Raw genomic sequence first — 126,172 nt, forward strand, 5'->3', positions numbered from 1 at the left:
ATCAATTTTAATTATTGTTCGTGTACGATCTATGTTATATCTCATAAACTATTCAATATGCCTTATTTACATTCTTAATAGTTTATTTTTTTTGTTTTAATATAATTTTTTAGTGATATATTTCGACTATCTTTCTATATCGTATGGTATTTCACTAATCTACATATGAGACATGAGAGGTAGGTTGATGCTTATTGAATTAAGTTTTTAATGAATATGCTATAATTAATTGTTAATGAATTGTCAAACCACAAGTAGAGTAAGGCATGATCATTAATCTTAAAATGAAATCGATACACTTGCATGATAATCAAGGCATGATCATTGATCTTTAGGCTATCACATGAATCTTAAAATGACAACTAGAGAACGTCACTCGATGTTCGTATCGGGAGTTGTCCATTTTACAAGTGCAAAAAAAATATTTACATAGATATCAAAAGCAACAATGGGACCTTTATCCCAATATGATTTCGTTTCGTTTCATTAAACCGTACTTATCCCCCTAAACATACGAACTTGATTAATATCTAAGAATAAATTCTTAATATATTAATTTTAAAAAAATCTTCCAAATCGAACTGTGATCACTCTTAACCATACGCACTTAATTAGCATCTAAGGATGAAATATCAATATACTGTTTTTTTTTCAGATGAATTTTGTTCTGGGATAAAGCTTGACAAGGCAACAAATGGACCTGTTGGTTGCTTCCCTTGCCCACCCAAATGCTGGGGGGCAAGTACTCGGGCATCAGCTTTGAAGTTTGAGCCCAGGGCTGGTCGAGGAAGAGAGTCATCACCAGGCACAGGCTTCCTCTGTACCACCACCGCAGTCTTCTTTTGTTGTCTTCCTCACACCACCAAAGAAATCTACAATTGCATAATATGATGTTAAAGAATAATGGTCTCAGCCTAGTAGTAAACAGCACTAGTCAAATGTTGGACAATGAATATATATATATATATATATAGTCTTTACTCGATGCTGTTCTACAGTAGTGGCCTCCATCCAGTGATGAAACCTGCAAAAAAGCTATACGGATAGTGTCTTGTGCCATTGAAGACATGCTGAGCTTTCAGGTCTGGTTGAATGTTCATCTCAGCGACACCATGTTGCTCGATCTATATCCTACCACATTATTATTATTATTATTATTGCTCTGCTCACATGTCCATTGGTTTTGTCACATTGTCATTTCCTTCTCTCTCTCAGTGACAAAATTTCATCTTGTGATCTCGTAACAATGTTAAGATCTTTTGTTTACATCCCTGTCTTAATCTTTGCTGTAAAGGAAAAAAAAGGATCTACCCAGAAAAATCCCATATTATGATGCTATGAGCTCATCCTAGGTTTGGGAAACTATTTATAATGTATTTGTCCTTTTAGATTCATTACATTGTTTGGATGATTTGATTACGATAGATGTGAGAGGAGAGGAGGAGACGAGCATAATAAATGATACACAGTTCATAGATACACACATCGGCTCATGCAAGACGAACTATTTCGGATTCATCTAAAGTGCTTAAAAGCTTAAAAATTTCATCCGGTGAGACATTTCTAGACGAACAATCGATATAAACATATAATGCATTTTTGTGATAATTTAAGGGAGTAGGTTTCTGCACAGCAATTTATTTATGCTCAGCTTACTGCTCTGTCTCAGACCAAACAATCTCATGAAAACAGCTGCCCATGCCATGGAGGGATTTGTCTCCTCTCCCATTTCAAATGTGCACTCCAGATTGTTCTCTGGGTCTTTGTCTCACCCGGATCTCTCTCTCTCTTTCTCTCTCTTGAGACAAAATCTTTATCCATATATTACTGATGTATGCCCACTGAGCTGATTGAAGGGCTACTGTTAAGAAACAGTGTTTTTTGCCGACACTGAATGAGCGGCCACCACTCTGCTCCGCCACTCCTTACCAATGGCCGAGCTGCCATTTACTGTACCCACCACAAAGTGGACTACGAGAGGAAGAGGGAGAAGAAGCACGAGTACTAAGAAAAGCTATGTGTCTGTGCATTGTTCTTGACATGACTATATTGATATGTCAAACTGTGCTGAGAGACAGGTGGAAACCTTCTCCCCCCCATGTCTTTAAAGCTACTCTGCTATCATCTCTGTTTCAAACATGGGCTGAATGCGATGAAGAAGATGGCATCGGATCCAAAAAAAAAAAAAAGAACACACACACAAATTTACAGCCACCAAAAACACTGGCAATAAAGTGATACACAACATCATCCTTCATGGCCTGATCTGGTGGCAGAAATCATGAATCCATTGGCAAGGGAAAGGACAATGTTCGACAGGACACAAGCCATATCGAATACATTATTGCAGGTGGACCAGCAATCTACCAAACAGATCTGCACAATCCTACAATTAAGATTCCAATCCTGCTGACTGCCATCATGGTCCTCAGCAATACACAACAAACAAAGACCTCTTCAACCATGGCTGTCTGTAGCAGAAGACCAGTCCTTGATGCAGTTCATAGCCCCATTCTTCCCTTGATTCATTACCAACAAAATTGACATGAAAAATTAACACCTTTTATGGAGGCATTTGATTACCACTTTGCATGCATGGTGATATGAACTTGATGTTGCACGGATTGATCTCTTCGGTGTGGTGGGTTCAGGTTCTGCTCCAAACTTCTCAGAGTAAATCTACAGTCTTCTGACATTTGGATTGTTCAAAGACATGATTGTATTATTAACTTTAGATTAATTAGTCGGCTTTAATTAAGTAATCCAATCATCTTTTAATGAGGCTTAAGACCAATGGACCATAACTTGGGCCTCTCTATAAAGAGGCTCGATGATCTATCTCTATAAAGGCTCAATGGAAGTTGGCCATACAATCTTCAATTTCTGAATTAGTTTAACCGTATTATTTTACCAAATTGGTGCCATAAATAGTTCGGATTAATTAGGATGTTTGCTTATGGGTTATCTACTTACCCCAAAATCATGCACCCATGCTCGATTCAATCATTTTGCGAATCACATTTTAATCCAAGGAATAAAATTAACTAAAAAAATTAGAATAATAGACAGCTTAAGTTAATCTTCCTACCCAACTAATATTCAACATCATCAATTAGTATCCATTCTCTAAATTAAGCCCTTCTCGTGTTTACTTTATATAATCAATACTCCAAATCATTCCATGTCTTCCTAATTATCCAAAAGCAATATATATACATATACTTCTCGTGATTTAATGCCTTCACGCACGCCTCACCGAACAGTTACATTGTCGACTCGTGATTTCTTAGTCATGTGAGGTTGCACTGATGAAATTACACCATGTATTTGTTTGATTTAATGCACTTATTAAGGTAGTATTAGACAATGTTTTTTTTTGTTGTAAAATTATAAGTTTCAACTAAAAATGAATGTTAGATGTTGATAAGGGCTTGAAGTAAATGACTCGGGAGCGAATTTATTTAATCATTGGTACGGTTCGTAAACTCGTGAGAAATTATCCGTTTTAGACGATGGATATATGAACTCTTGGTTCTTGTACTTCGAGACTAAATGATCTTATCAAATATCATGCTAAGTAAATCAATCTGGTGCACGTATTTAGTCGTCGGATTGGACAGGGATATCAGTTAATTTGAATGAAAAGGATTGTCAATATTATTGATAGCAAAATTGTGTGTCCGTATTCTCTTCACCTTTGGCTATCCTCTCTCTCCCTCTGCGTTCCTCAGATCTTATTGCTTCATCAAATAGGAAGGGAGGACGTTACGAATCCATCCTCATTAAAGACGCATACTACAAATCAAACTCGTAGCATATAAGAGAGAGAGAGAGAGAGAGAGAGAGAGAGAGAGAGAGAAGAGGCTGATCCCGCCCCAATCCGACCCAACCCGCCTCGTGGGCGTTTTTGAACCAACGAGGCCTTTGGCGAAACCAACAAGGAAAACAGGCAACGACGTGCCCAAATCAATGGCCGCTGCTTCTCCTCCTCTCCCCTTCTCTTAAATCCCTCAATCCACACCCCTCTGCCATTTCTTCTCCACCACCAAACAGCCCCCCTCCCCCACTTCAATTTCCTCCTCTCCATCTTTCATTCTTTCTTTGTTTCGGCTTCGGCGTGATCTAGGGTTTCGATCGAGAAGAGGAGGGAAGGGAATGGGGGAGCCCAAGAACCGATGGACGTGGGACCTGCCGGGGTTCGAGCCGAGGAAGCTGGACGAGGGGGGCGAGGACCGGGGGTACCGCCCCGCGGTACGGCGGCTCTCCGTCTCCCAGTCGTCTCTGGCGCCCCGGGCGGACCAACCCAAGAGGCTCATCGCCGTTCGGCTTCAGAAGTTGAAGAACCAGCTCAAGGTTCGAGCTCCTTGCGTCTCTCTCCTCCCCCCCCCCACCCCACTCTTCCTTTGACTTTTCCGGTCGCTTTATGTGCTCTTCCTTTTTGTTTTCTGTGGTCGGCTGGCGAGTGTTGCTTTTGTTTACCGATAAACGATGACAATTCTTTGGCTTCTGGGTAGACGTACAAAATCGGTAGAGGACGACTGCACCGCTGACTTTGTGCGTTTACTCAGAAGCCAAAGTCAACCGTGCAGTTTTGAACTTATGGTGCTTTATTTGTGTATTTTGGGAAGTATTTTGGAAAATTATAGTCGTAGTTACAAGCGTAGAAAATATGGGAACACATGGTCGTTGTAGCTCTGCATCTTTCTGCCTCAACAATTCAGGTGGTAGTGTGCCAAAAAATTAGGCTATTTGATACTTACACTCTCCCCCACTACTTCTGCATGAAATATAGGTTGGTATTGATTTATCTGCTCTTGGTTTATCTTATAATTCTCAACAGACTTCCTCTTGGCACCTTGATCTTGGTTTATGTGTGTTTTTTATTTTTTTAGCTCGGGGTTAATTGATTCTAGGAAGATTTGCGTGTGTTCATTTACTAGCCTAAAGTGAAAACACTACCACGTACCAAATTGGCAACGAACTGAACATTATAACCAATCATTATAAAAGAAGTAACAAAAGTATATATTGAATAAGAGAAGTTCTCTAAAGGTATTACCTAAGTTACTAAATATAGCACATTATCAAACCAAGGTTTTAGGTTTTGATCTGGTGCTGACACCGGATGGTGGTCAGAGGTAGGGTTCTGGTGTAGGTTGACACACAAACACTTGGTGCGAGTTAGTACTTCCCAGACTACTGAAAGAGGGAGAGAAGAGGAGAGGACAGGTCAGTAGATGAAGAAGAAGAGGAGCTGGAGGAGGAGGAAGAGGATACATATTGGTAGTAGGAAGATGAGCAAATGGTGACCCGAATGGTTAGGGAGGGAAGAGGACAGCAATTTGATGGGTAAAAGAGGCGGCAGCGACAATGTGGTGGGGAAGTGGAGGAGACAGTGGCATAGAGGGTGAGAGGGAGAGAGAGCTCGTGAGAGGCAGAGAGAATGCTTGAGAAAGGGAAGGGTTGAGGACGAGGGAGGCAAAAGAAGAAAAGGAAAAGAAAAATACAGATGCCATATAACAACAAAGTCATAGGTCTCAACTATTCGGGATCGGCTACATGATAAATAAAAAAGATTACCGTTACTAGGCCGTAACCTTATGCCCAGTATCAAAATGCATGGGGATATTAACAATCTGGTATGCTCATATGGTGAGTTTATGGTTGGTACAACCCATACGAGACTGAATTAGGTGAATTATCCTGTTCGAGTCATACTTGGTTATTGGACCAGTAAATACCCGCTCGCAACTCACTACATGCCAATATGTGGGAAATTTCCAACTTGAGGAATATGTTTAGTTTCAGTTTTATGTCTAAATATCTATTTTTAGCAGGTAGATCATGTAGTAACTGCATATAACAAGGACTTACATTGTATGAACTCTATAATGATTACATTGGGATATGTGGATTATCTCTGTTTGTTTGTCTTCAACATTGGAAGTGTTGCGGGGTATGGCTTTGAAAGTTGAGATGCAGTTTGGTGTGTTGGATGTGTTTGTTGATGAATATTATGGAAGATGGAATCTCATGTTGATGGCTAGAGCACCTCTTCATACATAGTACTCCATTTTGGTGTTACTTAAGTCTGAAGGTTAAATTCTTTTCTCTGAATTTCTCTGGAATCTCTTATACGTTAAGCAACTAAATTAATCTGTCAGTTATAGCATTGTGGCTTACTGAATGCCTAACACATTTCTGAATGTGTATATCGTCAGTCTAGGTTGAAAAGGTTGGATTATTAGTCTAGGTTGAATGTGAGTGTACATATGCTTTAATGCATGCCTAACACTTTCAATTATACTTTGAATAATAAATTTGTTTTGAACACCTGCAGTGAATATATTTTCTTTATAATATGTGTTCCATAGCTCCTAATGCCGTATTTTGTACATCACTTGTTCTTATCAACTTGGCTTGATAGCATGCTCGAGAGGATTACTTGGAACTGAGGCAGGAAGCCGCTGATCTTAGGGAGTATTCTAATGCCAAACTTGATCGAGTTACTCGCTATCTGGGCGTACTTGCAGACAGGGCTAGGAAATTAGGTGAGCCATCTAAGGTTGCTGTTCTAATGCTTGTTTAGTGCTAAATATATATGTAGATTTTGTTTTTGCCTGTATTTTTCTTTTGTGATGCTTGACATGTTCATATCACACTAGGAATGGCTGTAATATCTTGTATAACATTCATTTTTACTCAGCACTAGGGCTTGATGTTTTGTTTTATCTTCCATATGTGGGCTGGAGTGAGAATGAACATAGTTTGATGACACATTCTATTTCTGTTGTTCCCTTATGACATTACTCCTTGCTACAAATCTTCACCTTTCCAAGGAGACATTGTAATTATTACCTGCATATTTGGTTGTCCAGTACTATATTAATCTTTTCCATCATATACGACAGCTAATTTGAGCATATCTACGATTGAGAACGCCAATAACCAATGATTAAAATATCGGTTCAGTATACAGATAGGTTGGAAGCCAGAAAGGCGTGGCACAAATTACTAAGTAGCAGTATAAATTGGTACAAGTCAGTATCCGCTGGACTGCTACAAGCATTAAAAGGAGGAGGGGGAGGAGGCTTTGGACCACGAGAAGGTGGAAGGGTGATATGGTACCATACGATCAATGAGACAGAGGACATGACGACAGGTAGGAGTGCTGTGCACCGAGCGGTAGTGATTACAGCGGCTTTGTGACATTGTGTATGAGCTGCAAAAGAAGAGAAAGAAAACAAAATATGGCTCAAAAGGTACAGCGGTATCGGTACCATCCAGTATAGCTCAGTATTGGTTAGGTTAATGTCCGGTAAGCTAGGTGTGGAATGCTTATGGGGTGGTGACCTCAGTTTCACACTGGGCCATGCAAAATTGCCCTGTCCATTTACTGGTCAGTTATCAAATTGGTGAAAAATGGATTATGCAACCAGTGATTGGAAACTTTAATCCTTGCCAATAACAACCATGAAATTGGAAACAAACAATTAGCCTATAATCAGAACTTTACCTGGTTTCATAATAAAAAGAACCTTCTCATACATCTGAAAGTGAGAACAGTTTATAGAAGACCCGAAGAAGGATGCGATGGAGAATTTCAACTGGGTTTCCCTCTTATCTTCCTCCATCATTCATCAAAGCATATGACTTCCTTGTAAGATTTGACCAGTATTAGTTGCTTTGCTTAGATATAAATGGTTGTTTTTTTATATATTTGTCTAGTCGGACTAGAAGTTCATAAGTGGTTGTTTTCGACCTGTTTATCCTTTTGAATGCTTTGTTTGAATCCTCAGTTAGTGTTTTTACGTCTGCTATGAAAATCTTCATCGGTACAAGGTTCATTATTGCAGATGAGAGCTTTCTGATGCATTACCTTTCAGAAAATTTAGGGAAAGCGGAAACCAAACTATCATTCAAGCACGTCATAGGAATGACATATGAAGATAAATTTTGAAGTTTTTTTTTGTGGAAACTATTATTTCTTCTCAGGATGATTTAACTTTGATATACATCACTTTTACAACAATTATATTATGGTGCTGCTTCCTGTTCCACTTATACCTATCTTCTTGATATCAAAGAAACTCATGGATCAAGCTATATATTGACCCAGTGTTTAAATTCTGTTCTTTTTCAGATCAAGCTGCTTTTGAAAATGAGGCTAGAATTACACCTTTAATCAATGAGAAGAAAAAACTGTTCAATGATTTGTTGACAGCTAAAGGTACTAAATCATCTTGAACTTTATTTTCTTAGTATGGATGTGAATATTTTATCCTTGTTTTGAGAGATGAAGTTCCTACCTTGCTGTCTTACTCTTTTCTGTCATTATTTTCTGTTGAAGATATAGTATGTCACTTTCAGGAAATGTTAAGGTATACTGTCGTGTAAGGCCACCTTTTGAAGATGAAGGCCCTTCCATAATTGAGCTTCCAGATGACTTTACTATCAGAGTAAACACTGGCGATGAATCACTTGCCAATCCTAAAAGGGACTATGAATTTGATAGGGTGTATGGACCTCATGTTGGACAAGGTAAAAGGATGATTACATTCCATACATGATCTCGTTAAAAGTTCATCTTAATATTAAAAATTTTATAACCAGCTGTGATCCTTATGGTTTGTGGATTCATTAGGTTGTTTTACATACCACATAATACAGATAACCTTAAATCAAGCACAGTTTTTTGAATAACCTTTTGGTTGTCCATTTAGAATGCTAGATGTTATGATAATGCTGTTTTCACCTAACTTGTTGTAACTTGGCTTTGTTATTCTTTCAGGGGAATTTTTTTGTGATGTTCAACCATTTGTGCAGTCAGCCTTGGATGGATATAATGTTTCTATATTTGCATATGGGCAAAGTCGTTCTGGAAAAACACATACAATGGTCTCTCCCTCTCATTGGACCCTTATTCTTTATTTCTCAATCCTAAAAAATTTCCACCTAACATGCTTTGAATTTGTCATAAAATTTGGTGTTATATTGTGGGTGTCCTTTAGAATTCTTTGTATCTCTGATTTATGTTAATCATTTGATTACATTTTATTTGTTTCAATATTCTTTGCATTATAAATAAAATGGGGAATTATTTGAGGAAGTTCTTAACAAATTCTTGCATATGTGATATCTGCTAGGGATTATTTACTATTTGAATGTAGACGTTGTTCATTTCTTTTGAACTACATTTTGTGGAGTACCAATTTATGACTATATATTGTATTTCTTTTTATTCATTGAGTTGTCAGTAAAATTTTGACCAGATTCACCAGCCTTATGAAGTATGTAGATATTGTAATGTCGCAACACTCGTCCAAAAGAACTAAAGCAATTAATATGTATACAGATTATGTCATCAAAGAATCATATCAGTTATCATTATATAAGCAAAGGAATTCAGCATAAACCATAGGGATATCAAAGAGACCTTTTGTTAATTGGGGGCTTTTGTTGTTGGTGTAATCGTCATTTCGTTTGTCCTGCACCCAACCATTGCAGGGACAGATGATTGTGATTAATTAGAATAATAATTCTTAAGCTAGATGCAATGTATCTATTCTGTGAAATTGTATAAGGCTGAAATTTTGTTATGCCTTGAGCAGAGGGTTTAAAGCTGACTTGCTTCAATTGATGGCCATCATCCTTTCAGTCAGATGTTCAAGTTCTAGAAATATACAATTGTTTTATAAGGATATAAATGGCTTATATTTTCCGGATAAACTTTTGTATTTATCTCGTATATGAATGCATGCTGGGTAAACTGAAAATTTGCATCGTATATTGCCTTGAGGACTGGGTTTTTGGCGAAGTGCTTGTTACAAAAAACTACTAATGTGTGTTAGTCATGGAAATGTGCTTAGCATGGATATGCTGACTAGTTTGTGCTATATTAGTATATTTGGTGTATGATATACATTAGTGTATCAGCTATTGCAGTGAAGCTATGGCATTCACATTGGCTTGACACATGGAAATAGTGAAGAAAAAGCCCTTACACATGTTCCAACCACTATATGTATATGAGGAGACACTGGTGAATTCATTGTCTTGTGCAGCATAAACAACATAAATCTGAAAGTTCTTGGGAGATATGCCACATTCTACGGAATGAAACTTTATAACTATGCAGAATTGCTTGAAGCTATTCAGTTGAAACAAAGACAATTGCTTGAAACTAGGGTTTAGTCTCTGTGATACATCCTACTAGTTGGTGCATTGTTACTGAGCTAATAGGTCTCATGTTTGAATATATGTGGGAGTGTCTTGTATGCTGTTTAATATAATGGAAGGAAATTATTTTTTTATGAAAGCTAGGGTTTAAATTTGATGCTTTGGACCACTCAATACTTCAATCATAAATCGTAATCTAAACATTCAGTTTGATTGCTTAAAATTGGAGGCTTGGTCCATATTGTTGCTATTTCCAATCAGATGGAAAACTAATCCAGCTTACTAGGTCCAATCAGGTATTAACTTAAAATAGGACCAAACTGTAGCACCAGGGATTGCTGTGCTGATCGGCATAAAGTCCAATCAAGTTGAAAGAAAGGAAACGACACATGGCTTGCTGAATTGTGTCAAAAATGCATTGACTCTGCCAATCTTTTGGTTTGTGCTTTGCTGGCACCAATCTGCAAGACATTGAAGTGTTCTATGTTGGAAAGGTGTCGCCATGCCCTTGTGCCATGAAATGGTAATTTTTACATTGCTTATCTGTTGCTTTATTGAAGTTGTCATGGTACTAGGTAATAGGTATAAGCATTTTGTGACCCAATTCTTGCTTAGGCTGCTACATATCTCTTGTACCAGACAATATCCCATGATTTCTTTTTAAATTAGAAAAAAAGTAAGTTTTAGAGTTGCAAAATATCACTAAGGCCAGGAGGTTAACAATAGAGAACTCAGTGGCAACAGATCTATTATTGGTAATTAGGTCAAATTTTGAGATTGAATGATCAGTTAGTCTCGTTTATGGGGCCAAAAAAATTATCTCACTTTGGAAAAAAATGTGACTGCCTCATCTTCCAACTGCCAACAGATTCTAGTGTTAATTAACTCGTGCATCCTCTTCAATGCTACTCCTTTTCGTGTTTGCAATCATGGCAAGCTTGAGGGCCGTAGAAGTTAACTTGAGGAATTGGGGCATGTGTAGCTGTATTTCCAGCACATTTTGCTAGTCTTATTTCTTAAGGCATCTTGTAGGGGATTAATATTCCAATAACAACAACAAAGCCGTAAGTCCCAACTATTTAGGGACGGCTACATGGATCCTTTGCTGCCATTGAGATATGTAAAAGATTATATGTTTAGTTTAGTTTAGAGTACTTAAAAATTGATCTTTAGTTATAGTTTCTATTAAAGTCTTTTTATGTCTTCCTCTATATTTCATAGTACCACTACCATTAATTATTTTACCTCTTCTAACTATCGCATCCGGAGGTCTCCTGACCATATGCTTATGTCATTTTAAATAATTTTCTCTCATTTATCCTTTACCGAAGTGATATATAGTTGTTTACGAATAAAAGTACTTTTCCTATCTTACATAGTAATTCGACACATCCATCTCAACATTCTCATTTTGATTGCACAAACTTTTTGTATATGTTGTTTTTTAACTGTCCAACACTCAGATCCATAAAACATTATTGGTCTCACAATTGTCTTATATAAATTTTCTTTTAATCTCAACGATATTCGATGATCACACAAGGCTCTTGACGCCTGTCGTCATTTTAACTATCCCGCTTTTACTTTGAATCAAGGTTTGCAATTTCGAATAATATCGCTCGGTATGGGCGGTACGTATCGGTCCGTCAGCTGGACCAGTACACGAACCACTCGTTACCCGACAGAACAGAATATATATATATTTATATAAACGAGGCGATGTTGCCCCGCCTGGGAGAAGAGAGAGGCGACGTTGTCGACTTATATATATATAAATATATATATATATATACCGAGCGGTATATCGAACGGTATATCGCTCGGTATATAGTATCGTACTGTACAGAGGGAACGTCGAAACTCTGGTACGGTACGATATTTCAATCATTGCACTCAATAATATCTTCATTGATCTCTTTATTTTTTGAATAATTGATCCAATATACCTAAAACTTTTCCATAAAGGGATTTCTTGTCCATCCAATTTAATTATATTCTTCTATTTATTTATAGAATCACTAAAATTGTATTTTATATGTTCAATCTTAGTTCCACTTAATTTAAAACCCTTAGTTTCGAAAGCTTGCATCCATAGCTCAAGCTTATAATTAATTTCACTTAGGTTCCTCATCAACTAAGACAATATCGTCAGCAAATAACATACACCATGGAGGTCTATCATATAAGTGACTAGTAAGTTCATTCATTATCAATGTGAAAAAGTAGATTTTGCATTTTTGGTGTTCTTCATCTTCGGTGCTAATAAATACATTATATGGAGTTTCTCACTGGAATTATGTTTCTAGTGGCTCTTTTTGGTTCTGAATTGTTTCTTCTAGATCATCCATTAGTAGTTACATGGCAACATGGATGTCTAGAATTCCCATACATAGGCTTTGTGTGTAATATTATGTCTTACATCACTTTTAAGCATTGTTCTTAAATTTTGATGTGGTTGCTACGTTTTCAGGAAGGATCAAGTCATGAGCGTGGTCTGTATTTTCGCAGTTTTGAGGAGCTCTTTGATCTGTCTAATTCAGATACTACTACAACATCTCAGTATACTTTCTATGTTACTGCCTTTGAGCTTTATAATGAGCAGGTTTTCCAGTCTTTCCAATTTTTTTTCATTTTTTATATGCTTTGACACAATTAATATTGTCATTTCTTTAGTTTACCATATTAATCAATGTTTCTCTTATAGTGCTTACTTTTCTTTGTTATAGTTCTCCCACTCATCTATTTCGTTAATGAGGATATAATTGTTGTGTTTCCCCACATTTTGTATCTTGATAGGTTCAAGATTTGCTGGCAAAATCTTTAAGCAGCTTACCAAGAAATCAATTGGATTACCGAGATTCATCCTTGGAACTTACACAGGAGAAAGTAGATAATCCTTTAGACTTTTCTAGAGTACTTAAAGTTGCACTTCAGAATCGAGGGACCGATTCTTCAAAGGCCATTATGTCCCATCTGTATGTATGAGTAGTCTGAGATTACTGCTTTCTGGATCTTCCTGTTAGTTTAGTTGAACCTGTTCATGACTACTGTCTGGAAGATACACCCATTTGCAAAAGAAACTATTCATTTTTGCTTAATTTGTCTCTGATTTAACATAATAGAGTTTCATGAAATTTGTAAGCCATGCTTTAGGTCTGTGTGCAGTCCCAGGCCAGAATAATAACTGACCTAATTTTTGCTTATTCGAGATTTTTTTATTTTCATTTTCATATTAATGTTTGGATGGAATTGATTGGTGGAACCCGTGTCTACCACCAGGTGGGGCCATAAGTTCTGTGCAAAACTGTGACATACCATTTTAATCATATGGTAGATGTTGAATACTAACATTGTCATGGTTAAATTTCTTGTATTAAACAATGAATAATGTGATGCGATGATATTAACGAAGTTAGAAGTTGTCATGGTTAATCTCGTGATAGATAATGAATAATGTGAAAACGAGAATGTACCGATCAAAGTTAATAAATATTGAGGATACCATGAACAAGCACATGATGATTATCTTCCATCATTGAACTTGTCAAAATGATTCTTAGCTAATGGAAACTGAAACGTGTTACATTTTGAGAGATAAAAAAAACTTGTTTATACTTGAATGTCTCATCCAGCATGGCAAAATTAATTATTCTATAGGTTTTTTAAAAAGAGAATAAAAATACTAAGTATATAGGATAGAACACATTTATTACTAGTCAAACTACTTTATATATATACACACACTTTTGCAAAAATATGCTCATTATCTTCCATAACATGACTTGTTAGGATGTTTTATAATTTCAAAACAAAGTTATAATGTAAGAGGAAAGATTTACACTTGATAGTCAAAATTAATTATCATAAGGGTCTTTTTAAAATGGAAGTTAACACCAAAAGCAAACAAAAGAAGTTGTTCATAAGCATAGCATTTTGGACTGTCCAAGAAGTTATTTCAAAGCTGAGACCTTATTATGAGCAAATTACCATTTCTTGAGTTGTGATGGAGGTGGTTGTGCCAACATGAAATTTGTAGCAACTTCATTGACATTTAGAGTGCTAATGAAAAAAAATAAGAAGCAAGGGCAGGCACAGGCCCCTGCTAGCCATCATTTGGGTCCATGCATTTATGGCATTGGATGATATTCAATTCCATTAATATGTCAATCTTTATTAGCCACTATATCATAGAATAAGAAACTATGACATCCAATATTTTACTGATTTGGTGAGAATGCAAAAATATTAGTTGCGATTTGGATTTCAGTTTGAGACAGGATATCAAATGAATAAACTGGTAAGCTAAGTTAAATTAATTCTTTGTTATGTTTATACAATATCATTTAGAATTCTCTTGCTATGGTAAAGTTTCTAGCAGATTTTATATTTTTGGATTTTCATGATCTTTCTAGGCCTTAAAAACTGTTGCTAATTCATTAGTTTTGGCATCTTTTGATGGTCTATAAAGGCGTTCTTCGATAGACAATTGTAGGAACCCCCAGCATATTTGGGTTCTCTTGTTCTGAGAAATGTCTGGTATCTTTTTTCCCAGGATTATTACCATTCATATTCACTATTCAAATTGGGTCACTAGAGAAAACTTGTATAGCAAACTCTCTCTTGTTGATCTACCTGGAAGTGAAATATTGATGGTTAAAGATGCTAGCGGGGATCATCTAACAAACTTTTTGCACGTTTCAAAGTCACTTTCTGCGTAAGTATTGAAATGCACTTTTGATTTCAAGGATGCAAGACTTACTAGCTTCTGCATTTTTAAATGTTATTTTCCCTTTTCCTTTACTAATTAGGTTGGGTGATGTTTTAACATCACTGACGACAAAGAAAGAGACTGTACCATATGAAAATTCAAGGATGACCCAAATTCTTGCTGACTCCATGGGTAAGATGTTTCTTATGTGATTAAAGTTTTTTGCCTGTTTCATGTCCATTCTGACTTGATTTGGTCGAGTTAATTTTTGAAGTTTACTTTAATGACTGAGGAACCTGCACAGTTGGTTCACATCCTTGTAATTAACTCTTTTATCTCAAAAGTGGAGGCTGACTGAAACTGTTTTCCTTGTATGAAAATAATGAAGACTTCAGCTACTAATATTGCCTATGGAGTGATAATATAGGACAATACTTGTTTTAGTTAATTGGTTTATCGTCCACCAAATCTGACTTACTAAACCTTCTATTGTATGTATATATGTGTGTGTGTGTGTGCATGCATGCGTGTATATATATATATATATATATATATATATATACATACATATATATATATATATATATATATATATATACATACATATATATATATATATATATATATATATATATATATATATATATATATAAACATAGTCTGCTGTCAAAATGTAGTGCAAGAGCATGGAAAGTCTCCTGGAGTAGAGAAAAAGTTTCTATTTCCCTTTGCAAATTCTTTTATGCTATTCTAGTTGCTTCATTTATTTTGTCTGTGGCAGGTGGGAGCTCAAAGACCTTGTTGATTGCCCATGTCTGTTCAAATTCTTCAAATATGTCTGAAACATTGGCCACACTTAACTTTTCTTCTAGGGCAAGAAATGCCGAACTCAGCCTTGGTAATCGAGATACAATTAAGAAATGGAAAGATGTGGTAAGCACCTTTTTCAAATGCTTGAAAAATATGTTTACTTCTTTCGTTCACCTGCTTTGTTGTTGGGTTGAACTTCTGTGAAAGTTTTTATATCATCTGTTAGGCAAATGATTCACGGAAGGAACTGTATGAGAAAGAAAAAGAAGTTCTTGGCTTGAAGAATGAAGTTATGGGGCTAAAGGTTGCTCTTAAAGATGCCAATGATCAATGCATTCTGCTTTTTAATGAAGTCCAAAAAGCTTGGAAGGTTTCTTTTACACTTCAGGCAGATTTAAAGGTCCTATTCTGGCCTTTTGTCCTTAATTATTATGTCCCTATTCTGATTCTGTTTTTTTTATTTTATTATAAATTTGAGTTCCTACAATCGATGTAATTCCAAAGAGAGTCAAATGGATTATGTTGTGTTATATATTATTGTTCTTATAAAATGGAACTATAAATGGTGTGTTATATCAAGCATGACTAGGTTGTTGATCCCTAGAGCTGAAGATCATTCAGATTCTAAATTTTATGGAACAATCAGAGTTTGGGCTAATATTTTTTTATCTAAATCACATCATTGCAGCCAACTTTTATCCCTTGAAGTATGAATATTTGGTTATGGGCAATGAGACAAATTGTAAATCACAAGTAAAGAGTCTGACTCGTCCAGATAACTGCTCTCTGATTTTCTATAAGATGTTATGCCCCACAGAAGCTTCCTGTTTCATCTTGGACAGAAGCATTTTCCAAGTGCATGGTCTCTGTTATCAGGCTGTGTCCAGATACCTTTGAATTATTAGCATCATACTGGTGACTGAAGTAATAAACTTGACATTTTTCTCCAAAACAAATTTCTGCAAAATTTTGCTTTCCAGTTTTGTATTGAATTATAGGATATAGTTATTTTCGGACTTGTTCATAGACAAGATGCCTATAATAATTATAATTATGTGCATTGTATTATCTGTGAGTGCTTGCAGTGTTTTCTATAAAAAAATGGATATTACAATAAATTGGAGATTACACAAGAATATTTATGCATATGGTTGGTAAATGCTAGAACTGTCAACATAGATCAAAACTTTGCTTGCCATATCTGAACTTTCTGTTCATTATTATTTTTGTTGCAGGCAGAAAACATAATGCTGGTAGAGAAACAAAAAGTTGAAAAAGATCAAAACACTCAACTTCGAAATCAAATTGCTCACTTATTGCAACTGGAACAAGAACAGAAAATGCAGATCCATGAACGTGATGTTGCTATTAGTACTTTACAGGTTAAATCTTGAACAATCATCGAGCTTTTCTACCTCATTTGTTCTCTTTTTTCCTATAAATCTTTGATTTTTGATTTTGTTACTCGATACTAGGTTGTGTACAGATTATGCATCAAATGCTCTATAAAAATAATTCCTCCATCTTTTCTTACTTGCAGTCTTATTGAGAACTATTCTTTGATTTTTCTTTTTTTTGTGTTTAATTGGCTAAATATCTTCATTTCCTTTGCTTAGATTTTGCTCGTTTGTATTCTTATTATCTTCTTTAGCTATACTTAATAGTTTATTAGCCTTGTTTATAGCTATTAATCTCTGAAAGCCTCCTCATTAGAAGCAAGCAAATCTGAGCTAAGTGATCTCTTCTTGGAAACAGACAATTTAAACCAAATCAACTATTCTAATTTTTGAATCCTTCTACCGCTTATATATATCCTGTTTGTATTGCCTTGATTTTCTTTTTCTTTGTGCTGTCAATTTTCTTTTGTTTTTTCTGTTTTTTTAGTTATCATACCTTCATCATAATAAATGTATGTTAATCTATCCTTTTCTTTAGGCTAGTGCATGTAATTGGATGTTGAGGCTTTCTAGATTTTAAGAAGTACTAAAGTAGACATCATTAAGCACAAGATTTTCTCCTACGGAATTTTGAAGCAAATGGCTATACTTGATACTGCTGTATCTTTGTTTGTTGGAGGACAATGTGACACAAAATGTATTTTTTCCTTTTATAACTTTTACATATCATAAAAATATCATCTGTCTATAAGCTTCATTGTATTACTAGCTTTCATTGGACTTATTTGATTTATCATACTTCTTGCCAATTTATTGCAACAAGTATCTGGCTGAAATCTAATATATTACAGTATGACTAGAAAATAAATATACTGGTTATTAAATTGAAGTTCTGAATCTTTGTTGATTTCTCACTTCTTGATGTCAATACTCAAACAGTATGAAATGATCTTTGGTCAGTGCCTTTTGTGAATTCAGACTTCTCGCAAATCTATAAGAGATAAGTTAAATAATAAGCTGTGTTATTTGTGCATATTGGATACTGAGTAAGTCTTCATTGCTTTATTTGTGGTAGTACTTATCTGCCTCTACTCTTTTAGTTCATGTTCCATATCCTTTCCTCTTACAGGTGCTTAGGTTTTAAACTGCCAAAGGTTTGTATTTATTTTTGAGTTTAACTGCAAAATCATGCTATTAAGAATCTTTTGGATGACATAAATATGCATGTTTTCTGAAATGATCATGGTTTACTCTGCCGCTCTATGGCATTTTGAACATCTTGCTTGTTGTTCTGAAGACTAGATAATGGGGATTGATGATGTAAATATCCATGGTATCTGAAATGACCATGGTTTTGCTTATTAAGTTTAAATACAGTCTATATAATTCTGACATGTTCCTCCTCATCATATAGGCCAGAATAAAGGGGATTGAGTCTCAACTTAATGAGACCCTTCATTCAAGTGATACCAGATCAACTAGCAGATCTGAGACTGGGTCCACAGGGGTTGTTTCAACCCCAAAGACAGCAGAGGATGGTGCTGACTCTTCACAGGTCATAAAGAAACTTGAAGAAGAGCTGTCAAAGAGGGACGCACTTATTGAGGTTTGCTTAATTGTTTTTATAATAGTCTTTCTTACATGACATTGTTTTCTGAATATGAGCTTGAAGGTCTATTTAGGTACTGTAGAAGGAATGCTGCTGTACAGTTTTGGCTTTTGTTGCCGATGAATATATTTCTTTACATCTAAGCCTTTTGTTTTGCTTTTCTTCTAGACAGTTCCATTGATAGGAAAACTATGGTGATATACTATATGGTTCATGGGTTTAATTTACAACCATGAAGGTAGATCTTCCTACATGCCAACTAGATTCGTGGGTCTTATGATAATCCCTCTTTACCTAAGTTTGTCTTTGCTGGAGGTTAAACCAGCCTAAGTGGATTGGCGTAGATTAATGACCTAAAGCACAGACATCTTGTAGTTTGTCTTTTCTTTCTTTTTCCTTCTGTTTTTTTTTTTTGCCAGCGCCGGTTGGCGTATCAGAGACCACCTAGAGGAAGAGAACTGCCATAGAGGGCAAAATGGAGGACTAACTGGTTTGGTATAGGTTGTCCTTTTGAAGTTTATGTTGTGCTCCTCTATATCATCTTCCCTGCTTTGTAAAAGCTTGGAAATTCCAAGGAGTAATGTAATTGATGTAGCTTGGAAATTCCAAGGAGTAATGTAATTGATGTAGGTACTGTTAAATGTTTGTTTGTGATCTCATCAGCCAGTAGGATATGTTAACTAAAATCATAGGCATGAGAGGATGCTGTGTTTTGGTGTCTGTTATATGTGAGAATTGAATGTCAAATATTTAGTTGATGAACTAGCATTAGAGTTAATGGTTCGATGAGGTGTAGTGACTCTTTGGAGTTTGGTTTATGACATTCTTTGAGATTTTAGATTAAACAATAGCTTCTGCTTTGCTGAATTTTGTTTTCTTCTCCACATTGGTTTGAAGGTCTTCTGTTATAAGTTGTCTACATTGTTATGATGCATGATTTAGACTCTCGATAGCAAAAAAAAAAAAAGAACAAAGAGAAAAAAGGATGTAACAGAAGTTATTTGTCAAAACAGGTTTTTTTGGACTCTTTGCTTACTACAAATCATACCAACAGTTGGTTGTGTTTTGTTGTTGTTAATTTTGAAATGGTTGCAGTTCCATTTTTGTCCTTGAATCTATTCTTGCATATTGGGGAGAACACATCTTGTTGGATGAGGATTTGGGTATTTACTATCAAGATATCTGGAAACTACATTATAATCATTGTTATTATATACTGGAAAAAAAAATATGTCTATTTTGTGTTAGAAACGAATTTTTAGTTACAACAATCATATTGTGACCGTTGACATTTTTTTCTCCTAATATTCTAACTACTACATGTGCTTCATTTGGATCATCCTCTTTGCCCTAAGATAAGGGATCAAAAAAAATAATTCTATTGTTTATTCACCTTTTTTGACCTAGTTCTGCATAAGCCAAAATTGAGGCTCTTACTTGGAGAGAGATGTAATTGCTATTTCTTGCAATAAGCACAAGTATACTTCATCTTCAGTTTATTTTAGTCAGTTCCATAATCCATTTTTTTAAGCTTTCAATTGGGATCTGAAGGGAGAAAGTCTGTTCACATTATTTATCTGTGCCTTAATCAAAATTTTGTGTGCTTTCTTGTTCTGTCCTTCATCTGCTCGATAAGTTTATTTGTACTTGTAGCTCGTGTAGTTACTTCTCTTTGTTGTTTATGCCTTCTTCAGACCGGCACAGTTAGTTCATACGTGCATGCTTTCTAGGTACCCTACAGAGTTTCTTGTATTACACCTATTGACTCTTGAATTTTGATACATTTGGTAGGATCTGTGCTTGTTGCTGTGTACATACACATTATGGTCTAGCATCATTTTTTGCTTGCCATGCTTTATGATTTTCAGTTAAATCTATGGGTCTCTGAAGCATGTGCATAAAGATGAAAATTCACTATGACATGATAAAAAATAATGATACGTTTAAACTTGAATCAATGGGACACAATACAACATGGTGATGATGGTAAAATAATTTAATGGATAATGTTGCCTGCAATAAACCTTGACATTTATTTAGAGGGATGGTGCATATAGGTATAAGATGATAATTATAACACCGAGTATAAGTTAGAGAGGGAGCCTTAGATTGGTAATAATGTCTTTCCTTGTAGACCTTGCTGAACAAGGTTCGAGTCATGGAAATAGCCTTTCTACTTGTATTGTTGAGGCTATGTAGACTAACCCTCCTGAGACCCTGCTTTGGTGGGAAATAATTCACTAATCTGTTCCCTTATTGATGAGTATGAAAAAGCTACTGTTTCACCAAAGTTATACAATTTCTCCAAACTTAGCTCTTAACGTAAATACTCATCTGTGAAACTTATAATTTTCAAGGAGACAATCCTATATGTCATTGGTATTATTGTGCAATATATGCAGTTCTTTCAATTGTATGATTTCTTTGGTTACAGCTAATGCGTCAAGAGTTTACTCTATGTGGATTAATTTAATGAAAGATGCTCACACATGCATACAAATTTGTGCATGACGTGTACATTTTTTTTCATGATAAATGTGTCTCTTAAATTCCACTTCACTGATTCCTTAACCTTGAGTTAATTTATGATTTCATTTTATTATTTGTTCAGTTTTTTTGCTTTATGTACAATATGGTTCTTTACATTGATGCTGGGTTGCCAGATAATTCTAGTTTGATTTGTATGAATTGCAGAAATTGCATCAAGAGAATGAGAAGCTATTTGACAAACTCACCGAAAAGTCATCATTTGGTGGATCACCTCAGGTTTGTTGTGAATTTTTTACAGAGAATTACTTGTAAAACTTTTCTTGTCGATTCCAACTATTATGGCAGTTTTTATTGTTCAAATGGATTTCATAATAGTATAACTTATTCTTGTTCATTTTCTTGATGAACCAAAATATAAATCTTCAGACTCACTTTTGAATGTCTTTTCATTGAAGTGATGCTTTTGAGATCATCCAATTACAAGTAGTAAGACCACCATTTTGAATATTTGTATTTATTGGTCCAACCACAAGCCATTATACAGACTACAGATATCCACTTATCACATTTACCATGTCAGATGTACCATCCAATAATGTTACCAATGCTGAGCTGTAACGGGTGGGAAGCCTACTTCCGATGTAGGTACCCTCCCCATCATTTTCCTCTCTTTCTCAGTTGTTTCCTCTTTTCCTTCTTTTTTATCCAGCAACTTCCTTTTTTCTTTTGATTTCTTCTCCAAATTGCTACTTGTTTGCAACAAGTTTCCCAAAATATCTTGAGTTTGGGGCCTTTCTTTCTTTCTGTGGGTCAGATTACATGAGAGGAAGCTTGTTTTTTTTTTTCCAAATCCAGATAAATCTGAAATTTTCCACCACGTCTATATTTATTTTCTTCCTAAGAAGGCTTTTTTGCTTAGGTTACGGCTAAAATTTCTAATTTTAAGCATGCACAATTCAGTTGAGGCTGGATCTACTTGTGTACCGTGTAGTTCTATTTAAACTAAAACTAGATCTGCATTGTTCTAGGCTATATTTTTGTTACACTCGACCTAGATTAGCAATTCAGCATAAATTTGTGTTAGATCTGTATAGATTTTATTAGATGTCCACACAAATTGACATAGATCTGCATAATTAGGTCATATTTTCATGGTTCAATTCTGAATTTGTTACTTGCGTTCAAAACTTGATACTTAGTGCCTATTAGAAAATGACAGCAAAGCAATAAAATGCCAAGCTGGAGTGGCAGCATGCCAAATTGTTTGGAGCAACATCATCATTCACCGTGTATCCACTACTAATATGTCGGTTGTGGTGAATGAATAATAAGGCTGTAGTAGGAATTTGATCAGCGGATTTTCTGACATGATCAAATGTACTAGGGATGTTCAAGTCATTAGAGGAAGATTTCATGGCAAACAGAAATCCTTAAAGCAAAAGCAACAAGCATTGAAGGGAGGAACTTAATATTTGTGGCCATATGAAGTCCTATTTGATTAGCAAGGGTGGGGGGGCTAATATTAATGATGATTCTGAGTTTGTTGCCAGATTTTGTACATATATGATGTCCTATCATATGAATGAGGAAGCCATGAGACAAGGCATGCATTTTATCCACCTTATTATGACATGGACTTGGCAGTGGTAACAATGGTGACAATGGTGTTAGACCTATTGCAGTCTTTGTCTCAGCATAGATTTTAAATGTGACCTAAGATGTCGACAATTGGCCCTTGTTAGTCGAATCTGAAGCTTGACTCGTAGCAACAATATAGCCAATACAGTGATGACAATTTTGTTGCTTAATGGTCATTATGGTGCCATCACACAAAACAAGTTCCACATTTGCAAATGTGGTAGCCCTATGTTCCTACTAGACTAAGTGGTTAGTATGTTTGAAAGTGCTTGTTTGAGGGAATGAGGTTACATTCAATCGTAGAACTCATTCTTGAGTTGGTTAGTCGATTGTCGGTTAACATCCCTTGTTTGTTGTTGTGGAACAGAAAGTAGTGATTTTTTTTTTTGTGTTTTTCTTAGGTGTTGAGGGCACAAATAAATATCTATCCATTAAATTTAATGACCAAGATACTATGACCACACTAGCTTGATTCAATAGTAACACAATCGCCTATCAGTTTGACAACTGGCGATACCATCGCTTATTAGACTGACACTGGTCAGTACCATCGCCCAGTCTAACTGACACTGGGCGGTACTATCGCCCAGACACTGCTTGGGAGATCGAGCCTCAAGCGATTCTAGCGGTGCCATCGCCTGACTTGGCTCTAGGTCATTGGGTGGGCCAACCAATAGGTCCAATTCAGCCCTAATTCAGACCCAATTGGCCCCTAATTGAGTTAATAGGGTTACACCCAAAACTAACTCAAATTAAGATCTAACTACGACAATTAAGACTCGACCAATTACAAGACGAGAAATCCAAGTTGTCCGGTACGTAATTTGTTAATCCGAACTCCCGACGAACTTTCGGCACATCGTCCGAACCTTCAGCATATTGCCCGATCTATCGGCATGTTGACTCCCACAACATTCGATCTTGGCGCAACGTTCGATTCTTCCAACCCGATGCTTGATCTTTGACTCCGGCCCAACGTCCGATTCTTCTGTTTTAATTGTTTTGTCTTTTCATGATTGTGGTTAGTCATGCATCACTTTTCTCAAAACATGAATTAGATTGTAAACTCATCAATTGATTTCATCATCAAAATCCGAGATTCAACAGACACTACCCCAAAGGCTCATCTAGTCATGTGTCACTCGGGTAGCTCCAGGGTGTTGTGTTGGCTGATACTCTGCACTCTGCAGAGCTAGAAAACCCTCTAAAATGGTTGCCTGAATGACTTGATTTTGGATAGTTTTGCCTCTACTTGACGATTGCACATAATTTGTGTTTACAGGACTAAAACGACCACAAAAGTCAACCAAAACAAGACTGCTAAGCCTATTGCAAGCCCTTACATGTTATACAAAATATGAATAAAATTGAAAGATACGAACATACATAAACATTACATTGAACACCCTATGTACAGATTTGCTCATGACATGACGACACTAAATTACTCGCATGTTCGTCTTTCTAACATTTTCTTTGTTATACAGGTCGTTTGTGGACTGCATAAGGTTTAGGCCGATCCTTTGTGAACGAGTATTGCTTGGGTGCCGCACGCCTTAGGCAATCCTAATTAAGGATGGAACAACTTGTCTTTGAAACTGACCAACCTTTTCCTGTTTTATAGGTTCTTCCGGACCTGTGCAAGGTTGCATTTAGGTTGACTCATTACAGATGTCCATGCAAGGGTGTCTCATAACTTATGCAATTATAACTAAGTCCGTGATAAATCAACACTATGTGTTGGCTAGATATGGTGCCGGTATTGCACCGAGCTGCCCAAGGATTGGTATCAACACTGGTCCAAGATTCAAAACCATGAGTAAAACATTCTAAGTGCTAAAGCTGAACTGAGTTAGTGATTTTCAGTTTATTGATCTAGGTTGGACTCAGGTTTGATATGGTCAAAACTTTCAGGTTTGGCTAATGGGTTTTGAGTTATCGGATTGGTTAAAATCAAGTCATGGGTTTGTGTTTAGGACTAAAGGTTGCAGTCAGCGAACGTGAGTTAAGTTTTAGCCTTGTTGTCTTATAACCGGTTTAACTTGAAAGTTTTTATACTGCCAGATGGAGTACTTGCCTTCTTAATGTTTATTCAGGCACTATACATACAATTAGTTATTTTGTCAAACATCTATGTTATCTGGCATTATATTTTGATACCTTGGAAGTGACTATTTTGATTTGTCTTTTAAATACTTGACATTGTCAACTAGTTTCATGTTTGTTTAATTACGATGTGAGATTAATCACTATTCTAGTGCAATTGCATTGTCTACCTGTCCTTAGGTGTCGAGCCCTGCTGTTGGGAGAACGGTAGACATCCAGGGAAGAGATCTGAACAGGTACATTTGGCACTTGAATGTCAAGCATGCATGGTATTCTAGTTTTGCCATATTTATGTATTCTTTACATTTGTGCAGGGGCGAGAACAGCAGAGGACGTTCCACCAATGCCCTTCCGTTACCTGCATCCCAGGATAAGAATGAAAATGCGGGAGCTCTTGTGAAATCAAGTAATGAGAAGATAAAGACAACACCTGCTGGAGAGTATCTTACCGCTGCACTTGCAGATTTTGATCCAGATCAGTTTGAGAGCTTTGCTGCAATATCTGATGGTGCTAATAAGCTTCTGATGCTGGTATGAAATCTTGATAATTCCAAATAAAGCTGTGACAATAGTCAAGATTTACCGTTTTAAGGTGATATCAATTTACATTTTCTCAACCTGCATGGTGCTTTGCTTAAGTGTAATATGATTATTCTGTTGACTTGTGTGAAATTGTATATGATAAATCACATCTTGCACATCAAGTACTGTTTTAAATTGATGGTCAGACGAAATACATGATCCTCTTTGTATTTTCGAATATTTTCTACTAGGACTCTGAGATATTTGTTGTTTTATTCAAGATTTTTAATTTTGTACTATATCGATGTACCGAGCTTTGCTCAGTACGGTATGGTACGGGGTACCGAGCGGTATACCAAGACATACTGAGCGGTACAAATAAAATAAAATAAAATCTTTCGAAAATACCTAAAAATAAAAGAAAATTAAGATAAAAATTTTAAATTAGAAATAAATAAACATTAGTATATGCAATAACATCCCGAAGCCCTCCAAGGTGGAGACACGGCCAAGGCCAAGGTTGTTGCTCTCGATAAAAGAGCCTCAAAACCCTTAGCCTTACTTCTCCTCGTCACCTCGGTTGTGGCCAAGGAGATCCTCGACCCCTACCCCAATTACTTCGCCTTCACCAAGTACCTCACTGACCTGAAGCTCATCAACGTGATCAACAGCTGCCAGACCATCACCGTCCTCGTCATCGACAACACTGCCATCTCCCCCATCTCATCCCTCCCCGTTGACAAGATCAAAACCATCATCTCCCCCATCTCATCCCTCCCCATCGACAAGATCAAGACTGCCATCTTCACCCACATCCTCCTTGACTACTACGACCCCTACATCTTCAACCAAAACCTCAACATGTCTGTCCTCCTCCCTACCCTCGTCGGCGGCTCCATGAACTTCAACGAGCTCCCTAGCGAGCAGATGGTGTTCGGGTGGGCCACGTTCGGTGCTCCCCTCAAATCCAACCTGATCAACGTCATTGAGGCTAGGGCGAACAACTTGTCGGTGCTCTAGATTTGTAGAAGCTCCAGATTTGTCGGTGCTCCAGATTCGTACAACTTGTCAGGGCCCAAAGCTTGATACCGCCCGGTAGCAGGTGGATTGCGTGCCGGTCTACCGGCAGACCGGTACGTATCACCCGTACCGGGCGGTATGGTACGGTTTTGCAAACTCTGGTTTTATTTAACCAATATGACATCTTCTATGCTTATGGAATATCATAGTAGGTGTGCTTTTTATAGAGGATAAAAGTGAAAAGTTTAATACAACTTTGGCAATCCCTATTAGATCTAACTATATATGCTTATTAGTTATTATTATCCTGGCTCTTGCTATTGCAGTGAGTTAATTTTCTATAATGATTTAGACCAGTCGATGATGCTGCAATTGGCACCTTCCAGAGCCATGTTTGTGAGGGTATGACTTCATACTGGAGGAGTTAGTGTCTTGTTGTTGGAAGATCTTAAGTAACCGCAGCAGGTTCATGAGCCTTCATACTTTTTAACATGGTAGCAAGTAGTTATAGTCATGGAATATATGTTGGAAGTAGAGTTTTGCAAAAAACTTTTCAGATGTTTATTTTCATTCTTTGTTGTTTGTAGCAAGGTTTTAGACTCTTGATCGTATCAGTTGGTGCGGATTGGTAATCAACTCAACTGGGTATCAATATCGAAAAATATAGCATGATACATGTATAATACCTTTGAATTTTATTTTAATTTTTTATTCAATGATACAAGGTGCTATAAATTGGCATACCATTCAAAATACAGTTACCATAATGGTCTGGTAAGTTATAGAAATCAATATTGGACAGAGAGTTAAATCCAAGTCCCTATTATGTGTGGTGTCTAGTGTTCAGTTTGTCATGCTCTTTAAACATATAAATTAACTGGTTTTGCACAGGCATTTATTTCATGGGAACTGCATGCTGATAGAATTCTATATTGCAGGTTTTGGCAGCAGTTATCAAGGCAGGTGCTGCACGGGAACATGAAATACTTGCTGAAATCAGAGATGCTGTTTTCTCATTCATCCGCAAAATGGAACCAAAGAGGGTTTTGGATACCATGCTAGTTTCGCGCGTCAGAATTTTATATATAAGATCTTTGCTTGCTAGATCACCAGAGCTGCAAACTATCAAGGTTTCCTATCACCCTGTTCCACCTTAATTGCCAGAAGTTTCTGACTGAATAAGTCATCTTTCTTGTTAATTCAAATGCTTTGACCATGTGTCACTTCTTTTAGCAGGTTTCACCAGTGGAACGATTCCTAGAGAAGGCCAATAGTGGCCAAAGTAGAAGCTCCAGCCGTGGTAGTAGTCCTGGTAGATCTCTAGTTCATTATGATTCAAGTGCAAGGACTGTCTTAGCCGATGAACAAATCCATGGCTTTAAGGTTAATATAAAACAAGAAAAGAAGTCTAAGTTCTCATCCATTGTCTTAAAGCTTCGAGGGATTGATCAGGTATGGATAATAACATGGTGAGGAAACTGTGCTGTTTTTAGTATTTTGCTGATAGCTTATATTGCTTGATCTGCCAAGTATTCTTATGTGTACTTGTAGGAGACATGGAGGCAGCATGTTACTGGAGGAAAGCTCCGAGAAATAACTGAGGAAGCCAAATTTTTTGCAATTGGAAATAAAACTCTTGCTGCACTGTTTGTTCATACACCAGCGGGTGAGCTTCAGCGCCAAATCCGGTCATGGCTTGCAGAGAATTATGATTTCCTGTCTGTTGCTGGTGTTGATGCCATTGGTGGAACAACAGCTGGCCAATTAGAACTTCTTTCAACTGCTATTATGGATGGATGGATGGCTGGTCTTGGTACTGCACGGCCGCCTAGCACTGATGCTTTAGGCCAACTTTTATCTGAGTACACCAAGCGGGTTTATTCATCACAGTTGCAACACCTGAAGGTGCTTATTCTAACTGTAATTATTTCTACATATATTTGAAGTTGGTGTGGCCAATCCTGTTTATGTGTAGTTCGATGTGTCTCAATACTGGAGGTTTTTGTTATAACATCCGTTGAGATATTTTAACATTGCTTGGTGTTGGTTTTATGCTGGTGTATTCTCTCATTCTTTTTTGCCATTGTATGTTTAAGGAACTTCTAGTGGTTGCTGCTTACTGTTGCTTTAACTTTAAAAGGTTAGTCCGAAACTATATGGGACAGACTGGTGGTGAAGAACATAGTTTTGCGTAGGAATTATAGACCTTATGTAAGCCACCTAAGGATTTAGGTTAACATTGCTTGGAATGTTCAACATGATCGATTGATGAAACTTTGATCTGAGACGATCACCTAAATGTCAAAAAACTGTCTAAGAGAATGCATTATTATATTAACTTAGATGAAGGTGCCAGATTACTGTAATTTAAATGGAAATACAGGTAGCTGTGTTAAACTGTTTCCATTCATTGTCAGCTTTGCTATAATATCTGTTCCGAGGCAAGGTGAACCTCCTTGCCAATAATTTTATTTATCTTAGATCTGTCGAATAGTTGATTTCCTTAGAGGTGGTCTACCTGAATAACCGATTGCAGGTTGTCTTTTTTCAATGGTGTGCTTAGTAATCATCCTTATTCTTTCTTTCGTTCTTTTTTCTTTTGTTTTTCCTAGGTTCCCATCCTTTGTTAATATGAGAATTAGTAGTAGGTGTTCTATAACTTGTTAAGCATGTTAATCAGTCAACATTCATTTTCTTGTATATAACTTTAATCTTTGGCTATCTTGTCTTCTAATGATTATAATTGCAAGGCAAACATGCATAAAATATTGTGTCTTGACAAGTCTATTGAAACTCTTGAAGTAGGGAAGTGGAGAGTTTTCAATGATACATAATCATTGAAGAAAGAGATATCGTGAGACTTATTTGCTTGGATGATTTACAGCAATGACAATTCATACAGAACCATAATCTTTAAGTTGGTAATTACTAAAAGGCAGTATATAGCAGAAAAAAGAAAAAAAAGAAACAGATGGGTCATCATCTGGAAACTTTCACGAGTCTTTCTTCAACATTCATGTTCAGATGTTCTTGATTTTTTGAAGATAATACTAACACGTTTGACCGGTTACCATAAGTGATAATATTTTAATTTGATTCCCAATCCAAGTTAAGATGCTTTAATATTTTGGACTTAGATGCTATAAAAGAATTTGATAAAGCATAGAGTACCTCAGCAGAATCATTGTTATTGATTGGGAAGTTTGTATTAAGAGAATTTGGTGTATTGTTCATCTTTTCATGTCTTCATTATATGAGGAGCCAATCTATTTATTCTCCTTTCTAATTGGTACTTCTTTCTTGTGCTTATTTCTTTGACATTAGTCTTTGGTGTATTATCTACTTGTGCTGAATTTATGCTGTTTTATGCATGAATATTACATGTGTGAATTGCAGGTATACATATTTTTTTATGCATGCCTTTATACTTGAATTTGTCCGTGGTCACCACCCATTATCCTTTGATAGCATATTCAAATATTACCAGACAGGTTTAGAATATTGGCATTCTTAGTAAATTTACTGCCAACAAGTAAGGATTTGCATATTTACGTTCAATTGCCTAATTAAAAGTTTTCTTACTATGTTTGTTCATAGGACATAGCAGGTACTTTGGCAACAGAGGAAGCTGAGGACCTAGCCCATGTCAGTAAGTTGCGCTCGGCTTTGGAATCTGTTGATCACAAGAGAAAGAAGGTATTGGATGCACAAACCACCTCGTGTAGGAAGTACTTGCAAAATCTTGGTTTAATTATGAGCTTATCCATTATTACAATGATGTGTTAGTTGATATTGGCTGATGTTGTACTGTAACGATACCTGTATATTGTTCATTCAATCAAAGAGATCTACTTCCATATTATTACTTAACCTGATAATGGCATCAAGGAACAACCATACTCCATGCAAGTATTTGCTACTGGAATTATGATCTCCTAGATCATATAGAAACAACCTTATCATGGCACCAAGCCCTACCCTTTCAATAGTTCAGCTAGTCTTAAGGAAAATTTCATGTACTAGGTTGTGGTTCTTATTTAATTCTTTTAGATATTGGAGCGCTCAATTTTTTGCCAACATAATAGTTTTTTTCATAAGATTCTCTTGGCCTTATTTCCATACTACTCTCCATAAGAATAATGATATCAATTTATCAATGCCATATTGTATCACATGGTGTTATATATGTTCATATTTGCTAACCTGGTGCATATAAATCATATCTACCAAGAAATTTCGGTTGCTCGAAATGTGTTGAACATGTGAAAGATGCTGACTGACATAGAGGTGTGCTGATCAACACCTCAAAATTATATCATGCCATAACACCATCAACTGCTTGAATTTGTACAATTTGAAGGATCTTGGTTACTGTATTTCAGCAAAATCTGTTTTGCTTCTGATGTTACTGGCCTTGTTTTTATTTACTCTATTAGCATGCCATTTTTGATGACATCGTAGTGAGACGTATTTCTGTCATGTCTCTTATAAAATCAAATTTTGGAAACCAGGTTTGGCCATTCGAAATAGGAGATCATTTTGATTTACCAAATAGGATTTTGGTGAAAGATTCTGAAAAAAATCTAAATAAACTTAAAAGAAGACCTGAATTTCTTTTATTTTTTTGTTTGTTTCATCAAAGCCCTGGACTAGTCTGTCTTAAATTTTTGGCTGTTTCAGATTTCTTTGGTCAATTCTGATTTGGGACTTCCGAACCATGTGTACTAAGAGATCAACCATCCTATGTTAGGCACACTGCTCCTTTTTATTTTATGTGGCAATGTTGGTTCTTTCTTTTAAAGGCCCCAGTGCACTTTTTGGGTCTCTCGCAAGAGCGTCTCCATAGATCTCCATTGCCAAACTGGCCAGTCATCCACTTCACCTTGGGTACTTGTCCGTCTTGTCCTCCTTCCTCTTCCTCCTTTTTCTTCCTCTTCTTTTTCTGTCTTTCCTCCCCCAGCAGCAGAATGGTATCACTTTTTATGCCATATTAAAACTATAGAACAGAGAATCTACTGTTCTAATTTCTTTCCTTCTGTTTTGTGCTTCTTTCTCCTAATCAATATTAATGTGGTTAGTCTGTGTCAGAGATGGAGGTGTAAGAGATATCTAACTCAGATGACATAGGGTAGTTCAGCTTGAATTTATTTGTGTTCTTTCTTTTGTGGATATTCCAACACATTATGCATCAGAAGGAATTTCATCCTAGTCCATTCTAGTTCCTCTAGGTGGACATGTATTCTTGAAGCTGCCTGGTGTAGTTAGATAATTGGCTATTTAGGACAGAATTAATTACAGAGATGTTTTGTTTACCTGTATCCATTTTGCAAAAAATCAAGTTATCATTGAAAGGATGGGATTTTGGTGGTTTTTGCATCTCAGAACTTAGTTAATGTGGACGTAGATTGCCCATGAAAAGAAAGTCAAAACTCATAGATACATATTCCCATAACTAATATGCTACTGTTACATGACAACACACATCAAGTAATTTCTCGTTTTAGGTGGCAGACACATTAGTTTAATTTTCAAACCAAGGCATTCTCCAGGTACATGTCATCAATTTCGATAATCAAAATTTCCTTATTTTGAGTATGCTATATATATGGCGTCAAACTTCTTTTATGATAACTAAACATGTGATCTCATTTTTTAATGAATACCACATGGAAATAAAAAAGATTTTGCTCAACGTCGAACTCTTAGTTCTGCTGCTTCTCTTTAACAGATATTGCAGCAAATGCGAAGTGATACCGCATTACTGACAAAAGAGGAAGGAGGTTCACCCATCCGGAATCCTTCTACAGCTGCTGAAGATGCAAGACTGGCATCTTTAATATCTTTGGATGCCATCTTAAAACAAGTCAAGGTGTCTTTGCTATTATCTTTCTCTCATGTTTATTTTAGTTACTTCCTTTATGAACAGTCTAGGTTTGTGATGCAGAAATATATCATGGTTATTTGTCTTGCAGGAAATTTTGAGACAAACCTCCGTAAGTTCTGTTACCAAATCAAGGAAGAAATCAATGCTAGCATCTCTGGATGAACTCTTAGAGCAGATGCCGTCACTCCTTGATATTGATCATCCATGTGCCAAGAAGCAAATTACAGAGGCTCGTAAGGTTGTAGAGGTAAGTTCAGCACAAACTTTCAGATATATTTACGCATGTTTCATTTTCACGATCTTATTTTGTGTTTATATTTCCTGTTAATGTGCATCAAATACACAAGTTAGTCCTTGATCTTCGTAGAGCACACATAATTCCTTAAGACTGTCTTATTGGTTGTGCATTGTGTCAGCGTGAAGGAGGAAATAGCCTATTTTGCTGATTAAGTTTGATTTTTTTGTTATTATCTTTATATGTGATTAAGAAGTCTCTGAAAATTAGGTGCACAGGAGGTTCACTTAGTCAGTAAATTGTCTACACTTTTTGTGCTGATAATATCAGATTTCTGCAAAGTTGGTTTTGGCATGATTGTGAAATAAATGTGTACCATAATGTGAATTGCCAATAGCTCAAATGACAAAGATGAAAAATTCAGTGACTGATGTTGCTAATGATAGCATGATTCTTGCAGTTGATACCAGAAGGAGACAGCTACGATGATGAATCGCGAGCGCTACAGCCATATGCAGATTCAACCTCCCCCACAGAGATTGTTTCACAATGGAATGTATTGCAGTTCAATACAGGTTCTACAGCCTCTTTCATCGTAAAATGTGGTGCAAACTCTAGCTCGGAGTTGGTCATCAAAGCAGATGCTCGTGTAGAGGAGCCCAAGGGAGGTGAGATCATCAGAGTTGTTCCAAGGCCCTCAGTTCTATCTGAGATGAGCTTTGAGGATATCAAGAAAGTGTTTGATCAATTGCCCGAAGCTATTAGCTTGCTAGCGCTTGCGCGGACAGCTGATGGCACGAGAGCCAGATATTCTAGATTGTACAGGACTTTGGCCAGTAAAGTCCCGTCCCTGAAAGATTTAGTTGCTGAGCTGGATAAGGGAGGAATATTGAAAGATGTGAGAACATGAATACAGCAGTATCCGTTTATTCGAACTGGTGGTGCCTTTACATAAAACTTTTTATCCAGTCAAAAGTACCCCTTTGGTGGAGGCACCTGATATTGCTAATGTTTACCTTTGTGGACTACAAGACTATAATCGGAAAGAGAGAAAACACCGGCTGATGAAGTAGCTTCGCAGAGACACTACATTAGCAATTCCTGATTAACCAAAAGGACATTGTGGTGTCGCACATGAGATCATGTTGTACATCTTCATTTTTCCTATTCATTGTTGCCCGGAAGACATGAAAGGAGCATGGAGAATGTGAAAACATCTGTATTCATCGGTATGTAATGTACATGTATTTAGCATTTTTCTTTTCGTGTTCTTGTGTTGTGTTACGTAGGAATGCTTTTTCTGCCCTTTACCATCCTCCATGCTTTTTGTTTCTCACTTGGACACGAATACTAAAATCAAGTGTTTGCCTTTGTTCTATGGCTTGGAGCCCATATATATGATGTTGGTGTTGAATGTTTCTATGTATTGTGTTTACATTACATTGTCACATAACAAAACTGTTGGAAGACTTATTATTATTCCTTGAGATCAGCTCGTCCGATGAGAACCTTTGCATGTTAACTCTTCTGGGCGACCATCTTTCCCACCAGCATATGGAAAACAAGTCGAAGTTAGATTAATCGTGACATACATCTAAATCGCTCATAATAGATTCATCTTAGAAGGATCTTTTGAGAAAAATTATCATTTTAATACTTCGATCCAACCTTCACAATCGTTGGAGCATCTGATCGACCTTTGATCCTCCACGTTACCATCAGTGATCCAATGAATGGGATAGACGTAGATTTTGTGAAGGCCATAACTTCGTTTTCCTAAAGTAGGAGTACTCTTTTCCATCAACTCACCCATTCTTTCGTCCTTGGTTGGCTAAAGCATCTCCTTGCATCGATCAAAGCACCTCAAGTGCTCGATGTAAGTCGTCACGATTAATGCATGCTAATCGGATGAAGCAGCCAGAGTGCCCGACTTGGCTATTGCACTCGAAAGAAATGCATCTCCTCGAGTTCGATCCGATCAATCATTGTATTCGATGTAGTTGATGCGATCGTCACAACAAATGCATCTTTCTGTGTACATACGATCCATCCGTCCAGGATGTATGTATGCATCAAGGTGGTCGATTTATCATAATTGGACAAAATATCTCCATATATATATATATATATATAATGCGTTCTTCTAAAACATAAATAATAAAACACTTGATGCATCATAATTTGACAAGCAAGATATCTCCTACCTGCAATGCGTCCACTTAGGACATGCATCAAAATGCTCAATGGAACCTAATCGAACAAAACATTTCTAGATATGACATGTCCGCATATAATATAAGTGTCAAAGCATCCGATATGCCTTAACAAGATAAGACACATTTACACGAATGCTATGCATTTGCTCGAGGCATAAGCATCAAAATGTACTCCGGCTAGACAAACATCTCGATACATCGTAGCTAAACAAAATATCCAAAGTGCCCAATGCACCCTAACGAGACTAACCATATCGATGCTTTCGCGTGGGCTGAAGGAATATGTCTCATTAAGCAGCATCATAATAATGGACAAATTACTGCACCATATGATTGATGATAATAACACTGTCTCAAAAGCTCTAAAGTTGAAATGCAATGATTCCTCCAAACCCCAAGGATATCAATTCAAGATTGTTAATCCCAGAAAAGACAAGATGTATGCAGCAAATGTTACAACTCCCAATGGTAAGTATATGTCAGCCATGCCTCTGGCACAATCTTCCAGGCCACAGAAATACTCCAGGCAATAACTCCAACCATGGAGAGAGAGAGAGAGAGAGAGAGAGAGAGGATGTTCTTTCACTTCAAAGCCTTTACTTGCCTTCAGAGAGGATGCTTTCAGATGGCCAAAGGACAGCTTTTCCTGCCTCTTGTGAGGAAATGAGGTTTTGGTTTTGTCTTGCTCTTTGCACCCTCATCGATACCGTTGCTGTTGTTTTAGAGGGCTCTCACACAGTTTCAGGGCCCGTTCAAACCATAAAGTACACCACAACCTGCTTCGAGCTCTGCTAAAGACACATGAGAGATATGTACTGTGGACACAGACTGCTGCAGACCAGAGAAAGAGAGGTACTGATGGAGATCATGGAGAGAGAGAGTGAGAGCGAACAAGTGATAGCCCGCGTGGGTAACTGCCTGCTGTACTTCACCGCCTCCTCTCTGAAGAAGAAACCCCAGCCATTCATCTTGCTCTCCTCATGAGCAGTGCTTCCCATTCGCCTCGAGATCCAAAAGGAGATCGCTACATGAATAACCCCACACGGTGTTGGAGATCGATTCCAACCATGCAAGCGTGAGAGCAACCGATGATCTGAGCTGTGTCTATCCATGAACATGAGATTTAAACTGGGGGTAAATGAAGAGAACTAACAAAGTGAAATTGATAGAAACAAGATCAAGAACTAGAGTTCAATTTCCTTTGTAACACTGTGATGCAACCATGGCAATCCGAACAAGCCAAAAATTCTGAAAGAAGCACAACACTCCTTCAATTCCCAGCGCGATGATAGAAAAACGTAGATCACCAGACAATACTAGAGAAAAGAGAGAGAGAGAGAGAGAGAGAGAGACTAAGCAAAGAGCGAGGATTAAGGTCGAATTAGAAAGGTGGTGGAGGCGGAGGGTGAGCGGAGGGCGGCCAAATGACGTCTGACATGAGGTGGTCACCGTAGATGGACATGCCGCAGGACTCTGCTGCTGTCCCGTCGTGGAACCGCTGTTGCTGTTGCTGATGCTGGTGATGGACGTGCGGCTCGTGCTCCTCTGCCTCACCACCCTGGCCGGCCCCGGAGATCGAGACGGATATCGACACGTTGTCCTCGACTGGCAACCGATGGAAGGTCGGGTTCGAGAACGCCGCCGACACGACCACCACAGTCCCCGCCGCAATCAGCGGTCCCGCCACCGTCCCGCCCACGACCTGCCCCTGCGGCCCGGCAAGGGAGATGGATATCTCGCCACCGATCCTGGGGGAGACCGCCGCCATGGCCGGCGGGAGGAACGTGGCGGAGATGGACAGGATCTCGAACCGCCCGCGGAAACCGATGGTCGCGGCCTGGGGTGGCGGCGGCGCCCCGCCGAAGTGCGGCTGGCGGAGGGCGACGTTCGCAACGGGGCCGGTGCCGGCGAGGACGCATATCCCAAGGTTGCGGCGCCGTGCGAAGTGGGCGAGCGACTGAGCCACGTCGTGCCCCGCGGGGATCTCGAGCACGTGCGGCCGCATGGCCGCCGGCGCCTCTGCTTCGCGCGTGATCACCACGGGCGTCTTCGGCTTGTTCTTGGACCCCAGCGGGCGTCCCCTCCGCCGCTTCGCCACCTCGATCGTGGCGCCATCTCCACCTCCTCCGTCGCCGCCGCTGTTGACCACCACCAGACCTCTCTCCGCGGTCTGTTCGACGACGTCGGCTTTGGCCTTCTTGACCTCTGCGCTGCTCCTGGAGCTGTCCACTTCGTCCGACAGGCATTCTCTCTTATGCAGCAGCAGCAGCTGTTGGTGTTGTCGAAGGCAATGGTTCTGAAAGCGTGGGATGACATCCTTCCTCTCGTCGTCCTGCTTGCCCTTCATGTTGTACTCCAAGAAGCTATCCAAGATCACACAGATCGAGTTAAACACCAGTAACAAGGCCGGAGATAGGAAGAGGCAGAGGTGGATGGGATGTTGGCTTCCGACCGCGGTGGTAGGGGAGATACGGAAGCAAGCAAGGGGACATGTATGGGAGGATGAATGGGGTTGTGTTCACCTGTTTCCATCTTTATCCTGGCTGGCCAAGTGGTGTGAAGTTGATGGCTGCACCCACTGGATACGGCAGCCAGAATCCAACGCCAAATCTTGTGTAATTCAATCGTATAAGCTAATCTTTTCGTCTTATTGCCACTCCATCCGCCCACCTCCTTTGAAAGTCCAAAGAAAATTGCGGCTTCTCTCTCTCTCTCTCTCTCTCTTCCAGCTTTGACAGGCCACCATAGAGGGAGGAACAGGAAGTCCACGAAGGGACGCACGACTGTCGCAACACCTCGAGACGAATGAGTACGAGTACCGGAAGGAGATTCATGCTTCATGCTCGATCCTGATTCAAGTCAGAAACGATGGAAATGGAAGTCTGACCCGACCTCGTGCATGGCCACCGGATGGTGAGGCGGAGTTCGACATCGACGTGAACGTCACGACGAAGACAGCGAAGGGATGAGAACATGAGGCGATGGTACGACCAAAGATGTCGGCCATGGGTCAAAATGGGAGAAACATAATGATAAGAAGCGACTCATTTGTGTGTGTGGGTGTGTGCGGACGAGGTTTTGGTGGTTTATTGTTCTTCGCCTAAGTAGTTCACACTACTTTGCATGTCCACGTTGCCTTTCTTTATTGTTGGGGTTTCCTTATCTCGTATTGTCGTGAGTTTATTTGAGTTAAGCCGATCCAATGAAGTGTCTTTTAAAAATTCAATGGAAAATATTTATGTGTGAGATGAAAAAAATATACAGAGAGAATAGTTTTAAACTATTAGGAATAAGATAGATCATTAAACATTAAGGACATACAAATGAAATCAAAGTCAAACATTAATGATATCCAATCTGACGTATATTAAATTAATTATGATCTATTTGGTGTCGAAACGGAGATGAGTCATACTCATTTGAATCCAAGATACAAGATTATCCATCTCAAATTATTAATTATTTTTTTAATATTTTTAAATTAATTTATTGAGTCAGAGCTATTTATTCCGGATCAAAGTTGATAGTCGTATGCTCATTAGACTTTTGTTATATCGATTGAAATATTTCCATTTTCAATATGACTAAATCGACATATTACATAAGATGTTACATCATAATTAAGCAAAATCAGTATAAGGGTAAAATCCTCAAAACCTAATGAGACTATCACTTAGATCTTATATCCATCCACTGAATTCTTATTTTTAAAAATAAAAAATAATAATAATTTGATATAATTTTAGATGAAAAAGTTAAAATCACGAGAAAAATAAAGTTGATGTGTATCAAATTGGATGGTTAAGACCCTTTGTGCCACAAATTAGGGTTTTAATTAATGTGATCTTGTTTGCTCCCTAATTAGAAAGCTATTAAGTATCCTCTAATCTATTAGCTTAATATCTTATTCAGATTAAGGCCACAAAGTCATGATAATTGTCTCCTCTAATTGTACATTATTTGGGATATCCATACAAATTATACAGTACACATGTGGAGATAGATAAAAGGAGTCTCTGATTAAGAAGTTCTAAATACATTTTATGATCTAAAAGATCGATACATCTTGAAATTGATTAGCGGTTTTATAATTGATCATTGCATAGTTAATTCCAATATAAGGGGAGGTCAAAGAAAATTAATGGTGAGATATTTTGGAAATGATAATGAATAAAATATTTCACTTTATCCATGTTTGAGATATTTTTGGGTACTTATATTTTTTAATTTATACTTAATTCAAACCCGATTAATCCAATTCAAAAGAATTACATAATTATAGGTATTGAAAAAGAAGAAGAAAAAAAAAAGAGTGTCTAAATGTCTACAAATGATAGTAGATAGAGCACATAGCAATCTCACCACATCCACTTCTAATCCAACTATTATTTAAGTATTTGATGACACAATATATTTTTTTCGTGACATATCAAAATCTTTACCCTCTAAGTTAACAAATATATATATATATATTACTCGATTTATATTAGTTCATAAACAATAAATTGAGATGTCGTCATAATTAAAAGTCACCCTCAATTAATAATTTGAGTTACTTGATCGATGACTTCAAATTGTTTTGATCTTTTCGAGGATAACATATTTTTCTAAAGGATAAATAGTAAATATGAGATGTGATCTAATAAGCTTTCTATCAAAACTTTATGGGATGATGTTGTGGACTCTTTAACTTGAGGCAAATGAAAAAGAATTATCGGATGAAGATTTTAATCTTTGATTTAAGGTAAATGAGTTGGGTATATTATTATCAAACTAGTATTTTACTAAAGGATATTGTTGATTTTTTTGTAAAAATATTTTATTTTCTATTAATAATGATGTACATATAAATAATTGTATATTTTATGACCATTTGGAAGCCTATTTACTCTCAGTAGTTCCAAGTTATCTTATGTATTATTATCATTTATGGATGAGTCCAATAAATTAAATTAACTAAATTGCACCTATCATGAATTTTCAATTGCAAATTTGCTTGGAAGATGGCTTACCCAAATTATTTATAGAGAGATAAAAAAAAAAAAAAGGAAGAGAAACATCACCCTACTCAAGTTGTTATTTCCTTCTTAAAATGGTCAAAAATCATATATATCATATCCTAATTTTTTTTAAACAAATCTCCCAATTTTATTTTGAATTTCCAAATTAATTTTTCATACAATTTAATATAATATTCCAATATTTCCAGTGAAGGAAATACTTTTTCAAACAAACATCAAAAATTGTTTTTCTTTGTAATAATTAAAAGATGAGCATTGAGAATGGAAAAAGTGGTCAAAATTGTAATAATAAGGACCACTTGGGGATAACCATAGAATTGGGGAGAGAGAGAGAGAGAGTCTGTGTGCATGCATCCCAAGAAAGGGTGGAAGACCAAAGACCATTCCCTTATTGGTCAACCCTTTACTATGTATGCTTCTTGCCATGACTACCCTCATCTTTTTGTTATTTTCTTTCACTCTCACTCCCCTCTCTTTTTATAAAATTCATTTGTATTTATAAGAATATCAAATTTATATTCTTATAATCTAGTACATCTCTGGGCATAAAAGAATATACATGAACATGAAATTAATTTTAAGGTCATTTAATCATAGTCCTCACATGTCCCTCTACCAAGTCACAATGCTATAATTTTAAGGTCATCATAAATGTAGCTTTAGATGCAAAAGATGCAAAGGCCATCATATAATATAAGATCAACTAATTAATCAAATAAAGATAGGCTTTCATAAATTTACATGGTTAGTTGTTTTACAATGGTTAATAATAATACCACTGTCAAGATGGGTGTCATTGTAATTTCACCACAAGTTTAATTTTAATTTTATTCTTTAGTATGGATGGATATGAAAAAGCCAAAAACTATTTCTCCTAAATCATATATTGTACAACAACAACATGCATATTTCTAATTATAACTTAGTTATTCTTTAACAATCATCATGATCCCTCTTTGCACCCTCCCATGAACCCCTTTTGTGTATTCCTCTTTCCAAGTTGTTTATTGCTCTCCCTGCCATTTTGCCTCCCATCCACCAAAGAGACTCATGCCCTCTCCTCCACCAAATGCCCTACATAACACCTCCTTTCCTGTGTGTCTATGCAACAGTTGCCCCCTCCTCTTCCTTTGAAGACTGATATCACTGAACTCATTTCCTCCCTGAAAAGGAGCCACCTTTGGAGGACAAGAGGGGAGGAAGAGGAACAAGGGCTCCATTCCCACTACAAAAATCCCATCTTTTCTCTTTTTGAATCTGTGTCTCTATTCTGACTCCATGAAAAAGAGCCACCTTTGAAGAAGAAGAGAGGGAGAAGAGGATCTAGGGCTCTATATCCATTATAAATATCTCATCTTGTCTCTGTTTGAATCTGTCTCTATCCTGAACTCCTTCGAAAAGAATCACATTCGAAGGAGAAGCAAGGGAGGAAGAGGAACAAGGGCTCTGTTTCCACCGGAAAGATCCCACCTTTGAATCCGTGTCTATATTCTGAATTTCACAGAAAAAAAAAAACTACCTTTGAAGGAGAAGAGGGGAGGAAGAGGAACAATATCTCTATTTCCAGTAGAAATAGCCTGTTTCTCTATTCTGTACTCATTTTTTACTTATAAAAGAGCCATCTTTGACGAGACGAGGGGAGGAAGCGGAGCAAAGGCTCTTTTTCAAAGTTATCATCTATCCTTTCTTTCAGTTTAAGTCTCTGTTGCAACCGATGGATCCAAGTTATGACTCCGCTTCGTCTATCCTCGTCTGCGCTGAGGACAACAGTAGCATCATGGGCTTTGGTGGTGATGAGGAGGGTGGGCATGGGTTTGACCGGGTTCCTGAAGCAAAAAGTTTGGATTTTTATGGGGATCTCCTCGTGGATTTTCCTCTTCTGTCGGATGAGTGCATAGGTTCGTTAGTTGAGAAAGAAACCGAGCATATGCCGAGGGACGACTATGCCGAGAGGCTGCGCTCTGGGGCATTATATTTGTCCATTAGGAGAGACGCCATTGATTGGATTTGGAAGGTGACTGCTGTTTTTTCTCCTTTTCCCCCTTAATTTTCTTTAATTCTTTCCATTTTTCCTCAGGATTTTTTGTCGACTTTACTGGTTTTGCTGAATGGTGTTCTTGTTTTGGTTCTAACTTTCATGGTTTTGTGTTGATATGGTTAGGGTTCATGAGCCTATCAATCAGCTGAGTCTTTCTTTCGATGATCCATTTCACCTTTTCTATTTCCCTTTTTTTCCATTTTGCTAATGGATAAAAAAGTTCTGTAATTTCCTTTCATGCCATTATTCTTTTCCTCTGTAATGTGAGTCATTTTGTTAACCTTTTCTGCTTCATTTAATACTTCAAACTTAAAAGTATATGTTCCAATAAAATAGAATTTTTGCAGTCATTCATTAATGTAGATGGTTTTATTTTTACATTGCTGGTACAATATATATATATATATATATATATATATATATATATATATATATATATATATATATATATATATATTTTGTTGCCATTAGCAATCCCTGGAATGTGGTTTGGTTAATCTGATCCTTGTTTATCTGTACCTGATTTTATGTTTTTGTTCTCTTTTGCAAAAAAAAATATTCAATTGTTCCAATTGGAGATCTGTTTTTGATTTCCCATCTACTTGTCACTTGGTTATGTTGATGGATATTATGCTGCTTTATATTGCAAACATTTAGCAGATCTTGCCGCAGAATATGGTCCACAGCTCCTTTGTGACTAATGACTCTTATGTTACAATGATCAGGTTCATGCCCATTACAATTTTGGACCAGTGAGTGCATGCTTAGCTGTAAATTACTTGGATCAGTTCCTCTCTGCCTATGAGCTTCCTGTAAGAATTCTCACATTGTCTGGAATCTGATCTTTAAATATACATCCTGTGCATTCTGGTTTATAGTTCTAACTGCAAACTCAATCTTCTTTTGTTGGATAATCATGATCTTATTTCTTGTTTCCATGTTCTAATTATGTTTGTAGCAAGGCAAAGCTTGGATGACACAACTGTTATCGGTGGCCTGCTTATCTTTGGCTGCCAAGATGGAGGAAACTGAAGTTCCTCTATCTCTGGATTTACAAGTGAGCAAGAATTCATAATAGAATTTGATGGTCTGTTATTTGGATATGTATTTGTCACAACAATTCCATCAATTGCTTTCGATAGGTCGGTGATGCAAAATATGTATTCGAAGCCAGGACTATCCAGAGAATGGAGCTGCTGGTTCTTGCCACCCTCAAATGGAGAATGCAAGCAGTGACTCCATTCTCTTTCATAGATTTCTTCCTTCATAAGTTCAATGGTGGTAATGCCCCAAGCAACTTACTGGTGTCTCGTTCCGTGGAAGTCATTTTAATCACAACGCGAGGTAGACCATCTTGCTGTTCAAATAAGTTAAAAATTCATTTTCTGGCTTCGTTATTGCTCCGAATTGAGTGGCTTGAATCGTGTGATTAAGAGTGAGACAATGTAATGCAGGGACTGGTCCTTTAGCATTCAGACCTTCTGAAATTGCTGCAGCTATTGCTCTGTCTGTTTTGAAGGAAACACAAACTATCGAACTCGAGAAGGCTTTATCATGCTGTAGCCATGTCGTGAAGGTGCATATGACTCCAGATCACTCTCATTTGTAATAACAAAACATGTATTCCTTTGGCATACATTTTCTTTTCATGCTTAAAGTTCTTGCTTGGTTGTTGGTTTCAACAGGACGGAGTCTTGAGGTGTTATGAGATGATCCAAGATTTAATGGCAGCGAGAAAAGAGCCACTTGAAATTGCAAGTCCATCAGTTTCCTCTCTACCTCAAAGCCCAGTTGGGGTGTTGGATGCTGCTTGCCTGAGCTACAAGATTGATGGTACAGTTTCTGGGTCTCATGCAACATGTGATTATGATTCTCCGGCTAGTAAGAGGAGGAAAATAAACAGATCATCAATTTCATAAAAGCAGTTTGGCACATTGAAACAAGTAGTTTGGTTTAGTTAGTAGAAATCTTTTGTGATCAAAATTCTGGTGAAAAAAAAAAAGAATGACTGATTCAGAAAAGGAGGATCAATTAAAACTGGGCATCAGTTGCTCATATCTTGCAAATGAATTGGCATGAAGTAGGGAGGAAATCCAAGGAGATGAGGACTGAATCACTGAGAAGTGTGTTGTGATCATGACCGAGGCAACTGGATGCGACATTATGTTTCTCATTCTTGTTCTTATTTTTATTGGTCAAAAAATGACCATAAAACCAAAAGAAAAAGGAAGAATACAACATTGAAAAAAAGAAAGAGAAGTAGCTCGTTTGAAAAAGGTATCAATTATTGACATTGTTTGCATGATCACTTCTGCTTGTACATTTTGTGTCTGCCATCCTATTGTTTGACTGCTTTGTCAGCCCAGACTCGGGACTTTGCTTCCTTTTCCATGATACAAAGGAGGAGCCAAGTTGGTAGAGGCTTGGGAAGAGAACATATAAAACATTCATGAGCTGGTGATTCTACTATTTCTTATTGAACTTTTGTGGTTCTCTTTGAAGTTTCAATTTCTAGTCTTAAACTAGTAAGATTTAGTGTGCAAGATTAGATTAGATCAGATGAATCCTAAGATCTAAACCACTACAGTCAATGTCAAATTGCATCTAGAATCTAAGCTAGCATGGGCTGTTGACCACAGAATCATTTCACAGATTGGGCATCACATGCACACTTAATTAAGATGGTTATAGTACTTAAGAATACTCTTATTGAATGCATTGCCTTAGTGTGGTGTACTAACTATCAAGAGAAGTGGCTTCTACAGTTTGTTTCACATGCAAGGAACTATGATGCCTTAAAGGTCACTGAGGGACTAATTAAGTTTTAGATTGGGATCACCTCAACATTCCTATTTACTGTTGTTGTTGTTCATATTCAAGGCAATTATTTTGGGATTTTAGGTATGTTCAATCCTTCATTTGTTTCTCATAATAATTAATGTTCTATTCTTCCAAAACAATATTTGATTGATATTTTAGGTATGTTCAATCCTTCTTCATCATAAACAATATTTGATTGATATTTTATTCTATTCTTCCAATATAAATTGTTAGACTTTCTTGTAATGTGGACTTAATTTGTTCTCATCATTAGTGGTTGGTGTTCAATAATTAAATTAAACTTTATAAGATGATGGTTTGAAATTCTACCTATTAGGTTTAAAATATTAATATCAAATTTATAATAATAAAATTATGTAGCTATTGTTAACTGACTCAATTAGGATATTATTATATTAAAATAATAATAATAATATCATCATTGCCCAAGAGTGCAAATCACATGGTAAACACACACTCTCATTTTGATAGAAATTGATCCTATTCCTCCTTAACCAGAGAAATGTGTCAGTAGGAGGAGAAGGAGGATTCATGGTTGGTAGAAACACTTCCTCTCCCAAGGAGTGACTTTAAGCACCCTATGTTGTTAGCTCAATACCCTCTTCACTCCTTAGCAAATCAATGGACTACAAATAAATTTGCCAACAAACATTGCTAAAAATATTTATAGATTCTTGAAGGATAAACAACTTAACCATGGAAGGGATTGGAAAGATTGAAAGACCCTCTGAAAGCTGAAAATTCTTTCTAAAATTAAGAATTTTAATTTTGTCAATTAAACACATCTTTTTTAATTATAATTTTGTCACATCCTATTGGGATCTACTCCGATGGGGAAAATATGTTTCTTCTTCTATTCTTTCTCTTATAGCCACCATATGAGAGAATAGAAATGAAATCAAGTTAAGCAACCAATCTCTCAAGAACAATGATGACTTACAATCCCCAGCTGCGTGAGGACATTCATTCCTAGTCAAATTGCCTCCTCTGTAGTGTTTTGTGATGGATGGATATTTCTCTCATTCCATGCTTAAAGAAGGTAGTTAGTGGATGCAGCGCCGTGAACCAGTACGGAAACACCATCTTTGAGAGCTCCAACATTCACCGAACAACAAAGTACACTTCAATTCGCCCAAGTGGTAAAGAAGGTCTGCTGAAAGCCGATGAATTCAATTTGTCCGATGTTATCGTCGAGTCAGATCCTCCAGAGGCCATTCTAATCTGTAGTAAGATCAGATCTGTTTCATGGAGTTTGCGAAATATATGTGTTGCTATCATCTTTCATCTGGCCAATAGGGTCAACGTTTTGAGTTTTAGCATGTAAACAGGAACTCGAACATTGCTGCTCACAACCGTGCAAGTTTTTCTTTTTTTCTCTCTACAAATTTCAGAGGAGAGTGCTATATATAAATATATATGTTGTTTACACGGATGCTTAGCCTCTACTTCCAACATAAAGATAGCAATTTAAGACATCAATTATTTATTTTTTCCATTAACATCATCCATCGTTCTGTCACTAATTAGATTAGATTCATCACTAAAATAAATTTTTTACTAATTGGATTAAGTTCATTCTAATTTGATATCCCCGATCAATCCTTTCATCTCACTCAATTACTCAGAAGAAAATGAAGCTAGAGAACCAAATGTCCTTGGCATCATAAATTTTAAAAAGACAGGAAAATTTTTTTTCATCCATCTCTATATAATTTATGACTCGATGATGATGATGATGTTCTTATCGAGCTTTAAACATAATCCACTCAATATATCGTGCCCCACTCGTTCATAGTCTATTCTACTCTATCTTTTACCATGATAAATCTGAATTAATGATCTAAAACACTTAAATTCTGAGTTAATGATAGTTTGATCCACTTTAGTCCTATAGACTAATTTAATATAGAACTAAAATTGAAGTATCATAATCTCGCTCACATATCACTTGTCCATCAATAAATATACTAACTACTGAGATGTCCCAATAAAGATGTGTTCTTTGCCAAAACTTAGAAATAGCCCAAAATCATTGTAATATGATGCACGTGAGGTTCAATCAATATCATGATGCTATGATGCATATCTAATTTCATTTAAGAAAAAATACTCTCTTTTTTTTTTTTTTTAAATTTGGACCTATGATCCATTCGTAATGTATATCTAGAATGGACTCATTTAACTTGAAAGGCTTAAAAATTGATGAGATGTTAAATGTAAACTAATTATAATGAACTTCTTCTCTAAGATTAAACTCGGCTGTTATATACATAAACTCCATGTTGATAGTGGAAAATGATGCATGTCTACCTTTAAGAAGGGGTGCTGTGCTGTCTCTCTATCCAACATTTGTCAACCACAAACAGGATTCAATATTTATCCTACACATAAATATTTGCTTAACACTGTTGTAAGCATATCTGATAACAGATGAGTACTGCTGTTGTTGTTACTTCACTTTCGAGATTTGTCCATCTGATAACATCAAGTCAGAAGAGAGAAGATTTATCCGAGACAAAACTATGATGAAGGTGAATCTAACGTTAATCTTAGATGACCTGCAGGGGAGGAGGAGATCATACCTTCTTTACAGGAAATATGCATGTTTCTGTACAGCTTACACTACACTGATGCAGTAGTAAGTCTTACGATATTTAGCCATATACACAAGTAGGCTTTCAAACCCTACCCTTGGTGTTATCGCCAAATCAAGTAATAGAAGAGAAGTCAATCTTATCAGCAGAATGAGACACAGGCTACTTAGAATGCAGTGCAGAGGTTAGCCTTCATGTTAGAGGAGCACTCTGGTTCAATTGGAGGAGCAGGGTTACAGAACCTACTCCGCTTTGACTCCGATATAGTGACGCGTGAGATTGCCACCGCAAGAGCATCCACAAAGCCGGAATCATCCTGCAACTCTGAATCAGTACCAAAATTTTCCAATGTTAAAGAGACATTTGCCGAATCAAATACGATCCTCGAATGATTAGGTGATCCGATCGAAGGGTGGTCAGTGTTGTATATAATCCATGGATGTCCTGAAACAAAACCATCCACTGATGAGATCATACATGATCAAGCAAGAAACGCAAGCAAGGAACACAATTTCTTAACATACTCAGGACTTCATCGGCCGTCATCCTTGCACAAGTGTCACGAGTTAGCATCCGACTGATTAGATCCCGTGCAAGCTCTGAGACTGAATCCCATGCAGCACTGTGGAAATTAAGTTCCACATTTTTTATTGCCTCAAAAACTGCTTCCAGTGAATCCCCTTGAAAGGGGAGAGACCCAATCAACAAAGCATGTAGGAGGACACCAGCACTCCAGATGTCTGCCTTCTCCGAGTAATGTCCTGACAGAACTTCAGGGGCAACATATGCCGGGCTCCCAGCGACACCAGATAGTCTCTGACCTGGCACCCATTGATCCAAGTAGAGGAAAAGGTATAGGAAAAAAAAATTCTCAAGCAATCAGCAGTTTGAGATTTTTTAATTGAATTAAACGAAACAAAAAAATAATAATAAATGAAATCAAGCTAAGCAAATATAGTCCATATGGTATATGGTTGTTACGACAATATGAATAATGATAAACAATCTAAAGCATAAGATGAAGATATACATGAAATAGACAACAGTGGAATGATCCATTCGTCATCCTACGTGATCATTGTGCTCATAGCACTTTTAACCATGCCACTTACTAAAATGGTAGAACTTTTAACCATGAAAACTCAGGTGTATGATGCATGTGCATTTCTCGTACATGCCACTTAACTAAAATGGTAGAACTTTTAACCATGAAAGTTCAGGCATATGATGCATGTTATTTCCAGCCATTCCATTATGTGATGCCAGGGAGTTTGCCATATTTTCTTAGAATTAAAAGTCAATCTCAGCCACTTAAGATTCATTGCACTTCCTGGTTACAGCATTGTTAAACTATCGGTAATCCAATACTAAACTTCTGGTAGACGTTGAACAAACTGGTGTAACCCAGTCAAACGCCTAAGAACCATCTACACATCTCTTTTAGTTTTTTTTTTTCTTCTTTTTTATGACAGGTCGCTCTACAGTGCATAAGATTATTCATCAACGGTATTATTGGTCATATGACTAAAATAAGGTAACGTTAGGTGAGAGATAAAGAAAATATTAGATGATTTCTAAAGAGAGGATCTTTACATTATGCTAACCAACAAGAGTTCCCAGACACTTTTTAACTTTTAATTTTTTATAACATTTGCCATATGATCATTATCAAATGACAGTCATTTGGTGCTTTTGCACTCTTCAAAGAAAGGAGAAAAAGCAGAATAATAAATGTCTTTAATTTCAATTCACCAAAAGGGGGAAAATATGTCTGTTTGGTACACTGCTATTTAAGAGACATTGGTTGTATACAGAAAGCCACCATGTACCTACTCGATACATGCTACTCGTTCTAATACTCAAAAATTTTCAGGTGGAGTAAGGACTGACAGCCTGATGAATGCAATATATGCCAAAGTGATATGCAGAAAATTAAGGTCTCAAACACTTTAGGTGTGTTGATAAAGACCAATCAACTCTATGATTATGAAGAAAGATGCTTATGTCGGAAGTGACTCAAAATATAGTCAAACTTGGGCTCAATCAACCAGACCAGTTCCTCATTAAACCAGTCCAAGTAACATGAGAAACCCTCGTGCGCCTCTCGCTTCCGCTGCTCTCCTCACCGTTTGGCACCCATCACACGCCTACAATGCACCACCCTCATGTCACCGCCAACAGCGCCCTCACCACCGTCACCCACAGCTCTCGCCGCCTGACTGTGGGCCCTCATTGCACTCGCTGCAATTGCCCGCCACAGTCCAAATCGCCCGCGTGCTGCTTGCCATAATCACCGCAGTCACCTGTGTGTTGCTCACAGCAACCACCCGCCGCCCGTGTGTTGCTTGCCCTCCACCTTCCCTCACTCCTATAAATGGAGCTTTAGGGAATGACAGAAAGGTGGAGAAAGAAGAGATGTAAGAGATCTCCCACTCTAGCCCAAATCCGACCAAGACGTCGAAACTTCTTCTCCGATGAGTCCTCCACTGGCCAGCCAATGTGCTCGCAACCGCAAAGAGGAGGAACAAGTTGACAGTTGACTCCGGTCAACTCTGGTCAAATCTTGGTCAACAGTGGTATTTATGTAATTTCTGTTACTTCCTGTTTGTGTTGTATTTGGACAAGTTTGTTTCAGTTTTGTCTGAGGGAGATCGTCATTGTGTTGTGACTCCCCTATCACTGTACGATTCAAGTTCTTTCTTGGGATTTTTTTCTTCTTCCCGTGGACATAGGAGAGATGTTTGTGTGGTAATCTGAATTACGTTAAATTGCTTGTGTTTGTCAAGTGTTTTGTCATCCGATTTTTTCGCCAACTCAATCTATATCTCGTGACTACGTAACCTACCAATTCTTCCCAACAGCTCATCAGTCTATCACAGAAAGCTTGTGGGCTCTATTTAGCCCACAGTAAACGGTGGGCTGCCTACTAAACCCTTCGGGTCTCCGTGCTGTTTTAGAATGATGTTGGTTTGTATAACAGGACATCAGGTCTCAATACTATAGTCACATCCACTAGAAGAATCTCACCATATTCTAACTTCCTCTACAAAGATCTCTGTGGTTTGAATCCGTTCCACAATATTAGCAAGTCCCGCAATCCACTGAGTATCTCTTTTCCTAAATCCCTCTCCTCTTTCACCAAGCCCATAATTCCATTAGGTCTCAGAAGATTTCGAATAATAGTTTTTTCCTATATCATTTAATTCTAGCAAGGTGGGGACTCAGATGCTTGAAGTGTGTTACCTATTGTAGGTGCAAAAGTGTCATGGAAGTTGAGAGCAACAGAACAGGATGACTACAACACACAAGCAACAAGACCAGCTTAAGTCATATGTGTTCTCTTCGACTATGCTGACACTCACTCTGTCCTAGAAAGCTGACATAAGTTGGTGGAATAGGTAATCTGCATAGAGAGAAAAAAGGGTTCTTAAGCATCAGAACTGATACATTAAAACTGAATTTTTGTACCTTTTGTATGTATGAAAATAATAATAATTCACTTTGTACTCATTTTCAACAGTTAAAACAGTAGAGTAAGAAAATTCAAGAATTCTGCAATGCCCAGAGTAGAAAGCAAGAATCCAGAGGGTGCTTAGTTGACAGAAAAACTTGATGAATCAACAACAATACATATTAATGTGTCAGCATAACAAGCAGGAATATGCAGGGTAAAAAGATGAAAAAAGATCTTAGTATAAATGAGAAAGGAAGGGAGAAGAGATCATCATGAAGTAAATGATGTTAGCTAATCCTTCATTTTCTATTTGGATAATTTAATAATTTTAAAAGAATCATACTAAAAGCATCTTATTTATGAGAGTAGACAAACACAAACATATCAGGGAACATAGTGAAGAGCAACCTAAAAAGGTGGTCCTTTTGTGTCTAAAAACAATGAGAGAATCTAAAACAGAAAGTAGAAACTATGGATAACAAACTAAAGGCTCATAGTCCGATTTTGGTGTTCAATTTGTCATCCACACTGCAAGCCATTATTTTACACTCTTTTGATAAAATTTTGACATTATTTTACAACTTAGTTGTCAATATGACATTATCCTTTAAAGTTCATACCGACAACACAAAATCAGACAAGGGAGAGAGCTAAAAGATTTGTTTATGGATCCGAGTATCTATTTTGGACGCCAATAATAATATTAGGCATGATAGTATTACAATATGATCATAGGTAGAAAATATCTACATTTGACACATTGAGATGCAACAAATTCTCTTTGGATCTATTCATGATCAAAATGCACACCTCAAATATCATGTGAATCTAGAAACGCATATCAAGAAGATAGATGATAAACAATTTTCACATGATGCATTGTAACTAGATATGTAGAAAAACTCACAAAAGAGAAAGCAGTCATCAGCACAGAAACAAGTATGAAAGAAGACGATAATAAGATACAACTGTAAGGGGAAGAAAACATCAGTTTTTACCATCAGTAACCCGCACAGCCAATCCAAAGTCAGCAAGCTTTATCTTCCCTGACCCCGTGAGCAGGATGTTCTCGGGCTTTATATCCCGGTGGACGACTCCCATCTCATGGCAATACTTGATAACCAAAACCAATTCTTTCAGCATCATCGCCACTCTCTGCTCCGAGAACTTCCCTTCCTTAATCATCTGATCCAAAACCCGCCCACCGGAGCACAGCTCCATCACCAAATGGAAACAGTCGGAGTCCTCAAACACCGATTTCAGCATCACGATACCCGGGTGGCCCGACAGGTGCTGCATGATCTCCACTTCACGATGTACAGTCTCCCCTCCGTTCTTGGGTAACGTCTTGCAGGCGAACTCCTCGCCGCTGGCCTTGCTCCGGCACAGCCTCACCGACCCGAACTTCCCCTGTCCGATCTCCCGTCCGAGAACGTACTCATGTTCCAGTTTCTTCTTCCGCCCTATCCGAGTGGCGGAGTCGATGCATCCCAGCTTTCTCTTCAAACCCCGCCCAGGTGTACCCGGCAACGAACACCCGATCGGCGGGGCGGTCATCACGACTCCCCCACCGCCGCCATTGCGAGATCCAACCTTTTCCATCTCCCGGCACTTCTTCTTGCACTTCTGGCCATCGGACAAGTTCGATTCGACGAAAGACGATGACTTAGTACCTTTCCTCTTCCTACGGAGCGATTCCATCGCTCTCCGCACCGATCCAACCGATTGCCACCAACAGCTACGCTGTCCGCGAGCTAATTCCACCAAAACCTACTCTTGCTTAGGCCCTACGAGGGCAGAAAACTAGAGACCAGATGAAAAATTAGCGGGCGCAGGTCGAGGAATCTGTTCTTCTTCTTCTTCCGCCCCATCGGACCCGGCGATCCGTGGACGCAAGCGGAATCGTGCCAAGGAAGCGGATCGCGAGAACTGGGAGAAGCCAAGAGAGGAAGTTAACAAACCATGGCGAGAGGGGCAAGGTGAAAACTTAGGCGCGCCATGGAGGAGGATGAGATGGGGGAAGCGATGCGGTGTTTGGAGTAGCGAAGGAAGGGGTGAGCCTATCGCCGTGGGTGGAACCGCCCTTGTTGCCTTCAAGAAAAAGCAACACGCGGGGGCACGACAAGAGAGAAGGATGGGGATCCCCTCCAGAATGTTTTTAAAACGAATCCTCTATTCCCTCATCTCAACCGCTCATCAAACGTGATCCACCCAACGTTAGTCAGGTTGGAGTTCTATCAACATACAATATTTGGAGAGGATCTATAGGTCAACGAGGGCCGACCGGGTTGTCGGTATGTGCTGGGCTCCGGGCTCTAATTCCAAGGACCGACGGTGACTAATCGTTGAAATCTGTCATCGGGCGGCGGAGATGGGTCGTCCTGTAGCGGATCCGGGCGCACGGGTGCGAGGAAACGCGGATCTCGAGGTGCAGGGAGAAGTCTAGTGTGCTTCGGTCTGCGGATTCCCTGACCCGTTGGGAGTTCCGACAGTTTGCCTTCGGAAGCGGACGATCCGGTAAGCTACCTGCTCTCCCGTTTCGGATGGATAAGCGTACGGGTAGGATCCGATAACGTTTAGACTCGATTTATGTTGCGTCGGTGGCACACCTAAGCAGAATCCAATTGTGGTCAAAGTCGTGTCACTCGTATTGGCTGAAGCGACTGCGTCAAAAGTCGTGCACCAGGTCCCTGATCACACGCCGTCCACGTCGACAAAAGCACATGTCTCAATGAACGAATCGGAATCACATCCCACGCACAAAGACCAGTAGGTGGAGATCACATGTCATCTTTTGGGCAAGAAGAACAATAATTCAACGTCTCTTCATCTAAAAGGAAGAACAAGGTGACATCGTCAAATAATTTTTGAGAAGGATGGATAAAGATTAATCCCATATAACAAAGTGAATTGAAATTAATATTATGTTATTTATTTCTGCTCAAACACAAATTTCTTTACAGACTTCTTTATATAGATTAAGATCATATCAAGATGGAAGGGTTCCTGTGCTCTGAGTGTGTTATGGCCTATAAGGCTTTCGATGGCGATGGGGGAGAAAGGTCTTTCTGTACTGTGACGGAGCCTGACGACTTTTCTCCTTCTGATGTGGGTTATTTGAACTCTTCCCCCTGGTGTAGCCCTCGTCGAGGATCTGCGGGCCGAGATAGAGACGGACGGGGCCACCGCCGCCGTAGAGGGAGGTCGTGTGCCACCAGGAGGCCGCGGAGGGCGGTGGGAGGGAGGGGTAAGCGGGGGAGAGAGAGGGGACGAAGTCGGCAACGATGGATCGCTGAGACGGGGAGAAGCGGCCATAGAAGAGGAGGTTGACGGTGTGATTGCCCTCGAGGAGACGGCCTCTGTGGTACTCCAGAACAAGGGGCTGCTGCTGCAATAGAACAGCAGCGGAATGCTGCAACATTAGCAGCAGGTGGGAGAACAGAGACGGAAAGTTGGCCATGTATGCTGCTTCTCTCTTCTATGGTGTGAGGACTACAGATGATCTCAGTCAGAGGATGAGACTGTCCAAATTGGAGACACTAAGAGTGGTACGTATAGGTACAAAAGATGAGCATGAGCAATCTATTCCGCTGTCATCAACTCAGAGGAACAGGAAAGATGAAGGCTCTAAGCCCTACAAGTGTCGTTTTTTTGACTTTGGTGGTTCAAAATTGATGCATGAGAGTGGTCTGGGGCGGTGGTGGAGCAGCGGCGGTGAGGGGTGGCGTTAGTGGAAGCCTCCCCCTTGACCTTCGCGTTTTAGTCAACGCCTAAATCCAAGGGCGCGCCATTATCGGAGCTCTCAGCGACCAGAAATCGTGTACGTGTGCAGACAGGATCTTGCGGCCGTCCGACAGGCCACGTGGTTCGTCCTGCCAGTGAATTGGGGCACGCGCTTCGCATGTCGGATTCAGTCAAAGGTGGCAGTTCTTCCAATAATTTACTTCGAACAAACGGAGTAGGAATGAAAAGAGTCCAAAATATGGACACTTTTACTAATAATATTGTAATTGCCAGATCTTTCTCTAAGGATATGGTGATCAGAATTACAAGTTTTTATCGAGATAGCCCAACAAAACCATGAAGCATGAAGTCGCTCTGATCCACTCCCACACCTACAAAGCACTTGATTTCCTGCGAGTGCATGTGTTCCTTCATGTGCTCTTCCTGCCATGGCCTCCAATGGCGTTCGATTACGGTCTGCATGTGTTCTTCCCATGTTCCGTGAGGTGCAAAGCTCCACCAAAGACAACTACTGCTATCGTCGTTGTGGACAAAACCTAATACATCATCTTAATGATTGTGTGATGTGATCTCGTTCAGAAGATGAGATTGAGACACACCCTCGTGGGTAGTCCGTGATAGTGAACTCTGATGTGGTTTTCTTCAGCAAATGCAGCCTCCACTGTGCAATTATATGGACTTCCATCTTCGTATGTTCCTATCATCACCCAATAATATATATAAATCCTTCCTGCTTTTAACATGGGGTTTTAGGTTTTCAAGAGTGACAACTGTAATGTGCCATTGGATGGGGACAAGAAGAATCTTGAAGACACACTGACATGGTTGGATTGCATGTGTTGCTTTCTCCTAGTTCATGTTGTGTACTCTCTCCAACTGTGCATTTGACTGCTGCTGCAGCTGCTCTCTGTATCAAAGAAAACCATCAAGCTCGAGGTGTTGCCATGTAGCAGATACCTTATTTGAGTTGGGTTGTGGTCTTCATCTACATCAGCATCAGGAATCAATAATCAAAGGAGCTCAAATCGTTGATCATATCCTCCTCAATGTTGATCCTTGCCCAATCTTTGTCTTCTTCTCTGTATTATACAATTGCAGAGGCCGATGTAAGGAAGGCCACCATGGTTTTGTGTGGCCACAGATCGCTTGGTTTTATTGCTTTGGTTTGTGGTCAGAAGACATGGGCGGCGGCTTCTGCTCTAAGAAGCAACAAGGATGATGATATCTGTTGACGCCCGAGCTTTTGTGCTGGCTGTCCTGATACATCATTGACAATTCTGCTCCAATGGTGGACAATATCTTAGCTAAAGATTGCCATGACAGTGATGTGGCTCCCCTCTGCCTACCGTCGACACTTATCTTCACAGATTGGAGAAGGGAAAGGCACCACCAGCTGCGTTCACCATGTTGAATGATGCCGCAGAGAGAGAAGACGAGGCAATTGTTTCGGTGAAGCAGAAGATGCGCCCCCATGCGGTGCTCATCCCGTACCCCACCGCAGGGCAGCTGAACCCCATGCTGCAGCTGGCGGAGCTGCTACAGTCCAGAGGCTTCTACATCACCTTCGTCAACACCGAGTTCAGCCGCCGGCAACTCCTGCGCACCGGCGGGCCAGGCGCGCTCAGCGGCAGCGAGACCTTCCGGTTCGTGACCATCGCGGACGGCGTGTCGCAGGCGGATCACCTAGGCCCGGATCGGCTGGTCGAGCTGTGGCTCTCGATACAGAAGAACTGTCCTGCCGCGCTTGCGGAGCTTCTGCTGGAGCTCAACGCCTCCTCCGACGTGCCCCGCATTACCTGCATCGTAGCCAACTACTTGATGACCTTCACACGAGCGGTGGCGGAGCAGATCGGCGTTCCCGAGTTGGTCTTCTGGACCACCAGTGCTTGTGGCCTCATGGCGTCCCTTCAGCTCGGGGAGCTCGTCAGAAGAGGATACATACCGTTCAAAGGTACTCGTCATCCTCACCGTTCCGACAAGCATATACGACGAACAATTGATTCTTTTCTCTGTGTTTGTGTAGATGAGATTTGCCTGACAAATGGATATTTGGACACTGCCATTGATTGGATTCCTGGAATGAAAGAGATGCGGCTCAGAGACCTCTCCAGCTTCATCAGAACGACGGATCACGACGACATCTTCCTCAAGACGGAGATGGAGGAAGTGGATTACGCGCTGAAAGCATGGGGTTTGATCCTCAACACATTCGAAGACATGGAAAGCGAGGTTTTGGATGCTCTGCAGGGGTTCTTCCCGCGGATTTACACGCTCGGTGCCGTCGGCTCACTCGTCGAACGGGTTGCGGGAGGAAGCCGAAGCACCTCACCGCGCTTGGGCTTTTGGCGAGAGGATCGCAGGTGCATGGACTGGCTCGACGCTCAACAGGATGCATCGGTGATCTACGTGAGTTTCGGAAGCCTCGCGGTCTTGACGGTCACGCAGCTGACGGAGTTTGCATGGGGCCTCGCCGACAGCAACCATCCCTTCCTGTGGGTCATTCGACCCGACATGGTCGAAGGCGGGGCCGCCACGTTGCCGGAAGAGTTCATCGAAGAAACAAAAGGGAGGAGCTTCTTCGCCGGCTGGTGTCGACAAGGAGAAGTGCTCGCCCACCCTTCCATCGCTGGCTTTCTGACGCACAGCGGCTGGAACTCCATGATGGAGAGCGTCGCCTGCGGCGTGCCGGTGATCTGCTGGCCAGGATTCGCGGAGCAGTACACGAATTGCCTGTATGCTTGCGAGCAGTGGGGATTCGGCATGGAGATCGACCAAGTCGTGAAGAGAGAGCAGGTCAAGGACGTCGTTGTGGAGCTGATGGAAGGAGAGAAGGGGAAGGAGATGAGGAAGAACGCCACCAAATGGAAAGAGATGGCAGCGCGAGCAACAGCGCAAGGTGGGAGCTCACATGGAAACCTGGAGAGATTGGTGAAGGACTTGAATCCTTAACACAATTGGATTAACATTGCAGTAATCTTCTTGTATGCTTCCTTTGTAGAGGTCATGAGAATTCTGTACATGTTTAAACTAAGCTGGTATATTTGACATGGTTTAGTGTCACAAGTTATCATTGGAATCTAAATGCTACAATGCAGATGACAAAGACAGCATAATATAATTCCATCACTAAATTTCCATCTGCTTAGAAAGAAATATTCAAGTATTTTTAGAAGAAACTTTGAAATGGCAAGTCAATATGTCCAGCATGCATCATCAAAATTCTGACTCATTGGTGGGAAGATCATGTACACAAGAAATTTAGAGATGCAATGAATGATTGCTCTACAAAAATAATAATTAGAGAGAAAAAAAATAAAGAAAGAGTTTGGAGTCGATTAGTGTTCATCACAGGGCACAAGAAGTAGTTTCACCACTGAATGTAGCTGCCCTGGAAATGTCTTTTTTATGCCAAAAAAAAAAGAAAAAAGACTTGGGATTTAAACCTTTGACACAATTTATTCAGTCCATTTGTTTTATTGTTCGTCGTGATCAGTTGATGAGCAGAAGTTATGCTGAAGGATGAGAATTGCCACCTTCAAGCATCCTGGTTATCATCAGAGTCTGCTCCAGGTGTGGAGAGTTGCTGAGGAGCTTGTGAGCCTGTTAGAATTCATGAGATAGGAAAAATGTTAGTAATCCAATTGATTTAGAAAATGACACAGTGCTTTTAGGTTGGAAATGTCACAGTAAATTAATCGATATCAAAAGTTACAAATATGACCAGGAATGCTAGCAATAATGGAGAAGCAGGCTTAATGTAGATGAAAACCAGGGGATATTGTTGATGAAACTATGTGAAGTGGTGTAGAGCATATATACAAATAACAGCTGAATTATTGCAAAAAGTACTCTTGTTTCTGCATGAAGTTTTGTGGTTGATACTACTTAAAACATGTCAATAACTATGTCATAACTTTTTTAATTGTTAGCTTATGAATCTGATCTGATGTGAGTTTTTAACAAGATTACAGGATAACTTCATATGTTTCTGCAGGTATTGGTGCTAAAGTTGTAAGAAAATATAACATAGATGGATTTTATATTACTGTCTTAAGATTTTTTGATACATATACAAGAATGATCACTTAGGTAAGTATTTTTTTTTTTTGTTCCTTCTTTCTGGAAGCACACACATAAATAATAATTTGTTATATAAAGAGGCAGCATTAATCATTTGGTTCATCCCAAAAAATGTCTTCCCAAACTGTGCTTTTATTTTGTGGAGAAGTTGCATCATTTACAATACCCTTTACATTCTATAGATCCAAATTCTCAAGCTGACTGTTCACACTGTGAAAAGAAACATAAGATCTTTCAAAAGAATAAATAAGAAAAGAACATATGAAGCCAGATGGGTAGCCTCTCAACTAGTGAAAATTCTGCAGTTTGTTGCTACGGGCATGTCAATCAATTTAGATGTTTCAAATTCTCAAGCTGATTGTTCACATTGTGAAAAGAAGCATAAGATCTTTCAAAAGAACAAAGAAGGAAAGAACACATGAAGCCAGATCAGTTGTTTCCCAATTAGTGAAAATCCTGCAGTTTTTTGCTGCTACAATCATGTCAATCAACTAGGATCTTTTAACTCAAGCTGATTTTTCACATTGTGAAAAGCAACATAAGATCTTTCAAAAGAATATATAAGAAAAGAACATATGAAGCCAGATGAGTAACTTCTCAACTAGTGAAAACACTGCAACTTGTTGCTACAATCATGTCAATCAAGTATGTCAAGTGTTTAAGGTATCAAAATCTCTTTGAAAAAAAGTAACTTTATTCTTACAAAAAAAGTCACAATGCAGAGATATAGAAGACAAAGTGTGGTACCTTCTGTAGTGTTCAGGGGTTGCCTTGCATGTGGTGGGGGCTGCAGTTGAAATGGATACTGCTGTGAAGATGAGGGGATGAAGGTCCCTTCCATGTGGGGTGCAGGATACTGCATGTAGTGTGAAGGAAAACCTGCCCTAGCAGTTTGCAAGTACCCTATTGGAGGGCAATGGTAGGGTGGATGTCCAACAGTTGGTGGTGAAGTTGGTCCATACAATTGTTGATGGTAGTAGGATGCCATTTGAGGGTTGTACACAGCAGTCTGTTTGCACAATCCATAAAAAAAAAGGGAACAAAAAAAGATAGCTTCTATCAATATATTTTATGCTATTATTCAACCAATTATGACTGACTGTATGAAAGAACAGACTTGGATATCAATATTCTGCAGTTGTTAGACTGTTTATGGTTGATTTTACTTTCAGATGAATACAAAATAAAAAATTGAACATACACAAGCTTTATATTGCTCAAGAAGACATGCTGGGGAAACATGGTTTATATTGAACTTGTATGATAACAGCTAGATTATATCCAAACAAGTTGGCATTGTGCTCTGTTTCTGGTAAATTTGGGTAGAATCTTTAGCAGTTTAACAAAGTTAAGTTGAGACTCTGAACTCTTGGATTTTCCATGCACTGATACAAGTTCTTTTGATATCATAGCCAAATCTGCATCAAAATGCAGCTCTCCAGTTTTAGCAGAAACAGAAACACAGAAGAAAGGAAGAAGCACTAACTTGTTGGTATACATACTCAGCTGGATAGGCCACATACCTGCACGGACACAGCAATAACCATTAGACTGAGATTAACATGTTGAAGACCATATGAACAGACCACATTGCATGAGAACTTGATGTATTTTGTGTGAATTAGGCTGCGGTTTTGGGAGGACAGAGACAGAAAGCCCTGCATTAGGGTTTGTATGTGGGCCAGCATCAATGTGTGCCAAACATGGGTCCCCGTGGATGGATGACAGGCATTAACTGCGCCTGAGACAAGCCACCACCACCACCTCACACTGTGCAGAGGAGGAGTTGCCACCAATCCATTCAATGGGCTCTCCAGGCGGTCCACATGCCTTGGATTGGTGCTGCAGATGGTGGGACTCACCCGAAGGGAGAAGGGTAAACAACTGGGGCTGGAGGAGCGGGGGCCACCTGGGCTGGCACTCTGCTGTATTGCCGGTACATGCTCCCTTCTGGGCTCCTCCCTGCGGACCAGATGATTAGAAGCAGCCAGCCATTAATGTAAGAGAAGGTTGCAGATTTAACCACATTTAAGTCAAATTTGCAGCTTAATCATGATTAATCAATGACAAACGATTCAGGCGCCTCCCATTTTGCCCAAGCATCATCAAGACCTATGCCTGCTTTGGATCAGCAAGCTGTCCCTTTGAGCTGGCATGTTAGTATTTTTTATCTGATGGAGGTATCTGCACCGGCCATTACCTTTCTCGGTTTAGATGATTTAGCTGATCGATATAAAGAAAGGAAGAAGAAGATGAAGAGCATAAAGTAAGAGATTAAGCCATCTACAAGTATATCCATCTTCTTTCTGTTGTCCAAGTGTTGTGGGAAATGCACAACGCATTATATCATACACACCTCGTGGTGGAGAGGGTCGCTGCCTCCCCAAAGCGGCAATGTTGCAGTTGGCTCGCCTGCCGTCGATCACCGGGTTGGGATCCACCACTGACCTCCTCGCCGACTCGGGGTCGCGGAAGGTCACCTGCCAATCCCAGGATATTGTAGCCTCGGATGTTAGAGTGGAAACGCATGAAGCAAAACGATACCAAGAACACACTGTCCTTCTCCACCTCTACGTTGGATAGCATGATGCAAGAGATCAATAAATAAGGTAGTAATGGATCATGATGAGATAGGGTACACAGAATGCGATAAATAACAGGAAAATATCAGTACTATATTACTGTTGATGGATCAAGGGATCAATAAGAGATGGACAAACCGACAAGCAAACAAAGAAACAAAGCTCACAGTAGAGAGAGAGAGAGAGAGAGAGAGAGAGAGAGAGCTCACGAAGCCATAGCCTTTGGATCGCCCGGTGATCTTGTCGGATATGATCACGGCCTCGAGGATTTCACCAAACTGCTCGAAGAAACGGCGGAGCTCCGCCGTGGGAGTCTCCCATGCCAATCCACCCACAAACACTTTGGTCAAGGTTGTGTCGCCAAACCTTGACCGATAGTGCGGGCTGGAAGTCGAAGGAGAAGAAGAGGAAGCCATACGCGCGGCTGTAAGACCGCCTCCTCTTCCCTTTATCTCGTGTTCTCTGTGCACGGGGAAATCAAGGAAGAGGTGACAGCCTCGATATGGCGAGCAGGAGGCTGAGTCTCATACGAAATATGGAAGGTTGACTATATGTTCTTATCTATCTTGCTTGCATACGGACGCAATCTTCCGTCTCCTTTTTGTGTACTCCTCCCTTCCTCTTCTTTGACCCTTAGAGTCATAGAAAGGAACGCTAAAGAGATATAGAGGAGGAGATGACGGTGGTGGTGATGGGGAAATCTAACAAGGCTGGGATGGTGAACCAACTGGTGCAAAGGACTTCCTCGCTGTATGAGAGTTTTGGATATCGGCTGACAGCTGCACGACCCCTCTCTCTCTCTCTCTCGATCCGTGTTACTGTCCTCCTTGTATAAGAGCGAGAGAGAGAGAGAGAGAGAGAGAGAGAGAGAGAGAGAGATGATGGCTGAAGGAAGTAAAACAATATTGAAAGAAACAAAGGCATGTTCAGCACTTGTTTTGTAGCTAAGGAAAGGGCGAAGGTGCATTAAAAGATCGGTGGCGAATTCCTGCTGTGCTGCAAGTGCTCCACATAGATGGAACAAAGGATGTGAGTCGTCCATGGCAACAGATGCTGCTGATTCGGTAGGGCGTGGCCCCCCCCACGCCGGTGTCCTCCATTTGATTATTAGCTTGCTTGCCCTCACTGCCCTTTCTCATGTCACTCTTCTTCTATCTCCTTGTGGAACTCCTTGTTTCTTTGGAGACAAGCAACTGGGTGACGGCACGCAGAAAACTGTGGGTGCTGGTCATCACCTTAGGTTAAACCTCTCGTTACGAGCTTAGCAGGTGTTCATCTTTGGAGGAGGAGGATGATGAGTTCTCGACCAGAGAGAGAGAGAGAGAGAGAGAGGGGCCCAACTCCAGCTGAAACAGGGTGTGCCGATGGGTCTCCCACTCAGATATCCGCCTGTCATCAAAGCTTTCCACCTCCGTCCACCGGTATACACGCCTGCTGTCGCTATCCAGCCTCGCACGTGCTCGCTTGCACGTGCATAAGCTTCATCGTGGAAGAGGAAGAAGCATCTGATGACAGGTAATGCGCCACGGAGAAGACGACCTCTCATCCGTGAACATCGATGGTGGTAACATTGTTTAATGGGTAGATCAGATCAGTCGATGCACAGCACCTCCACGAACCTTAATCTCCTTTTCTTTTTTGCTGCACTGTGATGATATCAACCTTTCTGCTAGCCATAATCCACCACCAACTAAGACCTCCTCTTTGCCAGCTTGAATGATGATGATGGGTTGGGGTTGGTCAAACATTTTCATATTGCTTTCTGGGCAGTGCTTTGTTGGTCTCTCTCTCTCTCTCTCTCTCTCTCTCTCTCTCTCTCTCTTTCTCTCTCTCTGCATTTGAGTTAAAAGGTTTAGTCAACTCCAAGTCCTGAACCTAAAAACATTGATGTGTGTTGCAAGTAAAGATTATACAAAGCATATACTAACTAAAGATGAGATGACATGAGTTTCCATTTTACTTGGAATATGCTTTCTATAAGTATATGTATACATTGTATATGCTTTATATATATATATATATATATATATATATATATATATATATATATATATATATATATATATATATATATATATATATATATATATATATATATATATATATATATATATATATATATATAAACTAATATTAAAGTTATAATATATAACTAATAAAAAATATATATTACTAATAAAGTATATATATTACTAATAAATCTCCTTTAGTCATGATAAGTTAGAAAAAAAAATATATTACTAATAAAATCAAATTTTATATGTTTATGTTTCCTTATTGCATTTAGTTATAATATATAACAAACAAAAACTCATTATCTCTCATTTGGAAGAGAAACAAGATAATCAAATTATGATTGACCCATAAATGATTCTTGGACTCATCAATATAACAAAAAAAAAAGGGAGATTATGTTGTTCAAATTATTAATGTCTTGGAGCTATCGAAGTGGGAATAATCAAACTAGACTAACATTATCGAATATATGTGAAAAGGTACAACTACATGGGCTACAACTTCACATGTATGTCTCCCTTAATAAGAGGAGATATAATTTATGAGAAGACCCACTCTATGATAAAAGCAATTATTTGATACTGACCACATTGGCTTTATAGATAGATTGTGAGAGTCATGTCAAAATTATTTTTCATGATTTTAAATCAATAACATATTCAAAGAAAACATGTCTCCTCACTTGTTCTCTTAAAAAAAAATAATAATTAAAAATTTAAATATATTTAGCACGTGTAAAGTCAAAAATATTAACCTTTTTACGTATTATATATGAATAATAGAATGATTCATTTTTCTTTTATTGATAATTATTATATAAGGTTACAATTAAGTTGACTCTTTATAAGCAAGTCGGATTTGATATCTAAGTGGGCCACATTTATAAGAAGTGCTTCAAATTGGGCTTATCATCCTTAACGAGCAATGTTGATAATATGAATAGTATTCGAAAGGCTTATATTTGAGAAGAATATCAATGCAATCAACTTGACATTACTTGGGCATATTGCTATATCTTAAGCATAGCAACTACACTTGTGGTAGGATTGGGTTGGGTTGATAGCCACTGTCGTAGGTTGTGAGATTAACTCTTTGGAGTGTAGGCCGACCTAATGTTTCTTTAGGTGGTGGATGATAAATCATCACATATTAAATTGGATTAGGAAATCCATTAATTAAGGTAGGGTTTTAAATCGATAGGGATAAAGACCAAAAAATGAAGTGTATAATAATAATAATAATAATAATAATAATAATAATAATAATAATAATAATGCTCATTATCATCATCTTACAATTGTTATGGATAAATTTTCGAGATTCCTTTCTTTGATGTGATTTAACATTAAAAACTAAACTCACAAAAAAAAATGCTATGTTTTTTTTTCTAATTGTACAATCATATAAATATAACCATAATGTATAAAGCATTAGGCAACATCAAGGAAACCACCATGGGCTTCAAGAAAAGAAGAGTGTGTTGAGGAGGCATAACGAGCTATATATCGTTGTCTTCCATTAAAGAATTATGGACCTAACAAATCATCATCCTTATCACTTTATCAAATCTATAATAATTTTCTCATCTTATGTTGATAGCTCCACTTTGTTTTTACTTTTGACAAGTCATGAGAATATATATATATATATATAAAGCATAATCTACATATTTTTGGCTTCACTGAAACTTTGTTTTGACAAGTGCCAACTCATATGAGGAGGTTTCTCTCACATCAGATGAGGGCTCAAAGGCAGGCTAAGATGAAATATGAGGTGGTAGATAGATGATGGAATAGTCGAGCAGGAATCAAATTAATTATGAGAGAGGGACCCTTTAAATCTTCTTAGTATGAAAGCCAATGATGCATTCTTTTGGTGTGATCTATGCCATCTAACAAGGCTTATTATATGCCATGCTTTCAGGTTCTTTGTCAAACTAGATTGTGAGTGGGGTGGGCTCATCCTGTTTGATTACATTCCATCAAAAGAATGATTAAAGATCTGGTTAGAGAAAGAAGAAGATATCCAACATCTATCTATTAGCTGTATCTTTGACTCCTTGAATTTAACACAAAATCTTCCACTTGTCTTTTTTTTTTTATCATCATCATCCAGTCAATGACAACAACAAAAAAAAAAGTAGAGAGAGAGAGAGAGAGAGTTTGACCACAATAGGGTTTATTAAAGTGAAGCTGTTTTTTTTCACTTGCCATTATAACATTTGATGCAGTCGAAAATTTATTTTTTATATATGTATATTTTATAGTATTTTTTTAGTTAATTATGATTTTTAGTATTATTATATAATATAATAACCTAGTGCAAAATTAATATAATGAATCGACTAACTCAAAAAATGACGGATCGAAGAAAAAGATTTAGAGTTTAAGATTTAGAAACGTAGTCGATTCTCAAGTCTAAAAATAATATAAGAATCAAACAAAAAAAAAGAATATTGTTAGAAATTTTTTAAAATTTATTTTCATATTAAATAAATAAACTTAAATTAAAAAAATTACATATAAAGAATAATTTAGTTAAATCAAGTAAGAATAATAGTAATAATGATTCTTATCTTAGGTTATACTTCAGATTTTATTATATTGAGAATTACAACGTAACATCAAAAGACTATTATTAGTGTTGGATACTAAATAACCATAAGATATGAAGCACAGACCACAAGAACATAACTCCACAAATAATAAATATGATGTCTTCAGTGCTTACCCCCAATTCATGAATGCATTAATTGTCTTCCAAACCAGAATCTGAGGTGACAAATTTCCTTCATTGGATTCCAAGAGCTCCAATGGATCATTCGAAGTACCACCGGTGACAGCAGTCAGTCGGTGGGTGGCCTCACTTCCACTTGCTAGTAGTTTACGCTGTGGTGGGCTCATCCCTCCCCTCCTTCTTCCTCTTCCTGTTCGGTCTTTTCATAGGTTTGTACCATATTATTTGTAATTACGGATCATAAATACAATGAGGGATTCTTCAGGCGATCAGATTTGCAATCAAACAAAAGCAATTTCTTCTCCATGTTCAATAATTCCTCGGATTTGAATGGATACTGTGAACCTAAATGTGATCTGTGAGTTGTAAGCCAAGACGTCACCACAGCCGAGAGCGTGGACGGTCAAAATGACGTTGACCTGATTGGGCTTGATTGGAGCAGAGACGGGTCAAAGTCGCCGATGTTGACGCACGATTGACCGCATCGCGTGACTTTTTTTTTTTTTTTTCTTTTGTCTTTATTTAATGCCCCTTTTATTTTACAGGCTTATAATTAAAAATCGTCTTCATTGCTAACATTGGTCAATTTTGCTGTGCGTGATTTGTGCCTTTTTCCATGCGCCCGTCCGCTTTTTTAGGGTATACATATATGTAGTATATGATCGAGAGAAAATAATAGTGATAATGATGATAATATTAATTGTGATTTGGTTTTGTTTAAGAGGTTTTGGTTAATTGATTCGGATTGATGTGATGGGGAGTTTCTGTTGTCTGCACCCAAAAGAGAAAAAAAGAAATCATATTAGAAGTATTGAAGAAATAGAAAAACCCTCTCCGGCATGATGAACTCGGTGGAGTTTACTGCCGGAAGAAAGCCCACCGCCTCGAGCAACCAAACAGGTAGTTGATGGGTAAGTGGCTACGCTCTCTCTCTCTCTCTCTCTCTCTGGGGTTCTCGAGTGGAAATAAGCAACTAAAGATGTGGGCCCCGCTTCGTTTCCCCAATTGTCACATGGGTATGAGTTCGAGTGACGCTGATGGGTCAGTGGCTACGCTCTCTCTCTCTCTCTCTCTCTCTCTCTCTGGGGTTCTGGAGTGGAAATAAGCAACCAAAGATGTGGGCCCCGCTTTCGTTTCCCCGGATGCACACCCGGGGGTGGGCCCCGCTTCGTTTTCCCAATTGTCACATGGGTATGAGTTCGAGTGACGCTGATGGGTCAGTGGCTACGCTCTCTCTCTCTCTCTGGCGTTCTCGAGTGGAAATAACAACCAAAGATGTGGGCCCCGCTTTCGTTTCCCCTCGGATGCCACGGTAGTGGCCCCGGGGGGGGGAGGGGAGGGGTTATACTGACGTGTCAAAGAGCAACTCTCGCTCTCTCGCTCTCTGCAGGGGGGGGGAGGGGAGGGGTTATACTGACGTGTCAAAGAGCAACTCTCGCTCTCTGCTCTCTGCTCTCTGCTCTCTGCTCTCTGCTCTCGCAGAGTCTCGAGAGGAAATAAGCAACCCTTTAATTGCCAAACACGAGTACGCTTTCGGGTTCGATTGATGCGTCAACAGCAACTCTCTCTCTCTACTTCTCCACACGAACTTCGGAGCAAAAATTGTGGGCCCCGCTTTCGTTTGCCCTTCCACACGGGTACGCTTTCAAGGGTGACGAATGTGTGAATGCATCTCTCTCTCTCTCTCTCTCCCTCTCCCTCTCCCTCGCCCTCTCCCTCCGTGTGAAAGCGGATGTGTGAAGAGCAATTTTCTCTCTCTCTTTCTCTCTCATAACTCCAAGTACATCAGCGCAGGGTTCAAGTCGGGGGGAGCTGATCACTGTCGTGCTATTAATGGATGGGGCATCGCTCGGCAAAGGTGTGTCTTTCTCCTGCTTCTGCCGCTGGATCTCTTTCCCCTTTTGCTTAATCTTCTTTCGCTGCCGGAATCCGGATCCCGGATGTGTTCTCTCGAGAAATCATGTGTGATCGCTTGTTCTTGCGTTCCCTTTTCCCCTTTCCATCGCCTCCCGAGGACATTCGGTTTCGCCGATTGTTTCTTGCTCTGAGATCACGCGTGGTTGTTGGTGGAAGTATGTATTCGAGAGAATTTATTCTCTTTTGCATCTATTGGAGTTAATATGAGGCGGAATTCAGAAAAAGGCCACAGCTTGTTAGAGAAGACGAAGAAGATAGTTCTGACCCCAAATTGCCTTTGCAGAAAGAAAAGGTCTTTGTGAGATATGGATAGTAGCATTGACTTCTTTGGCTGTTCTGTAAACTTCGGCAACCTCCTAATCCAATTAATCTCACATGAAAAGAAAAAGGCAAAGAAAGAAAAAGAAAAAAAGGGTGAAACCCAGAAGAAGAAGACTGAAAATTTGAGTTCCTTTATCTTTAAACACATGCTTCCTGCAAACTTGAAAATGGTTTTTCGGAGCAAGCCTGAGGTCGTGCCACGCATCCTAAGGGTCATCTACTTTCCGTTCATGTCTACATATCTTTCTCCGAATCTTTAATTGAGTATCTTTATTTACTATGTAGTAGACTTAATCTTTCTGTGGTAACAAAAGAAATTATTCTTGTAGGGGTTTTCCCTCAGCTGACGACTAAATTGATTAAACGAGCAAGAGGCGATGCTATCTAGAAATATGAAGGTGGTTTATCTACTCTGTGTGTTGATATCTCTGCAATCCAGGGTTGAATCTGATCGTCAAGGTGCTCCACTTGCTTTTATACTTGTGTTTAAAAGTTGTGAAAACGTTAATTTTGTCAATTTGATTATCTTCTAATATCTATATGTGAGATATATGCTCTGCAATGTTGGATTTCACACAGAAATATGCGTATATGTTATTTGCAAGAGGCATAAGTGCGTGTTTCTACTCTGAGATTAATATTTTTAACCTTTTCAGGCTTAAATACAAAATTTCAGGCCTTTGTAGGTTATCCGTTTATGTATTAAGTCCCCTCTTCTGGTTATCTGAGAAAGTAGTCAAAGATTTATTACTTTATAAATGTTGCAACTTATATACGACTCTCTAGATGCTACCTATTCCCTATTAGTGTTTGATACACAATGTTCATTTTTTCTCTTAGAAGTAACTAAACATTCAATTCATTTGCAGATAATACAAAGAGGAACTATGTCCACTGGCTTTAGACTGACTGCTTGGATACTTATTTGTAGTTAATCATTTATTAAGCACTTGTTCTTACTTGGCTGTTGTATTTTTTTTCTTTTTTAGATTTTTATTGTCTGAGAATGGATTGAGATTTTTAACCTCTTTGCTTACATGGAAGTTTGGAGTTTCACCACTGACATGATTTGCCAACCTAAATAAAGATTATAAGGTTGGGTATATTACATTCTGTATACCTTTCCTGGTTTATTCACCTATATAATAAGCCAGTGATGAAAATGAAAGTGTAACTCATTATGTCTTCCATTCTCAATCAACTTCAGCTTGCCATGATCTTGTATAGCCAATATCTTTGTTTTACACGTAAGCATGTTAGAATGTTTTGGGAAATCATAGATGTCATAGAACATAAACATCGAACTTAAGGTTATCATGGTAGACAAGCTGATCAACATTTAGGATTGTTTTCACCAACCAAACATGAATTTGCAGAACACAAATAACTTATTCTAGTTTCACTGACCTGGTGCAAAAACTGATATTCAGGATATGTAGCCTCTGGCAGCACTTAAAATTAGAACAAAGAAGTCATCTGCCTCCTCCATTAGGAGTCACTGGATTTTAAGATATAAATGAACACACCGGCAGAACTTAACAAGTAATAAGACAATCCAGAAAAGCCAAAGACTATATTGTACCTTTCTACATGATTTCCCTTTTGCCTCTTCTTTTGAAGACTTTCTAGCAACTTTGATATTATTTGGGAGTCTTTCTAGCAGCTTTGATGCTACTTAGGAGTCTATCCAGCAACCTTATGTTATTGGAATGCTACTTTAAGGTAAAATTTCCAGTTTTTAATGCGTCTTGAATTTTACATATATCTGAGTTGGTCAATATACAATTTAAATTTCTCTGAAGTGACAACTGATGATTGAGGGATCTGTGTTAGTTGACAAAATACAAAGAAATATTTCTTCTTATGAACTGGTTAAGATACTTTTTTGTGGTTTCACATCTTTTGTTTCTATTTTCAGTTTTTCTCTCCCCTATATTTATTCTATTAATTATGATGACATATGTGTAATCTTGATCTATTTCCAGGTGATGCATTATATGACATGAAGATTAAGTTAAATGCGACTGGTAATCAGCTCATTGATTGGAACCAAAATCAAGTCAACCCTTGCACATGGAACTCTGTTATCTGTGACAGTAACAATAATGTTGTTCAAGTGTATGTCATTTGTTCTGCACCTTGTTATGACTTAATATAATTTATCATCTAGAATCTTAACTTCAGCTGTAATGAACTGTTGGCCTCTTTGGTCCAGAGTGTGCATGCTAAATTTGCTTCATTATATGTTACTTTTGTTGCCTCAGAACATTGTCTTCCATGGGATTTAATGGAATCTTGTCACCAAGAATTGGAGAACTGCAGTATCTAACTGTTTTGTAAGTATAATTTATATTTCAGAACATTTAATAAGCTAGTAGTATCGTGTTCAGTGATGTGCATATGTATTTCATCCGTTTAGAATTGAATACATTGCAAACATTTTCGTCTTTCTATAATATGTACAATTAACCAAAATCAATACCCTTGATCATTTTTAACATGACTGTAGACTTTGCATTGTATGGTATGATTCTCCTGGTAAAGCCAAATTCGATGATAGGGGCCAACCTGTGGTCAGTGAAACCTATCATAGCTACACAGTTCAACTTTATGCTTCGCTGAGGAGGAGTTCTTTTATTTGATTATTTTTGTCTGTTTAAATTAAGATGAAGCGAGATAGTCATGATGACGTCTCTAGCTCATGTTAAAAATAGCAAGAAAAATTCTTCTTCAAAATCAAAGCCAACTGTTTTGGTCTCAAACCCCTACCTCCCAACAAACACACATATAGGCAAAGAGGAAAGTAAATAATAAAATAGAAACAGAAGTGCAAACCAGAAATTATAAACAGAATGACAATAGTGCCTTGCAGAACATTCTAGCATCTAGAGATTCTAAATATTAGGCATGATTCTTTTTGCATATATAAGTACCATGACTTATGGGATTAAGAACAATATTAACTTGGAAAAAGAAAAGTAAAGGACAAAAGACGAAGAAAGTAAAATTGAGGTGAATCATAACCTGTCCTGCACTGATGATCAGTTTGATTTTAGAGATCATTTGTCATTGCTTATGTGCTAGATATATGTTAGGGGTTCCCTTTGTTGTTTCTTTGTTTCCATGATACCAACTTATCAAGGGACTGGTGAAGTAACAATTGATATGATAGTTATTCTGTACATATGTGGAAAAATATCATCATTTCCTTTGGCCTTATATAACTTATTATGCACTTAACCAAACATGTGTGAAGTGGTCGGACTTATTATCATATGTGGAGCTACTTTTGTCTGATTTTCCAGTGAGCCTTGTTCTAAATTATTTGATGTATAATTTATGCAGGTCGTTGCCTGGCAACAATATAACTGGTGGAATACCTGAACAGTTTGGAAACCTCTCTAGTTTGACAAACTTGGATTTGGAAATTAACCGTCTCAGTGGAGAGATACCAGCTTCCCTTGGCAAGCTTGCTAAGCTTCAGATTTTGTCAGTAGGATAGTAATTGACTTATCCAAACCATCTAATCATACTTCAAAGCTAACTTTTTTTTCTTTGTTGACATTACTCAGGATTCTTAGTCAAAATAATCTTACAGGGAACATTCCTGATTCTCTTACAAATCTCACTGCACTAAATGACATGTAAGTATATAATTCCTTTGTGGAATGAACAACTCATTTTCAGGGAAATGTAAAAGTAGTGTTTTTGTTCTGTTTTCTGTTTAAAAGCATAATATGCAGTCATTCTTTTCTCTTCTTTGCTTCAACTGTTCATGGCAGTCGTCTAGCTTTCAATGGCCTATCTGGACAGATACCTGACGAACTGTTTCAAGTAGCCAGATACAAGTATGAGCAGTTTGTTGTAATGCATGCAGGCAGGCATGTGCTCTAGTCTTTGTATTCATATCCGATTTGGTTATTTGGTGCAGCTTTACAGGTAACAATCTGAATTGTGGTACAAATCAGCAGCACCTTTGTGCTTCCAGCATGTCTGTTCAAGGTTAACATCGTACATCATTGGGCTTCAAATTTGAAGTTTCAGTATTTGCAGGAAAATTGACTATTTGGTAAAAATAAAATAAGGTTTTGCAAGTTGTTCTAGAAAACTGACCATACATTTTTGTCTTGGCAGGAAAATCACCAAATTCAAAAATAGGAATTGTGCTTGGAATTGTTGGAGGTGTCATATTACTCCTTGTTATAGGGGTTGTATTTCTTATATGCAAGAGCCGGAGGAAAGGCTATCGACGAGAAGAGTTTGTAGATGTTGCAGGTTTCATATTTTATTTATGTATCTGTTTCTTTTTGAAAATTCCGAGTAAAAGTCATTTGTACCTTGCAACATTCAATGATTCAAATTGGAGATGGGCAGAGGAAGAATCGAGCATTAGTTCTTGATCATTTTTTGCATAAAATACATTAAAATACATTACTTTTTTGTTACATTATTATTGCATGTGCTGGCTAAGGCTTAGTAGTCAGAACATCTTGTACATCATTGTAAATATAAATCTTTGTTCACTGAACTGTCATCTTGCAGAATTTACCTGATCAGTTGTCATCACTATTATATGTAGGTGAAGATGATCGTAGAATTGCTTTTGGACAATTGAAAAGATTCGCTTATCGAGAATTACAGATTGCAACAGATGGATTTAGTGAAAAGAATGTCCTTGGACAGGGTGGTTTTGGAAAAGTATACAAAGGAGTGCTTCCAGATAGCACAAAAATTGCTGTCAAACGGTTGACTGATTATGAGAGTCCAGGAGGGGAAGCTGCCTTTTTACGTGAAGTTGAGATGATAAGTGTAGCTGTCCACAGAAATCTTTTGAGGTTGATTGGCTTCTGCACGACACCAACAGAAAGGCTTCTGGTCTATCCTTTTATGCAAAATTTGAGTGTTGCATACCGTCTACGAGGTACTAGTCCTTTTTAGTTACTACTGACTTGAAGTGTCCACTAATGCATCATATTCACCATATTGTTACATGTTAACTTGAGTAATGGATGATCAAAGTGATACTGGGAATTACTCCATGCGTGTGAGTTTAAATTTTTATGTGACTTACATGTTTTTTATGTCTTGGCTACCATTCATCTCAGATCGATATATTGTCACTGTATGCACAGAATGAATTCTGTTGGAATTATTTCAATTAATTGATGATTTTTCTGCAAACTCTATGTCATCGTGACCCCTCAATCTTCCTTTTTCATTTTTGAAGAAAAGCTCACGTCTAGTTTCAGTTCTGCTAGGTCTTGTTGCACAATTTTAAGCTGTGCACATGGCATTTTGATCAGACTGATGGGTGGTGCTATAGCAGGTGTCAGATTAATTTTTTGACCTTCCAGCGAAGAGATAGAAATGACTCTTTGATAGTTGGTGGTCCGTAAGTTAGGAGCTACAATGTTTAAAGTCATGCAATCTATTGAAGAACTACTAGTTTTCGGTAAGGAATGCCATGGAGTTGTTTTGGACACTGTTTACTGGATTAGTACTTAATCATTTTATTGGTTTTCTGTTATACTAGATAAATTAGTGATTATGTTCTTCCAAAGAGACCCATGAGTGAATAGTGCTGTTGTACATGTCATAAGTGATAATTTTATCTGGCCCTCTAGCAGCTCAAGTGGCACTTTGGAAATGTGTCAATATGTTTAGTGGTACATGTCATAAGTTCTGGATGAGTATAAAATCATTTATAGATAACCATTTGGTGTATTGAACACAGAATTCTGTTATGCATCATACTTTTGATTCTGACTATAGTCTTGCTGTCTTGATGACTGCAGATTTTAAACCAGGGGAGCCAGTATTAAATTGGCCTACCAGAAAACGAGTGGCATTAGGCACTGCTCGTGGATTAGAGTACCTCCATGAACATTGCAGTCCTAAAATAATCCACCGTGATGTTAAAGCTGCAAATGTCTTACTTGATGAGGACTTTGAGGCTGTTGTTGGTGATTTTGGCTTGGCAAAATTGGTAGATGTGAGAAAGACATCTGTCACAACTCAAGTTCGTGGAACTATGGGTCACATAGCACCTGAGTATTTATCCACTGGGAAATCATCTGAGAGGACTGATGTCTTTGGTTATGGAATCATGCTTCTGGAACTTGTCACAGGACAGCGTGCAATTGATTTTTCACGCCTAGAGGAAGAAGATGATGTTTTATTGCTTGATCATGTAAGCTGAATTACCTTGGTTGTTATCATTTTTTCTTTACAATTCAATGGTTGCAATTGCATTTTCTTAGTTAAATCATGCATAGATGCAATAATAATTAAACACTTGTAGCATCTGGACAGTAAAGATATCTTCCTGTGTGTTGGGCATGGTATATCTATGGTTGTATTTGTTCCTGTAGGTGGTGCTTGCCCAAATGAATGCCTTTTCTGTTAATTATAATTTTTATTTTTCTGCAGCAAAGTATGGTAGATGGATATTTTGTCAGTTTCATTCATGGTGTATGTCAACTTCCTGCATGATTCTTATGCAGGTGAAGAAGCTACAAAAGGAAAAGCGACTGGGTGATATCGTCGACCGAAACCTCAACAATGAGTACGATGGCCAGGAGGTTGAAATGATGATCCAGGTCGCTCTTCTTTGCACGCAGGCGTCGCCAGAGGACCGCCCAACAATGTCAGAAGTCGTGCGGATGCTAGAAGGAGAGGGTCTGGCCGAGAGGTGGGAAGAGTGGCAACAAGTTGAGGTCAGGCAAGAATATGAGAGGCTGCAGAGAAGATTTGATTGGGGTGAGGACTCATTGTATAATCAAGATGCAATAGAACTCTCTGGCGCAAGATGATATGTGACATTGACACTTGAAATGTGGAAGTAGAGACAGAAACTTGATCTCTTCTCCTTTTTGTATCAGTTGTGTATTAATTGGCGGTTAAATGGACACAAAGGGATCCTTCTACTTGGCTGTCATATCCCTCCCATCTGTTCTACAAATTGCATTTTTTTCTTTTTGTGCCAATTCCAAATGGTTTTGCTGAACTGTACTATATAAATGTCTTTATTGGAAGAAGTGATTTTGGTTAAAATAATTGGGTATAATTTTTTTATTCTATAATGAAAAAATGTTATTGACTTCAAAGATGACATGAATGTACAATGATGAAGCATTTGGATATATTGGAATATCCAAGTGTGATGATCTGGTTAGCAAGATTTTAAATACATTAGATCGACACATTATCGATCGATGTTTTGTAATAATTTATTTATCGATTCGAATAAGTAAATTGAAATGTAGAATACAAAATTGGTAACCAGGAATATTTCATTGACCATGAATATCAATGTAATTATTTTGAGCTTCCAATGTGATTTATTTTGGTATTTATGGTTACAAGGTTCTAAAGATTGATCCAATACCTAACGATCGATGAATAGGAACACACTTATAATAATATGCATTGTAATTCTACCTAAATAATATAATAAATTGTATCGGCATCGAGATATATATTTCGCACTGGTACATGATCGAACCGATAAGTCTACTGAACCTTATCATTTACAACAAACTTAACAAGTAGGCATCAAATTGGTCACTGGTTGGTACACAGAGATCACAAAAGTCTCACTAGTTAGTAGACAGAGATCACAAAAGTCTTAATTAAACATCATGAAAAATAAAGAGAGAGAAATGTAAAATTTGAAATCATATTATTCACTGATAACATGAGAAATATTTGATTTTATTACTACAAATCAGAAATTCTAAAGTTGTTAGGAAAGAACCTGTGAACTCACATTATTATAGTGTTTGGTAACTCTAGGGGAATTGATCCACAGCTGCATATATAGCATGTGATTGAACAGAGCTCATCTGGTACAGGAAATATCTGCAAACTGTTGAGGAGTCAAACTTCTTCTTAAGCCTTTGGTACAGATCATTGTGCTGTGGGGGTGCAAACTCACTCTAGTTTTCAGTTCCAATGACAACAATGACCTTGTTTCTGATTTTTGCAGTATGCTTTCTGTTTTTGGTTTTAGTCTCTGCTACAAACTATACTTCAAAATACATGAATCATTAATAACATAAATCAATAGAGCCTTCAGATGACATGAGGGGAAATGTTAGGAATATAAATCAGTAGATCTATTAGTGTAAACTTTGTGAAGGTTTTGATGTTACTATTTTTCCCTTTTCTTTCATATTTCTTTTATTTCATTCATATGTTCTGCTTCTAGTCTTCACAAAACTTTGATCCAGTCATTGTCAAGACTGGATCAACTTTTCTCCACCCAAAAGAAATATTTCTCATCAGCTGTATCTCTTTTGCTGGAGTCATGCAGTGTTGGTTTCTGCTACTCTCCTTGAGCTCAATCATCAGGGAAAGGCCTTGTCAGAACTCAGAAGCACATGTGCAGAACTTGCCCTCCTGCACAACACAGGTTGGTGGCCATCAATAAGAGCTCTCATTGTACCACCACTTCCATTTCCTGCAGTTTATGTTTCTGTGCTTGAAAAGGTGTCACAGATCAGGTTTATAATTCAGGAATTTGGCATTAATTTTGTTTTTAGTTACAGTGCATATAAGGATTATATGATTGGAGATAATCAAATTCTTGTAAGAATGATGAATTCTCTTTTGATTTAGCCCAAACTTGAGTTTGTAAACTCTTACATGATTTATATCACAGATCCTGAAAAGTTCTCCCTCAATCTCTCTATGTGGAGCATTTATCTCTATCCACACAAAGATCAAAAACCCCTAATGATACATATGAGATTGTTAGAACACATGATCCTTAATTAACAATTTCTTTTTCCTCTTCATACAGTTCCTTCCAAATATGAAATATTGGATGATAAAATAAAATTGTCCATGGTTAAAGAAAAGATCTGACACTTTAGCCATGTCTGTCTTGTTCAACTTAGTGAAGACCCACCCAGATGTGGACATCACAGAGAGAGAGAGAGAGAGAGAGAGAGAGAGAGAGAGAGAGAGAGAGACTCTACTGGTAATAAAGTTTGACTACACAATTGCATTCTTTTGACTAGAGGGAAGAAGTTCTTTGAAATAAGGTTGTTTGATATGTGACAAATTATTATGGGATGAATCCATTTCCATCACTCAATTCTGCAATAGCTCATAGTTATTCTTTCACTCCCATAACTTGATCTATTCTCAGATGCCAAACTTGCCATTCTTTGTTTGTCTTGCTCAAGTTCTAAGCTCTGTTTCAGTCCCACTTGGAAGAACTCCCCTTGCCTGTGAACAGAATTGTTTGGGACAATTGACCCCTTCCTTCCAATCTCCTCAAAGTAAGCAATTCCTTTTGTTAATTCCTCATAAGATTGCAGCAGAAGCAAAGAACCACAAAGAAGCTAAAGATGCCTTCAGAAATTTATACAAGTCAAAGAAAGAAGCTTTTAATTTGAGATTCTAACCATATCCTGCTGTTGCACAAACAATTCCTTCCTCATCAATCTAAAGTGATTTTATTGTTGTTGTAAATCATATTTCTGCAATCCCAAACAAGCAGAGATCTGATTCATAAAGGAGGGGGTGGAAGACCTCTCTCCCTGCTGTGATGGAGCCTCCATGCTCCCCAGTCTAAAGCCATCCATCTTCTGAACACATCACTCAAGTGAAACAAAAGGTCTCTAAATGTGGTCATTTGATTACTGCTTTTTTGTTTTGTTAGATGAATGCAAATATTGGAAGATCTCTTGATAACTTTGATTGTATCTTTTGGCCTGTGGTGAAGGTAAAAAAAAAATTTGATCCAAAGATTTGGATAAATATATATAAATAATTTAAAACAGGATGGAATTTTTTTGATTAAAATTTTATGAGTGTATGCACTAAAAACAAATCACAATGCAATCCATTGATAAGAGCTTTATCCCTTTTTAAGTACACTATGAGAGAGCGCATGCTTAGTACAGAACAGCCAACACCGATCGCTAGAAGCAATCCCAACACACAAAACACAGAGAAGCGGAAACAAAATTAAAGCGCATGTTAATTTTGTTTCCCGAAGCAAAAGCTCGAAAGCAAAAACAGGAAGCAAGATAGAAAGCTCAGGCCGCAATCACCGCCACCGCCGTCGCAATGACAGCCGCCGCCAACGCGGCCACGCCAGTCCTCCCGGCAGCGCTCTCGTCGGCTGCCTTCTGATCCGCTGGCTGCTCCTCCGGCCCTGCCGGTGCTGGCGGCGATGCCCTCCTTGACTTCCTGGCCTTGGGCGCCTCCGCCATCTTGTCCGCCTCCGGCGCGGGCGCCGGAGCGGGGGCCTCGGGCGGTTTGAACAGTTCCGCCGGCTCCAGCACCTTGTCGATGGCGTACACCGCCAGGGGGTCCTTGTCGATGAGCGTGGCGGTGATGGTGGACACCGTCAGCCTCGTCTTCAGCGTCACCTGCTCCCCTTCGTTCTGCACAGTCAGGTTGTAGTTCTTGGCGGTGCCGTCGGTGGCCAGCGTGTTCATGACGCCGTTGCCGGTCTTCAGCAACTCTATGGAGTAGAAGACCGGGATGGCGTGGTAGAGCAGAAGCGACAGCTTGCCGTCGGCGGTCAGGTTCTTGAACTTGGGCAGGAAGGGCTTCATGGCCTGGTCGAGGGGGCAGAACACGGTGAGCCCCGCGTCCACGTTGCTCACGAACGTCTGCTCCGCGTCGGCGGTGGAGGCCAGGAGGCCCGCGAAGGTAGCGCATCCCTTCCTCGCCATGACCGACGTGAGGTTGGTCTGCTTGGGGGGTGCTGCCGCAGGGCCCTTGGCCGCCAGGGACGAGATCGCTGACCCGATGTGGATGACCCTGCCGACACCGCTAGGGGCGGTGCCGGAGGCCTCCGGTAGAGGCACGCACAGTAGTGGAAAGATCAAGAGCTGGTACACGAGGAGCTGCTGCCGCCTCATTGTCGGAGAGAGAGAGAGAGAGAGAGAGAGGAATGTTAGCTGAGTGCGGAGAAAATGATGATGGCAGGGATGACAAGTGTGGGAAGCAAAGCAGAAAGTGAATGCCCCAACTGTATGATATTATTACAGCAAGCTTGGCTTTTGGTTGTCTTCAATCTAAGATCTACTCCTCCTAAAATAATAATATATGATGAGGAAACATTGCATTATTTCAACTAAAAAGATGAACAGTGGGAAAAAGAAAGGGCAGATTTGGGAAGAAGGTGTTGGAAAGAACAGTGACAGAGAGGTGAATCTACTTGGGAGCTTCACATGGAAGAAGGACACCACCTCCGGATTTGGATGAACCAAAAGGTCCCATCGCCGTCTGTCTTCTCCACAATGTAATGTCTATCATCAGACTAGTGTTACCTCAGGGAAGAGTTCATCTGAGATGAAGCTAAATTAGCTGAGGAGGAGCAATGGGCAACAGCAACAGTGTCCTCCAGGTAGATCCAGATCTCCGGTGCCTTGCAGGCTTGGCTTTTACCGACCTCCTCCTCCTCCTCCTCCTCAGCATGCAACAGTAATTATAATGCAGTCAATCAGTATATTTAACATATGATAGAACATAATTTATATTCTTTATATCATAAAATCAAATAAAAATTATGAAATAGTATTATTACTTGAGCAATAATACTTTTGTCGGTGACTCGCCCTTACAAGTAATTGAAGAGATTGCCGACAGGTAATTAATGCACTGTTTAGCCATTTGCATTGTTTTCACCACAAGCCTCGGAGAAAGCACATCATATATAATTATTGATTGATTGCATGATTGACTATACATTAATCGTCGTATTTTTTTTAATATTATGTACAAATTTTGTATTTTTTTTAAATATACGTGGGTCCTTGTGACACTCTTCCATTGTATATATTATATTTGATTGGTAATTCGGGGGATGATTTTTTTTTTAAGAATAATAATATGATAATTTGGATATGATTCACTTTCTTTCGTAAAATAGTTTAAACATGTTATACGTCGGGGCAAAAATCACGGGATTCATGTTTTAGTGTCGCTCATTGATAAATTAGCTTTACTTGGATCACACCGTTAGATTACGTGGTTGACTAACCGACTATACATGATCGACACAAGTGACATGTTAATTCCATGTAACTCACTAATGGTTATGCATGTTTAACACAACAAAGTCACTTGGATTAATCATTCATCACTATCTTAATATATTGTAGAATTTCTTTAAGGAAAAGCTAACTTTGTACAATACGAGGGACAATTATATAATCTCGGATTTGACGTAGACTTATGATAATTAGAACTTCATGCTCCCATTACTATACGAACCACACAATGAATGTGTGTAATAATCCAAAACACACAAGGAGGTACACTAGTATACCGTGAGATGTAGAACAAGTCTAATCTATTCGACTAGACTATTAACTTAAGTTTCATATATGTATTGTTATGAGTGCCCCAACATAGTTTTCAAGGTTTAGACTTTATTTATAGGAGTTTATTTTGAGATCGACTTGAGAGAAAAAAAACAAATCCAAATTAGTATCCATCTCCACATGTCCGATACAACGATGTCACTTGATTGACCATTTATCATCATATCAATGTCTTGTGGATTCTCTTAAATGGAAAAGTGGATCAGTTGTGCCCAATAATTATCATGCGAGGGATAATTATGTAATATCGGATTTAACGTAAAGTTTATGATATTTATGATCGAATTTCATGCCCTCACTATTATACGAACATACAACATACAGTGAATGAGTAGAACACCCACTATAAAAAGAAGAGGTGCATAGATACATCATGAGAGATAGAACAAGTCCGATCAATTTGACTAGATTGTTAATTTAAGCTTCATACGAGTATTATTAAGAGTATCATAATGTAGTTTTACATGGTTTAAACTTTACTTGGAGGAGTCTACCTTGAGATCGATTCAAAAATAAATCATATTAAGTCCCAATTAGGATTCAACTCTGATAACCAAAATTTAATTATAACATTTGTGATTTAACAGTATAGATAACACATTTTTGATGTATTGAATTGAATTTGATATATGACACTACGATATATATATATATATATATATATATATATATATATATATATATATATATATATATATATATATATATATATATAAGATTTAGTATAATAATAATTTTATTCTATGAACATATCTTAAGTCCCATTCATGAATAATCTTTTTCCTATCAAAGTAATAATATTTTTACTCTAATATCATTTGATATTGTCACTTGAACCATAAGATAATCAACTCATTAATTTGATAGAATTAAACTATTTATTCAAATTATTTAAATCCAAGTTGATGGTCATATACACGAGGCTATTAAAAAAATAAAAAAATAGTCAATCAAATAAGTTTTTTGATCACATAGAAATAAAAAAGATTAAGATATATATATATATATATATATATATATATATATATATATATATATATATATATATATATATATATATATATATATATATATATATATATATATATATATAGATCCCCCTCAATCATGTGTATAATAGAACAAGAGTCAATAGAAAAGACTAAGAAAGAGACAAAATGGCAGTGACAAGCGGCACGTGCTTCCGGCATCGTCTGCAGGAGTGACAGCCGAGCATCTGCTTTCTGCCCTCGTCGGCAGGGGACGGCGGGTGGCGTCGCCCTCCGGACCTGCGATCCGGACACCGGCGAGGAATGGCGACGGCGGATGGGTGATTTGCGGGGTAAGGACGAGACGTGGGCCGATCCGGCATCGCCGGCGCCGACAACGCCGTCTGGGTGGGTTGCGTCCTTCGTGCCGGTGCCATCTGCGCAGGCGGTGGGCCCACCGACGCTTTGGATTCGCTTCCATGTGCGTTAAGACTGTTTGCTTCTTATTTATTTATTTATTTATTTATAATACATGGAAGAGAATAATAAGGAGTACTTTCATCTTAGGTTTTTTTTTTCTGGATTTATCTATTAATATTTATTTATATTAACTAAAAAATAAAATATAAGTTTTTAAAATAATTAAAAAAAATCCTATCATATCCTAAATAAATCTTTTTAACCTAATATATTTATTTAAATTTAAAATTTTATCTTTTACTTTATCTAATATTAACTATTTGAATTAATCTTAACACACTCCCTTAATTCAAATAGTTATAACTTGAAATTATTTTTATAATAAAAAAAAATTTGTTAAAGCTTTTGTGAAGATATCAGCAAACTGGTCTTCGATGTTGCATTTTACATCTTTAACGTTCTTCGAACTCGTGACTCATCTTTATTTTTCTTACGAGACTCGTCATAGTCACTATTGTCTCTTCATGCTTGAGACTTCTTATCATTTTGAATGTTCATCATAAAAAATTTCTTCGGAGTTGTTAGTCTCATCTTCATCATTGTTGGTATTCTCTTTTTTGACAACCTTTGTAATAGGTTCACTAGCGATAGATGAAATAGAATTCAAAATTTTTCGCTTGTTCAATTGTCTCTTCATTTTTTTCATTAGAACTTTTATCAACTTTAGCCTTGTTCTTAAGTATCTTCTTATCAGTTCAAATTTTGAAATGTTCGTCATGTAAGATAGTTTGTATAGATCCATAAAAATTCGGAGAATCATAGCTTTTATATCATAATGTCGATTCATTAGAGTATATAAGGAGAAATCCAAAAATAATAAGGGAAACACTTTGTTTTTTATCATCCTTTCGCTATCCATTTTTTTTATTTTCTTATTATAAATAAAATATTTTTCATCGTAAAAAATGCATAATATCTTTTTCTCATCAATTGTCTTATACTATTGAGATTTTATTTTAAACCTGAAATAAATATCACATCATCAATAATTTTTTTACTAGATTTGGTGTTCACAATAATTATTCATTTTCCTTTCATCTAAACCTTACTACCAATCTAACTGAATCATCAAGTTTTTAGAATAAACTTTTATCCTATATCATATGATTACTATATCCACTATCTAAAAACTAAATAGATCTAGAATATTCTTTATGCTAAAAATAAATATTTTTTTCATCTTTTCTTTGCTATTATTTTCCTTATGATAATTTATTTAATTTTTATCCCAATAGTTTTTTTTAATATGATCATATTTTTTTACAGTAAAAGCAGAGAGGGACATTTGGATTTTTATTTTTTACCAATAATCTTTTTTCAATATGTCCAATTTTTTTTAAAAAAATCGATGAGTTTCTTTGTTATATTTATTTGATCGGCCTCGTCCTTTATCATTTTAGTATCTCTCTTCAGATCTGGATTCTGAAAACTTTTTATCCTTCTTCTTCTGATCTATCTTCGTTTAAGAGCATGTTCTGAAATTTCATTTAGAAATATATTTATTTATTTTTTCATGAATTAAAAGAGAACTCATTTATTCATTAATAGACAATATACTTGTATATTTAGCTTCTTCAATAGTAATAGAAATCATATCAAATTTTAAAAATAAACTTCATAAATTTTTTTTATACTATAATCTTTTAGATTTTCACGGAAGATCTCATTTGGTTCATAATACAAGAAACTTTTGATAAGAAATCAATGATGGATTTAAAATCTATCGTAAGAGTTTTGAATTAACGTCGAAGAATTTAAAGCTTTAAATCAATGATGCCATCACGATTCAATGAAATAGGAAATCATCTATTGTTTATTGTAGCGTGTAGATGACTCTAGCATATTTCCGTATATTTTACCAAATTTCATAATTCATATGAGATAAATAAAATTTTTTATTTTAATAATCTAAAATTAATAATTATCACCTTTGATTGAAGATAGAAAGAATTAGATTAGAAGTACTTACTCCAATGCTTATATCTTTCTTTTAGATTTACTAGTCTTCTCTTCTTTTTTAATTGATGTACTCTTGATAATTTTTTTGAATTAGACTATGATTCAACACTGTTTGTTTTTCGATAAAACTTCAAGAAAATAAGGAGTATTTCTGCTTTTGAAATGATCCAATAGCATATTGATAAAAAATAACATATGTTTTTAAAATAATGAAAAAAAATATCATATCCCAAATAAATATTTTCATCCTAATCTATTTACTTAAATCTAAATCTTTTGTAGAGTCAATTATATTGATTATTAGATCATATATATAATATTATTTATTTTCGTGACAATCAAAGATTTAGAAGGGTGAAAAATTGGAGAGTGGATATATATATATATATATATATATATATATATATATATATATATATATATATATATATATATATATATATATATATATATATATATAAAGAACCAAGAATAAATTTTCTCCTAAAGATAAAATAGTATGGTTGTCACAAATCAAGATGTGTATTAATATTTTTTATTTTGTGTTCACAAAATTTGTGTAAATTATGCTTCGAAGTATCAAATCCTTTTAGATAAATATTTTCATCCTAATCTTCGAAGTATAATAAAAAAATATATCATATCCCAAGTAAATCCTTTTAGAATACATGGAAATATACCAAAATGTTTTTTACTTGTTAAATATTAAGGTCCCACCGAGATTTGAACTCGGGTTATTGGATTCAAAGTCCAATGTCCTAACCACTAGACCATGGGACCGGCTGTGCAATTCTCTACAATTTCTATATATGATAACTTAATTTATCATTAATTATATTGAATTTAAATTATTATTTTAAAATATTTAAAACTTAAATTAATAATAATAAACTCATCAAATTCTTGTAAGTTGATTATAGTATTTGCTCATTTTTAGTAGTAGGGACTAAACCGAAATACTACAAACAAAATATGAATATTTTTTTGAGATATTATAATTTTATTAACAAACATTATAGTTGCATCCGTTTATCTTACCTTATAAACTTGTTCAATGTAGAGGATAAAAGGTTTTCTATTTATCTTATCAGAAACATTTTGAGATGTAGAAAAACATGAGAGAATGATGTTATAAAAAGGGATGGACATTAATCAAAAAATTTAAAATCAAAATTATTTTTTTTTAAATTTGCCCGTTAATGTGTGTTCCTTCTCATTTTCTCAATTTGATGGTGGAAAGAGAGAGACAAAGTTGTCGCTTCTTCACATAAATCTCATCTAATGATACTTAAAATATTATGATAAGACTAACATGTGTGCACGATATCGTAAAACCTTTGTAAATCTATATTCAAAGAAACTAGACTCTTTTCTCCTCTTTGAGTATGATATCGAAGAACAAATATAAAAATTTAAGATTATCCGATCATTATATAGGCCATAATAGAATTTAGTTAGATTTTTAATATATCTTGTGCTAAATTATCGGACCACAAAAGTTAAAAAGAATTTTTAGAATTTTATGATTTTTCTTCCAATTTCTAAGAAAAAGATGAAGAGATTTCCAGCCAATCTCATTCTTGGTGGTGGATCACATCCAGAACAGGTGCTGAGGGCCATCTCTGATGGGTGACAGACCTCCTCTCAATTGTGTCCCCGGTTTTGCCTGCCTTACACTCTAAGCGACGCAACACCTGAAGCGCCAGCTGCTGCCATCAGCATGCCACCTCGGTCTCTTCTTTCCGCCGTCGGTCTATATATAGACGCAGATCCTCTTCCTCTCCTGCATCGAGAGATCCCAGAGACAATGGCGAGGAAGAACCCATCAATGGAGGTGGCGGTGGTGCTGCATTTGCTGGTACTGGCCGCCTGGTGCGCAACCGCGGCGTCCTCGGCGAAGCCCAAGGTGTGCGACAAGGGGTGGGAGTGCAAGAACAGCGTGTACTGCTGCAACGAGACCATCTCCGACTTCTTCCAGGTGTACCAGTTCGAGAACCTCTTCAGCAAGCGCAACACCCCCGTGGCGCAGGCCGTCGGATTCTGGGACTACCACTCCTTCATCACCGCCGCCGCCGTCTACCAGCCGCTCGGCTTCGGCACCACCGGCGGCAAGCAGACGCAGATGGGGGAGGTCGCCGCCTTCCTCGGCCACGTCGGCAGCAAGACCTCGTGCAAGGACCCTCTCCTCCATGCACCTCCATGCACCGGCCTTTTAAGCCTCATGCTCTCCGTCTGTTGGTGCAGGTGGGTACGGCGTCGCCACCGGCGGCCCGCTCGCCTGGGGCTTATGCTACAAACGGGAGATGAGCCCGAGCCAGTCCTACTGCGACGACAACTACCTCTACCCATGCACTCCCGGAGTTGATTACTACGGCCGCGGCGCGCTGCCCGTTTACTGGTACGTCACTCTGCTCACAGTCCGAGAACGTCTGCAGCACAATTGCTCGGCAGAGATCCGACTCCATGGCCGATGAGACGCAGGAACTACAACTACGGAGCCATCGGGGACGGGCTGAAGGTTGATCTCCTGAACCACCCGGAGTACCTCGAGCAGAACGCCACCCTAGCATTCCAAGCTGCCATCTACAGGTGGATGACCCCGATGAAGAAGAAGCAGCCATCCGCCCACGACGTGTTCGTGGGGAAATGGAAGCCCACCAAGAACGACACCCTGGCCAAAAGGCTGCCGGGCTTCGGAGCCACCATGAACGTTCTCTACGGCGACCAGGTGTGCGGCCAGGGCCCAGTTGACGGCATGAACAACATTATATCGCATTACCAGTATTACCTCGACCTGATGGGCGTCGGCCGCCAGTACTCCAGCGATAACTTGGACTGCGCCGAGCAAGAGGCATTCAATCCTTCTTCTACCTCCTCCAGTACCACTTAATCGCCTGAAACTATCCATCGTTGCGACCGTGTGTATTTTTCTTCCAAGCGCTGCAAAAAAAGGAAGAATTTGTATGCACTATAAATCTCTATAAAGGTATCAAATGGAGGGATCTATTAGTTATGTATTCGTTGCAAGTAAATCTATCGATCAAAAGCTCAGTGTTAATAATACCGATAGCTTAAACAGGAAAATACTATCGTTATTTGGCTCCTAATCAAACCATATTCTGCATGGAAACAAAGACATGCAAATTTCTAATCCCTACTCCTATCATCCAAGGAATTAACCATTTTTCACTGTTTGAAATCATGAGGAAATAATAATAATAAAAGAAATAATAACTGCTAGACTTACGGAGTGAACTCATACTATTAAGGTTTCACATCTCTATATATATCTCATTCATGTAAGATGGAATCATACTATCGAAAAAATACACGCGACTTTCACTTGCTTTTAATGATACCTCAATCTTTTTTTTTTGCGAGTAATATAGAAAAATTTATTTAAGAAGTTACCATATGGTAAATATTCTTAAATTAATTAAATATATTTAACCAAGAGATAAAATTAGATTCCTTCCGCATCAAATGAGTTCATCCTGTCATTTCACTTTTGCGTTCATTTGGTGCTTTCGGCATTGGATTGTTGTTTAAGCAATGTTTTGCTACAACAGCCACAGTGTTACTTATCGATGCTATAAAGTGGCGAGCTCAATCATGGCAACGTTTGTTAGCAAGGTTGGTCGATTAGGTTCACTGCGCTGAGTGCAGTTGGCAGCTTCCTTTCCTTTCATTTAATGGAGCAACTCAACCATTGCTTGGAGACAGACTGCTTGTCATCGTCGGCAATTTTCCTCATCAAGATCTGATCAACCATAACCTTTTGGCCGGATGAAAAGGTGTGAGTAACTCAACCAATCCAAACTCAACCATCGTATTATTATTATTATTTGAATGATTGACCGAGGAAGACTAATTAGAGCCTTCCTCATGTTGGTGATACCTCCTCGTGCAGGAGGAGGTTGAAGAAGAGGCATCTCGGGCACGAAACGCCCAGCAATCTGCTGGCGACACCTGAAACTGCTGGAGACGACCACGTCGTCTGACGACGACACTCCATCGAAGACGACGATGGCTTCCCCGTTAAATTAACAATCCCAGAGTGGTCCATTTGTTTAACCAGCATGCCTAATTGCTTGCCTTTACACTCCACATTCGTAGTGCACCATGGCCAACCTCTCTGGACGCGTAAGCATCTCCCAAATGCATCAGCACGAACCCAAGTGGAGGATATATACCATGCAAGAGAAGAACAGCTCTTATTCTCTAACCCTTCTCACCTGCTTCCCAACTTTATCCTCTCCCGGCCAATCCTAATCCACGCAAGAGGGAGGGGGGGTACCAGTGACGGTACCATGCACGAACCGTGTACTTTCTGAGAGGCGACGATGGTGGAGAGCTCAAAGGTCCAAATTCCCGGCTGATGCCGTCACTCCACCATCTCATGCATGCAAGTCGGATCAGTTTCCTCACCGTCTGCATCTGCAACTTGTTCGCTGGCATGCCATAAAAGACAAATCTCAGTGGCCGAAGCATAGAGGTTGATGATTTCAACCTGTTGGATGAATAGAATGGTCTCAGAAAGAAATAACATGATCGTAAGATGAATGATCATATGGAATAACGGGATGTGAGGTGACTGGGTGTGTGTAATGGGTGCAACACTGGCGTCGGCCTCGCGCAGCACTTCCCTGTGGGGGATCACCATGCTAAGTGATGCCCCTCCATGGCAGACAAAGGTCAAAGCCTTTTCATGGTGCACACGCGCTATGATTCCTTATTTTTGGCAGTCTTTTCCAGCACCTTCCTCGTCATGCCAAGTACAGCTTGTGGTTTCTGCAAGAAGGTGGAAGGAGAAGGATCGGAGCTGGTTCCATTTCAGGCGAGTCATGTCGAGGCAAGCAATACGAGAGCTCGTGATGTTACGGTACCGCTGCATCAGACGCAATATGTTAGGATGGGCAAAGCCATTGGATTAGGAAGGAATCATCGCTTTGATGCAGTCAGCCACTCCATTGCTGGATTCTGCATGCAAATCCGACAACAAATCTAACAACTCAAGCACATTGATCATAAGGGATTGGTATTAATGGAGAGCTCCATCATAGAATAAAGGAATCAATTTAGTTGTCTGACTCACATGATGATCAAATAGGCTAAAAAGTTGAAAGCATCACTCCATTATTAGATTTCTTGCATATGGGTTAGATCTAAAAATTACTCAAATATAATAATAAAAAAACATATTTTAGATTTTCTCAATCTAATCATCCAAGAAATCAAAGTGAACTAACTCTAGAGAAAGAGACACGAAAATTGCCTCAGGATTGTGCACAAAGTTTTTGATGTTATTTTCAGCTGGTTTTCTTAAAATCAATATTTTCAATTAGACAGAAAAATCAAAAGAAATTTACAGACTAATACGTAAAGTAAATCCCTCCCTGTAACATCGACAAACAAGTGATTTCCAAGTCATCAAATCAAATCTGCTCTCCATACTCCAAAAATAAATCCAAAGATCTCAATCATTGCCTTTGTCCCACAATTCCATCCCATTATTGGCTGCTTGCAAGTACATCAAATAGTTGAGCCTACCAAACATCATATCATTGTGCTTAGCAAGCTTGTGGTCATCCTACCACCAACCTATCAAACAATGGGCAATTCTAGTAACATCAATGTACAAGATGTGATGGAATTGTGGCTATTATTCTCAAACAATTCTAACCATTATGTTTGATCACAACGTAGGTATATAGACATCATATACAACGTAGGTACATCTTTTCTTTATCCAAAAGATGGAAAATGGACCGAACAAATAAAAAAAAAACCAGAAAAAGGATACTTGAAAAAGGTGTTTTTGGATAGATAATAACTCATATACTACCCAAAATCATAATTCATATGTGAATTCACATGTCAGCAAGAAGCACTATCCATAGTGAAAATGAATTGTGGCACAACGGTTGCCATGTCAATATCATGATGGCAACTCTCAGAGGCATCAGCCTCACTAACTCATGCTGTGTTGGAGCAACATGGGAAGCATGGAATCTGTGTGTGTGTGTGTAGTAGCAGCGAAAAGGCCATTAACGAGGACAAGCACTGGTGACAGCCAAAAGCAGAAACTCATGCAAAAAAGATTAGAATCATATCTCAGATAGCAGCTTTAGAATGTGTTCTGAAATCATCTCTCTCAGTAGGATGTTATGTCACAGTAGAAATTGTATGAGCTCAATTATTCGTTCTAAGTGTTTTACGGTATCCGTAAGGTCATATCCGATCTGCAATTAATTGGTTTCATCTTTTTCCCTGAAGAAAAAGAAGACTTTGGTCATAAATTCTAAGATGTGAGTATCAGCAAATCTATCATAGTAATTACTGCTTGATCATCGATCATCTATCAGAAAATTCTGCAGATAATTCCACCAAGCTACTGTCTCTCAGCATGAATGACAAGTCAAGCCAATAAACTAAAGTTTCAGCCAACTTGTCTGACCTGAGGACAAAGTCAACACAAAAGGAGAGAATTTTCACAGATTTCAAATACTTGATAATGGAGATCATACTGTACGCAACCCTTTCATTACATTTGTTTTGGCATGTTGACAATAAAATACTCAGTTGAGAAAGGGGTTGTATTGGAGATCCCTGTCAGATGCTAAAGAAAAAGGAAGGCTGTCATTGTCTCTTTGTTCTGCATTTACTTGAACACACAGCAACATAGAAATCACACCTTAATTTCTTGTTTCCTTTTCCTATCCACTATGTTTGACATATGGAAATCGGAATATTAGTCAAGTCAATGCATTATAAACAAAATATAATTGATGAATTAGCATTAAGATGCTGCAACCAAACTCTGAAAGTAAAATTTGGAGCACCAGTGAAGCAGATAAAGTTATTCCCAACAGTGTTGGCAGATGAGAACAGTGAGATTAGAATAAAGCAAGTAACAAAAAAGCATTAAAAGATTCAAGATGTTGTTAATTCTTTTCAGAAAAGAAAAAGCATTATATATGAGATGTTAGGAGATCAAACAAAATCTTGCAGACCAAAATAAACCTAAAAGAATGATGCCATTGTGTGATAAACTTGGCACCACTTGTTCTTGCCTAATTATCCATTCCATTCCAGTACAGAAAGTGACTGCCATTGCATCATCACACCTAAATTGCACCTCTCTCTCTCTCTCTCTCTCTCTCTCTCTCTCTGCACCTCTTCTTTCATGTTTACCTCCTAAAACATCCATTCTCTTTCTACAAAATGGCACACCATGAGGGCAGTTATGTGTCCTAACACTCAACCACTACCTCACACTGCTTCCATGGCCACAATCTTGCATGCTGGAAGCTCTGTGATCCCATCATCCATGATCCACAGACACCCAGCAACATCATGACACAAGTGCCCTGCTGCTCTTCACTTTGTGGCAAATGCCAGTCACTGTTACCCAATCAGCCGTAGGTTTAATGGTAACATCACCATGAAGCTGTGATGTCATGGGTGGGTGCAGCATTTGCACATCACTCCTGTTTGATCACGATCGGACAGCCATAATTGAGATGCTGCTCTGTATGTTAGGTGAACACATACATGAGAGGCATGCATGCATCAGCTTCATCTCCTTGGATGCAAGTAGGCCAATTGCTCTATTTAAAAGTGCTTGCAGTGGGTCTCTCCCTAACTTGCCATTGCACTATTTATTATCCTCCCCTATCCTTCAAGCTTTCCTCCCCTTCTCTCTCGTTTGTTCCTAGCACTTCTTTCTCCTCACCATGCAACAAGGAGAGGTTGCCAGCATTCACTACCTTTCACCTTCCAATCCACTTTCTTCTCCAGCCCATGACGGCATGCCTCAGAACTGCGTCACCTCCTTCGGTTGTGGAAGTCTCTTTGGACCTCGTCTGGCACAGCTCCAGGCCGTGCCAATGATGCACGACCTCGGCTTTCCAAGCTCCTGTTTCGGTTCTGGTGCAACCTCAGATGAGGCAGGTGACCACCAAGCGAGCTTGGCGGAGGAGAGGAAGAAGAGGAGGATGATATCCAACAGGGAGTCGGCTCGCCGGTCGCGGATGAGGAAGCAGAAGCAGCTGAGTGAGCTGAGGTCGCAGGTCATGTATCTCCGGTCGGTGCACCGCCGGCTCCTCGACCAGCTAAACTGTGTGATGAGACAGCGTGATGAGATCAACTCCGAGATTGAGAAGCTGAGAGATGAGAACACTGAGCTCCGGAGGAAACTTGAGAACCTTGCGGCGAATTGAATTAGCTTCCTTCTTCTTCCACTGGACCAGATGAGTGACAGGCCACTGCAACTACAGGATTGCTTCGACGAGGGGAGAGGGCTCGTTTTTCGTGTTCTTCCTTTACTTTCTTGTGCGGCATGAGCATTAGCCTGTCTCAAACAATTCCACCTAATTTGAGTTGCATGATCTAACAAGATTCAGAAACACTGACCCGATCGATCTGCATCCACTAAAATCACAAGTTCAAGAGCAATAATAGACTGATGGAAATTTCTCCAAACTCATTCTACCTTAAGGGCAACAGAGTGATCATGCAACAGTACCTCAAAAGGAAATGCCTTCATGGCAGTTCTTAGAGCATGAATGCCATGCCCTGTTTCAGATTACATCCTGCAGAATGTGGCCATGATTTGTTCCTAAACATACAAATTTGTTCCTTCCATGTCTGCTCTCTGGTGGTTTCATATGGAGCAGACTGAAGTCTTGGTTTGTGCCTCAGTCCTTTTAATCCATGTATCAAGTTTGATCAGTAAAACATTTCCACCCAATCCTCTCTCTCAAAGTGATTGTTCTTTGTGCCTCATCTAATGTTCCAAGCTCGCAAACACCAAATAGTATTCTCTCATAGTCCTGATGCAAGCTGATATCACATAGGGAAGCCTGTTCTCTATGTAATATTTGTACCACTAGTTTGCTACGTGGAGAAAATTGAAGAGCAAATTTAAATTATTTCACAATAATTACTAAAAAATTATAACACGGTATAAAAATATTATAACTAGATCGGTTCATCCCATGAACCGGTCGATAGGAAAAGAAAAAAACAAAGAGAAAAAAATATTTCAGGTATTAGATAAAAAAAATAATACTAGAAAATTTTAGAATTTGGGGATACTTTTAAAAAGCTTAAGAAGAGAAATTCTTTTCGAATATATATATATATATATATATATATATATATATATATATATATATATATAGTTTTTGTGGGGATAGATAAAAAGTTACTCATTTTAAGTGATGTAAATATAAATGAAATGGATAATGTAGAAAAAAAGAAAATAAACAGAGCTTTCAGTTGCACACGTGGTGATGTGATGGATGCTTTGAGATGCGTGCGAAGGGCACCCAGCAAATCTATATCTAACGACTATGTCTGTAAGCGTACGTGTCGTTTGGGAACGGTGCAATGTGATGTAGCGATCGCGGGGGGCCGACTCGTCTGTGGTCATTTCCACAAACACATGAAGGAGCTGATGGAGATGGCAAGCATTCTCCCCCTCCTCCAGCTGGCGGCGGACCTCGCGGTCGCCGGGATATCTCTCATGTTTGTTCTCGGGGTCTTCGCCTTCGTCGCCGTCGTCCTCTGCTCCGTCGCTTTCATCCGCGGCTCGAGGCTCCTTTCGTCATGATTTGGGCGCGTCGGTCGCAGAGGTTACCTTTCTGATAAGCTCCTCCGTGCTTGTGTTCTCTGGTTGTCAGGTCGTTAGCATGGTTCTTCTAGGTTTCCATTTGTCTTGATCTCGGTATGTGCTTGGATGATGCGGCTTCTTTTCTTTTTCCTAATCTAATTGGCTGGTGTCATTCAACTCGCTGCAAGATTGGATTGCAAGATCTGCCTTCTTGAGGAGAATCAAGAAGAACTCGGTCGATTACAACTTGTTTTGTGCAAATCGCAAGAATAAAATGTGTAAAGGAGCTGGATTTGGAAGCAAGTCGTAATCATCAATGCATTTTTGGTTCGATTCTTGATATCCTAGTCCAAGAGAGTGTACAAGTAATCTGGTCACCGTCGTATTGATTGGGTCTCATGAGTTACAAGTAAGAAACTAGTTTTAATTAGAAGGAATTGGAAGTCCACTTTTTTTTGTGTCATCATAATGATACTGTTTGCTGCCGTATGCCACTTACAAGAGTGAAAGTTTCCTAAAACTCAGAGTAGTTGTGGTGCAGTGACCAGTATGCTTGTCTTAGATATAGATGTTTACGATTATTTTATGAAGGAATGTTGATGCGATACCATTTAACATTATTTTTAGTTTGAATGGATTTGAATAGTTTAGGGTTATATTACAAATGTCATATGTTGCCACATGACAAAATCACCCATGGTTCAAGTTTAGCTTTCTAGATTATTCAAGAAAAGGAAAAAAAGGAAGAAAACGAGGGAAAAATTCAAGGAAATTGAAATTTAATTTTGATTGAAGATTATAATCTTTATTGAAGGTTTCATCTATACAAGAAAGTTTTTTTCTTAATTGAAGATTTCTTGGAGGTGAAAGCCCATCGAATGGATATATTTACAAAAATATATGAAAATATATGTTGATATACTTTAATTTATGAAATGTTAGTTTCTTTATTTTATTTTATTTTTATATTTGTTTTTTTATTTTTATATAGGTTGTCTATATAAATGAGAAAAAAAAAAGACTATCAGTCGAGCATGAACTGATTGATGAATGCATGAGTAATTTTGTTTTTTTTTTTCACTCACATTGTATATGTATGAGTGATGTCTGGTCACCTTTCATTTTCCGATGGTATAATTGCGTCTTCCATATACGCGCGTGAAGTCTTTTATCCATATGAGTTACTTCTAAAGTTAAATTGAGTCTGGTAGTTGTCATTTCCATTTTTAAAAGATTATTATCTTTCTCCTCCTCTCTCTTTCCTTCTTTGATTCCGAAATAAATGTTCATATCAACTTGTCCTATGTCAAATGCAGTACTTACACTTATAATAACTTGGCAAAGGCAAAAGTATAAGTGGTGTTTAGGGGTGTAAATGAGACAGCCACAAACTGACAGACTCTTGTTTGTGTTCTGTTCGGATGAACATTCAAGTTGTTTATGGGAAAATTTGTATGGTATTGAGCACAGTGAGTTCAAGCAGATCACGAGCTAAAGTTAGAGCTATATGTGAACACTTAGCTATTTTGATTGTCCTTGCTGGATAAAGAAACAACTTAGAAGAAGATGGTCACAGTAGATGGTGTGAGATAACCAATTTCTTTGTTCTCAGAGACAAAACTTGCTTCTTGTATGCGCTTTTGGTAGATTAACTCCAACTACAGTTGAAGGTCATCTTTATCTAACCACTGTATGACCTATATATAGCATCTGGCAGTGTAGCAGCAATACCAGCAAGACTCTGTGGATTTGTACAATTGCTCTAATTTTGCTTGTACCACTGATTTGCTGATTTACTTGTGGAATGAGAATTCCCTTTATAATGCCATTTAGTACATGTTTTCTTCTTGCTTACTCCTCTCATTTATGTCTGATTCTTGTCAACAGATATGGACACCCAAGTTACTGGTGTGGCATATTGACCCATTTCTTGTTTTAGTATGCAATGCATTGAAGTATAAACTTCAACACTAGACAATTTTGTGATTTGTGCTGTAAAGTTCATATGCAATAATTTGAAATGCATCGACTCTGTAGTGGACTCTATGGTAGCAACAAGAATGCAGTCAAGCCCAGAATTTTAGATAAATTTACACGACACATTGGCGTGCCATACTAAAATATCTTGATTGAAATTAAACTATATGATGGGATTATCATGCACACAGGTATGCCTAAGGTGCATTGATGTAAACATCAGTTTGAACTGTCGAAATCGAGGAAACTATCTTATGAGTGTCATCAAAGGGTAGAATTCCTGCAGGAGATTTCTGAAATTCTGGTCATATGGAAACATTCTTAGTTATTAAAATGTCAAATAGATGCAGTAATCATGTATCATGATTAGAGAGTTGCTTATTTGACATCATAGTCTAGATTTTAGTTAAGTGCATGAATTTTCAGTGTACAAACTGTAGCCTGAGTCAAATTAATCAATATGCATTTATTTTTCTTTTAGGTAATAGGTAGCAAACCCGTGAAGCATCATACCTAATGGTAATGATTGATAAGAACCTGTGATTACAGATGCTTTACGTTGAAATGTGTGCAAGCTTCACATGCCTCTTAATCCCATATCAGTGCTAGTTCAGGTACTAGATCTTTCACAAATGTAATTATTTTCCTTTTGCTTTTCTTGAACACTTTTTCGACGTTTTGTAATTTTGCTTAGTCCTTCTGAATGCTGAATTCTTTCTACTATTTGGCCTTGCAGAAAAGACTGTTAGATGCAATTGATCTTTTGATTACATTCAGTCGAGCTGTATAAGACCGGAAATCTGATTCCGGAGCTACATTAAACTGACTCCCATCTTTTCTGTAGCTATTTCTATGAATAAAGATTGCTGTAATATTTATTTATTCATGTTTAAATGTTAGCTACTCACATTTGTGTGTTTGGCTTCTGAGTAAATATAGACTTCAATAACAATAGTCTGCAAAGTTGAGCTCTGAACTATGTAGCTTGTTTTGTGGAGTTATTATGCATCAGCAATACAATTGGTCCAAATAATAATTCTAGTGCTTTGAAGACCTAACATACATAGTGCACCAATGATTTTTTTCATTATCTTTTTTCTATATCAGAATCTCAAAATTCGGACATAATGGAAGTCATTCGACAATGCAGGATCTAGCAAGGATCGAATCGAAGAAAGTCATTCTTGCACTCGCTTGAGGTGAGACATCAATGCACTCATTGTGGTCTTTATTGTGCTCTAATACATCCTCTGATTCAACAGATCTGTTGTGGCATTAATGGAGATCATCAATCTGTCTCCTTAGGGAGACACAGTCTTAGATTTGACAAAGATCTTGACATCTACCACCTCTACATTTGGAATCTTATAGAGCCCCCGAATCATGGATCAAGCTCTCCAATTAGCTGGCACTAGTAGCCCCAGGAGCGAGAATGCAGACTGCATGCATATTATTTATTGCTGTTGACTTTGACTTCTCTTTGCCAACTGGTTCTATTAAATTGCTGCTTGTCTACAATCGGAGCAAATGTACATTGCATGTGGTGCCAAGCAATTAGCATCACAAGAGTACATTGCTATTTGGTACTTCCTGTTTCTTAGTGGCAACACCTTTAATTATTTCCAAGTCGGAAGTAAAATTACGCATTTGTCCCTGCAATGAAATAAATACTATATAGATATTCCTGAATATATATATATATATATATATATATATATATGTCTACTGTATAACTTTTTTTAATCCCTTTTATAATTATTTTTTAATTATATCAACATTATTGTATAATTTTGAATATTTCTCAAACAATAATGATAGGTTGAATTTGAGGAAAAAGTCTTTTTCGGGCTTTTCTCAGGAAGTATCTAAATTTTTAGAAATTTAATAAAATATATCTTTTTTATGTATAATATTTGTAATACTCCTGAATGATTTATCAATTTTCTTTATTTTCCTTATGGAAATCGGTCCATAGGTTCATTGAACCAATTTAGTTATAATATTTTTATATTATTTTATAATATTATAACACAGTATAAAAACATTATGATTTAGTGTTTTTATACAAATTTTATAAAATAATTATGTTTATAGTGTTTTAACACTATGTTTTAGTGTTTTTTTAGTATTGTTAAAAATCATATTAAAAATATTATAATTGAATTGGTTTTTAGAAAATCAAAAGACACAATTAGGGAATTCTAAATTCTAAAAATGGGTCAAGAAAGTCTTAAAAAGAAAAGAAATTATAATTTGCCCAAGACTATATATATATATATATACTTTAAAGATTGTGTTTGAGAAGAAAAATACATGATTGTGGTTCAATGAAATTATTAGTAATAGCTTATTTTCTTCTAAAAAAATATAGAAAATTGATTTTGCCACAATAAATACAAATTTAAATGTTAATACTTAGTTTATTTGACCTAAGGATCATCATTTGCATAATGCTAATCTGTCACTATGTATAGGAGGTGTACATGTAATTTTAATGTTCTCAGAGCGTATACGTATTATTTATACCTGACATGGACGTATGCGCAAAGACTAACAGATGCACTCGCCCTCTTGTTTGTGGTTTGGTAAACCTCTTCGGCCGTTTCCGTTTGGTCTGGCGAAGGGACTCCGCACCGATCGATCGATCGATCGAGCTAGCAGTCTCCCCGTCTCCTAAATCTTTCTCGTTTCGCACCTAGTCGTCCTCGTCGGGGATTTCTTGTCGATCTCGAATTCCATGGATTTGGTTGAAGCATGGCGATTGGTCGACTGGGGGCAAGAGGGGTACCCGACGTACGAGGACTTCGTGGCGCTGCCCTTCTTCGCACTGTTCTTCCCCACGGTCAGATTCGTCCTCGATAGGTTCGTGTTTGAGGTCAGTCATTCGTGCCTCCTGCTGTTTCCGCTTCTGCCATGCCTTGATTCATGAAAACGTACGCTTCGGTCGGATTCTTCTCCCAAAAACGTTTCTTGACGTCGGTGTCTGTTCTATTTTTCTTAAATTTTGGTGCAATTGATTCAAGTTTGGTCTTTAAGCTCTTTGCTAATCTCTTCTCATACTGAGAACAGCTGTAGGGACGCGTGTGGAGGAAGTTGCTTGAGCAAACGTTGGAAGCTTCTTTTTGTTTGGGTTTTTTTAACTTCGATTAGGGCTTTGTTTTTAGCTCCGACTTAATTATCGATAAAGATTTTATAGAAGTGTAAAAGGATTCATATGGAGGTTGCTTTTTCTCAAGGCTATCAAATTCCATTTTAGGTAGAGAAGCCTGGCTTAATGGATGGAGCAAGTGTTGTACAATGTTTGAGCCTTTTTTTTAACCTCCCGTTGACCATTTCTTTGTACTTAAACCTTTTTTTTGGTTGATGTTCCTTGATACTCATACTCTAATTTTGAATTTCTGTAACATAAAATGACTTTTGTGTCTTTTGGATAGCATTTTGTTGCATAAAAATCCATCTTAGTTTTATATCTTAAGATAATAATTAGCCAATTCTAGGTGTTTCTTATTCGGAGTGTCAACTCTGTTTCACCGGTATCAGCAACTTTTTCTCACCTACCTTTATTCCACGGAAGGCATGGAAATGGTTTTGGATATCAGGACATGAATAAAATTGTCAAGCACATGTTGAAAATTTTGGAAGGCTGTAATTACAGATTTGGACTACAATTGAGTCTTTTCCTTCCAAGGAAAAGGCTGCATATGTTGATTCACTTGAAACCCTGCATTGGTAGGAGCCTTGTGCTCAGGAGTCAGGAACCAGGACCAACCTTTTTATATTTAATTTATTAAATTAACAAGAAAAGGCCAGAATAGCTGTGGCTTTTAGCATAGAGGTACTAAGGTTATGTAAAACTAGGCTGAATTGAATTGAATTTTGCTAAAAGGTTTGAAGTGGCTTAATTATTATCTCCAATCTAAAGCCTTTATGGTATGACTCCTAAAAGAGATCTAAAGTTTTTCGATCTTTTGCTGACATAACTTTTTTTTTTTTTTGAGTAAGGACATGCACCCAATGGTTTTGTACATGGAGCCAAACACTGGTCCCTCAATTATTATATACTGTACTAGTTATGCATTTTTCCATAATGTATTGACCATAACCAAGAACATTAGGATTTTGATTATTGTTTTATATTTCTCCGTAATGGTATACCATGGTACACTATACCATACTGACAGATACCATATCAGTCTGAACACTTACAAAAAAACAACACAGATGAGTATTTACTTAATACATCTTGGTTGATTGATGTTAGCTGATTTTAAAGAGACTATCACTGAGACTAAATCATGTTATTCCACCTAACATGTGGGAGATTCACAAATAGTAGAATAATCTGACTTATGCTAAAAAGATTGAAGAACGTAATAAACACCAAAGACTAGATAGAGGATAGGATGTGTGGAAATATGGCCTTTGCCTTCTGGAACTCCTATGAGTATATTAAACACATACTGCCATGAAGTCTTTCTTCTGTTTTAGATACACACTTATATGCTCAATGTTAACACTGGGATCAATGAACTTGTAAGTACATCGCCGTGTTTGGGGTGCCAATACCACATTCTACTGTTTTTTTCTTTTTCAATAGTTGTAATTATGTCAACATGAGGAATAAATCAGTGCCATCTGAATTAACTAGGTATTGTAAGAGACAGCTGATTAATTCTATTTAAATTCTAGTTAGGTATATGTGTTTCATTAAGCTGAGGACTTTGTTGAATATTTGATATCAAACTGTTGGTCATAATTTAAGCAATTTCTGGAACAATTAAACACAAAAAATAATTGTTTTCGCTGCTACATGTAAATTTTGACCAATCTAGTCATGGATCATCTGTTTAACCTATTATGGATTCATGCTGGTACTGATTTGTGGATTATCTTCTCTTCGTACTGTCAGGTACATGTTGCTTATTATGTGTTGGATAATCTTTTTTTTTTCTTATAGAAATTAGCAAAGCGACTTATACCACAAAAATCAAGTGAAAAGCTCAGCACCGGAATAGATAGCAGGAGAAAAAAGATCAATAAATTTAAGGAGTCAGCTTGGAAGTTTGTTTATTTTCTTTCAGGCGAACTTCTGGCTCTATCTGTTACATATAACGAGCCCTGGCTCACCAATACAAGATACTTCTGGGTAGGGCCAGGGAATCAGGTCTGGCCAGATCAAAAGATTAAGTAAGATATTTTTATAATTATTTGCTTGTTAGAAATAAGCATTCATTGATGTAGCATCGTATTGTATTAACTTTAACAATTTATCATTTCCTGATTTCCAGATTAAAACTTAAATTTGTCTATATGTATGTTGCTGGCTTCTACACATATTCAATTTTTGCACTTTTGCTCTGGGAAACAAGAAGATCAGATTTTGGAGTATCAATGTCTCATCACATGGCAACTGTTGTTCTCATTGTGCTGTCTTACATATTCAGGTTAGTCTTAATGATGGAGTAGGCAGGGTTTTCCGCTGCCATTTTCTAATTTGATCAATCCTGTAAAGCCATTTACTTCATTGGAATAGTTTGAGATCGCGCTGAACTGCTCATGTTTTTGGATGACTTGGCTAGCTTAATTAATTTGAATTCTTATGACGACTTAGTTGAGTTGTTTTGATATTATAAGTTTCTTTGACCTCAAACAGGTTTGCTCGTGTTGGTTCAGTTGTTTTAGCCATTCATGATGCAAGTGACGTATTCTTGGAAATGGGGAAAATGTCTAAGTATGGCGGTTGTGAGCTGCTTGCTAATGCAACATTTCTTTTATTTGTTGCTTCATGGATAATTCTTCGTCTTATATATTATCCCTTGTGGATCCTTCGAAGTACAAGGTTAGCACCAGTTTCTTATGCAAGTGCTATCAAATGGTAATGTTTTATGGAAATTCTGGTCTGCTAGCAGTTTCAAGTTTTATGGACATGAACTAAGACCATGATGGCAGTTGGTGCAATCTGTTCACGTCACTGTAACTTTTGAGCCTCAAACTAAAGGAAAACCAATTTGCAAGTAGGGACTCTGTTATTCTGAATTAAGAGAGAATTACTTGCTCATTTTGTTATAGATGTGGGATCTATTGGGTGGCTATCTTGAAGGAGAATGTGAGATCTAAGGGGATAACTTAACCTCACCAGAACTTTTTAGCCTCAAACTAAACGGAAACCTATTAGCAAGATTAGGGATTCTGTTATTGTGACATAAGAGAGAATCACTTGCTCATTTTGTTATAGATGAGGGATCTATTGGGAGGCTATCTTGATGGAGAAGGTGAGATCTGAGGGGACTACTAAGTTGTTGAACTCCTCTGACACATCTTCGTACTTCTGTTCTCTTTAATAAAAATGAAGGAGAATGGAGAAATAGTTTCGATAAATGGAGAGCAAGTCTAAGAAGCATGTAGATTATTTATATGATCCTGGATGTCTTTAATAGACCTTTATGCTGAGATGACTTAGGAAACCTTTTCTTTCTTCTTCATTTATTTACAATCAATGTTTAATTTACTTATGTATGAATTCTGGATACTTCAAAATAGTGTTACACACACAACCAAAAAACTTTCGGATTGGAGTCTTTTTTTGACGTTAAAACTGGTAGCATAAGGTGTAGACTCCCTAAAGCATGAGTATATATCACAGATTTGCAGATGCTTACCATAACGAGACTGACTCTTGTCATTCTTAAAGTAATGAAGAATGTAATGGGATCTTTGCTTAGAATGAGAATAATTCTGGTTAACACTTAGAAGATGCAGATTGACAAGAAAAGAGAGCAGGTAATTGAAATGATCATTAAATAATTGGAAGAGGTTGTGGAAATTATGAATCTAATGGAACAGAGTCCTGCTGGTAATTGTCAGTAAAAGCAGATGTTATATTGTAGTTCAAGCTTCTCTCTTAAAGATATCTTGGCTCAGTAGTTGTCAAAGGAAAACATATATACATCAACTGCTGAGGTAAATGTAAGCCTTTTAATGATTTTGGCCTTGAAGATTATTCTGGATCTTTCTATTGCATTCAGAATGCATCTTGGAGAACATAGCTGTTAGCCCAGCATTCGTTTTCGTGTATGCCTACGGGCAAGTAAAAGATTAATCATTCCTCTTTTTTTTTTTCTTTTATACTTTTACAAGCAGAAGACACAGTTAGTAAATTCTATATGATATACAGTTAGACCAGAGTTTGTCTATGTTGTGGCAGTTTATTTGCTGGAAGCTTCATGGGGAGATGAGTCAGTGATTAGTCTGACATAGCTATTGCCTTATTGCCTCTTGCATGACAGTTACGAGGTTCTCTTGACTTTGGACAAAGAAAAACATAAGTTTGAAGGACCCATATATTATTATGTCTTCAACACACTTCTATTCTCACTGCTTGTTCTTCATATCTACTGGTGGATATTAATGTTCCGGATGCTTGTGAAACAAATCCAATCAGGACAAGTTGGTGATGACGTTAGATCAGGTAAGTGCTGTTTCTTTTGTTATTTCATATGAAGTTTCCCCCAACCAGATGTTTATCCACATTCTATTAATGAATGGTGGATATAAAAAGTTACAGTTAAGGCATTAAAGTCAGGTTCTGGGAGCTTTACAAAATTTTATGGCCTTTAGGCATTATAATGTTGTATGGCACAGCATTCTTTTCTATTATTATGTATTTTTAGAATGCTCATTCTCTAATTTTTTGCTTTCGGTATTCTTGTACTGTGTAGATTCTGAAGATGAAGAGCAACATGAAGATTGATTCGGGGTGTTCAATAATACATGTTGTTGCATAGCCCAAAAAGTAAACATTTCATGTTCATGATGTCTATGTGCTGATTTGCTATGTTGCTTTTCTTACTAGATGAAACAGCGCAGATAGTAAACAAGAAAACATCGACTTGTTTTATATTTCCAGGTTAACTTTAGACTAAGCTTCAGTTTTCAGAACCAGTAATCTTCTTGTGTATTTATCTTATTTGTAACTTCTCATTGGAGACTACTCAATAATGGAACAGCTCTCCTATATTTATTCAAGAAACAAATAGGAAGCAGGATCAGACACTGTTGATATGCTAGATGTTAGATTCACTGAAAAAGGTAGTTCATTTGATGCTCCCAAGTGTGCCCTTTGTGTATGGTAATATGAATTATAAATTGTGACCAGCTGAAAATATTTGTGCTTCTTTCTAACTCTTTCCTGATTCATTTGATCCTCAATTGGGCGTAAAGGAAAAATATTGCTTTGGCTTATCTCTTGAGACATTTGCATGTTAAAATGATCAATAGACATTGATTGCTGATAATCTGACATTAATAGCTTGAAGGTACTGCATTTAATAAAAAGTTTCTCTTTATTTTTTTAGTCTATCTTTACCAATATTATCCCTAACTTTGTCCAATGTTGCCTTAATATTATCCATTCTTCTTTTGCCCAACACCTTGCTGTAAAATCTCTCGTGTGTTGCTCTTATTAGGTCTTGATAAATTTGTATTATGACATTATTCACTAGCTTGATGGTTCTCAAGTTGACTTTCTTTTTTGGAAGGATCGAAATCTTACTCTTGTATCTGTTGGAAATTGAGATCTTTGTGCCATGTGAACTTAGAACCTTGCTAGAAGTTCACAGAGATTGTTCATATGGGTAGTAAAGTTGTTTGATCCTAAAATTAACACTTACCACTAAGAAAAATACTGGCTTTTGTTCCCTTCTTCTTTAAGAAGTTTATAGCTCATATCTTTGTTGAAGATGTGCCAAATATTTTTACTCATCTGACAGTTCTAAATGATTAGGTTCTCTCATCTTGTAGAAAATTGAAAACTTTGTGAAGTTGGCACCTGCACCCAACTTTTTTGACCTAGACATTTTCCTTTTCTCTTTTGGAGGGGGTGACAATGAATGATGCTTAGGTTGGAAGCTAATTGTTCAACCTGCCTGACCCTCAAATATCAATTTGCTGCCCACTTTAGTCTACTGCAGAAAATTAAGTTAGAAGCATTTAACAAAAATAAGGGACAGAAGTACATCAGAGGAGGTGATTGGAATGACACAGTTTGCTGAGCAACAAATAAGTTACAGGTCTACATCTTTGTCCATGCCTTCTTTCTGTATAATAGGTGTATCCAAATCATCCACCTGTGTCTCATTGGTCACAAATTCTTGGAGATTTATGTTTAATAAGGAGGCAGGATGTGTAGCTTACTTTTGGGAATGTGTGTTAAAGCCTATATGTTGGTCAGGTATCACCATCTTCAACACACAAAAAGAAAAAGAGTTGCAAAACAAGTGTAAGGTCTTTTTCACAAGACTAATTCTTCAAAATTATGTAAATAAAATGTCATGCATCGCATGCTTTAGAAATGGAGTCATATTAACATCCTACTGCCTCACAAGTTAAAGACTGTTGGTGGAGGATTGAGGGTCATAGAATGAACAACAAGCTTGCAGCCATTGGCCTAGTTTTTGGTGGCATTGAAGTGTTCTTGCTCATTCAAATATGTTCGTCTTGGAGAGCAACCAGAAGAGGTTTCTTGGGTTTCAGCAGCTTGTCTACACCTGCTGATGCATCAGAGGGCTTATCCCTGCAAGTCCTGGAGAAGCTCCCTTGCTATGCTTTTGAAGCAGTAGAAGAGAACATCCATTGCATAGCTGACTGTCCTGTGTGCCTGGAGAACCTTGAGGTGGGTGATTCCTGCAAGTTGCTTCCATCATGTAGTCATAGTTTCCATGTACAGTGTTTGGATACCTGGCTGCTGCAGAGGCCAAGCTGCCCGGTATGTCGGACCTCTGTGGATGGCCAGAGAGGAAGGAAGGCCACCCAGGATGGTGGAGCCAGGATTGACATGGGGCAGGTACAATGGTTCTTAGGATATCAAGTTTAGTGTAGCCAAAGCACTCTTTGAGCAAGAAACTTGTTATAGAGTTAGCTTGAGTATTAGAGAACAGTAAACATGATCTCATATTAGATGTTATTGTTGCCTTTGCATAGCTCATTCTTCAAGGTTTACCAGGTTTAGATCATTTATTGTGGAGTATTTGATGCAGAGTTGTTACTACTTCATTTTACAATGAACTATGCAAAAGGACTTGCTGTGGTCATTTCAATTTCATCGAAGTTTGATATCAGACAAATTAGAAATGCTTGAGAAAGGATTCCATGCTTGAGAAGTTTCACATTCTCAAATATTCAAGATGTATATTAACAGTTCTATTTGTATTGTTGAAGGATATATATGTTGATCAGCTTCATCAGCTTGACAAAAATCTCCCTACAGAGAGGTTAGATTTCATGCATTTGTAGAGGTTTCTTTGCCTGCAAAATTTATGGTCTGGTTGCTGGAGAAGATTGCTGTGGATTTCAAAGAAAAGGAAAGAGAGAGAGAAAATAGATGCAAGATTCTTTTCTTCCTGGAAGAAATATTAGTAATGCTGCCAATGTTCAAGTGGCTTATGGAGGATTAAGTGTCAATGAATTATAAGGCTATTTTAGCAGTATTTTACTGTGAGGTGTTTAATCCTTTGACATATTATGATTGAACATGATTAATTATTAATCAGATAACTGCATTTAGATTATCTGACATCTCCAGTCTTAGGAGTGTATCTCTCTCATATGCTCTTGTGCTCTATGATCCTAAGATGGAATCATTGGAATAGTCCTTCGATGAAACAGAAACAAAGGGAAATGATCACATATAACCTCAAAAAGAGCACAAGAACACAGTTAAATGCTAACTGGTTGCTACAGTTACTACAAACAAATGCATCTCTTGGTGCATCATTATATATGCAACAAAAGCTAAGGGTAATACTGATATTATATGATATATATATATATATATATATATATATATATATATATATATATATATATTGAAATATCATAAATTACTGAAAATATATCTATAAATATAAAATGTTGTTCTTGTAATTATTGATTTAATTGTACAACATAACCTCTAGATGCTCTCCTGATGTGGTATGTTTAATTATTTTTTTACCATCTCTAATAGCTAACATTATTTGTGTGGCATAAATTTTGCTTAGATTTTATGTTTCTAAGTTTTGACTAATCCAAAAATAATATTTATATCAATTAAGGATATATTTGACTGGAGCATGATGAAAATTAAAAAAAAATTATGTTATTCTTAAACTCATTCATCGAAATCAATTTTCTATTTCATTGAAATACTCATCAAACATAATAATAAATAAATAAAAACAAGAGACCGCCCCCTAAAGATCTAAATATATGAATTCATGAGAAGTGTCACTACAATATTCCTCCACAGAGAAGAGAATATATATTGTTGGACATAGTTAATTAAGGTCATGAGCTTATACTCACATCAATGACACGACATGATAAATCCTTCATCATCACAATTATAAAAGCAGGATGAACGGCTTCATAACGTCCACATCGTACCATCATTCGCGGCCGTTGATGTCGCGTCCGTTAACCTGAGGCCGCAGCCCCTCCTCGTCTCGTCAGGTGCTCCGTTCCCGGCTGACGACGCGTGCACGTTATGCCCGCCTCTCTCCCTGGATCACGCCGGACAAGTGTCGCAGCGGCCGCTCCAGTTGCAGACCACCTCGCAATATATCACCACCACCACCCTCCTCCTCCTCGATCACCACCCAGAGTGAGCTGGTAGAGAGAGGAGGAGAACTAACAACATTTAATGGCGACGCCATCTGAGTCCCATGTCGCATTGGATAGACGGGTTAAGGATCACGCCAATAAGACTCTGTTGCAGAGCAATGCCCTTTACCAGGTTCATCTCTTTCGTAGACTCCAGGAAACTTCTCTCTCTCTCTCTATATATATATATATATGTGTGTGTGTGTGTGTGTGTTTGATCTTGCATGATGTGCGGTACAGTATATACTGGAGACCAGCGTGTACCCTCGTGAGCACGAGGCCATGAAGGAGCTCCGCCACATCACGGCCAAACACCCCTGGTAAGCTCCTCCGGCCTCAATCCAATGTGCCTTCGTTCCATCTTCTGATAGCCTCGCATCGAGCAGGAATGGCATGGCAGTAGCTGCAGATGAGGCGCAGTTCCTGAACATGATGCTGAAGCTGATGAACGCCAAGAGAACATTAGAGATCGGCGTGTTCACCGGCTACTCCCTGCTCGCCACCGCTCTCGCGCTACCTGAGGATGGCCAGGTACGTGCGTAGATCACCCACCGCTCGCACAGAAATCTCTGGGATGAAGCTAGCTTACACTCTTTTGTAGATATTGGCCATCGATCCGAATCGGAAGAACTATGAACTGGGACTCCCCGTGATCGAGAAGGCAGGGGTGGCTCACAAGATCGACTTCCGTGAGAGCCAGGCTCTACCCGTCCTGGATGAACTGATGCAGGAGGTAAGAGAAAGATCGATGAACTCGGCCATGTAGGGTACACGGATTCATACTCGGTTGGTGCATCGGTGGTGCAGGAGAAGTACAGGGGATGGTTCGACTTTGTGTTTGTGGATGCAGACAAGGAGAACTATATGAACTACCACAAGAGGGTGGTGGAGCTGGTGAGGGTGGGCGGCGTCATCGGCTACGACAACACACTGTGGAGCGGCACCGTGGCGGTGGAGCCGGAGTACCCTGTTTTAGATTACGTCATGGAGATGAAGGACAAGTTCCTGGAGCTGAACCGGCACCTCGCCGCCGACCCACGCATCGAGATCTGCCAGCTCTCCATCTCCGACGGCCTCACGCTCTGCCGCCGTATAAGCTGATCGCCACCCGCGAGCTCTCGTGTTCGGATCCCTCGACCGCCGGTGTAGGGGACAAAGACAAAGAAATAAAGCTGAAATGGAGGGCGACTGAATTCGAGTGATCGTTGAGTTCTTCCTTGGAATTATATCCTTAATATAGATTTCAATTGTCATGACATTCGTACGCAAATAATCTAATCTCGTCTATTCCCAATGAAACATCAACAAGTTGGAATGAGAAAAGGGTTGATCGATTGGGATAGTAAGAATGTTGATCTTGAAAACGATTCTCCATTTAACAAGGAAGACAAATTCAACATTTGTGAAGTGTTTTTGGCTCATTTTTTATTTTCAAAAACACCGAAACTCTATTACATACAAAACACTTTAACCCAAGAAAATAGATGAGAAAAAAATACTTGTAAATCTTACTCATAAAATATTTATGATTCTTATATTAGTAGCTATAAGGATATATTCGAAATTAGTTAGAAAGGTTTTAATTATATATATATATATATATATATATATATATATATATTTTGGAGAAATCATCCTAAGATTTTAATCTCATTTTTAATGAATTATATGGCATCTTAGAAAACATAAACATAAAAATAATTGATGAAGAAAACATGTGAATATTCGACCTTTTGCCACCACGGTCAAACCGAAGCCATTGACAGCTACAAAGCTACCATATTTTTATCCACCCAACAAGGAAGACTCTCTCTCTCTCTCTCTCTCTCTCTCTCTCTCTCTCTCTCTCTCTCAATTCTTGAGTGGCCAAATGTTTCGGCCAATACAAAACGCGACAAACCCAAGTCCATGACTACCGGCCGGCAACGCTGTTCCATCCATTTAAAGCCCCTCCCTGTCCTCGTGCGATGCCTCCGAGGCAGCACTCTCCGATAGATCTCTTCACAAACCTCCACACAACCAAAGCAAGAACATAATAGAGAAGGAAGCCAAGTAGCAGCAGGAAGAGAGCTCAAGCTTGTCTCGGTGCAGTGTCCAAAGGTACACACACCTTCATCATCACCATGAATTGCCAAAGCATCCGGATTCTTAGCCAGTTTATTTATACATAGATTAAGTTTCTCAAAAATAAGCATAAAGAGGCCGATCCAATTCTCGATTATTTGATCTATTCGATGCCTTAAAGGGTTGATTATGATGTACAGAAAGAAGGAAATTAGCTTCTTAGGAGGCAACCTTTTTTTGTCAGTTCCAACTCCTTATAGTTTGAGAGACAAATACATCTATTTTCTTGTATTATGAAGGACAAGCTCGAACACTAGCAGAGAGAGTCTTCTACAAGTCTTGGGATTATTTTAAGTATAAATTTACATTTTATTTGCCCTCTTTTTGGTGATCCTTCTCTTCAACTTTACATGCAGAATAGAAGTGATCATTTGATGGTGGAATATACATCATGACAACAAAAGGTTACTGACTTGACCTTTCTTCATGTCAAGCTCCTAAATCAACAATTTGTTTATCAGATGAACTTATGTGTGGAAACAGGCATATGGATTCTTATAGGTTCCTTACTTGGGGTTGTGATTCTAATACTAATCACATCATGGCATTTGCTAAAAGGAAGAAGACATCAATCTGATGATACCCCTGTGAAAGATGAGGGTATGCATATATGCTTCTCCCGTAGCACTTACATCGGCTATTTCATGTCTTCAAACCATGAAAATGATCCTTGTACATTACATCAGTAGGCTTTGCAGCTCCCAAGGCATTAGCATTCAAAGATTTTGGCTGTAGAAAGATGTCAGTCAAGGAGATCTATGCTGCCACAAATAACTTGAGTGCTCTAAATTTTATCGGTCAGGGTATAGCCGGTAAGCATTCATACAATGTTGTGAGTTCATGCAATGTTGATTTCTGATTGGTTTTCTACTTGCCAGGAAAGGTGTACAAAGGTGTGCTTCCAGATGGATGTCATGTTGCCATCAAGCATATCAAGGATGGCTATGCAGAGACATTTATGAGAGAGGTCACCAGCCTGTCTCATATCAGGCATCCAAACCTTGTTGCTTTGCAGGGCTATTGCGAAGAAGAAGACGAGTGCTTCCTCGTGTATGAGCTGTGCACAAATGGAAATCTGTCGGAGTGGCTCTTCGGTATTGTGTTCTTGAATAGGCTTTTCTTCTCTTCTTCTTCTTCTTCTTCTTCTTCTTCTTCTTCTTCTTCTTCTTCTTCTTCTTCTTCTTCTTCTTCTTCTTCTTCTTCTTCTTCTTCTTTCTTGAGACGCTGACCATGATCGACAATGTGACAGGAAAGGATAAAACCCTGTCATGGACTCAGAGGCTGGAGATCGCGATTGGCAGTGCTTGTGGCCTTTGGTTTCTGCACACATATCCTGAAGGCTGCATCGTTCATCGTGACGTGAAGGTTGGCTGCATCTTTCTCCTGACTGTTCTTTCTAGGCCACATTAATCGACAGAATTATCTGACGTCAAACATGCAGCCGACGAACATACTCCTTGGTGCTGACTTGGAAGCAAAGCTATCAGATTTCGGTCTCTCCAAAGTAGTAGATGTAGGTGAGTCACACGTGAGCTCGGAGGTCAGAGGAACCTTCGGCTACGTCGACCCAGAATACCGTCAGAACCACCGAGTCAACGCCGCAGGAGATGTGTACAGCTTCGGCATCGTCCTCCTGCAACTCCTCTCAGGGAAAAGAGTCGTCAACCTGAACGTAATGAGAAGGCCGACGTCGTCGAGTAGAATGGTCAGCTCTACCGTCTCTCCACCCTCCATAGATGTACTACTCTACAGCTGACGAAAAAGCTTCCCACCGCAGCCCAAGATTCTAACACGAGGTGAAGAGCTATCCGACTTCGCTGATCCGCGACTGAGAGGAGAGTACTCCGTCGAAGCTTTTGAGCTCAGCCTCAAGCTGGCTCTCTCCTGCGTCGCGCACAAGCAGCAGCGTCCGTCCATGGAGCAGGTCGTCGCGAGCTTAGAGACGGCACTGCAAATCTCCACCACCACCGAGTCATACAGTCTCAGTATCTACTGATTGATGTCTCGTACTTCTGTGCATGCTTAATCCACACTCATTGTAATCTGAATTCAAACACTCAAACGAAGAGCTATCAGAACCTTATCCGAGCTGAGCTAATTGACACAAACAGCTCCAACGATGAATCCAAAGAAGAAAGTCGTATCTATCTATCAAACTTCCTCAGTGTTATCCACTGATACATATTAATCTATCCGTGAATGTTGTTGACCTTGAAACTAGAGGCATTTGTAGACCCAGTAGTTGGTTCCACGTGAAGCTTCCGAGAAGGGTGGTGGTGGACATCAATCAATGCCTCCGGCGACAATTAATCCCTTCTTCTCCTGCCAATTCAAAGTTGCAGACTGAATCCGAAAGCACTATCAGGTTGATCTAATCATCGCTGCCGTCCACTGTATCTCCGGTCAACATGATCATAAACGCGTTATTCTGGTTCCATTATTGCTCTTGTCATATTTCGAGATGCTGCAATGGTTGGAAGCGACTCAGGAAGAAAGAGGGAAGCGATCGCGAGGTGGGACGCCGGTCGCTTTGCGTGACAGCGGTGGATGAGATTTCATGGCGTATGCTTTTGGATCATTCACATGCGTGACCTCAAGTCACGGACCACAATGCCACGATGCCACGCTCCGATTAGGAGATCCACCGAAGACTCGACGACAGAGAACCTGACGCGACGATGCGAAGGATATTTTAGGTGCATTATGTTTCTATTTCTTTCGATTCATCATACAAGCCCGTTCATCCGAAACACAAAGTGGTGGGTCCCACGAGGATCTGCTAGGGGTCCCACTAGGATCCACGGGTATCTGCCGCGGGTCCCGCTTCCCGGCCCAAAAAGTGAAGAAGAACATATATTTCTCTTTTGAATCATTGAAATCTATGGTTTTCTACGTTATTTTTCAACATATGAAAATGTGATCTTTGTTTATGCATATGTGCTGTAGTGTAACAACAACAACACATATGAGATGTGAGAGCAAAACGAACGATCAAAGATTTGACTTAACAGATAAATAGAATTTAACTCGATAGAATCTAACCCACCACGTCATTTAACTATGGTTTGAGGAGCAGCACTCAACATAGTTTGGCAAGTCCTATAGTCCCACATCGAAAAAATCAGGCTTGTTATCTCCTATTGGAACTATAAATAAGGGTCTGGGCTTTGAAGTCAGCCGCACCACAAGAAAAACCTAAGTGTTTGCTTTTGGTTTAAGTCCATACTCAGTTCAATAGTTTGGGCTTATAGTTGAGGTTTTTCTTGTTTAGTATTTCGAATGTTTTATGGCCTAGGAATATCTTCCTAAGACATTTATAATAGTCTCTTTTATAGTAGTGATTTGCTCATCTTTCATCCGTGGATGTAGGTCAAAGTTAATTGACCGAACCACGTAAATCTGGTGTTCTTGTTGTTTCTTTTATTCTTCCGCTTTATTGTCTTTGTCGGGTTGCCAAAATTATCCTTTGGTAAATTTCCTTGGGCTAGCTCTAACAAACTGGTATCAGAGCCTGGTTCTGAGATTTTTTGACAACAATGACAATATCAAAGATCGTTGTCGAGAAATTCGACAGAAATGTTAACTTCGGCATGTGGCAACTTAAGATGGAGGCCATTCTGGTTCAAGACGGAGTTGATTTGGCACTACAGGGGGCTGAGAACATTCCAGATGGTACGTCAATGGAAGATCTTGCGGGTATGGATAAGAAGGCCCAATCCAGCATTATTCTAAATCTCTCTGATGAGGTTTTACGGGAGGTAGCTACGGAGACTATGACTAAGAGCATGTGGGACAAGCTTAAAGCCTTGTACATGAAGAGGATAGTGGAGAATCGTCTCTTCTTGAAGTAGAGTCTATATATGCTTCGGATGATTGAAAGTACATCTATACTCTCACATCTTGATAAGTTTGATTCTTTGGTTATGGATTTGGAGAATATAGATGCAAAAATTGATGATGAGGATAAGGCTTTATTACTCTTGTGTTCTCTTCTCCAATCTTTTAAGTATTTTCGTGATACTTTGATTTATGGAAAATAAATAGTTTTGTATCAAGAAATTAAATCTGCACTAAAATCTAAGAAGCAGATAGACAGAGATATCACTGGGGAAAGTAGAGAAAATCTGAAGGTATGGTTGTTAGGGGGAGAACATAAAAGGGAATTTGACAGTAGTAGATCTAAATCTAGATCTAAATCTAAACATAGAAATTTGGAATGCAGATATTGTCATAAAATGGGGCACATTAAATCTGATTGCTTTAAATTGAAAAATAAATTAAAGCAAAAGGAAAATTTTGTTGAGAAAACTATTGAATCCGCTGAAGTTAGTGTAGCAACTGATGAGAATGTTGGAAATATTTTCTCTGCTATTGATGACAGGACGAGGTCAAAAAATGAATGGATTTTAGATTCAGGATGTTCTTATCACATGTGTCCCAATACGGATTTGTTTTCCACGTATGAATCTTATAATGGTGAAATTATTTTGATGGGCAATAATGACGCATGTAATGTTGTTGGTAGAGGCACGATCCGAATTAAAATGCATGATGGTATTGTGAGGACGCTCACTAATGTTAGATATGTTCTTGATTTAAAAAAGAATCTCATCTCTTTAGGCACCCTAGAGGCCCTTGGGTGTAAATACACAACTGAAGGTGGAGTTATGAAAGTTTCTAGAAGTGCCCTTATTGTTATGAAAGCTTATAGGTCTGGTAGCTTTATATTCTGTAGGGAACTACTGTCATAGGTTCGGTTGCAGTTTCGTCATCATCATTGTCTGATTCTGACATCACCAAATTATGGCATATGTGTTTGGGTCATATGAGCGAAAAAGGTTTGAGCATATTGAGCAAAAGGGGTCTACTTTACGGACAGAGTACTGGGTCATTTGATTTTTGTGAACACTGCATTTTTGGAAAGCAGAAAAGAGTCAGCTTCACTTCTCCGGCAGTTCACAAAACGAAAGGTACTCTTGACTATATTCATTCAGACCTTTGGTGTTCAACTCAAGTTCAGTCTAAGGGTGGTGCCAGGTATATGTTGACTTTCATTGATGATTATTCCAGGAAAGTTTTGGTTTATTTTTTGAAGCATAAAAATGATGTTTTTCAACATTTAAATAATGAAAGGCTTTGATTGAGAAGCAAACAGGTAAACAGATTAAGCGGCTTCGAATAGATAATGACATGGAGTTTTGTGAAGGTGACTTTAATGATTTTTGCAAAAATGAAGGAATCGTTCGGCATCGCACTGTTAGGATGACGCCTCAGCAAAATGGTGTGGTCGAACATATGAACAAAACATTTTGGAGAGAGCAAGGTGTATGATCTCAAATGCAGGGTTGACGAAGGACTTTTGGGCCGATGCAATTAATATGGCCTGTTACGTTGTCAACCGCGCTCCGTCTGCAGCACTAAACTTTAAAACTCTAGAGGAAGTTTGGTCAGGTACTCCTGCTGATTACTCTGATTTAAAAAATTTTGGGTGTCCAGCATACATGCATATAAATGAATGAATATTAAAACCTCAAGCGAAAAAGTACATTTTCCTTGGGTACGCTTCTAGGATGAAAGGATACAGATTATGGTGTTCTGATCCCAAATCCCCAAAATTTGTAATCAGTAGAGATGTTACTTTTGATGAATTATCTATGTTATCTTCTAAAGAGGAATCTACTAGTTGTACAAATGATAGTGCGTAGAAGCAGGTGGAGCTTGAGATTGGTAGTTCTGATTCTTTTCAGTCGAACTCTTCTACTCAAAGAATGATAGTAGATGGTCCCGAGTCTACTGATGCAGATGATCCAGAAGAAGAGCAATACTCCATAGCCAAGGATAGACAACGAAGAGATATTCGACCACCACAAAGATATGCAAATTTGGTTACATATGCTTTGTCTGTTGCAGAAGAAACAAGTGAAGTTGGTGAGCCTACTTCATACTCAGATGCAGTTTCTTGTGATAATTCTGCTAAGTGGTTGATCGCGATGAATGAAGAAATTGAATCTCTCCATCGGAATAGAACTTGGGATCTTTTGAAGCCGCCTTCGGGTAAGAAAATTGTTGGATGCAAATGGGATACCATTGCTGAGGGGAAAGTCCTTGTTCAGAAAATTCATACGAAGGACAATCCAACTGATATGCTTACGAAGCCTCTTCCGGTTTACAAGTTCAAGCAGTACTTGGACTTGGTTGGTGTTAATTGTTGGTGATTGCCCGTTGGGACTTTTATGAAGAAAGTGGAGCAAGTTTTGTTGGGACATGCCAAGGTGGAAATTTGTTAGTTTGGCAAGTCCCATAGTCCCATATCGGGAAAACGAGGCTTGTTATCTCCTATTGGAACTATAAATAAGGGCCTGGGCTTTGAAGTAAGATGTACCACAAGTGGCATCACAAGAAAAACCTAAGTGTTTGCTTTTGGTTTAAGTTCATACTCAATTCAATAGTTTGAGTTTATAGTTGAGGTTTTTCTTGTTTAGTATTTTTGGGTGTTTTATGGTTTAAGAACATTTTCCTAAGACATTTGTAATAGTCTCTTTTATAATAGTGATTTGCTCCTCTTTCGTCTGTGGATGTAGGTCAAAGTCAATTGATCGAACCACGTAAATATGATGTTCTTGTTCCTTCTTTTATTCTTTCACTTTATTATCTTTATCGGGTTGCCAGAATTATCCTTCAGTAAATTTCCTCTAGCTCTAACATGTTCCCTCGTCTCCATGATAATATCTCGGTCCCTCCTGTCTAAGATGAGAACCAAAGCTTCTGTCGATCTTCTTCCGCGCGGTGGAGGAACAGCGGAGCCCACCCTGCGTAGTAGACGGCAAGGGGCAAGAAAAAAGAAAAGGCTGTATCGAAGGTTGGACTCGTGAGAGAGGTACGTATCCCGACTGAGTCCCACCAGCAAATCTACTGCCCGCTACTGCTTCTTGTTGGCCTCGTCATCTCCAACATGCACCGAGAGGGACACCGCCAAGTCGCCTTCCACCATCTTCCTCGTCTCCTCTCTCTCTCTCTCTCTCATTATCTACCGTGGATTCATCAGTTACATCATACATCCCTCGTGCTCACTCCTTTGAGAGACAGAAATCTTCGTGACTTAATTTTCCCAGCTTTCATTAATATATATATATCAACTTTAGAAGGAATTCAGTACATTGAGCTTTAGATTTGACAGCCTTTCATCATCTCCATCGAACATATATAAATATATATACACACAAGGGATAAGTGCTTAAACACATATGTAAAGGGAATATTCGATGTAAAACTATTAATGTTTTGCAACTTCTTCCACCACATTCATCTTCACTATTTGAAGCTTCACACATCTTAACCTTCTCGGAGTATTAAAATATATATGAGATTAGTGATTGACAAAGCTTATAATGAATTCCATGCAATTAACACTAATATTTTACTGACTATTTTCAGCTTCACAAATCTTGATCTTTCCAGCTTATAATAATAATAATAATAATTATTATTATTATTATTATTATTATTATATACATGAATTTGGCATTGATATTTTGCAACCTTTCCACGACTGCAGGATGCTTAAATATATACCACTCTAGGATGAATTCCATGACTGTATCATGAACTCCATGACCGTAGCATGAAGTGAGAGGGAAGGTGGTGGTGGTGACGAGTAGGGAGAGAGAGAGGGGGGGGGGGGGGGGTGGTGCGGCGGTGGGAGGAGGAGGAGGGAAGCGAGGGATGCCGAGGTGAGAGGAACAGGCTTATCCAGACTTGATGCCAGCGAGGTGGAGGCCGCGTGGTCGGGCAGCGGCGTCCAGTCGCAGTCACCCTCAATAAATCTTCTCATTTTCCTCTGCAGCAGAGAACAAGGACGCGAGCGAGAGAGAGAGAGAGAGAGAGAGACAGAAGAGAGAAGCGTGTGACCACAGCTGTCTTGAATCGTAAAAAGGACTTCCTCGACGTCGGAGAAAAGTCATGCTGAGGCATTAGATTTGGTTGACAAAAATTGACCTCCGTTTGTCTCAGATCACATCATATATATATATATATATATATATGTCGATTGTGACAAATAATAACTAACGTAGGCAGAAATAAACATCTCTAAATTTGCATATGAACCAAACATACAAAGAAAACCAATCCATTTCATTTTCATCTTCAATCCAATCCAATGATAACTTACATTATTTCTAAGACAACAATAGTACCACATAAAATTAATGTAATAGTATTCCACATAATTCCAATTGACCCAATCCAATCCAATTCAATCCATCCAAGCAGGGTTGCCCACCTCATCTTACATAACATAGCTGCCCCTGCCATGGTCACAACTTGATGGTCTTAACAAGACTAAGAAACTCGATGTATTTATTTATATAACCTCATCTTCTATTGTCCTCTCCAATTGATGCTCATTTTGTGTCCTTGTAAATCTTCCAACTCTTTTGTCAACTTAGTTTTTGTACATGAATCATGGATCCCCTCATCTTCCAATTTGTAGCATTGTTTATGCTATTCATGCTTTTTAATTCTTGGATTAACAAATTATGGTGGGGATTTTATATGCTTTCCTTAACTTTGAAACTTGTGGTCAATCTCTCCAAAACACATATATTCTAATAAATATAAGAAATTGCACACATTCCTATCTAATTTTGTTAATTGATCTTTTTTGATACTTAGATATGATATGATGCTGAGGCACAAACACCTCTATTATATATTTGTTGAGCTTTCTAGAATATATTTTTTCTTTCTATTTTTGTAATTTAAATTATTCGTTAAATATTATTATTATTTTTAAAAAATATATTTTTAGTAGAGTTTTACAATTTTTATTATATCATTTTATTTTTGCTTGCTAAAGTGATTCAATTTAATTCATTGTATTAATTCTTAATGCACTGAATCGGACCAAAAGATAAAAAAAGATTGTAAAGGAAGGGAGGAAAAATAAATGATGGATAATATGAATATTTTAAAAAGTAGGGATAAACGAAACGTTTCCTAACAAAAAGCCAAAAAATATTATTTATATATATATATATATATATATATATATATATATATAATATCGAGTACTATAAAAATAAGAAAGGCTGCATTAATTGCCTTCCAATTCCATTTCCTTCCTTTCTTGCCGAACGTTTCCTTCATCCCACCTCTCTCGCTCTCTCGCCCGCATCGCCCAACACCGCCACACAAACCCCCCCGCCCCCCCTCCGTCTCCGAGCGCTCTTCGACCTCACCGACAAGGCTCGCTCATTTCTCCCCGACCGCCATCGATCGCCGCGCTCCGAGGTACGTAGCCACGCACTCCGTCCTTCCGTTGCTCGGCTTCGATGTCTGCGTCTTTGAGTTGCTCGGTGGTCTCTTTCTTGATGGATTGTGTTGTCGTTGTCTAGCTGTCGGCCGCGTTCTGGCTTCCTTGAAGTTTCTTGGAGTGTGGATGTAGTGAAAAGATCTGTGGTTTTGAAGGTTGTGCTCGCGAAGGGGAGGAGTGTGAAGTTCTTTTGGTGGGTCGTTTTCTTTTGGTTTGCATCTTCTTGAATCCGCGGAAAGTGTGTGTGTGGAGATGGGTTCGTCGCAACCAAGAGAATAATCCGAGGAGACGAGGAATTTTGTTTTTTTTCCTATAAAAATCTTTAATTTGCATACGTAATTTGTGATTGTTTTGGATTTCTTGCTGTGTCTATGGAAAGATGAGGTGGCCCGAAGAGGATAAGGACGTCATTACTGAAGTCGACTCTGTTTCCTGTTTCTTTTATGACCCCTCTCTTTAAAGTACAATCTACCATGAACATAGTTTTCTGTTAGACAAATCTAAATTAAATGTATGCATTTAAATCTCAGTGAAAATTATCTTCGTTAGAGGACAAAATTTCGTTTTCTCTTCTCAACCTCTTAGAAAAGCTGTTACTAATGATGTAATGATCTCAAAAGACATGTCCTTTCAGGCACGATCTGTGTCATTCTATTTTCTGGTTTTAATTGATCATGAACTTGGATATTTATAATAAACCACCAATGCCATTTGTGAAATATATTAACAAAGAGAAGCTGATATGGTGCACTTGGTTATCTGGTCTTTCACAGCTTCTTCATCATCAAGTTGGAGGGTGATGAACAGAACTGGAGCTTATGATAAGTTGTACGCCTTTAGTTTCATGTGTCATGATCTCCTATGATTCTAGGGTACTGGAGGAAGTCCAGGCTGATGAATGTTTATAACAGTACACAATACAGATTTGTGTATGTGTTTGATGGATGATTTTACTATTTTCCTTTGTTTTCTTCTGTTTTGGGTGTTGGGCTTTTGTCAGTGGTAATTGGCCTGTGCATCAGATTTGAGAGCAATCAGGACCAATAATTCTTCATTTTTCCTTGAACTGAAGGATCTGTTTTTTTTTTTTTTCTCATTACAGAGTTAGGTTTGTGCATATGAGGATCGTGAGAATCTGATGTTATGTAAATTACAGACTGGTTTGAATTTTGTAAAATTATGTAATTATCAAAATTTCTTATGCTTGATGTAATTATCAAAATTATGTACATATATTCTTTTGGATTGTAATGAGATCTAACAATAAGCAATTAAATACGATTTTTTGCCCATCAAAGCAAGTTCGATATGATGTTTCAGTTTTGCTTACAATGAGTTTTCTGATTTGAATTTCATTTTTCTTTCACTTCATCCTCCATTCTAGTAATCTTGAAATATATTTTACTCCAAAGTGTTGATGTACGTTAATCTGTTTGTCTGCTATATATATCTTAAAACTCTGCATTCTTTCTTGTGTAAATTTTCATGGTTCTAGTAAAGATCTAATAATCTGCAAAACAAGTTTTAATCTGACAATTGTTCTATAAACACTTAAGATCTCTATTATGTAGTAGCTTGTACATGATATTATTATTGAGTGCAAGTACCTATCTTGTAGCTGACAATAAGTTGTCGAGTATTGTTGGATTTTCTGGAATAGCCATGGCTTCATCTGAAGGATATCTAGCTAATTCCATAAATCTGGATCATGTTGAGTCTCGTTTGATTTGGGAGTGTGCATTATTTTCCTTTGTAGCTTTTCTTAAGTTACTAGCTTTTTATTATTGTTCTTATGTGTTATCAAGTTATCCTGTCCATAGTGTCACTGAAGATACTTGGTGTTTGTTCTAGAGCAGAGGTAAAGTAATTATGATTTTATTATGAAAGCATAAATGGAAGGCCGAAGAATACATCATAGCTCAAGTAGTTACAATTAAACTTGAATAAAATCACACACAATAAACATTCCATAGTTGAATATTGGTTTTTTTTTTCTTCTGAGGTACTCCTTGTCAGTGTATGTTTATTGTGGTTGTTTCATGTGATCATACATCTAATGCAATCTTCCATATCATTGATAAATATGACCACGGTGACTGGTTTATGACCCTTAGGTTGTTGATGAAAACAATCATGCAATAGGTAAGCACTGAGATCTCTAGGAATCCAATGTGATACTTAATTCAGTTGTTAATTATGGAAAATTTCAGTCGTGACTTTAAGAAAACATTTTAGTAGTCATAATTTTGCTTCTCTGTATGTAACGTGACTTATTTGTGCATGCACAATGCTGAAGCTTTTATTCAATAAAATGTTATGAAGAACAAGGATCAATGAGCATGTATTGGTTTCATTGGCATTATTATTGATGCTTAGTAAATGCATGGTTAAATCTCGATTGGGTACCAATATTGGACTGACCATATTGGATGGTGGTACAATCTGTCTTGTCTGGTATTGTTGAAAAGAATTTAATAAAAAATAAATAACAGAATGTACTAAACTTAGTGTACCATTACCAGTTGTTTGTTGGATTGTCAAATACAGGGTGGTATATATTGGTCCTACTGGTATTTAAAAATCATGAATAGAGAGTCTATTTCTCTTTTGGCTGCACGATTTTAGTAATTCTGTTTACTGTTCTCTTATATGTCCAGTCTGTTTGCTCTTACAGGTTTAGTCTGGGAGCGCATACAATCAAACTCTGCAAAAATTTGAGGTAGTAAATTGTCAATTGGAACTGGGGGCTTCTTGCGCCAATCTTATTGACTAAAGAACCAGAAAACCTCGAGTGATATGTTGTCAAAATCATGTGCCAATCTTTTAGAATTGGGGTCTGACAATACAATGGACTTCAGTACTTCTGTTAAATCACTTCCCAGAGTGATGACAAGCCCAGGAATAATAAATGACTTAGATGAAGGAACCAGCAGTAATGAAGATTCTTGTTCTTCTAAATTATCATCTCAGGATCGCAAAATAATAGTATCAGACTTTCTTCCGCTAAACTCTATGAAGGATCAAGCAACTGGACAATGGTGCTTCACATGGGATCAGGACTCACTTCTGCTACAACTGAAAGATGGATTTTCTTCTGATACTGAAGTCATATACGTAGGATGTCTGGATGCTGATATAGATATTAGTGAGCAAGAAGAAGTTTCTCAAAAGCTTATGGAAGAATACAAATGCATGCCAACATTCCTCTCACCTGAACTCTTTCAGATGTACTACCATGGGTTCTGCAAGCAGCAATTATGGCCTCTTTTCCATTATATGCTTCCTATCTGCCTTCATAAGGGTGATCTCTTTGACCGATCTCTTTTTCAAGCCTACATTTCAGCAAATAAAAAATTTGCAGAGAAGGTTATGGAGGTAATTAATTCAGATGATGACTATGTGTGGATCCATGATTATTATCTGATGCTTCTTCCAACATTCTTAAGAAAACGACTGAATCAAGTCAAGATTGGTTTCTTTCTCCACAGCCCATTTCCCTCATCAGAAATATACCGGACATTACCGGTCAGAGAGGAAATACTCAAATCATTGCTTAATGCTGATTTAATTGGCTTCCAGACATATGATTATGCACGTCACTTCTTGTCTTGTTGTAGCAGGATGTTAGGACTGCATTATGAATCCAAACGTGGTTATATTGGACTTGAATATTATGGTCGCACAGTGAGCATCAAGATTCTCTCTGTTGGTATACATATGGGCCGGCTTCAATCGGTACTGAATCATCCTGCTACAGCTTCAAAAGTTCAAGAAATTGAGAAAAATTTCAAGGGGAAGAAATTGCTACTTGGTGTGGATGACATGGATTTATTTAAAGGCATTAGCTTAAAATTGCTAGCTTTTGAGCTTTTGTTGGAAAGACATCCAACTCTAAGAGAAAAAATTATCCTTGTGCAGATTGTAAATCCCACAAGAAGCATGGGAAAAGACGTGAAGGAAGCAATAGAAGACACATTGTTAATAGCCGAAAGGATTAATAATTCCTATGGTACTCCAAGCTATGAGCCGGTGGTGCTTATTGACAAGCCTATACCTTTTCATGAAAAAATTGCTTTCTATGTGGCAGCAGAATGTTGCATTGTAAATGCTGTTAGGGATGGCATGAACTTGGTTCCCTATGAGTACGTAGTTTGCAGGCAGGGAACTGAGGAGATGGACAAATCTAGGGGTTTTCACGTTGGCTCTACACACACAAGCACACTTATTGTATCTGAGTTTGTTGGTTGCTCTCCATCACTTAGTGGAGCCTTTAGGGTCAATCCTTGGAGCATTGAGGATGTGTCTGATGCTCTATATCGATCAATTAATTCAGGAGAGACGGAGAGACAAATGCGACATGAAAAACATTATCGTTATGTCAGCACCCATGATGTAGCTCACTGGGCTCGCAGCTTTTCTCAGGATTTGAAGAGAGCATGCAAAGACCATTACAGTTGGAGGTGCTGGGCTCTTGGATTTGGCCTAAATTTCCGTGTCCTATACCTTTCACCCAATTTTAGGAAATTAATGTTAAATCATCTTTTTTCTTCCTACAAGAATACTCATAGAAGGGCTATATTTCTGGACTATGATGGCACCATTATGCCTGAAGCGTCTGTTAACAAGACCCCAAGACAAGAAACATTATCTATCCTGGATAGCCTGTCCACCGATCCAAATAACACGGTGTTCATTGTCAGTGGAAGAGGCAGGGCATCTCTTGGTGAGTGGTTTACCTCATGTGAAAGCCTGGGAATTGCTGCTGAACATGGCTATTTCATTAGGTACATCTTAGATAAGTTCATGCTTCCAAATTTTGCAATTTATGCTGTTGTCTCATTTCCTTGATTTGCTTCTATTATTTCCCTTAGGTGGAGAAAGGATGCTGAGTGGGAGTCCAGTTCGCTTCTTGTTGACTTAGACTGGATGAAGATAGCAGAACCAGTTATGCAGTTATATACTGAGACCACAGATGGTTCATACATAGAACTAAAGGAGAGTGCAATTGTATGGCATTATCAGTATGCAGATCACGACTATGGTTCCTGCCAAGCAACAGAATTGCTGGATCATCTCGAGAGTGTTCTGACCAATGAACCAGTGGTGGTCAAGAGGGGTCAGCATATTGTGGAAGTAAAGCCTCAGGTACATACTTTTGTTGCGGAAGATATGTTCGTCCTATTTCTTGGGTACTTTCTTATTGCTCTTCCAGGAATTAACAATATGTTTCTGCGCAGGGAATTGGTAAGGGGCTGGTTGTGGAGAATCTTATTGGGACTCTGAACAAGTGTGGGAAGCCACTAGACTTTGTGTTGTGCATCGGGGATGATCGATCTGATGAAGACATGTTTGAAAGTATCAACAGTATAGCTTCAAGTAATCTATTTCCTTTGGTCCCCGAAGTCTTTGCATGTACAGTTGGTCAAAAGCCAAGCATGGCCAAATATTATGTTGAGGATACCGATGAAGTCATAAGGCTATTACAAGGAATTGCTTCAGTTTCAAATCAAGATCATAGGGTTACATACAATCAGGTTCCCATAGAAAGGTCAAGTTGAGGTTGTTTCTCTTTTTACCAGGCTTTTTGTCCAGTTTCTGTTTAGTAGAATCTGTGCATTCTGATGGTCTCTGTTTGCTGACATGATTTAGGCCTTCTTCCTTGCCATCCTCCAGATTGAATGACTTTAAATGCTTCATGCACCTAAGGCAATTTTTCTAACCAATTCACAAAATATTATCGTATTTATTGAAGGCTTGGATGCTGTCGCCATTGTTTTGTACAGATTGTGGTGTGTTCTAAAGATTGATATAGCCATCTGTGTATATAGTCATCTCAAAACTTAAATGAGATATGGTAATAACTTCCATTCATCTCGATATGTGTTTATTTGATTTTATTTCTACTGTTGTAGTGATGTTGCTTTCTTATGGATGTTTCGGTTCAACTGGAACTGAAAGGAAGACTTTGGTAAGTTCATTGAAAGAGAGATGAAATTGATTAGCAGAAAGAGAAAATATGTATGTGGAGGTTTTTTGTTCCATTTTCTATTCAAAGGGATTTAAAAGGGCATTTTACAGTGTCATTAATGTCGATTAGTATTTAAATATCTCAATTCTAATGCTTAGCTAATGGAAATCATTTAACAAAAGCACATAGGAAACTTTTATTTTGATTGGGTTTATATTTAGAGAAATTAACATAAAATAACAAAAAAAAAAAAAGAGAAAGCAAAGCAGTGGTGTAAGTAGTACTCTAAGTGACTTCCCTAGCAACATTGGTTTGAAATCTGAGAAGGCTTGCCATCTATGCTGATCATATGAAACATATAAGGTTGGAAATATCTTGATAGGAGAGAGATTGATGGGGAAACAGATCTCTCTGTGCAGGCACCAAGAGAGATACTAACAAGGAACCAAAAGTTGACTGTCATTTTCTTGGACCCCTCTTCAATCATATCCAGAATCTCATGATTTAACATGGACTAATTGATGAACCAATAATGCACAAGTGGATCTAATTCAGTTAGCTCATAATTAATTCATGTTCCCCTTGGGATTAAGATTTGCAGAGTTGAAAACAAAACAATGGTGCAGTTGTCGACTGATCGATCGAAGATATATGAAGTTGAGCAGTTTAAACGACTATCGATCTTCTCAACAACAAGTCATAATATCTCAAACATGCTTATGAGATCGAACTAAATTTTATGTCGGCTGATTGGGACTTAAAGCTTACGAAAAGCAAACAAGTGACCTATCAAGCTTATAATTGAAGCTTAACATTCCTCCATTGCAAATATTAATCAAGCAATTCTTTTTCTCATGGCTGCATGCTGAAGACAGCCTCACCTGTGCAAGTTCTACAGATTGAAGTCACAAAAATGCAGAGCTGCAACACTCAAGTGTTTCTCAACTCCATTTGTTGAGAGACAACATTGTCAGGGAATATACCCCAAGGATCCAAGGATGTGAGCCCCATAGTGACAGGAATGTTAGCTGTAATGTTTTAGATCATGGCAACTCAGCTCATGATGGTGCAATGACTGTGCCATATGCACATCTCTTTTGTTCATGTAATCCTTGTACATTGGTTTAAGTTGAATTAAAGTTCCATACATATTTTTATTTTTGTATCCAAATATAAATACCCTCAGACCTTTCATTTTATCTCCATACCTTTGGATCCATAAATTTATTGGATATGAATATATATATGATTTTGCAACTAATAATGTGCATCCAATATGGATCCTCAACCTCATTCCTCATGCCCACAACCAACATCTGAACCACCAAAAAGTCAAAATTTCTCCAACACCACATCTGAACCATCAAAAAGTTGGGAGACAAAAATCACAGAATTAATATGGCATTTATTTATAGCATTGATATCTTTGTTAAGCAAAGGATGCTGTAAAAACCTGCCTGCTAAGTGTAATTTTTCTTTCTGCACACAGTGTAGAGGGAAAGAGGAATCACATGCAGTTGTAAGAAAGGTAGGAAAAGAAGGTGGAAGAAAGGAATGTGTCCACAGGGAAACAAGCAGCAAAGAATGGAGAGAATAGCACTGAGTGTGTGAACCCCACACCA

At 38.2% G+C, this 126,172-nt stretch overlaps 14 protein-coding genes, 1 long non-coding RNA gene and 1 other non-coding gene across 26 annotated transcripts; 11 read left to right on the top strand and 5 right to left on the bottom strand.

Moving 5' to 3' along the window:
• Window positions 1–3,859: 3,859 nt before the first annotated feature.
• Window positions 3,860–33,976, top strand: LOC135619763 (kinesin-like protein KIN-14L). Of its 2 annotated transcripts, XM_065122067.1 has the most exons (23): window positions 3,860–4,353; window positions 6,428–6,551; window positions 8,144–8,230; window positions 8,371–8,541; window positions 8,792–8,898; window positions 12,650–12,781; window positions 12,976–13,154; window positions 14,732–14,893; window positions 14,988–15,079; window positions 15,669–15,820; window positions 15,924–16,097; window positions 16,933–17,079; window positions 18,509–18,700; window positions 21,398–21,469; window positions 25,118–25,173; window positions 25,252–25,468; window positions 27,418–27,609; window positions 27,716–27,931; window positions 28,031–28,384; window positions 30,077–30,175; window positions 32,208–32,348; window positions 32,452–32,610; window positions 33,059–33,976. In XM_065122067.1, exons 1-23 carry the CDS (start codon window positions 4,156–4,158, stop codon window positions 33,506–33,508), a joined length of 3,873 nt encoding a protein of 1,290 aa, XP_064978139.1. In that variant the 5' UTR covers window positions 3,860–4,155; the 3' UTR covers window positions 33,509–33,976. The 2 variants fall into 2 exon arrangements, with proteins under 2 accessions (XP_064978139.1, XP_064978140.1); XM_065122068.1 differs by lacking the exons at window positions 3,860–4,353; window positions 6,428–6,551; window positions 8,144–8,230; window positions 8,371–8,541; window positions 12,976–13,154 and having other exon boundaries at window positions 8,795–8,898.
• Window positions 33,977–35,953: 1,977 nt separating this feature from the next.
• On the bottom strand, window positions 35,954–37,314 carry LOC135619766 (AT-hook motif nuclear-localized protein 17-like). The gene has a single exon (XM_065122070.1). The coding sequence runs from the start codon at window positions 37,159–37,161 to the stop codon at window positions 36,196–36,198; it is 966 nt and encodes a 321-aa protein (XP_064978142.1). The 5' UTR covers window positions 37,162–37,314; the 3' UTR covers window positions 35,954–36,195.
• Window positions 37,315–40,824: 3,510 nt separating this feature from the next.
• Window positions 40,825–44,149, top strand: LOC135619765 (cyclin-D4-1-like). Its single transcript, XM_065122069.1, has 6 exons — window positions 40,825–41,849; window positions 42,599–42,685; window positions 42,832–42,930; window positions 43,016–43,217; window positions 43,328–43,449; window positions 43,559–44,149. The coding sequence occupies exons 1-6, from the start codon at window positions 41,550–41,552 to the stop codon at window positions 43,790–43,792; spliced, it is 1,044 nt and encodes a 347-aa protein (XP_064978141.1). The 5' UTR covers window positions 40,825–41,549; the 3' UTR covers window positions 43,793–44,149.
• A 3,086-nt stretch (window positions 44,150–47,235) lies between these two features.
• LOC135585132 (serine/threonine-protein kinase PEPKR2-like) lies at window positions 47,236–52,841 on the bottom strand. Its single transcript, XM_065122072.1, has 3 exons — window positions 51,761–52,841; window positions 47,833–48,129; window positions 47,236–47,752 (listed from the first exon to the last, which is right to left on the bottom strand). The coding sequence occupies exons 1-3, from the start codon at window positions 52,461–52,463 to the stop codon at window positions 47,475–47,477; spliced, it is 1,278 nt and encodes a 425-aa protein (XP_064978144.1). The 5' UTR covers window positions 52,464–52,841; the 3' UTR covers window positions 47,236–47,474.
• A 2,806-nt stretch (window positions 52,842–55,647) lies between these two features.
• On the top strand, window positions 55,648–57,569 carry LOC135619767 (7-deoxyloganetin glucosyltransferase-like). The gene is made up of 2 exons (XM_065122073.1): window positions 55,648–56,457; window positions 56,530–57,569. Exons 1-2 carry the CDS (start codon window positions 55,911–55,913, stop codon window positions 57,453–57,455), a joined length of 1,473 nt encoding a protein of 490 aa, XP_064978145.1. The 5' UTR covers window positions 55,648–55,910; the 3' UTR covers window positions 57,456–57,569.
• Window positions 57,570–57,752: 183 nt separating this feature from the next.
• LOC135619768 (uncharacterized) lies at window positions 57,753–62,412 on the bottom strand. 2 transcript variants are annotated; one of them, XM_065122074.1, is made up of 6 exons: window positions 61,378–62,412; window positions 60,943–61,156; window positions 60,449–60,548; window positions 60,073–60,109; window positions 59,334–59,595; window positions 57,753–58,106 (listed from the first exon to the last, which is right to left on the bottom strand). In XM_065122074.1, the coding sequence occupies exons 1-6, from the start codon at window positions 61,582–61,584 to the stop codon at window positions 58,042–58,044; spliced, it is 885 nt and encodes a 294-aa protein (XP_064978146.1). In that variant the 5' UTR covers window positions 61,585–62,412; the 3' UTR covers window positions 57,753–58,041. The 2 variants fall into 2 exon arrangements, with proteins under 2 accessions (XP_064978146.1, XP_064978147.1); XM_065122075.1 differs by having other exon boundaries at window positions 60,943–61,066; window positions 61,378–62,306.
• A 5,086-nt stretch (window positions 62,413–67,498) lies between these two features.
• On the top strand, window positions 67,499–75,084 carry LOC135619769 (LRR receptor kinase SERK2-like). 2 transcript variants are annotated; one of them, XM_065122076.1, is made up of 13 exons: window positions 67,499–67,557; window positions 67,715–67,778; window positions 68,488–68,617; window positions 70,144–70,276; window positions 70,423–70,494; window positions 71,504–71,647; window positions 71,731–71,802; window positions 71,941–72,006; window positions 72,090–72,160; window positions 72,293–72,433; window positions 72,738–73,079; window positions 73,954–74,348; window positions 74,662–75,084. In XM_065122076.1, exons 3-13 carry the CDS (start codon window positions 68,536–68,538, stop codon window positions 74,968–74,970), a joined length of 1,827 nt encoding a protein of 608 aa, XP_064978148.1. In that variant the 5' UTR covers window positions 67,499–67,557; window positions 67,715–67,778; window positions 68,488–68,535; the 3' UTR covers window positions 74,971–75,084. The 2 variants fall into 2 exon arrangements, with proteins under 2 accessions (XP_064978148.1, XP_064978149.1); XM_065122077.1 differs by lacking the exons at window positions 67,499–67,557; window positions 67,715–67,778 and adding an exon at window positions 67,809–68,129.
• A 2,905-nt stretch (window positions 75,085–77,989) lies between these two features.
• Window positions 77,990–79,209, bottom strand: LOC135619770 (fasciclin-like arabinogalactan protein 1). The gene has a single exon (XM_065122078.1). It carries the CDS (start codon window positions 79,039–79,041, stop codon window positions 78,208–78,210), a length of 834 nt encoding a protein of 277 aa, XP_064978150.1. The 5' UTR covers window positions 79,042–79,209; the 3' UTR covers window positions 77,990–78,207.
• Window positions 79,210–84,623: 5,414 nt separating this feature from the next.
• TRNAQ-UUG (transfer RNA glutamine (anticodon UUG)) lies at window positions 84,624–84,695 on the bottom strand. The gene has a single exon. It is a non-coding gene; the product is annotated as a tRNA-Gln (tRNA).
• A 990-nt stretch (window positions 84,696–85,685) lies between these two features.
• Window positions 85,686–86,928, top strand: LOC135618248 (chitinase-like protein 1). Its single transcript, XM_065119118.1, has 3 exons — window positions 85,686–86,086; window positions 86,160–86,313; window positions 86,397–86,928. Exons 1-3 carry the CDS (start codon window positions 85,723–85,725, stop codon window positions 86,803–86,805), a joined length of 927 nt encoding a protein of 308 aa, XP_064975190.1. The 5' UTR covers window positions 85,686–85,722; the 3' UTR covers window positions 86,806–86,928.
• Window positions 86,929–91,584: 4,656 nt separating this feature from the next.
• On the top strand, window positions 91,585–92,654 carry LOC103995208 (basic leucine zipper 43-like). Its single transcript, XM_009415743.3, has one exon. It carries the CDS (start codon window positions 91,652–91,654, stop codon window positions 92,135–92,137), a length of 486 nt encoding a protein of 161 aa, XP_009414018.2. The 5' UTR covers window positions 91,585–91,651; the 3' UTR covers window positions 92,138–92,654.
• Window positions 92,655–93,308: 654 nt separating this feature from the next.
• Window positions 93,309–97,134, top strand: LOC135618250 (uncharacterized). Of its 2 annotated transcripts, none has more exons than XR_010488951.1 (4): window positions 93,309–93,553; window positions 95,990–96,122; window positions 96,616–96,707; window positions 96,771–97,134. It is a non-coding gene; the product is annotated as an uncharacterized LOC135618250 (long non-coding RNA). The 2 variants fall into 2 exon arrangements; XR_010488950.1 differs by having other exon boundaries at window positions 96,659–96,707.
• A 938-nt stretch (window positions 97,135–98,072) lies between these two features.
• On the top strand, window positions 98,073–106,078 carry LOC103995206 (ASC1-like protein 1). Of its 6 annotated transcripts, none has more exons than XR_010489491.1 (7): window positions 98,075–98,383; window positions 100,466–100,695; window positions 100,797–100,952; window positions 101,162–101,347; window positions 102,795–102,976; window positions 103,227–105,178; window positions 105,257–105,647. XR_010489491.1 is itself a non-coding variant. In XM_065122084.1 (7 exons), exons 1-6 carry the CDS (start codon window positions 98,246–98,248, stop codon window positions 103,256–103,258), a joined length of 924 nt encoding a protein of 307 aa, XP_064978156.1. In that variant the 5' UTR covers window positions 98,075–98,245; the 3' UTR covers window positions 103,259–103,300; window positions 105,724–106,078. The 6 variants fall into 6 exon arrangements, 4 of the variants coding, with proteins under 4 accessions (XP_064978157.1, XP_064978156.1, XP_064978155.1 ...); XM_065122084.1 differs by lacking the exon at window positions 105,257–105,647 and adding an exon at window positions 105,724–106,078 and having other exon boundaries at window positions 103,227–103,300; XM_065122083.1 differs by having other exon boundaries at window positions 103,227–103,300; window positions 103,415–105,647.
• Window positions 106,079–106,953: 875 nt separating this feature from the next.
• Window positions 106,954–108,423, top strand: LOC135618251 (caffeoyl-CoA O-methyltransferase-like). The gene is made up of 5 exons (XM_065119119.1): window positions 106,954–107,278; window positions 107,386–107,465; window positions 107,532–107,676; window positions 107,747–107,878; window positions 107,953–108,423. Exons 1-5 carry the CDS (start codon window positions 107,186–107,188, stop codon window positions 108,244–108,246), a joined length of 744 nt encoding a protein of 247 aa, XP_064975191.1. The 5' UTR covers window positions 106,954–107,185; the 3' UTR covers window positions 108,247–108,423.
• A 1,547-nt stretch (window positions 108,424–109,970) lies between these two features.
• Window positions 109,971–111,357, top strand: LOC135618464 (probable receptor-like protein kinase At2g23200). Its single transcript, XM_065119329.1, has 5 exons — window positions 109,971–110,081; window positions 110,148–110,363; window positions 110,519–110,634; window positions 110,711–110,974; window positions 111,047–111,357. The coding sequence occupies exons 1-5, from the start codon at window positions 110,009–110,011 to the stop codon at window positions 111,263–111,265; spliced, it is 888 nt and encodes a 295-aa protein (XP_064975401.1). The 5' UTR covers window positions 109,971–110,008; the 3' UTR covers window positions 111,266–111,357.
• Window positions 111,358–118,455: 7,098 nt separating this feature from the next.
• LOC135585150 (probable alpha,alpha-trehalose-phosphate synthase [UDP-forming] 9) lies at window positions 118,456–124,453 on the top strand. Of its 2 annotated transcripts, XM_065122087.1 has the most exons (4): window positions 118,456–118,560; window positions 121,257–123,366; window positions 123,454–123,727; window positions 123,820–124,453. In XM_065122087.1, the coding sequence occupies exons 2-4, from the start codon at window positions 121,379–121,381 to the stop codon at window positions 124,138–124,140; spliced, it is 2,583 nt and encodes an 860-aa protein (XP_064978159.1). In that variant the 5' UTR covers window positions 118,456–118,560; window positions 121,257–121,378; the 3' UTR covers window positions 124,141–124,453. The 2 variants fall into 2 exon arrangements, with proteins under 2 accessions (XP_064978159.1, XP_064978158.1); XM_065122086.1 differs by lacking the exon at window positions 118,456–118,560 and having other exon boundaries at window positions 120,072–123,366.
• The last annotated feature ends 1,719 nt before the right edge of the window (window positions 124,454–126,172 follow it).

Source organism: Musa acuminata, chromosome BXJ2-8 (assembly GCF_036884655.1).
Source record: "Musa acuminata AAA Group cultivar baxijiao chromosome BXJ2-8, Cavendish_Baxijiao_AAA, whole genome shotgun sequence".
NCBI classification, from domain to species: domain Eukaryota; kingdom Viridiplantae; phylum Streptophyta; class Magnoliopsida; order Zingiberales; family Musaceae; genus Musa; species Musa acuminata.

What these genes read in the sequence shown, in the direction of transcription:
- LOC103995208 (XM_009415743.3), top strand. Translation starts at nt 91,652, where the DNA reads ATGCAACAAGGAGAGGTTGCCAGCATTCACTACCTTTCACCTTCCAAT.
- LOC135619767 (XM_065122073.1), top strand. Translation starts at nt 55,911, where the DNA reads ATGTTGAATGATGCCGCAGAGAGAGAAGACGAGGCAATTGTTTCGGTG. An exon ending in AGGATACATACCGTTCAAAG is followed by an intron (nt 56,458 to 56,529) that starts GTACTCGTCATC and finishes GTGTTTGTGTAG; the next exon opens with ATGAGATTTGCCTGACAAAT.
- LOC135619765 (XM_065122069.1), top strand. Translation starts at nt 41,550, where the DNA reads ATGGATCCAAGTTATGACTCCGCTTCGTCTATCCTCGTCTGCGCTGAG. An exon ending in TCTCTGCCTATGAGCTTCCT is followed by an intron (nt 42,686 to 42,831) that starts GTAAGAATTCTC and finishes TTATGTTTGTAG; the next exon opens with CAAGGCAAAGCTTGGATGAC. An exon ending in GCTGTAGCCATGTCGTGAAG is followed by an intron (nt 43,450 to 43,558) that starts GTGCATATGACT and finishes TGGTTTCAACAG; the next exon opens with GACGGAGTCTTGAGGTGTTA.
- LOC135619769 (XM_065122076.1), top strand. Translation starts at nt 68,536, where the DNA reads ATGCTATCTAGAAATATGAAGGTGGTTTATCTACTCTGTGTGTTGATA. An exon ending in AACAATAATGTTGTTCAAGT is followed by an intron (nt 70,277 to 70,422) that starts GTATGTCATTTG and finishes TTGTTGCCTCAG; the next exon opens with AACATTGTCTTCCATGGGAT. An exon ending in TTTCAAGTAGCCAGATACAA is followed by an intron (nt 72,007 to 72,089) that starts GTATGAGCAGTT and finishes TATTTGGTGCAG; the next exon opens with CTTTACAGGTAACAATCTGA.
- LOC135619763 (XM_065122067.1), top strand. Translation starts at nt 4,156, where the DNA reads ATGGGGGAGCCCAAGAACCGATGGACGTGGGACCTGCCGGGGTTCGAG. An exon ending in AGCTTCGAGGGATTGATCAG is followed by an intron (nt 27,932 to 28,030) that starts GTATGGATAATA and finishes GTGTACTTGTAG; the next exon opens with GAGACATGGAGGCAGCATGT. An exon ending in CACAGTTGCAACACCTGAAG is followed by an intron (nt 28,385 to 30,076) that starts GTGCTTATTCTA and finishes GTTTGTTCATAG; the next exon opens with GACATAGCAGGTACTTTGGC.
- LOC103995206 (XM_065122084.1), top strand. Translation starts at nt 98,246, where the DNA reads ATGGATTTGGTTGAAGCATGGCGATTGGTCGACTGGGGGCAAGAGGGG. An exon ending in TGGCCAGATCAAAAGATTAA is followed by an intron (nt 100,696 to 100,796) that starts GTAAGATATTTT and finishes CCTGATTTCCAG; the next exon opens with ATTAAAACTTAAATTTGTCT. An exon ending in GTGCTGTCTTACATATTCAG is followed by an intron (nt 100,953 to 101,161) that starts GTTAGTCTTAAT and finishes GACCTCAAACAG; the next exon opens with GTTTGCTCGTGTTGGTTCAG.
- LOC135585132 (XM_065122072.1), bottom strand. Translation starts at nt 52,463, where the DNA reads ATGGAATCGCTCCGTAGGAAGAGGAAAGGTACTAAGTCATCGTCTTTC. An exon ending in GGCTGTGCGGGTTACTGATG is followed by an intron (nt 48,130 to 51,760) that starts GTAAAAACTGAT and finishes AATGGGTGCCAG; the next exon opens with GTCAGAGACTATCTGGTGTC. An exon ending in GACGGCCGATGAAGTCCTGA is followed by an intron (nt 47,753 to 47,832) that starts GTATGTTAAGAA and finishes GTTTTGTTTCAG; the next exon opens with GACATCCATGGATTATATAC.
- LOC135619768 (XM_065122074.1), bottom strand. Translation starts at nt 61,584, where the DNA reads ATGGCTTCCTCTTCTTCTCCTTCGACTTCCAGCCCGCACTATCGGTCA. An exon ending in GATCCAAAGGCTATGGCTTC is followed by an intron (nt 61,157 to 61,377) that starts GTGAGCTCTCTC and finishes TATCCAACGTAG; the next exon opens with AGGTGGAGAAGGACAGTGTG. An exon ending in GTTTACCCTTCTCCCTTCGG is followed by an intron (nt 60,110 to 60,448) that starts GTGAGTCCCACC and finishes GTGTCCGTGCAG; the next exon opens with GTATGTGGCCTATCCAGCTG.
- LOC135618251 (XM_065119119.1), top strand. Translation starts at nt 107,186, where the DNA reads ATGGCGACGCCATCTGAGTCCCATGTCGCATTGGATAGACGGGTTAAG. An exon ending in AGAGCAATGCCCTTTACCAG is followed by an intron (nt 107,279 to 107,385) that starts GTTCATCTCTTT and finishes TGTGCGGTACAG; the next exon opens with TATATACTGGAGACCAGCGT. An exon ending in TGGATGAACTGATGCAGGAG is followed by an intron (nt 107,879 to 107,952) that starts GTAAGAGAAAGA and finishes TCGGTGGTGCAG; the next exon opens with GAGAAGTACAGGGGATGGTT.
- LOC135619770 (XM_065122078.1), bottom strand. Translation starts at nt 79,041, where the DNA reads ATGAGGCGGCAGCAGCTCCTCGTGTACCAGCTCTTGATCTTTCCACTA.
- LOC135618248 (XM_065119118.1), top strand. Translation starts at nt 85,723, where the DNA reads ATGGCGAGGAAGAACCCATCAATGGAGGTGGCGGTGGTGCTGCATTTG. An exon ending in CGTCGGCAGCAAGACCTCGT is followed by an intron (nt 86,087 to 86,159) that starts GCAAGGACCCTC and finishes CTGTTGGTGCAG; the next exon opens with GTGGGTACGGCGTCGCCACC. An exon ending in GGCGCGCTGCCCGTTTACTG is followed by an intron (nt 86,314 to 86,396) that starts GTACGTCACTCT and finishes GATGAGACGCAG; the next exon opens with GAACTACAACTACGGAGCCA.
- LOC135619766 (XM_065122070.1), bottom strand. Translation starts at nt 37,161, where the DNA reads ATGAAGGGCAAGCAGGACGACGAGAGGAAGGATGTCATCCCACGCTTT.
- LOC135585150 (XM_065122087.1), top strand. Translation starts at nt 121,379, where the DNA reads ATGTTGTCAAAATCATGTGCCAATCTTTTAGAATTGGGGTCTGACAAT. An exon ending in GAACATGGCTATTTCATTAG is followed by an intron (nt 123,367 to 123,453) that starts GTACATCTTAGA and finishes TATTTCCCTTAG; the next exon opens with GTGGAGAAAGGATGCTGAGT. An exon ending in TTGTGGAAGTAAAGCCTCAG is followed by an intron (nt 123,728 to 123,819) that starts GTACATACTTTT and finishes GTTTCTGCGCAG; the next exon opens with GGAATTGGTAAGGGGCTGGT.
- LOC135618464 (XM_065119329.1), top strand. Translation starts at nt 110,009, where the DNA reads ATGTCAGTCAAGGAGATCTATGCTGCCACAAATAACTTGAGTGCTCTA. An exon ending in TATCGGTCAGGGTATAGCCG is followed by an intron (nt 110,082 to 110,147) that starts GTAAGCATTCAT and finishes TCTACTTGCCAG; the next exon opens with GAAAGGTGTACAAAGGTGTG. An exon ending in TCGTTCATCGTGACGTGAAG is followed by an intron (nt 110,635 to 110,710) that starts GTTGGCTGCATC and finishes TCAAACATGCAG; the next exon opens with CCGACGAACATACTCCTTGG.